This window comes from Narcine bancroftii, chromosome 13 (assembly GCF_036971445.1).
Source record: "Narcine bancroftii isolate sNarBan1 chromosome 13, sNarBan1.hap1, whole genome shotgun sequence".
Taxonomy (NCBI): Eukaryota; Metazoa; Chordata; class Chondrichthyes; order Torpediniformes; family Narcinidae; genus Narcine; species Narcine bancroftii.
In genome coordinates, this window is record NC_091481.1 from 84,302,579 (window position 1) to 84,446,757 (window position 144,179).

At 42.8% G+C, this 144,179-nt stretch overlaps 4 protein-coding genes, 1 long non-coding RNA gene and 1 other non-coding gene across 12 annotated transcripts; 3 read left to right on the plus strand and 3 right to left on the minus strand.

The window, feature by feature from the left end:
• The first annotated feature begins 1,531 nt into the window (after positions 1–1,531).
• rnaset2l (ribonuclease T2, like) lies at positions 1,532–38,046 on the plus strand. Of its 3 annotated transcripts, XM_069909674.1 has the most exons (12): positions 1,573–1,618; positions 2,446–2,738; positions 7,872–7,978; positions 9,650–9,704; positions 15,347–15,411; positions 19,054–19,111; positions 23,091–23,155; positions 25,979–26,092; positions 28,650–28,698; positions 29,401–29,469; positions 33,951–33,987; positions 34,093–38,046. In XM_069909674.1, the coding sequence occupies exons 2-12, from the start codon at positions 2,682–2,684 to the stop codon at positions 34,116–34,118; spliced, it is 702 nt and encodes a 233-aa protein (XP_069765775.1). In that variant the 5' UTR covers positions 1,573–1,618; positions 2,446–2,681; the 3' UTR covers positions 34,119–38,046. The 3 variants fall into 3 exon arrangements, with proteins under 3 accessions (XP_069765774.1, XP_069765775.1, XP_069765773.1); XM_069909672.1 differs by having other exon boundaries at positions 33,951–38,046; XM_069909673.1 differs by lacking the exon at positions 2,446–2,738 and having other exon boundaries at positions 1,532–1,618; positions 33,951–38,046.
• On the plus strand, positions 26,395–26,498 carry LOC138749122 (U6 spliceosomal RNA). The gene has a single exon (XR_011348432.1). It is a non-coding gene; the product is annotated as a U6 spliceosomal RNA (small nuclear RNA).
• A 775-nt stretch (positions 38,047–38,821) lies between the features above and the next one.
• Positions 38,822–52,708, minus strand: LOC138748852 (uncharacterized). The gene is made up of 3 exons (XR_011348279.1): positions 52,656–52,708; positions 43,463–43,582; positions 38,822–39,038 (listed from the first exon to the last, which is right to left on the minus strand). It is a non-coding gene; the product is annotated as an uncharacterized lncRNA (long non-coding RNA).
• Positions 52,709–55,395: 2,687 nt separating this feature from the next.
• On the plus strand, positions 55,396–93,771 carry LOC138748665 (adenosine deaminase domain-containing protein 1-like). Of its 5 annotated transcripts, none has more exons than XM_069909239.1 (12): positions 55,396–55,489; positions 55,808–56,082; positions 61,570–61,728; positions 65,084–65,236; positions 80,089–80,163; positions 82,748–82,873; positions 84,731–84,881; positions 87,728–87,895; positions 88,970–89,184; positions 91,330–91,564; positions 92,502–92,634; positions 93,507–93,771. In XM_069909239.1, exons 1-12 carry the CDS (start codon positions 55,473–55,475, stop codon positions 93,615–93,617), a joined length of 1,818 nt encoding a protein of 605 aa, XP_069765340.1. In that variant the 5' UTR covers positions 55,396–55,472; the 3' UTR covers positions 93,618–93,771. The 5 variants fall into 5 exon arrangements, with proteins under 5 accessions (XP_069765340.1, XP_069765344.1, XP_069765341.1 ...); XM_069909240.1 differs by having other exon boundaries at positions 55,408–55,632; XM_069909241.1 differs by having other exon boundaries at positions 55,408–55,632; positions 55,814–56,082.
• A 1,288-nt stretch (positions 93,772–95,059) lies between these two features.
• On the minus strand, positions 95,060–118,685 carry LOC138748666 (ras-related protein ORAB-1-like). The gene is made up of 6 exons (XM_069909244.1): positions 118,463–118,685; positions 108,990–109,062; positions 104,952–105,047; positions 103,128–103,223; positions 99,982–100,113; positions 95,060–98,553 (listed from the first exon to the last, which is right to left on the minus strand). Exons 1-6 carry the CDS (start codon positions 118,606–118,608, stop codon positions 98,353–98,355), a joined length of 744 nt encoding a protein of 247 aa, XP_069765345.1. The 5' UTR covers positions 118,609–118,685; the 3' UTR covers positions 95,060–98,352.
• A 6,435-nt stretch (positions 118,686–125,120) lies between these two features.
• chp2 (calcineurin-like EF-hand protein 2) lies at positions 125,121–142,979 on the minus strand. The gene is made up of 7 exons (XM_069909692.1): positions 142,773–142,979; positions 139,177–139,249; positions 134,226–134,306; positions 132,286–132,410; positions 130,760–130,821; positions 129,568–129,690; positions 125,121–127,168 (listed from the first exon to the last, which is right to left on the minus strand). Exons 1-7 carry the CDS (start codon positions 142,924–142,926, stop codon positions 127,115–127,117), a joined length of 672 nt encoding a protein of 223 aa, XP_069765793.1. The 5' UTR covers positions 142,927–142,979; the 3' UTR covers positions 125,121–127,114.
• Positions 142,980–144,179: the final 1,200 nt, after the last annotated feature.

The window sequence follows — 144,179 nt, forward strand, 5'->3', positions numbered from 1 at the left end:
GGTCAGAGATTGCAACGGATGGAGAGACGTGATGGCCCATGCCCAACTGCATTGGCACCTGAATCAATGATGAGACAGTGGTGGACAGGGCAGAGAAATGCTGTAGATCGACTGCCTTTTGAGATCCTCCCTGACCAAACACGTAGCACCTGAAATACACCTGCGCAAAGGATCATTGTAAATATTCTTGGTTGGAACTGAATTAGTCGACAGAACATACATGACATCACATACAACCCTGAGTAAAGTTTACAGACACTGTGGTTGAAATAAAAACACAATGCTGGAGAAACTCAGCAGGTCAAACGGGCACATTATCGAACAACGATAAAGATTCATACCTTGATGAAGGGCTCAAGTCTGAAACGTTGGTTATGTATCTTTTTCATTGCTGTATAAACTGCACTGTTTGACCTGCTGAGTTTCCCCAGCTTTGTGTTTTTAAATACAACCTTGAGATTCTTTTTCCTGTGGGCCAGGCAGGATTTCTTTTTGGTGATGCAAAAAAAACTGCAGAACCATAGAACATGACAGCACAGAATCAGGCCCCTTCAGCCCTTCTAGTCTGTGCCCAACCATTTTGTTTTGCGTAGACCCGCTGACCTGCACCTAGTCCGTAGCCCTCATACCTCTCCCATCCATGTGCCTGCCTAAGTTCTTTTTAAATGTTAACAATTGAGCCCGCCTTTAACACTGAGTTAGAATTTAACAAGAAAGAAACATGGAGCTCGGTCACATTTCTGAATGGGGAGAATTGCCCCAGAGCTGCTTGAAGTTCAACTGATGATTTTGCTCGTTATCCTTGACTCAAAGACCAGAATGAATCACCTGCAACTGTATCTACTTCTGACAAAAAAGGATCAGGAGGCTTTTAATCCTTAGTACCATAGAACAGAAGCAGGCCCTTTGGCCCTTCTAGTCTGTGCCGGAGTCTGTGTCTCTCTTGTCCCACTGACCATACCGCTCCCAACCATGTACCTGTCCAAATTCTTAAATGTTAAGATTGAGCCCGCATTCACCGCCTCAGCTGGCAGACAATGAATGCTAGCCTTGAGAGTGCTGCCCACATCCCACTGCTCTGTGTGAAGAGGTTCTCCCTCACACCCCCACTCAAGAAAAGATACGTATACAAAAGAGAGAGAGATAAAGAAAGAAAGAAGAGCAAAACAATCCAACAGTGCAATAGATAAAATAATTATTCAATAATAAATAATGTGCAGAGAGTCTGGAAATGAGTCCCTGATTGAGTTTGTCGTTGAGGGATCTGATGGTGGAGGGGTAGCATCTGTTCCTGAACCTGGTGGTGCGAGCCTTGTGGCCCCTACACCTCTTTCCTGATGGCTGCCATCAATTGCCCTCAGCAATACTTTGCTCGAGATTCCAGCAGCTGAAGCTTTTGTGTTTTTCTCTCTCTGACTGTGTTTCATTTGATGAAGTAAGTTCTGCAAATTTGTTTTCTGTTCCTGGTGTAAATCCCCAGGCTATGTATCAAAATAGATGGCTTCCTCTTTCTGTTACCGCTCGTCTGTAACTTGTCAGTCGATCCAAACAGATTTAGTTTTGTTCATCTTAAGTCACGATAGGGCTCCCTATGGCAGCACTAATCCGCAGTCAATCGGTAAGTGGTCCTTCTGTGTGCAAGTTGTTTGGTTGATGCCAGGATAATGTGCTTTACACTGCTTCCCATCAACTACTGCATGTGTGTTTTATTGAAACAGTTTAATTTAATTTAATTTAATTCCCAAGGCAGACATTTGGAAATGCATAACCTGTGAGGAGCCCAAATATTCAGGTGCTCATCTCAGAAAATTGTACATGCGATCCATGCGATATTCCACGAAATAAATGAAACAAAATTTGAGGGGTATGACCAATAAAATTCATAATTGGAAGTGAAAATGTGAATTTGTCATTTAATTAAAATCGGGGAAGTAGTGGATAATTGTAGTTTAAAAGTTGCTAGTCTGCTAACAAATCAGTGTGCAGAAGAGGGCAGTTATTGTCAATGCTAGGGCGTTTTGAGATTTAATCTGGGATTAATTTATTTTGAACTGTAGATATTAAATGTATTTTATAAAAAGCCCACCCCAAGTGCCTAAGATTTGCTTCTATCACTGCTCAAAAGTTTCTCAAAGCGAGTCTTCGCAAAAATCTTGATGTTTGGTACAAACATCTACACCCGTCGGGAGGATCAGAGCCAGCACCACCAGGCTGAGGATCAGCTTCTTCCCACGGGCAGCGAGAACGCTGAATGACCAAAGGAACTGCTCATACAAACCCTCCGTGTCTCTCCTATTTATTTAATGATATTTATTTATATGTATCTACGTCCTGTATGTGTATCATTTGTCTGCATGTTTTTGTACTGAGAACACAGTTTCATCGGGTTATACTTGTACAATCAGACGTACAAAGACATATCGAATGCTTTTATTCCTATTTTAGAAATTGATCAAGCAGTGTGATTAGATTTCACCCCACTCAAAGAGATGCAAAGAAAAAAAACTCGCTGCTTGTGAAAGAGAAAAGTCTTTGGTTTACACCATATAACCCAGTGAACCCAACTGGAAGTGAGCAATGAGATTTGTTTCACTAAACTATGTGGGAAAAAAATCATGTATTGTAACACTGCAAACTTCAGTCCATGAGCTTGGGTGTGGGAGAATGCAAGAACAAAACAAATGGATGTGATACTCCTCGACTTTGCACATCATGTATTACTGAATATTTATGGCACAGTGAGTTTGTTTATAATTCTTTCTTTATTTATATTTCTCTCTTTTGTACATGCATTTTTTACTTGTGTACAATTTGCATTACTGCTCAGTAGATATTCTACCTGGCCCACAGGGAAAAGAATCTCAGGGTTGCCTTGCATGCAATCAGATAATAAATTTGACTTTGACTCCATCTCTTCATTTGGAAAGATATTAGAAAAGCAGCCAGAAAGACTGGATCTGACATCATGATCTAATATTCTGCTATCAAGTTCCCTTTAGGTCAACTTTTTCTTTCCACTCACATACCACTTTAAGTATTCCCTATGCCATGGGGGCTCTGTGATTAGTAAGAGATTGCTTAAGGTGGTACGCAAGTGGGAAGGGGAAAGTTGAGAAGCACTGCTCTAGACCCAAATATTTTGCTTGAGAACAAGTGTCATTGGGCCATTTCCTTAAGAGTTATGAAACCGTGCACATAACGAGTCCATTAGGGATGATTAAAACAGTGGTTTTCAACCTTTTTTTGTCCACCCACTTCCCATCTTAGGCAATCTCTTACTAATCACAGAGCACCGGTGGCATAGGGAATACAATTCAAGAGTATTTAAGAGTTAATGCCGTCATTTAGAAACATTTTCTGGTTAACAAAGTTCCTGAAACTGTGAGATATAGCAGTCCCAGCACGATTATTCATCTTGTACAACGACCATGGGATAAGTGCATCGGGCACCAAAACCACCATTGTTCTGGGGCGTGTGATATTCCAGATTCTATCACCAATGTGTATATGTACAGATGGTCGTGTAGGATGACTGTGATTGGCTGAGAGTGTAGCCACACCTGCTGGCAGGTCTTAAAGGATTGCTCCTAGCCAGACCAGGTCATTCTGGACTGGTCGACCTACTTGTGATCTGCTCCAGTCTTTTAGTTAATAAAGATTTCATTCCTGAAAGAAAATTGGGGATTATGACAGACAACTTCAAGCTGAACACAGATAATTTCAGATTTGCTGTATCACACAGGAGGCTAGAGAAACATTAAATTAACATTTATTGAATTTAGTACGTTTAATCGCATAATCATGCTGACTCATTGCGTTAGTTCAACTCAACTAAAAATGTTTTGCCACTGATTTTCGTTTGTTCTCAGCATCAGATGCCTCTCGTGTCAGTGTCCAACAATAGTCGGCCGGCACTGATGGATTCCAATTGCCCTGATACCGCTTTTCCATGGTCGTAATGTCCTAGTGACACCTTTCACCGTGTTCGTCACTGACGACACCAAGATCAGCGGGGAAGACATCCAAGGGCGAATGCAGAGAATGAATTTTCAATTACATGCTGCACTTTGTGGTTTTGTCTGGTTGAAGTCGACTGAAAATATGACAGGACATCACAAAAACATGTAATATCTAAAAAACAGTACGCAGTAGGAAATTTTAAGGCGATGTTCATGAACAGCAGCCCAAAATCCATAAAATACGCCCAAATGTGTTGAGGAAACAAAATCTTCGTCATCAGGTGTAATCACCAGAGTTCAGATCTTACATAAACCTACAAAGTTCGAACAGGGCAGAATAAAGGTCAGAAGGATATTCCCGATGACAGAGGTGAGCAGGATAAGGGGGTGGTGAACTGGTAGAATTCTTTCTCAAACACAACACTAATTATATACATAATGATTAGGGCCAGAAGATCAGGGATGCAAGGAGAGAGAAGGAACAGTGTCCTGAATGTGGATGGTCAGACATGATCATTTTGAATAGCAAAGCAAGCTAGAAGTGTTGAATGGCAGGCTCTTGCCCCTACCTTCTGTGGTTCATTTTAAATTATTCAAGGGGTGAGCATCTCACATTGCATTATTTCCAGTAACTTTCACCTCATCAAATGTCCGCAGCATCCTTTGCTTGTCGGTCAGCCAGGATAACAGCGTGGGCAGCATGGTCTCTTGCACTGAGGAGAACAAGAGAAGATTTTACTCAGTACGAAATTCAATCACTGAGAGGGGGTTAATGGAGAGTGAATTCATGTTCCTGGTGCGAGAAAGAGACAAACGAGATGTGCTCCACACCAGGGTCATGCCCAGCGCGGAATGCCACACTGACCACCGGCTGGTTCGCTGCAAGCTCAACCTTCACTTCAAGCCAAAGCCCAGGAACAGTAAAGCCCCCAGAAAGAGGTTCAATGTTGGAAACCTGCAGTCAGACGAAGTGAGAGGAAACTACCAGGCAAACCTCAAAGCAAAGCTCGACGATGCAGTCCGCCTCACGGACTCGTCCCCTGAAACCCTCTGGGATCAGCTGAAGACTACCATACTGCAATCCACTGAAGAGGTACTGGGCTTCTCCTCCAGGAAAAACAAGGACTGGTTCGACGATAACAGCCAGGAAATCCAGGAGCTGCTGGCAAAGAAGCGAGCTGCCCACCAGGCTCACCTTACAAAGCCGTCCTGTCCAGAGAAGAAACAAGCCTTCCGTCGCGCATGCAGCCATCTTCAGCGCAAACTCCGGGAGATCCAAAATGAGTGGTGGAATAGCCTCCCCAAGCGAACCCAGCTCAGCGCGGACATTGACGACTTCAGGGGTTTCTATGAGGCTCTAAAGGCTGTGTACGGCCCCTCACCCCAAGTCCAAAGCCCGCTGGGCAGCTCAGATGGCAAAGTCCTCCTCAGCGACAAGATCTCCATCCTCAACCGATGGTCAGAACACTTCCAATCTCTTTTCAGTGCCAACCGCTCAGTCCAAGATTCCACCCTGCTCCAGCTCCCTCAACAGCCCCTAAGGTTAGAGCTGGATGAGGTCCTCACCCAGGATGAGACATATAAGGCAATTGAACAACTGAAAAGGGGCAAGGCAGCAGGTATGGATGGAATCCCCCCAGAGGTCTGGAAGGCTGGCGGCAAAACTCTGCATGTCAAACTGCATGAGTTTTTCAAGCTTTGTTGGGACCAAGGAAAACTGCCTCAGGATCTTTGTGATGCCATCATCATCACCCTGTACAAAAACAAAGGCGAGAAATCAGACTGCTCAAACTGCAGGGGAATCACACTGCTCTCCATTGCAGGCAAAATCTTCGCTAGGATTCTCCTAAATAGAATAATACCTAGTGTCGCCGAGAATATTCTCCCAGAATCACAGTTCAGCTTTCGCGCAAACAGAGGAACTACTGACATGGTCTTTGCCCTCAGACAGCTTCAAGAAAAGTGCAGAGAACAAAACAAAGGACTCTACATCACCTTTGTTGACCTCACCAAAGCCTTCGACACCGTGAGCAGGAAAGGGCTTTGGCAAATACTAGAGCGCATCGGATGCCCCCCAAAGTTCCTCAACATGGTTATCCAACTGCACGAAAACCAACAAGGTTGGGTCAGATACAGCAGTGAGCTCTCTGAACCCTTCTCCATTAACAATGGCGTGAAGCAAGGCTGTGTTCTCGCACCAACCCTCTTTTCAATCTTCTTCAGCATGATGCTGAACCAAGCCATGAAAGACCTCAACAATGAAGATGCTGTTTACATCTGGTACCGCACGGATGGCAGTCTCTTCAATCTGAGGCGCCTGCAAGCTCACACCAAGACACAAGAGAAACTTGTCCGTGAACTACTCTTTGCAGACGATGCCGCTTTAGTTGCCCATTCAGAGCCAGCTCTTCAGCGCTTGACGTCCTGCTTTGCGGAAACTGCCAAAATGTTTGGCCTGGAAGTCAGCCTGAAGAAAACGGAAGTCCTCCGTCAGTCAGCTCCCCACCATGACTACCAGCCCCCCCACATCTCCATCAGGCACACAAAACTAAAAACGGTCAACCAGTTTACCTATCACGGCTGCACCATTTCATCAGATGCAAGGATCGACAACGAGATAGACAACAGACTCGCCAAGGCAAATAGTGCCTTTGGAAGACTACACAAAAGAGTTTGGAAAAACAACCAACTGAAAAACCTCACAAAGATAAGCGTATACAGAGCCGTTGTCATACCCACACTCCTGTTCAGCTCCGAATCATGGGTCCTCTACCGGCATCACCTACGGCTCCCAGAACGCTTCCACCAGCGTTGTCTCCGCTCCATCCTCAACATTCATTGGAGCGCCTTCATCCCTAACACTGAAGTACTCGAGATGGCAGAGGCCGACAGCATCGAGTCCACGCTGCTGAAGATCCAGTTGCGTTGGGTGGGTCACGTCTCCAGAATAGAGGACCATCGCCTTCCCAAGATCGTGTTATATGGCGAGCTCTCCACTGGCTACTGTGACAGAGGTGCACCAAAGAAGAGGTACAAGGACTGCCTAAAGAAATCTCTTGGTGCCTGCCACATTGACCACTGCCAGTGGGCTGATATCGCCTCAAACCGTGCATCTTGGCGCCTCACAGTTCGGCGGGCAGCAACCTCCTTTGAAGAAGACCGCAGAGCCCACCTCACTGACAAAAGACAAAGGAGGAAAAACCCAACACCCAACCCCAACCCACCAATTTTCCCCTGCAACCGCTGCAACTGTGTCTGCCCGTCCCACATCGGACTTGTCAGCCACAAACGAGCCTGCAGCTGACGTGGATATTTACCCCCTCTATAAATCTTTGTCCGCGAAGCCAAGCCAAAGAAAAAAAAAGGAACAGATGTAAAAGTGTGGAGAAAGATTTGATTAAAAGTTTGAGAAGAAAGACCAAATTGGAAAAAATAAGAAATTAATGGTAACAGTATTAAAATTAATCTGTGTTCAAATTCTTCTTCCCACAGCAAGTGAGAATGCTGAACGACTACATGAGGCTCTCATATTCATGAAATAACATCTGTTTATTTACTTATTTATTTGTATGGAGGGAATACTTGTCCTGCATATGTATTGTTTGTCTGTGTTGGTGGTTATGACTAGATGTGTGTCTGTGTGTTTTGGCACCGAAGAACACTGTTTCGTCAAGTTGTTCTTGTGCAGTTGGTTGACAATAAACTTGACAAATGCAATTTTTGTGAAAGTTCTCAAAAAATTCAGGTGCAGGTCTGAGCCAAAATATTTATATTACATGGCACAAATTTTTAATCCTCTCAATCTACCATCTCAATAGTTTCATATTTTTTGTTAATTTTCCCACCGAGATTTAGCATGTCTTTAAACGATTCCCAACAGTATAATTCATTGATATTTCTATATTTTCACAGGGGATCAGTGCCTGTGGTTCAGTTAGGTCCTTGTACACTGCAATATGTTTGGCCATGCTTTATGGTCTGTCAGGCTCGACAAGAATACGGACTGATTTGTACGACAGGTAGGTTTGGTACATTATTGTCTGCTGAAGCTGTTGCCATAAATCAAGTGCCTAAAAATAATGTAGAATCCTCTATTTCAGGACCTCTTTCTTGCAGTGTAGCCTTTCACATTGTGTTCAGAAAGCAGAAAACTGGAAATGTGAAACAAAAAACACAGAATTCTGGAAAGACTCAGCAGGCATCTATGATGAGATATTTTCACAGCTTAGACAGTTGAATTTTGAGGGGCTCAGGTCCAAAATATTGGTAATATATCTTTACCTCCTATGGACGCTGTAGGACCTGCTGAGTTCCTCCAGCATTTCTGTGTTTTTAACTACAATCACAGCGAGCGCAGACTTTCGTGGTTCACTCTCTACAGGAGATCCTGTTTTCGGCAGCTTTTGCTCTACCAGCAGGCTCTTTATTTGTGAATAAATTATGTTTGTTTTCTTTGTATTTAAAGGCTTTGTGTTGGATTCATCATTTACAAGACCATGGCTGAACAGCTACATATTTTTAACACTATGTCCGTATCTTTTGATTCCCTGAGTTTTTTTTTCCAAAATCTAACATTCTCAGTCTTGAGTATTCTTAATAATCCAAGAACTGTAAAGGTTCATTGCCCTATTATTGAAATTACTTCTCCTCAAACTACCTTATCCTGAAACTATGCTACCTAGTCCAAGACAATCAATAATTTTCATTTGCTTCATTTATGACGGTCTTTTCATCCAGCGGTCTGCATGCTTCCCGATGAATGTGTTTTTCATTCAGAATGTCTCAGAAAATTAAAAGTCCATATAAGAGATAAGCAACATTCAATCATGGGATTACACAGTTAACCATGCTCGTAATTTTTTTAAATTTAGAGATACAGCTTCGTAATAGGCCTTCCCACCTCAAAAGACTGCACGGAGCTCTGTGGCAAAGTCCTCAAACTAGCTAACAGAATTTAAGATGGAACATTTGTGGTCTATACAGCTTCGTCCCACATGGTTAAAATAGTGATTTATTTTAGGTCATGAAGGTAAATCCTCATGCGCAATAGTTCTGTGCAACATCAAACCAAAAATACAAGCCCCAAGATTCTGCCTTAACACTTTGTAATGGGAAAGTAACCGTGGCTCTAACTAAAATAAAAATGGCCCCTTTCATGAATCACCTTAAGAGGTCAACTGTTATGTAGGACTAGATATTAATATCCAGATTGCACTCCTGAGACTTGCTGCCTAGACTCTGCTGGGTAGCCAGGTGAGTGGTACATCTTCTGGGTTATCAAGAGGGCGCCCTCCTTCCTCAGTGCTCCACTGATAGGCCCACGACACCTCCGGAGGGTTCAGCAGTGAATCCTGGCGTCTGGGGCTCACCTCCTAGATGCCATTCACTCACTTGGGTTCCCAGGTGGAATCCTTTCTCCTCATCCCGAGCCACTGACTACCCTTTTCAGGAGCTCTAGAGGGATCTTTAACTGCCTGTCGGTTTATCTTTCCTCGCACTCCCAGTTTCCGGAGTAGCCTTAATCCTCTACAGCCAACTTCAACCGTTTGGACCCTTACCTTCCAGCCACGTTGCTGCACGTCAGCTGCAAGCTCAGCAGCACCCAGAGTTAAGAAAAATCTAAGGCCACAATTTTACTGTTTGAAAGTACTAATTTCATGGCTTCTTATTTTATGAACTTTGTTTTAAAGCTGCAAATGGAAATGTTTGATATTTGCTCAGCTGTGGCCAGGATCATTCTGCATGGTAAGAATTTTACAAATAAATGTTACACTGATCATTTTTTGTAAATATAAACTTAAATGGTTGATTTAGTAAAGTACAGGACTCTTGGGAAACCATTTGTTGGAATCCTATCAGTGTTTTGCCAGTAGCTAAAATCAAGAAGGAACATTGGACAAAGGTCCTTACTTTGCTTTTAAATCCAACTTTTCTAAGAAGATGCACTGGAAAATTTGTCCACAAATGGCAACCCTTTATGCGTTATTTCTCTGAATTATGAGTGCTTATGGAGTAAATGACTGTGAGAAGGTTGTACCAGTACAATCGGTAATATACCAATAATACTGTCGGCAAAGGTACCACAGTGGTCAGGGGGTGGGGGTCCAGTGCATGTATCTGAGGGTTTATGTGATCATTGTGTATTGGTTTTACTGTTTTTAAAAAAAGAAAATAGGAGCGTGATGTACATCTGTATAATGTGTACAAAGTTGATTTTGATATTCAATAAATTTTTTTTTAAAACTAACTGTTTGATTTGACGAAGAACAAAGTTAAGGTTTTTTTTTAATTTAAAAAAACTTCTGGCATTTAGCTGAAAATTTCAGAGATTTCTAAATAAGCTAGTTGGATGTTTGACCAAAACCAATGTAAATTCATGGGATCCTACTAGATCTTCTTTCTTTCTTGGAGATGAGCTCATGAAATGTTTCATGTTGCTTCATTGAGTGGGTGAAACTAGATAGAACTCTTATCATATGAAACAGTTAAAACTCTTTTTAAAAAGAATTATAAATTTTAAAACCACAAAAGCATTCAATTATTTTATATTAATTCCATTACAAATACATGTGGTATATGTATAAAAATAAAAGGGAAAAACATTTAAAAAATCCCCTATTAATCCCCCTCCCTCCCTTTTCTAACCCTCTACAAAAAGAAAGAGAAAAAAGATATAGGATAAGAGACCCTCAACAGAAGCACCCCATACTGTAAGATTTATTATAATATACGGGGACCGATTTTAGGAGAAAGGGAATGTCGGTGTTTCATTTAAATATTCATGCCCACACTTTGTAAATATGAGCGAGCTCCATATTTTGCAAAATATATAATATTTATCTTTTCATTTTTTTCAAGTGGAATACAACTTGGAATTTCTGCATGCCATCTTTCCGACTTCCAAGTTATTGCAATACATTTTCTAGCTATTGCCAGAGCAATTTTTACAAATTTCACTTGGAACATATTCAATTTTAATTTGGGTTTAATATTACCCAATAAAAACAAAATTGGGTCCTGAGGAAATTTAACTCCAATAATTCTTTCTAATAAATTTCCAACCAAAACGATTTAGTCTTGGGACGCTGCCAAATAGAATGCAAAAATGTACCTACTTCCTACCCACATCTTAAAACATAAATCCAAAAAAGCATGGTTCAATTTATTTAACTTTTGTGGTGTCAAATATAACTGATGATTAAAATTATATTGTACTAACATATACCTCATATTTTCTCTACATAATTCCATCCAATCACGTACATTCATTTGTTTATTCAAATCTTTTTCCCTATTTTTCGAGATTTCTTTTGTAAAAGCTTATACATTGATAAAATAAATTTCTTTGTATCTCCATTACACAATAATTCTGTCTCTGTATCTACTGGCAATAACGGGATCTTCAAAAAAACCAAAGTTTACATGCAAAAAGTTCATGATAATAACAAAAACTTGTATTTTCTAGATATCTTAAACTTTTCTTTCATTCTGTCAAAGGTAATAAATTTTCCTGCTTCAAAACAATCTTCAAACGTCTTAGTACCCTGATATTTCCACATCTTTAAAAATTGATTTTCCATAGAAAATGGAATAAATCTATTTTGAGATAAAGGTGTTCTTCTAGACCAGTGGTTCTCAACCTTTTTCTTTCCACTCACCTCCCACTGTAAGTAATCCCTATGTCCTAGGTGCTCTGTGATTAGTAAGGAATTGCTTCAGGTGGGATGTAGGTGGACAGAAAAAATTTGAAAACCACTGTTTTAATCGTCCCTCATTGACTCGTTATGTGCACGGTTTCAGAACTCCAAAGAAAATGGGCCAATGACAATTTTTCACAAGCAAAATTGGGTCTAGAGCAGTGATTCTCAACCTTCCCTTCCCACCCACATCCCACCTTAACCAATCCCTTACTAATCACAGAGCAGCAATGGCCTAGGGATTACTTAAAGTAGTACTGGTGTGGAAAGAAAATGTTGAGAACCACTGTTCTAGACATTAAACCTCCTCCTTCAATTTCTTTATCAAACCTTATTCCAAAGCTCGATTAAATGTTTCAATATCGGAGTTTCTCTATTCGCTGTTAACAATCTTGAATTCCATTTATAACTAAAGTTTTGTGGATTTGTTTCTCCTATTTTGCTAAGTTCTATATTCGCCCAGGCAAAATTAAACTTAGGTTGGCTATTGTCCAGGTACACCTTTAATATAGCTGGATATCTGAAAGTGAACTTATAACCTTTCTTCCAAAGAATCGCCTTAACTGAGTTGAATTATTTTCTTCTGTCCACCACTGTCTTACTCAAATCCACATAAAATACAGATTTTATTTCCATCAATAATGATAGGTCACATATTCTGTTATGCTTTTTTGAACTGCTAGTCTTAAAATTTTCTCCTTGGTTTGATACAGCTCTAGGCGGTTGAGTTGGCTGTGGCTCCCTCTGTGAGGCTCCATGAGCTCTCTCCAACTCAATTCCATTTGGAAAATTTTCTTCTCCCAGAACTCTAGGAATCCAATTTTGAAAAAAATTCCACAGGATCTCCATTTCCTTCAAAATCTTCTTTAAGACTACCAATCTTAGCATTGCTCCGACTACTTTGATTTTCCAATGTCCATCTTTACCCTTTCTTTTCCCAAACTTTCAACCCTCCCTATTCTTTCCTTGCAGATATCTGGATCATTTTTGTCAATATGCATGTCCAATTCCACCCTTTGAACTTTTTTCTTTGATTTTATTTTTCTGTAGCACATCAATGTCCTTCACATCACATTTAATATTCTGAATGTCATCTTCATCATTGAAGAACTATCTTTTGTGGTTAAGACTTGACCTCGAGCCTTCAATGGACCTCCTTCAGCCTCCTCTTCTTCTTTCACATCCTCTTCTCCATCATCTGTTTCTCCTTGATCTCCCTTGCCTTCCTGATCACGACCCATTTCTGACAGCATCTCAGTACCAGCATGGAGTTCCTTAGTACCGATAGCACCACTAACAGAGTCGCTGTTGAGTCTCCAATCAGGGTCAAATTCATCCGATCTGAGAATGCGCGGGCATAGACCTTCGCGCATGTGCACTACGTTTCTGTTATTCTTCAGGGGAGATCTGCGCAGATGCAGCGCCATCTTCTTTGCTTCTCTGGAGAGGTGGCGCTGTTACTGGCTTCAAATAGGCGGTCATCGCACGTGTCGTCCTCGGAGGCTTTGGAACTTGAGGCCCAGGTTCCAAGGTTGAGGTAGGCCGCGTCTTCTCCATTTTCTGTGAATCTTTACTCACTATTTTCTTGTCTCTTGCCATCTTCCTTCTTCTACGGCCACGATAGAGGAAGGTTCCGGGGCTTTAATAAAACTTAAATTTTAAAAAAACTTTTATTTTGAGCTTTAGACTTTACTTCCCCGGGAGGATCTGAAGTTCACCTCCTTCACCTATGCAATTACGCTTCCCCCCCAAAACAGATACAACTCTTATGTGTTCTCGCGGCCATAGTACTTTGATCAAAGACAGCTTTGTTTCGGGATTAACCCTTGGTGTGTATTCCTTTATTGGACCGCAACTTTTTTCCACTCTCATAGGGTACATGGAAATCTGTGAGTTAACTCTGTCCCTAGAATAACTTATTCTCCTGGACCAAGAATGGACAGACAGTCCTGCTGCAGCGAATATTCTGAACTTTGCCTCTCCATGCAGTAATACAATTTAACAAAATGTCAAAACATAACTTAATTTCCCATTGAATTATCAATGGAAAGACTGGAATCTGGGGCCCAATTGTAAAATATTCTGTTAACCTAGTCAGCCATTTTGTTCAGGTACTTTATGGAGGAAATTTGGCCTGAATAGATCCCTGTTCAACTCAAGGGCAAATTAGTTTTGAGATGTTGTCAGATTAGCAAATATTTGGCCTTTTCAAACATTCAAACAAATGACTTTAGATTGGGGATGAGGAGTCTATTACAGGAAGGAGAGAGATAGAACCAGAGCTTGAACTGGAACAAAACATCAAAATTTGTTTCAGTTGGCGTAGCGGTTAGTGCAACGCAGTTACAGCGCCAGCGATCGGGATCGGGGTTTGAATCCTAATCCCGCACTGTCTGAAAGGAGTTTGTACCTGTCTGAAAGGAGTGTGTACGTTCTCCCCAGGTCTCCATGGTTTTTCACCGGTGTGGGGGGGGGGGGGGGGGGCGGGCTCCAGTTCCTCCCACTGTTTGAAACGTTCCGGGGGTGTACATTAATTGGGTGTAAATTGGACGGCACAAAATGGTCTGTAACCGTGCTGTATGTCCAGATTTAAAATTTAAAGTTTAGATTGGGACCAATGTAATGCTATAGTTAATGTTGAGCTAGTGGATTAATGTCTGTGAATTTAAAGTGCAGATTAACTATTAATACATCATGCTTATGAATTTTAGACATTCCTTCTACACAAATGAGAAACGTGGGGAATCAGTATTCTATAGCAATTTCCACATTAATCAATACTTTTCCCATGAGATCAGAAAGGATCTACTCTGACAGGCAGAAGCACTGGGAGTAATATCTTGTCAGAAAATAAAAGATTCATAATTGTTATCTTCTCAACTGTTGTGTCCAACAAATTAAATTAGTTGAATGGAATCTGCCAAAGATGTACTTAATCAACACTGCCTTCCTCAATTTGATTTGTGGATGATGATCAACCACTGTGATGTAAAAACCTCATGCAGGATCCAACAACACTCAGTGGTAACTCATTATTCTTCAGAAATCTTTCTAAATCTACAACTGTTTCTGAGGTGAGAGGACCACGGGCTATCATACACTCCATTGCAATGTTACTATTGAAGTCTCTTATCGATTCAGATCTCAGATTCATTGCCAGAGTACATACATGACCATGAGACTCTTTATCCTGCGGTTGAGGAGTCTGATGGTGGAGGGGTAGCAGTTGTTCCTGAACCTGGTGGTATGAGTCTTGTAGCACCGATACCTTTTTCCTGATGGTAGCAGCGAGAACAGAGCGTGTCCTGTGTGGTGTGGATCCTTGATGATCGCTGCTGCTCTCCCGACGGCAGTGTTCTCGGCGGGGAGGATTTTGCCTGTGATGTGCTGGGCTGTGTCCACTACCTTTTGCAGGGCTTTACACTCAGGGGTATTGGTATTGATGCTGCCGGTCAGCACACTTTCCACCGCACATTCTGTAGAAGTTTGCCAGGGTTTTTGATGTCGTACCAAACCTCCTCAAGCTCCTGAGGAAATAGAGACAGTGACGTGCTTTCTTCATGATACCATTAGTGTGCTGGTGTCCTGCACTCTAGTTATTTGTCAATTTAGCTTTGATAAAAATTGAACTGTGTTACAAAATCAAAATTACGAAGCAAGGCAAAACTAAAGTTCTTCCTCCCTTTTTAGACTCTTCCGCCACAAAGTTGCACGATTCCAGATGATGTGGATGGCTGGACTATACATGGACTTTGGTAACTCGGAAGGCCTATCTGTTAACTGTGTTTGTTGGGTTCAAGTGGAGCCTTTTGGCTGAATGTTAAAGGGTTATTAAAACACACACAAAAGATATTTTCACATGTCATTATCAAAGTACCATTTGAACAAAGTATCATACACAATTAAAAATGGTTTCATACTTCATCATTTGGATACCACAAGCATTAGTCTAGTGATACAGTACATTGTTATATTTTGTGGAATCAGTATAACCTGAATTGTCTTTTGCAACAATATTATGGACAGACACTGCTTAAGAATGATAAAATTGGCATGCCATTTACTAAAGTTTGCACCTTCGATTAGCTTCAACTTAAAATCTTATGCAGTAAATTTAAGTACCGTATATACTGTGTGATTGTAACTATTGTGTAAGAGTTGACTCCCTACTTTTTGGCCCAAAAATCGGGTGCTTTTGTATGACCCATGTAAAAGTCAACCCTCCCCATTTTTGGCCCCGACCACCCACCCATCTGAGCTCCCGACCGTGGATCCTTGCACCGGCCACCGTGCATACTAACTCCAAAACATTCCCTTGCCCCAGCCACCCCTTGCCCCAGCCACCTGCTCATACTAACTCCTGTCGCCCCAGCCACCTGCTCATGCTAAATTCCAGACCGTGGATCCTCGCCTTGGTCGCCCATTCGCCCAAACTCCCGACGCCCCGGCCGCCCACGGATCCAAACTCCTGACGCCCCAAATGCGGATTTACCACCTGGACCCAGCCATCCCAGCTCCCGAAGCCTTGAAAGAAGCAGGCACTGCATTTACAAGGTCAAAAGTTTCAAAAATTCAACAATTACATGAGCATATACTATTTACCCAGCCAATCCAAAACCTCTCTCTCTCCCCTGAGATAGAGAGAAAGCACATTGATCCATCTAGTATGAATGAGGAATATCATCCCAAGGAAGATGACAGAAACTCTACTCAGTATGGGAGAATCCCAGGATGGGTGGAAATCCAAATGAAGAAAATAAACCTGAAAAATTCCTTTCAGCTCCCTGCAATAAGTGCCTACGACTCAAACCTCTAGTGCAATGCTGTTACAGCACCAGTGACCTAGGTTTGCATCCAATGCTGTCTATAAGGAGTTTGTACATTCTTCCCATGTCTGCATGGGTTTCCTCCGGGTCCTTCAGTTTCTTCCCACCCTTCAAAAATGTTTGGGGCTTTGTAGGTTAATTTGTGTATTTGGGCAGCACGGAAGGGCCTGTTACCTTGTTACATCTTTAAATTTAAACACGCTTTTAAAAATCATGAGTTCCACGCAGAGACAATTATCCAACAAGGGAGTGCCCAACCACCTTCACTTAACCATTATCCTCCTGCAGACTCCACTGACTAGTAACTTAACTGGCCAAGCATATAACGAAAATTCTCAAGGAAAGAATATGCTTGACTCCCCAGTGACATATGCATCTCTTTTACAAATAACAAAATGATGAAGAGGGAAGGACAACCTAATCCTCCCCATCATTTCCTGCCTCGTTTCCACAGTTTGTATTCTTTTTCTACTGAGAGAGTATGTAGCATGCACCATTCCCTCCTTGTCCATTCCTCCCTCCCTACCAATCGGCCCCTTGGCACCTACTGCTGAGGCCACAGGAGATGCTCCACACGTCCTCCCTCATCACCGTTCAGGGCCCCAAACAATCCTTCCAAGTGAAACAAGAGTTCACTTGTGAATCTGCGGGAGTCATCTACTGCATCCAATGCTCCCATAGGGATTTCCTCTACATCGGAGAAACTGGATGCCAACTGAGAGATCACTTCGTTGAACACCTCGGTTCTGTCCGCCGTAGTAGAGTGGATCTCCCAGTGGCCACTCATTTCAATTCCCCACCCCATTCACTTGCTGATATGTCTGTCCATGGTCTCATGCACTGCCAGACTGAGACCACCCGCAAATTGGAGGAACACCACCTCATTTTCCATCTGGGCTCCCTCCAACCGGATGGCATTAACATCGACCTCTGGTTTCCATTAAACCAATCCCAACCATCATCTTCTTCCCCCATCTCTTTTCCTCTAGCATTCTCTCTCTCACTTTCTCACATACTCTCTCTCTCTCTCTCTCTTCCCTTTTCCCTATGTCTCCTTTCACAGAGCCAAAATCAATTCTCACCTTTCCTCTTATCACATCCAATTGACACCTTTTGTCTGTTGGTCTGGACTCCTCCCCCTCCCATTCTACCCCCTTTCTTTCCCCAGCCTTTAATTCAGACGCCTGTCTTTTGTCACTCATACCTTGAAGAAGGGCTCTGGTCTAAAACGTCAGTAATAAATCTTTACATCAGTAATATATCTTTACCTCCAATGGATGCTGCGAGACCACTGAGTTCCTCCAGCATCTCTGTGTTTTGACTATAATCACAGCGAATGCAAACTTTTCTGTTTCACTGAAACTCAATCAGAAGGACACACAGTACAGTAGACCAGCCACTCTCAATCTTTTTTTTGGCTCTGTCTGTCCCCCTAGGTCTCTGCTCAAAGTTTATGGGCCCCCTTCCCTGTGAAGCAGTCAAGTCTTGGTTTACATAAGGTGAAAATAAAACAAGGCTTTTACTTAAATGTTCTATGGCCTCCAGCAGGAGGGGGGGAAGGCAGCTATAGGGCCCCTTTTGAGAATGCCTGCAGTAGAGGTCAGACCAGGTGATTCAGCCCATGATGTCTGTGCTGACCACAACTACACATTGGCCTGCACATGGTCTATATCTCTCCATTTCCTGCCACTGGATTCTGATCCTATCTGCTAAGTTGTGGAACTTCAACAGGGATACGGCCTGTTCCTGATATCTTGAGGAGTTTAATAAGAATCTTGATCTTAAATTGCATACATTTAATGCTCATCCGGCCACCAATGTACAGAATGTACCTCTCTTATTCGGCACTCGGTGGTCCAGCAACTCCCATGGTCTGGCACGGTTGAATGTGCCGCTGTTAGTACAAAGTCCCGACAGCCAGTTCGAGACTCGAACCCCGGCCCTGATCGCTGGCACCGAAAAAAAGTGTTGTGCTAACCGCTATGCAAGCTGTGCCACCCCACAGTACTATTTCCTGTTTTAATCTTTGTTCTACCTTTGATATGTGTACGAAGGGGTTCCCTTAGGGGTCAATTTCTGTTTTCCAGCATTTTCTGTGGTTCGGCAATGTTGCCAGATTAAAGAGGTACTAGCTGGAGTGAGATTGGACCATCCAGTGCAAGTAGTTTTCTAAATGGTCATGTTTGGTGACTCAGGGATAGCCTGCATTAGTCCATTAAAAAAGAAAAACCAATCCCAATTCTTAATTTCTGTTTGAGCTGAGGCGTGAGAGATATTGAAAAGAGCAGACAAAAATAGGAAATATTTTGGTTCAAAAAACCTGCTGAACCTTTTTTTGAACATAATGTGACAAGCATTTCAATGCTTAGTTGGATGGAATAGCTTAGTTAGAAATTCAATGGCTTTGATTTTTCTTGGAATGGTCTATTGAGCGAAACTGGGCACACAATTTGATTAGAAGTATTAGTCTGATTAAATGGATTTTACCGAATTAAGTGGTAATAGTGAGATTGTTGGACTGGATTTGATGAATTATCAGAAGTAAATAATGTAATTTTTATTTCATTCCAGGCCACTTGGGTTCTTAAATTGCAATAGCTCATGGCATCTAACTCTCAAAGACATTGAGGTAAGGAATGAAGCAGATCTCATTTTATTCCAAAGGTGAATGTGCAATGACAAGCAGGAAAAAAAAAATAATTACACAGATTAAACAATGCTATTTGGTATCATTTAGTTAAACAGAACAGCAAATAAAATCAAACGGGATACATGCCTTAGTGAAAGAAGTGGAAAGTCAATGCCAACTTCTGAATTCACTGAATAATGGAACAGAAGATATGAACCGATAAACATTTAGCTTTATAAATGTAAAAGTTTTGCAGAAGTTTGTAAAAGTGAACCATATTTTTCAAGATACAATTTATTATCATTATAATAAAGTCTCCTATTACATGAAATTCTTTTAGACAGATTCCCCACCGGCAGGAATTGCCTGAGCGCCTCGTACAGTCAAAGAGAGAGAAGCAAAAGAGATCCCCCCCTAGAGTCACTGAGAGTCTGTAGATTCACCTCCAGCGTCCCGCAATCCCCGCAGCCACACAAGAGTCCAGTCCAAACCAATGGCAACCCGAGCTCCAGATCCGAACCTCTGACATGGTCAGGAACCTTTCAGCACCTCCTCGTGTCCCGGTTCCGATACCTGATCCCCCTCCAGCCAGTCTCCAGCAGCCCGCAGCCCGGCGTGAGGCTCCCGACACCAGTCTCCAGCAGCCCACAGCTCCCGCGGGTTCCTCGCCTCGAGTCGCTCGCAGCCCACCGCGTGCACTGGTACCTCAGCTGCAGAGCCCCCTCACTGGTCCGCCGCCGTGGGCACCCTCCCTATGGTTCATTTCCTCTGCTTCTTCTCAGACAGTGCATGATCAGAGGACAATCATTTTGTGATTAAAAGATTTAATAATGAATACATTAAATATCATGTTATCTGATTATTATTGTGACCTTGGTGTTTGGCCAGCTGTAACCTGGAAAACCACCATATATACTCGTATAATAGTCGAGTTTTTTGGATAATTTTTTTGGGTCAAATTTGGGGGGAAGGGCGTCGACTTTTTAACGAGTCGCACTCTTTTGGCCACGGTAAGTACCTGCGTCATTCAAGGCATCAGGAGCTTAAGTGGTTAAGACCGGGGGTGAGTCCGCGGTTGGGGCATCGGGAGCTCAAATGGGTGGGGGCGAGGAGAGAGCTACGGCCAGGGCATCAGGAACTCCGGTGAGCAGGCAGCCGAGGCGTTGACAGCTGGGATGGGTGGGTGGCCAAGGTGAAGGTTTGCAGTCAGGGCATCGGGAGCTCAGATAATAAGGTGATCGGAGCCAAAAATAGGAGGGGGAAGGGTCAACTTTTACACAGGTTATATAAAAAAGACGTGATTTTTTTGGGGGGCCTAAAAAGGGATTGACTATTACATGGGTATATACGGTAGTTATAATTCGCACATTACCATAAGAGTTTGCTTGCTCAGAATGATTATACCTGTCAACACACTTCAAAGAGGAGCATTTATGTCTGAAACCAGATCTTTGGCTGTTCTTGGCACAAGTGGCACCTAGATGCAGCATTGAAGGGCTTGGTAGTCAAAGTAGAAACATAAGTGACAAGGAAAAGCAAAGCCAGCCATGGAAGTAGGCAGTCGTTGAGGTCAATGGGAGGTTCAAGCAAAAGTTATGAATGTGACAAGGAAAAGAAGTTCAAGTTTATTATTATCATACAATTATATTGTACAATTCAATGATTTTGCATGCATAATTAATGTCAACAAGTAAACTTGCAAATATCATTTCCAAACAACTGCATCTCCAACTAACTAATCAATGCACACATGCCATTATTAACCTACTTATTATTGCTTGGACTGTCATTCAAATGCCTCACCAGATTCTCTCATATTTCCTATTATTGCAAGTTTCACAAGTCTAATATTCTGTAGCATCTCCCAGATAATACTGCGCGCGCACTACATTTCACCTTGACAACAGGAGAGTGTGTGGCCATCTTTCCAGTCCAATCTCATTATCTGCAGACCCAGACATGGTGCAGCTCCTAAGCACGAACCTTTGCTCATACATTGAAGTGTCAATGGCAGAGCTGAGACCATTGAAGATGAAGACATTCTGAAACTTCAGCCTCCTTCTTACATTCTCCCGCTTTCTCATTTCACCATCTTCTGCTTATAAGAGGTAGAGGTTGAAAGTGTTATTTCCACCCCTGACTTAAGTACCCTTGTACTTTCCTCAATGCCAGAAAGTGCACATTGACCAGGCCCAGACTCAACAGGATTAATTTGGAGGATTGTGTGCAATTTTGGTCACCGAGCTACAGGAAAGGTATCATTAAGACTGAAAGAGTGCAGAGAAGATTTACTAGGATTTTGCCGGGACTTCAAGAACTGAGTTATCTGGAAAGGTTAAACAGGTTAGGTCTTTATTCACTGGAGAGTAGAAGAATCAGGGGAGATTTGACAAAAGTATGTAAAATTATGAGGGGGATAGACAGATCGGCTTTTTTTCCACTGAGGGTAGGTGAAATACAAACCAGAGGGCATGGGTTAAGGGTGAAAGGGGAAAAGTTTTGGGGGAATTTCTTCACACAGAGAGTGGTGGGAGTGTGGAATGAGTGGTGAATTCAGGCTCAATTTTAACATTAATCCTGTTGAGTCTGGGCCTGGTCAATGTGCACTTTTTGGCATTCTGAAAAGAGGAAAGTTGGTACGTTAGGGGTGGAAATAACACTTTCAACCTCTATCTCTTATAAGGTGGTGAAATGAGAAAGAAGGAGACTGGAAGAAGGAGGCTGAAGTTTCAGAATCTCTTCATTTTAACATTTAAGAAGAATTTGGACAGGTACGTGGATGGGAGGGGTATGAAGGAATATGGACTGGGTGCAAGTCAGTGGGACTAGACAGGATAATAGTTTGGCACAGATTAGAAGGGCCAAATGGCCTGTTTCTGTGCTGTGATATTCTATGGTTTTACAGAGAGGAAGTATTCCTGTTACTCAATCAGTCACTCACAGCCATTCGGACATCCCTTTGTGAGACTAGGTCCTTGCATAGTGAGGCAAATGTTTCCTGCCATTGAATGGGCAGGTCTACCTGCGTTAGGTAGTGAAGCATTGGGTGTCCAAACGGATGGTAAACCATCTTTATTTCGGACCCTGCCATGGAGGGAATGTGATGAATGAAGCAGCTGGAGATGATTTAGCCAGGGCACTGCCCTGAAGAACTCTTATATACAAAGAACTTCCAGCCTAGGAGTTTGTCCATGTATTTTAATGAGGTGCACCTCAGGAAAGCATCTGGGTTATGCACTCAAGATTGAGTGGGTGCTTTTCCCTTCACTCATTTTGGATAAATCTACACCTAGATCTATCATCTAAATATGCTTTGACTTACTCTAAGGGATATAGCTGTTCGATCCATAGATGCAACAAAAGTAAATTGCAGAAGTGAAGAAGTATTAAAAGCCTTGTCCAAAAGATAGAAAAATGACTGCATGGCCATGTGGAATGTTATTTGGCTAAAATCTTGGTAAAATGCTCTGAGATAGTTATTGCCAAGTCAACAATGACTCTCGACAAAAGCCTTGATGGCAGAGACAGAGTTTGATGTAAACCTTTAGAGGAACCATTAAGCTGATCTTCATTTTAATCACTCCTACAAGGAACATCTTTGCAGAACGCAGATCCCGACAAAGCTTTATTTTTTAAGGAGTGATTCTGGGAGTCTTGAGAATGTTTTACTCTGATAGCAGTGTTCGTCTGTAACACGTTGTTGCTCATCATTTTGGACCGGTTTAATTGTAGGGCAAAAACGTAACACAAGGTTCTATCACAAAAGCTAAAGTGGCAAAAGTAAAATGACACCTTACGCAGTCTTGTTTTATTTAATTCACCCCTATTCTGTATCTTTGGGCAAAGAATTGAATGTTTTCGATAACTTTTTGAGGAATATTTTATATTGACAATTGAGTGTCACAGTTACGAATGTGTTATGAAAATGTTGGATAAAAACTATTTGCTACTTTACACTTCTTTTGTCCCTCTGCAACAGGACCTTTCTGAAAATTTACGGCACTACTGGCCAAGTCTAACTGAAACTCCTGCATTCACATTTTGGTAAGTAGAAAATACCTTACTTAGACAATCTGACACTGAGGCAGTGATTTCTGGATTGTATTCTTTTTGGAAAAAAGAAGAATCAAAAAAGGGAAATTCAGGAAGCCCCTAAATAGTTTAAAAAAAACTGCAGATGGAACCCAGAACAATGCAGCACAGGATCAGTCTCTTAGGTCCACGTGTCTGTGCCAAACATGATGTCCAAATCAAACTAAAAATCTGCTGCTTGCTCTTGATAGATATACCTTCATATGTATATCTAGAAGCTTCTTAAATGCCACTTACTATCTGCTTTCACCACTACACCAGGGACCCACCACTCTGTAAAAGAATTTCCCTCAACATCTCCCTGAAACCTCCCCCCCACCCACTCCCTTTACCTTAAATGCTTACGCTCTGATGTATTACACTTTTAACCCCAGGTAAAAGATTCTCAGTGTTCACCTATTAGTGCCTCTCGTGACTATATAAACTTTCATCAGGTCTGCCCTCAGCCTCCTACATGCCAGAGAAAACAACATAGATTTGTCCGACCTCTCCCCATAACTCGCGCCTTCCAAACTAGGCAATGTCTTGGTAAACTTCTTCCGTTGATGCTAGAAATAGGAAACACTGGAAGCACTCGGGCAGGCTAAGCAGCACCAGATTTAACATTTCAGGAAGTATGATGATAAAAAATCTTCGATCTGAAACATTAACAGCATTGTTTATCGCAGATGCTAAGTGTTTTCAGTATTTTTATTAAATTTACATATCTTTGGCTTGGCTTAGCGGACGAAGATTTATGGAGGGGGTAAAAAGTCCACGTCAGCTGCAGGCTCGTTTGTGGCTGACAAGTCCGATGCGGGACAGGCAGACACGATTGCAGCGGTTGCAGGGGAAAATTGGTGGGTTGGGGTTGGGTGTTGGGTTTTTCCTCCTTTGCCTTTTGTCAGTGAGGTGGGCTCTGCGGTCTTCTTCAAAGGAGGTTGCTGCCCGCCAAACTGTGAAGCGCCAAGATGCACGGTTTGAGGCGTTATCAGCCCACTGGCGGTGGTCAATGTGGCAGGCACCAAGAGATTTCTTTAGGCAGTCCTTGTACCTTTTCTTTGGTGCACCTCTGTCACGGTGGCCAGTGGAGAGCTCGCCATATAACACGATCTTGGGAAGGCGATGGTCCTCCATTCTGGAGACGTGACCCATCCAGCGCAGCTGGATCTTCAGCAGCATGGACTCGATGCTGTCGACCTCTGCCATCTCAAGTACTTCGACGTTAGGGATGTAAGCGCTCCAATGGATGTTGAGGATGGAGCGGAGACAACGCTGGTGGAAGCGTTCTAGGAGCCGTAGGTGGTGCCGGTAGAGGACCCATGATTCGGAGCCGAACAGAAGTGTGGGTATGACAACGGCTCTGTATACGCTTATCTTTGTGAGGTTTTTCAGTTGGTTGTTTTTCCAGACTCTTTTGTGTAGTCTTCCAAAGGCGCTATTTGCCTTGGCGAGTCTGTTGTCTATCTCATTGTCGATCCTTGCATCTGATGAAATGGTGCAGCCGAGATAGGTAAACTGGTTGACCGTTTTGAGTTTTGTGTGCCCGATGGAGATGTGGGGGGGCTGGTAGTCATGGTGGGGAGCTGGCTGATGGAGGACCTCAGTTTTCTTCAGGCTGACTTCCAGGCCAAACATTTTGGCAGTTTCCGCAAAGCAGGACGTCAAGCGCTGAAGAGCTGGCTCTGAATGGGCAACTAAAGCGGCATCGTCTGCAAAGAGTAGTTCACGGACAAGTTTCTCTTGTGTCTTGGTGTGAGCTTGCAGGCGCCTCAGATTGAAGAGACTGCCATCCGTGCGGTACCGGATGTAAACAGCGTCTTCATTGTTGGGGTCTTTCATGGCTTGGTTCAGCATCATGCTGAAGAAGATTGAAAAGAGGGTTGGTGCGAGAACACAGCCTTGTTTCACGCCATTGTTAATGGAAAAGGGTTCAGAGAGCTCATTGCTGTATCTGACCCGACCTTGTTGGTTTTCGTGCAGTTGGATAATCATGTTGAGGAACTTTGGGGGACATCCGATGCGCTCTAGTATTTACATATACACCATGGTTAAAGGGCCTTTCCTGCCCACAACCCCACACTGCCCAAAGTAACCTACAACTCCTGTACATTTTGAAGGGTGGGAGGGAACCAGAGCACCCGGAGGAAACCTACAAAGACCCAAGAACGTACAAACTCCTTATAGCCCAGTGCGGGATTTGAACCTGGGTTGCTGTAATTCTGTTGCGCTGACTGCTGCTATGCTAACTGTAATGGCTGGTTTTTTGTTTCGAAAGGAACCTTTTTTTAAGCGGGGAGCGAGAACTTGTTCCCATGGGGTGTAGCCAAAGTGAATAGTGTATCTCATGAGTAAATGGCTAAAGGAAATAGGTTTGGCTCTGAAGTTTGACCAGGAAGACTGGGAGGAGGTGCCAATAGAGATGAGTTGCCTGATTAGGGCTGAATGGCTTGTTTCTATGTTGCAAAGTTGATGCATTTCTATGCCTTCAACAGTATCGCAGATCAATATTTAGTGTCATCCACCTGATGTTAGTTGGATATCTGATATTGGCTGAATGCATTTTCTCCTTCATAATGGCACAATATTTTTGCTCTCTGCTAAAATTACTTGTATATATCAACCCAAGGTTAACTGCAAAATTAAATCCTCAACCCAGTTTGATAAGACACCAAGCAGTTCACTTCATCACTGAAATTGTAAAGGTTTAAAGGTTTATTTTCTCAATATTGAAACCCGCTGAAACTTTGCTGCAGGTTCTTATGATGGTGTACCGATATTCTTCATATTTTGCAGGGAGAAGGAATGGTACAGACATGGTACTTGTGCAGCCTGTGCCAACAGCATGTCCTGCCCACACAAGTACTTCAGCCTTGTACTCCAGCTCCGGTCAAAGTTCACTATTAATGAGTGAGTTCTTCTCTCAAATCATCGAGAGGAAGTATACAGTACAGGGTGCCCTCGCATCGCAAACGGATACTATTTTCACAGATGTCCATTTTGTGCATGACAGAAAATACACTACATGGTAACCATACCTCTGCAGTATTTAATGTATGGGTATTGATGATAGCAGAGTAACATGAGAGTAAGAGGCTAAGAGTTGACCTCACTGAGGTATATCAGGTCATGAGGCGAACTGATCAGGGTAGGGAAGTGTAAAACCAGCAGATATAAATTTAAGATGACCAGGTAAATATTTAAAGCCAATCGTGCTCGCTTTAGCACCACATATACTAAAATTGGAATGATACCGCGATTAGTATGGCTCCTGCGCAAAGATGATAGGCAAATCTGTGAAGCGTTCCATATTTTAAAAAAAGCAATCTAAGGGGCAACTTTTTCCACACAGTAGATGTTATGTAGGTGGAATGAGTTGCCAGGAAGTGGTAGATGCAGTTACAATTACACAATTTAAAATTTGGGTTAGGAAAGGTTCAGAGCAGTGATTCTCAACCTTTTTTTCCCCTACTCACATGCCCCCTTAAGTAATCCCTTATTAACCATAGAGCACCTATGGCATAGGACGTGATCTACCAAATCGTTATCTGAAGAGGATCCACAAAATCATTGAGAACCCCTTCCACATAACCATATAACCATTTACGGAGCGGAAACAGGCCATGTTGGCCTTTCGAGTCCGCACCGGTTCACTGATTTTGTGCGCCCTCTTCAGGCTTTGGTGATTTTAACCACCTGGCATCTTTCAGCTGCTCCTGTCGGGGAAGAGCCAGCACCACCAGACTGAGGAACAGCTTCTTCCTACGGACAGTGAGAATGCTGAACGACCAAAGGAACTACATACACTATCCATCCAAGACTCTCATATGTACAAAACAATATTTCTTTGTATGGATGAAATACTTGTCCTACATATGCATTGTTTTTCTATATGTGTGTTTTGTCTGGTTATGTTTTTGCACCGAGGATCAGAGAACGCTGTTTCATCCAATTGTACTTGTACAATCAGATGGCAATAAACTTGACTTAATTCAAGCTATACACTACAACTAGGCAGTGTAATGTCTGGTACCCTAGTTCAGTCATTCTCAACCCCTTTTTTTGGGCTATGACCCCCCCACAACTTTAGGACTGTGCTCAAAGTTTATAGGACCCCTTTCCTATGGAGCAGTGCCGATTAGTTGTTTTTTTTCTATACTTCTCTCCCACCAACAAAAATTTAAAAAATATTTTATGATTTTAATCTGTGACAATGGCTGCCCTAGTTCATCTGTGACTGATGGGCATCAGCATTATGCAAGCTACATATCACTTTACTGATATATAATACTTTGAGTAGACTATGAATCAGATGAAATATCAACATAGACAAATCACTATTCTGAGAATCCCCATTTGTCATGCACAATGAAATGATTTAATATACAAATGTAGGAAACGGCTGCTTTTTTGAAAAAAAAACCCAGCACCACAAAATCTATTTTGATTTTATTTGGAATAGATCAATGACTGGTGAAATTAGTCCAATTCCAAAACTGGAACACATCACAATTTACATCTGATCGTGTACCAATGTCAGACGTTCCAAATGCCCATTTCCAAATAATCAACAGGTTCCGAACCGTGACCTTCAGAAAGTCTCAATCAATCAGGACTGCTTGATGCTGGTTTGCTGCCTTTCTCACTGATTAAAAAGAGACATCATTGATATCAGGAGATCTGACCTGGAGGCTTCAGAAGTGGCTTGGACGCCTTTTATTGTGGCGCCACTTCATTGTGTGGGGAGTCTCACTCCTGTAATGGACCATGCAGGGCACTTTCAGCCCCAGGCTCCTCTTGTGTTGGACCTGGCCTGTCCTCTGGCTCTGCAGCACCCAGTGCTTTATTACAATAAAGAAACTTGGGTTTATTTTAAAACAACTAGATTTATTAACTAAGCAAACAGCACTGAGAAACAGAGCACCCACCTACAGACCCTATGTGGAGGCATCCATCTTGAATCTACCCAAGATGCAACAGCATTCCCCAGATGCTACACATTCCATCTCCAGCTCCTCCTGGTGGTAGAACTCTATCACTGCACCCAGTACCTCCCTTCTGACATTTATCTCACTCATTAATATGAAGATGTCCCTTTCTGAACATTGTGGTCATCTCTCCCTTTGCTCCTGCGGCCTGGACATGGTGCAGGCTGCAGGTGTCTGAGTGCATGCGAATTGTGTCTTCGAGGCTTGCTGTCCTTCTCGGACACTTTTTGACACTTGCTCACTGACGCGTCTGCAGCTTTGTTGAGGATGGTCTGATGGGCACTCCACGTGTCCCACTTTGTCTGGCTGTGAAACACTTCCATTCCGTGTCAAATATCTCCCTGACCAAGTTATAATCTTTTGAAGGGGACCCTGTTTGACATTAGCACTAAACGGACTCTAAAAACAAGTGGAATTCCATCTGTAGATTTCATTTTAAACTAACCTGGATTCATTGAGATTTTCTCTTTACATTCCAGGGCCTTCGCTGCTGCTGGTATCACCCCTTCGTGTAATAGCAGTTACAAGGTAAGATCTAACTATCCAGGCTACCAGGTTTCAGCAAGTCCACCAACGTTAAAAATCGACCCTGTTGGTTGTCTTTTATCTAATTATTACAGCAGCTTGAGAAGTGCTTATTGATTAAAACCGCTAACTGGAAAAAGTGCAATTAACATTCTCTCACTAAAGCACCAATTTAACAAAATCGATATAACAAATACAGTAAAACCCCTGGTATCTGGAACCTATGGAGATTGGTAGATGCCGGGTAAGTGTGTTTTCTGGTTGGCTGTTGCGCCAATTTTAAACTTGTGTATATTTTACCTATTTATTTACCCTTTTTTTTTTTGCCGGTTGCTTGAATTCTGGATAATTAGGGGTTTTATTAAATGAGGCTTTTAAAAATAACGGAGCTAATCAGTTTTTCTATACAGAAGGTTTAAGCAAAAGAAATGGCATGAATTAACCAAAGGTTATGGAGATTCAGAGAGTTTTACAACATGTAAACAGGCTCTTGGCCCAACGTGCCCTTGCTATTACAGGTTGTTGGTATTTCAAACAGCAGAAGTTGAAGAAAATAATTATTTGCCATCTGTGCTTGTAAATTCAATCTTACAACTCTTATAATGTGCTCCAATATCTTCTCTTGCTTCATAATCCATTTAGCTCTGTCTTGCAAATGATCTTCCCCCTTATGAACTCAAATCTGTCTTTGCATTTTATTCATAGTTGGAACATTTATGCTCAGCGCTAAGTGCTATGGGTACTGACATTAACCTTCAGTGTTACACTATCAAGGTAAGGTTTTCATACATTTACGTTTGCTTGATTTACAGTTGTAGACTTCAAGAGTAAGAGGACACGAGCCCAGAATTTCTTTAGCACAGGCCACGGAAGGCTTGTTCAACTTTCTGCGAGTGCGGATGCCCATAATTTTCTACTGCATGCAACTGGTAAATGGCACAAGATTTCCTGAGGCTGATGGGGTGAAATGATTGGAGTAAGGGTAAAGGAAAGATGGGAGGATCTGAGGGACTCCTGTGGTCAGAAAGGAGATTGGTGACATGTGGGAGAATCATTTTATGAAGGGGTATAATGCAGGAAGAGAAAAGGGCTACAAGGCCATGAACAGAGAGTGAATGGAGGCTAGTACGACAAAGTGCAAAATATAAAATAAACATTGAAAAAAATTATTGCATCTGGGTCTCCAGGCGCCAGTCCTTTAACCTGATCAGGACTTAATCTGTTGGTTATATGTCTCAAATACAATTGAAATAGTATAATCCTTTCTTTCTTTGGCTTGGCTTCGCGGATGAAGATTTATGGAGGGGTAAAGTCCACGTCAGCTGCAGGCTCGTTGGTGGCTGACAAGTCCGATGCGGGACAGGCAGACACGGTTGCAGCGGTTGCAGGGGAAAATTGGTGGGTTGGGGTTGGGTGTTGGGTTTTTCCTCCTTTGTCTTTTGTCAGTGAGGTGGGCTCTGCGGTCTTCTTCAAAGGAGGTTGCTGCCCGCCGAACTGTGAGGCGCCAAGATGCACGGTTGGAGGCGAGATCAGCCCACTGGCGGTGATAATCCTTTAGTAAGCTTTTAATAGCACACATCAATTTCTAGGCCTTAATGCTTAAAATGCAGGTGTTTCTCCCTCTGATTTTATTTTATTCCTCCTGGAATAGGATCTGAACAACATTTTGCATCTAGCACATAAATAAGTTAAAGATGTTGAATCTTCCATGCAGAACACTGCCTAAATGAATTTGCATCCATTATTGATTCATTAAAGAGCAATAACCTGACAATAGCATTAACAACATTTTCTAGATTCTTTGCATGAGATCTTTAAAATCTCATCTTTAAGAATAAAAGGCCAAATGCAGGAATTATTAAATGAAGGTAAATGTTCAAAGTGGAGAGCATGCATTCTGAGAAGGACTGTGCACTTTAACTGCAGTGTGAGTTGTTTACATGAGTCACTGCCCCAATGTAGGAAGGCTTTGCATTATATTAGAGATGTCAAAAATTACAGCGGATGATGAATTGAATCTGGAAGCTGCTGCTGTGAAAGGTGCCCACTGTGTTCCCGATAAGAGGAGAGGGCCCGAGTGCATAAAGTGATCAGGCTCTGTCAACCATGATGGTTTGATTTCTGCCCCAGATGCATCATCCTCACTCCTCCTAGTTCAGCTGGCCCACTCCTCCTAGTTCAGCTGGCCCACTCCTCCTAGTTCAGCTGGCCCACTCCTCCTAGTTCAGCTGGCCCACTCCTCCTAGTTCAGCTGGCCCACTCCTCCTAGTTCAGCTGGCCCACTCCTCCTAGTTCAGCTGGCCCACTCCTCCTAGTTCAGCTGGCCCACTCCTCCTAGTTCAGCTGGCCCACTCCTCCTAGTTCAGCTGGCCCACTCCTCCTAGTTCAGCTGGCCCACTCCTCCTAGTTCAGCTGGCCCACTCCTCCTAGTTCAGCTGGCCCACTCCTCCTAGTTCAGCTGGCCCACTCCTCCTAGTTCAGCTGGCCCACTCCTCCTAGTTCAGCTGGCCACTCCTCCTAGTTCAACTGGCCCACTCCTCCTAGTTCAGCTGGCCCACTCCTCCTAGTTCAGCTGGCCCACTCCTCCTAGTTCAGCTGGCCCACTCCTCCTAGTTCAGCTGGCCCACTCCTCCTAGTTCAGCTGGCCCACTCCTCCTAGTTCAGCTGGCCCACTCCTCCTAGTTCAGCTGGCCCACTCCTCCTAGTTCAGCTGGCCCACTCCTCCTAGTTCAGCTGGCCCACTCCTCCTAGTTCAGCTGGCCCACTCCTCCTAGTTCAGCTGGCCCACTCCTCCTAGTTCAGCTGGCCCACTCCTCCTAGTTCAGCTGGCCCACTCCTCCTAGTTCAGCTGGCCACTCCTCCTAGTTCAACTGGCCCACTCCTCCTAGTTCAGCTGGCCCACTCCTCCTAGTTCAGCTGGCCCACTCCTCCTAGTTCAGCTGGCCCACTCCTCCTAGTTCAGCTGGCCCACTCCTCCTAGTTCAGCTGGCCCACTCCTCCTAGTTCAGCTGGCCCACTCCTCCTAGTTCAGCTGGCCCACTCCTCCTAGTTCAGCTGGCCCACTCCTCCTAGTTCATCAGTCTAGAAGAACTCTTCTGTCTTGAAGAATACCGAGTTCCCTTTTTTAAAACATCATCCCATACAACGCAGAAGTCATTCAGGATGGAAAGAGGCCATTCAGCCCACTACATTAATGCTGACCATTATTAATCCTATCAATCAGCATTTGACCCACAACACTGGAGATAGTTGCCCTTTTACCTCCTCCCTTCCTCTCATCCAAAGACATAAATGCCCCTTCCAGATGAAACATTAATTCATGGGTGCTTTTTCCAATTTACCATTCTGCACTTCAGATTCATTGCGAGTACATACATGTCATTCCATACAACCCTGACATTCTTTTTACTGCAGGTGAGGCAGTATAAATATAAATTTAAACAAACTGAGCAATAGATAAAAAAAATCAATAAAGTGCAAAAGTAAGGGTCCTTAAATGAGGGGTCTGATGGTGGAGGGGTAGCAGCTGTTCTTGAACTTGGTGCCAACAATGTGCTTTCCTTATATACTGGAACCAAACACATGCTCGGTGTCCATTTTACATAAATCTTCATTCAAGTGGTAAGAGTGTCCCAGGTTTAACGAATCTTGTCTTTTCCATTCTTCACACCCACTCCCATTCTTACCTCTCTGAACTCCTACTTGGTTCCAGTGAAATTCAACATAAGGACCAAAGCAGGGAGCAGTACCTCATCTTAAGAGCTGTTTTCACTAGTTTCTGATTTTATTTGCAGAATGCCATCATCTTTGCTCTTTCCAATATTGATAATGTTGCTTTTACTTCCAAACCTTCTACCTTTTCTTCCAATGTTCCCTTTGATCTGTTTCAAGTAGAATTAAGAAAGCATAGTCAATAGGATAAAGACTGAAAAGATAATACAGCAAAATAAGTCCACGAGAAAATAGCACCCATGTATTGTCTGACATGTTTGGGATGCAAGGCACCAGGAGTCTGCTAATCAACAAAACTGCTCTCCTTACCCCTCTCCCAGCCTCCCAACCTCACTGCACTAAAGCATCTATAAGGGACACATTAGTAGCTCTGAGAAGGAGGCTGGAAGGTCTAAAAAACCTTGCTTGAAGTGTTTACCAGTTACTTTAGCCTCATATACAGATTAGCATTGGACAGTTGCTCTTGTACATAGTTACGGTTGCCACACTGAAGAAAGGGTGCAGTAGCATTAGCAATAATACATAGAAACATAGAAGATAGGAGCAGGAGTAGGTCATTCAACCCTTCTCCGCCATTCAACGAGATCATGGCTGATCTTAAAGTTCAATACCCCGTCCCCGCCTTCTCTCCGTAACCTTTAATACCCTTATACTGAAGAAATAGATCTAATTCCCTCTTAAATAGATTTAATGAACCTGCCTCTACTGCCCTCTGTGGCAATGAATTCCAGAAGAGATTTACCAGGTTTACCAGGATGTCTCCTTGAATGGGAGGTGGGAATGGGGTGGTTACATATAAGATGTTTAGGTTGGGTTTTATTCATAATGGAACTAGGGAAGTTGAGAGCTGATCTTATTGAGATTTATAAAATTATGAGGGGCAATATTAAGGTAGATAGGCATCTTTTTTTCCAAGAGTGGAGGAGTCTAAAGCTAGAGGGTATTGGTTTAAGGTGAGAGGGGAAAATTCTTCATATAGAGGGTAGTGATTAGGTCGAAGTGATAGAGGCAGATATAATTGCAATCTTTAAAAGACATTTAGACAGGTACACAGACAAGAGAGGAGGGATGCAGATCTAATGCAGGCAAATAGAATAAGTGTAGCTAGGCATTATATTCGGCATGGATAGGTCGGATTCAAGGGTCTGTTTCTGTGCTGCTCAATGCATTTCCAGCATCTGTGAGTGTTGTCAATGACATCCATATCTTTTTAATTGATGCAAAAATCTGCAAATATCATATTTTGTGTGAATGCTTCAAGTTTTGTTCAGATTTCTCCTCAATATTAGCTCACCTTTTTTTCAAAGACTGCACTTTCTGGGTCTTGACCTGAAACATCAACCTTCCATTTGCCATGCCTGACCCAGTGAGTTTATCCAGCGAGTTGTTTTTTTTGCTGCGCACCATCCATACTCATTTTGATTGCTGAGTCACCTTGAAGTTTTGAGTTAAAAGGACAACAATTTATTACATGTTTGCTGTGTTTCCTTCCCTAATATTCTTTCCTTTCTTTGTTCATTTAGAACCGGCAAATTCTCATGCAAATCAAAATTCCTCTAAGTAAGGACCTGTCTATTGGCTGCAATACGCCCAAGGAAAATTTCAGTGAACAGTTTTATCATCCATGTTCAAATGAGGCTGAAATATATTTCTATCCCTTCACAGATCATCCACACAATCCTTGTCCATGAAAGAACCTTCCTCTATTTACATCCTTGTTATTTCAAGGTTGATTGCTTTTGACTGAAGTATATAAGATTCTTTATCTTATGATATTCATTTATAAGCCAAATGATTATTTGTTTATTTAGCTTCTGGGTGAAGGGCAAGGCAACAATGTCATTATATTGAAGAATGATTGTGCCTGGATCTTTTTCTTTTGCCTTATATTCAAAATGTAATTGTTCACCCTAATTTTTTTGGTCTTGTAGTATTGCATTTCATTTGTCAAGATATTATATTAAACATCCAATCACTTTTGTGAAGCATACCTATGCTCAAGAACTGAACTTTAGCTTGGCCATTAAAACAAACTGGTTCCCCTGTCAATTATCTGCCCCACACTTGAATTAAAGGTAACGTTATTGTCACATACATGAAATTCTTTAACTTTTGTCTACTGTAAAGCAGACAGAGAGCTTCCATTTTGTCCAGTCCCCTTCACAGAAACCTACAGCGGTCCTAAGTGGTCTCCCCCCCCAAGTACTGACCAGTCCTGAACCTGCTTAGCTTCCAGGAACAGACAATCTCAGGTGTATTCAGGCTATTAAGCTTCTTATTAGATACTTTATTTATAGAGTACATTCATTAGAGATGTTTTAAATACTCTTAAAAAGGCTTTTTTATTTTTAAAAATGTTTATCCATTCAATTTTACTTCATTTTATTTGTCTCTTATTTTCCATGCTCATTGTTTATGGGAATAGAAATAAGATATTGCAGTGCATTGTCTACATTTCCTTATAATGTAGAAGAAAGTCCATTGAGTCTTTGCTAGCTTTTGGAGAATCCTAGTCATTCACCCACTTTTCTGTAACCAATTCTCTCAGGGCGATATGATTAGCGTAGTGGGTAGTGCAACGTTGTTCCAGCCCCAGTGACCGGGGTTCAAATCTAGTGCTGTCTGTAAGGAGTTGGTATGTTCTCCCTGTATCTATGTGGGTTTCCTCCAATTTCCAACCACCCTTCAAAAAAAAACGTACAGGGATTGCAGGTCAATTGGGTGGTATGGGCTTGTGGGCTGTTACTGTGCTGTATGTCTAAATGTAACTTTAAATTTAAACATGTCTATTATCCAGATCTGATTCCCACCAGCCATCAATACTAGGGACAATTTACAAATGCCAATTAACCAAAAAACCTGCACATCTTTGGGAGGTAGGAGGAAACTGGATTAAGTGGGGAGAAAACCACAGTCACAGAGAGAATATACAATCTTCACAAATACGGCTCTTGAAGTGACCTGGTCTGCTGGAGCTGTGAGACAGCTGCATTTTCTACCATGCCCTTAGAATTACATTATAGAAGTCAAGTCAAGTTTATTGTCATCTGATTGTACAAATACAGCCCAATAAAATAGCGTTCTCCAGGGGTTCTCTGTGCAAAAACATGCAGATACACACCCAGACATAACACACATACAGAAAATCAATACATATGCAGGACAAGCATTTCATCCATACAAATAAATAAATATTGTTTTGTGAATATGAGAGCCTCAGAGGGTCAGTGTGAGCAGTTCCTTTGTTCGTTCAGCGTTCTCACTGCCCGTGGAAAGAAGTTGATCCTCAGCCTGGTGGGGCTGGCTCTGATCCTCCTGGATCTCTTCCCCGATGGGAGCAGCTGAAAGATACTGTGTGTAGGGTGGAAGGGAACCTCAGAACTGAGAAGGCATAATATCAAAGCATATAAATGAGATCTGGACAAAAGTTAAAACCAAAAAGCTGAAGTCACTGTGGTTGAAGTAAATGGAATTCTGGAGAAACTCAGAAGGTCAAACAGTGTCCTTTATATACAAGGATAAAAATACATAACCGACGGTTTTGGCTTGAGCCCTTCATCAAGGTATGGAAAAATGACCACAGGCCTCTGAATGAAAGGGAGGAGTAGTCACAAAGGCAGGAGCTAATAAGTGGATGAGAGAGGAAGGGCACGGTATCAAGCAAGGGGAGGAGGGATGGCTGGGTGAGGGAAGGGGGTGGAGATCTGACAGGGGAAAGGAAGGAAGGGGGAAAGGAGAGCAGGTTAGCTGAAACTGGAAAAGTTAATGTTAATGCCATCTGGCTGAAGAGTCCCCAGATGCAAAATTAAGTGTTGTTCCTCCAATTTACGGGTGGTCTTGGTGAGATAGTACGAGACCATGACAGACATTTGAGTATGGGAGTGTGACATAGAACTGAAATGGTTGGCCACTAGGAGGTCTGTACTGGTGAGGACAGAGTGAAGGTGCTGAGCAAAGTGATCTTTCTGTCTGCGCCCAGTCTGTCCGATATAGAAAAGGCCACAAAGGAGGCACCAGATGCAGTAAATCAATCCTGCGGATACACATGTAGTGTTGTTTCACTTGAAAGGCCTGTTTGGGGCCCTGGACTGTGGTGAGGGAGGAGATGGGGACACAGGTGTGGCATCTCCTGCGGCGACAGGGGAAGGTACCAGGGAGGTGATTGGTGGGGGAGGGATATGTGCTGAGGGAGTCATGGAGGGAGCAGTCCCTACAGAAGGCAGAGAGGGGTAGATGCGATTGGTAGTGGGATCATGTTGTAAGTGCCGGAAATTCCGGAAGATAATGTGTTGGATGTGGAGGCTGGTGGGTTGGTAGGTGAGAACAAGGGGAATCCATCCATCCAATCTATATCAAAACATTGGTTATGGGGAACAAGTGTAAATTTGCTGGTGAACAAGTGGCGATATGAGCTGTGAGGAGGTTGTAGAGAAGCCTCAAGGCGATATAATTTATTGTCTTGAACATGTCATGGAATTCGTTGTTTTGTGACAGCAAACATTCAGATAAACCACCTTACAACAATAACTAAAGAGTGCATGAAAAGTCAGAGTCAGGCAGTGTCTGTGGTTCATGGATCACTCAGGAATCTGACGACAGCGGGGAAGAAGTCATCCTTGTGCCGCTGAGTGCTCATCTTTAGGCTCCTGTACCTTTTTCCTGATGGTAGCAGAACGTGGAGGGCCTGGCCTGAGTGTTGGGGGTCCTTGAGGATAGTGGCTGCTTTCTTAAGACACCTACTATAATTTTCCAAATTAAGGAAGGGTAACAATGGTTCTCTGGATTGATTAAGAGCTGTGGGGCTGTTTAATGAGGAAATAATAAACAAAAATAGCCTGAAAGAGGGAAATGTACAAAATTCTTATACCGATCGACAGGGTAGTCATAGGGATCATATTTTTCCTGGCTGTGGTAACCAGATCAAATAAGTTGTAATGTCAAAATTTAGTATCAATCATGCAGAACTGAGATGAGAAGAAATTTATTCATAAAGAGGGTAAAGAATCTTTAGTTTTCTCTCCCTAAGACATCTATGGAGCATTAAGTCACTGAGTATATTTAAGACAGTCAATGAGAGAATTGCAAAACTAAGGAGGACCCCTACCACTCTGCATGCAGCATCTTCCAGCTACTCCTGTCGGGAAAAGGATATCAGAGCCAAAACCACAGGCAGTGAGATTGCTAAATGACTGTTAAAACAATTCATCGTAACTCTACCATTTATTAAAAATATTTATTTTTATATATATATATATATATATATATACATATACAAATGTACTGCATAAAAGCATTGTTTGTCTGTGTGTCTTATGTATGTGTGTTTTTCATTGTTCTGCACTGTGGACCAGAGAAAGCTGTTCCATCAGATTGTATGGGTACAATCGGATGATAAATAAACTTGAACTCAGCAGACTTTGGGTCATTAAAGAAAATGAAAGAATATAGATACTGCAGTAAAGATCAGCCATGATTTTATTGAACGGTGTAGCAGGTTTGAAGGACGGTATGGCACATTCCTGCTTCTATTTCTTTTGTTATTATATTCCCTTCTGATTACGCGTCATTGAGTATTGTAAAGATAAATTTAATTTCAATTAAATGTTCACTTTCAAGCTGCTAGCATTAGCTTCTCCAATTAACGTGATAGGTATGTTCATTGCATGGTGGAATACAAAGCTATTTAGATCTGGAAAGACTCCAATTCATCAATTAAGATTCCAATTTATCTACCTTCTTGGTTCTTTTTTTTTAAATTTTTTATTTTACCTTCTTGGTTCTCAAGAAGTAAACAATCAGTCATGGCTCTAGCTCCTCAATGCTTAAAATGGAAATTGCACGCATCTGTGGGCAGTGAATTAAGTTAGGATTGGATTTGTGATGTTCTCAATGGTTAAGTTATCAGTTGTCACCCTGGCCTACTATGTGCAGAACAGATAGATTTGCTGACACCTGTGCCAGTATTCTATAACAATGACCTCCAATTAATTTTTAACACACCAAATATCAGAATAGCACAACTTAACAAAATTTTCATTGATTCAGCAGAAAACTGGGACAGTCGTCAGACTCAAAACTTGGTATTGCTGGATGCAGGCCATGCGGCTGCCTGACCTAATGCGTGTATGGGTTTTATTCAGAAGCATTGGAGTTTTTAATGAAAGTAAATGCCAAGTGATTTTCAGCCAAGCACAGCCCAGCTAATTGCCTCAGCCAAGTGCCACCAAGCCTTCTCAATGAACATTATGCAACCAAAGCAAGTGCAATAAAAGTCCTAAGATCCGGACCGCTCAGGGATTGGGTGGGTCTCGGGCAGTACTTTTAAAATTCGAATTTAAGGACAATAAATAGGTAATTTTTGATAGTTTATTAACAAAACATTTTTTCATATAAAATACAAGCTACAAAAAAAAAATCTGACATTTCTGCAACTTCCACGTGGTCGCTTGTTGCTGGTGCATCTGTGGCGCTTACACATGCATGCAGTGCACAAAAGTCGAGAGTTTTCAAGAGTCATCAGGATTTCAGCTGAGTTTTCGAGCAGCCTGCATTCTTGGGGTTATCCAGATTTCCAGCATCCGGATTTTTACTGTATTCATATCTGCAGAGCTCTGTTCACAAAAAAATAGGGACTCCGGTCAGCTATTTGCCTCGAGGCCAACTGCAACCAACCACACTGTACAGGTAATGAGACAACCGATAACAGAAACAGTCAGTTGTGAACTTGAGCTTCCCAAGGTCTATTACAATGAACAGTCACACGGATGCTGCTGTGATGTTCCAAAACAGGAAATATATGTCATCAGTACAGCAAACACATCACAGGAAATTGCTGACAGGCTGTTCCATTGGATCTTTCAATTTTGCAAATAACAATGAATACCAATAGAAAGTCACATTGCAAATGCCATTAGTTTCCATCCAGTTCATTTCTAAATTCAAATATAAACTCTCATCAAAATACTCCTTGATAGTGGTGGTGGAACAGAACTGCGCAGAAGCATGCTTTTTCACCCACCATGTCTGCGCCAACCATGGTGGTGTTAGAAACAGAAGTACCTTCACAGAAATTGCTCGAGACAAAAATTGAGAACAAAGAACATTTATTATACAACAATGCAAAGTTGGGTGCTTCCCCTTACCCTGGGAATACACACATACACTGGGGCTCACCCAACTTTTATACAGTTTATTTCAGTATAGGAATACCCTCCCCCTTACATTCTTCTGCCTCCTGGATAGGTTTGTGCTGTTTCTGTGAACTTGGAGGACCAGGGGGTATCCTGTCGGTGTCTCATCATGTCATTATCCTCATTGACAAACCTGTCTTTGTTCTAATTTACACCTTCCCAATCTCAGGGCTACAACCTCTTCATATGTAGAACTTGCTAATACTAGAGCTTAATAATTACATATGCAAAACCTACTAATTCTATCTAGGGCTAGAAGACCCTTATCTTATTCAGACTAACTCTACTTCCTACATTCTAATATCCATTTCTTATCCTGTTCATACTGGCTTTATTCATTTACCCATATTAGTTTCCTTCATATTTTTATATCAGTTAAATATTGCTTTCATATCTGCTTCTAATGCCTCCCCTAGCAAAGTGCTCCTATCACACTCTGTGAAAAAAATTTGCCTTTCAAGTCTGCAAATTTGGCCCGACAAAGATTAAAATATCTGGAATGTTACTTTCCAACTTTTACACTCATTGCCTCAAGCAGTGAAGGCAAGTATGCCGAACGCTTTCCCTTATCACCTGTAGTGTGGATTGGGGAGGGTCATGTGGCCTCTCTGTCTGGAACTTGGTCAGAGTGGGGGTATCGCAGAAGGTCATGTGACCTCCCCAGCTGGAGGAAGTCACTTCACCTGCCAATCAAGGGCCTATGAGGCTGATGCATAATTGGCCCTGGTAGCTGACATGGACGGGTCCTGTATTGAAAAAGTAGCACATGCAGTCTGTCTCTCTCGTTCTCTTTGTTTGCTGCTGTCTTCAAACCATCCCTGAACCCCGGGCTCGAAGCTGCTCCAGAAAGCCTACTGGAATGGCTAGCCCTGGATTCCAAACTGAGGTCAACGCTGAATATATATATATATATATATATATATATACTTGTTAGTTGTGACCCTTGCAGAAGCCCAGGCTGCAGACAGCTTTGGCAGTCTGACTGCAATGGGCTTGTCCCAGATCCTAAGCAAGGGCTACACTTGGAGACCAGGTTTATGTGTATGTACTCATTTATTTGTTACATGGAATACTGTGCCTGTGGGTGGTGGGTGCTAAACAAGTTTACCCTCATTTCTCGGTGTACCGTGCCTGTGGGTGGTGGGTGCTAAACAAGTTTACCCTCATTTCTCGGTATACCGGGCCTGTGGGTGGTGGGTGCTAAACAAGTTTACCCTCATTTCTCGGTATACCGGGCCTGTGGGTGGTGGGTGCTAAACAAGTTTACCCTCATTTCTCGGTATACAGGGACTGTGGGTGGTGGGTGCTGAACAAGTTAAACCCTCTTTTTTTCTGTATATCAGGCTATGTATGTTAGTCCGTCAGTGTGTGACCTTTTTGTGAATTCCCATGTGTAAAGACCATTGTTTGTTCATGACATGTGTCCAGCCTTTGAACCTATCCAACCTATTGTGAACATACCACCACCTGATCCTCTTGTGTTTCCACATTCAAGGAGTGATGGACTTGCACTTTGCATGTGTCTCCCTGGTCTGTGTGGGTTTTCTCTGGGTTCCTCCCACCCTTAAAAACATACATTGGTTGTAGGTTAATTGGTGCATTTGGTCAGGACGGCCATGTGGACCATGTTATTGAACTGTTTGACAACCTGTGATTTGAGGAACAAATTCAGCAAATCTGAGAAACGTCGAATCTGAACACAAATGATCATAACAAAAGACCTTTATTTGCCTGCATGGGAAAGTTGCTACAGGGATCACACATGCACACTCAGACAAGGCACAAACGATACAGCCGCATGAGATGCAACTAAACTATCAATACCTGCTACAACTGACAGATCGCTGTTATTTACTGTTCCCACAGTTAAACACGCACATAGGTGCTAATCAACCACTGTATGTTTGAAGGGTGGGAGGAAATCGGAGCGAAGCCATGCAGACACGGGAGAACGTACAAACTCCTTAAAGTCAGCGCTGGAATAGAATCACTGCCAGGGAAGGCAGTAGAAACAGATTCAAAAGCAATATTTAAGAGGCATGAAGACAAATGCGCAGATGAAACAAAAAGTAACCCCTCCAGACCTGGTGCAGGTGCCGCAATATGATTAATTGGAAAATCAGAAATACTTTACAATCATTTTTTTTAGTATTATACATCACAAAAAGCCCCCAATGCTTGGCACACACCTTGGGATTAGTTCTCCAGTGTCGTCTCTGGCTTGGAACCTGGAGTGGAGCTCTGGTTTGTTCCTCACTGAAAAACCAAAGTCCTCCACATGTTGGGCTTTAAACTCCTGCCAGGCAGTAGGGCCGGCCCGAGTATGCTCAAACTAGGGCGGGTGATTAAAGGAGCCAGTGGCAATCTGTGTGTTCAATGGCAAGTTCTCAGCATGGGTGCTCTTGACCTTGACTGCCAATTGGGGTCCCGCCAGGTAGGTCATCCACTCTACACAACTTTTCTCACCATCTATCAATTTTTCGGTCAACGGCAAACTTACAAGGCAGACTACCAACCAAAGGGAGCCTCTGGGGCAACTGCCCTTGCTATACACCAACATGGTTTCATTTAATGAAAAGTTAAAACTCCTCATCCCTTGAGAGAGAGGGAGTGGTCCCATAAATATTAATGTTCTCAAGTTCTGGAAATAATTGTGTTTTTGAGCCAATGGTGTTCTGATTATAAGTTACGAACTAAACCAGGTTTATGTTCAGCTCTAAATAAACTATTGAAAATTTGATTTTTGTTTTGCCAAGTGCATTACCATGGAGCGTGGTAGTGGATGGTGGATCTTTAAGTGGGCAGGTTGGGTAAAGTTACTGGTTTTCCTGACAATTTATGAAAATCAATATTGTAGCAAATAATGTCACCCATAATGAATGTGCTAGATCAGTGGTTTTCAAACTTTTTCTTTCCACTCACATACCACCTTAAGTAATTCCTTACTAATCACAGAGCACCGACGGCATAGGGATTACTTAAAGTGGTAAGAAAAAGTTTGAAAACCACTGATCTAGATTGAACAACTGGATTCTTCTTTTTAAAATATTTTATTGAGTTTAACATATAAATCCTAGATACAATGTCTTCTAATAAAACATAGCAGGTCATATATACATATCACAATACAAATCAAAAAGCTATCCATATTTTTTAATTTAACAATATTTCTTAAAAATAATTCTGGATAGAAAAAAGGTAAACTACATTGGACAATCCCTTGATCTAAACAAAGGGTAAATTCTGTCTAATTTAATGATATACAAAGGGAGGCATGGTTCGTGCAACTTCTTGACCACGCCTGTGATTGGGACGCAGGTTCGAATCCCACACTGTCTGTACGCTCTCCCCGTGTCTGCATGGGTTTTCTCCAGGGGCTCCAGTTCCCTCCCACCCTTCAAAATGTACTAGGGGAGGGGGGTGTAGGTTAATGGTTAATGGGGTGTAAATCGGGCGGCACGGCCTCGTGGGCCGAAAGGGCGTGTTACTGTGTTGTATGGCTAGATTTAAAAAGTTGAAGGGAGATATTGACCGGTTCTTGATGAGCATCAAAGGTTCTGGGGAGAAGGCCAGGCAGTGGGATAGGGATCAGCCGATGACTGAATGGTGGGGCAGAATCGAAGGGCTGAACAGACTATTTCTGTCCATACATTTGGTCTTTGCTGAAAGGGCCTGTGTGTACATTTAAGTTAATCTACGACAAGCATGATTAATGCCAGATTTAGGGCAGGATTCTTAAACCTTTAGAAAAATTTAGAATCCTTTTGAAAGAATGGTCTGTTTTATCCAAGACTCAAGTAAAGTGAATTAATCTTAATCAATAGTAAAAAAAATTGAAAACTCACTGCTGGAGAAACTCATCAGGTTAAACAGTGTCCTTTATGTGGTAAAGGGACTCAACAAACGTTTCAGGCTCAGGCCCTTCATCAGGTATTCATGAATAGTTGCTGCGTGTACATCGTTCCCTGAAGGTAGAAACTCACGTGAATAGGATGGTGAAGAAGGCTTTTAGTATGCTGGCCTTCATCAATCATTGCATGGAATATAGGAGTTGGCAGGTGATGTTGAGATTGTATAAGACGTTGGTGCGGCCTAATTTGGAGTTCTGTGTGCAGTTCTGGTCGCCTAATTATAGGAAGGATATAAACGGAGTGGAGAGAGTGCAGAGAAGGTTTACCAGAATGTTACCTGGGTTTAAGCATCTAGAGTATAGGGAGAGATTGGACAGATTAGGTCTTTATTCTTTGGAGCGTAGAAGGTTGAGAGGGGATTTGATAGAAGTATTTAAGATTATGAAAGGGATAGACAGAGTGGATGTGGATAGACTATTTCCGTTAAGAGGAGGAAAGATTAAAACAAGAGGACATGAGTTAAGAATTAAGGGGCAGAGGTTTAGAGGTAACATGAGGGGGAACTTCTTTACTCAGAGAGTGGTAGCCGTGTGGAATCATCTTCCGGGAGAAATAGTGGCGGTGGAGTCAATTGTATTATTTAAGAAAAGGTTGGACAGGTATATGGATGAGAAGAAGATGGAGGGTTATGGGCATTGTGCAGGGAGGTGGAACTAGAAAGGGGTGTTTGGTTCGGTGCAGACTAGAAGGGCCTAATGGGCTGTTTCCATGCTGTAATTGTTATGTTATGTGTGTGGGGTGGGGGGAGATTATAGTTGATGGGGGGAATTATAGTTGATGGGGGGATTATAGTTGATGGGGGGATTATAGTTGATGGGGGGGAATTATAGTTGATGGGGGGATTATAGTTGATGGGGGATTATAGTTGATAGGGGGGATTATAGTTGATGGGTGGATTATAGTTGATGGGGGATTATAGTTGATAGGGGGGATTATAGTTGATGGGTGGATTATAGTTGATGGGGGATTATAGTTGATGGGGGGATTATAGTTGAAGGGGGGGATTATAGTTGATGGGGAGGAATTATAGTTGATGGGGGAATTATAGTTGATGGGGGGATTATAGTTGATGGGGGGGATTATAGTTGATGGGGGGAATTATAGTTGATGGGGGGATTATAGTTGATGGGGGGATTATAGTTGAAGGGGGGATTATAGTAGATGGGGGGATTATAGTTGATGGGGGGGATTATAGTTGATGGGGGGATTATAGTTGATGGGGGGTTTATAGTTGATGGGTGGGATTATAGTTGATAGGGGATTATAGTTGATGGGTGGATTATAGTTGATGGGGGATTATAGTTGATGGGGGGATTATAGTTGATGGGGGGTTTATAGTTGATGGGGGGATTATGGTTGATGGGGGATTATAGTTGATGGGGGGATTATAGTTGAAGGGGGGGATTATAGTTGATTGGGGGATTATAGTTGAAGGGGGGATTATTGTTGATGGGGGGATTATAGTTGATGGGGGGATTATAGTTGATGGGGGGATTATAGTTGATGGGATTATTGTTGATGGGGGATTATAGTTGATGGGGGGATTATAGTTGATGGGGGATTATAGTTGATGGGGGGATTATAGTTGATGGGGGGATTATAGTTGATGGGGGGATTATTGTTGGTGGGGGGATTATAGTTGATGGGGGGATTATTGTTGATGGGGGGATTATTGTTGATGGGGGGATTATTGTTGATGGGGGGATTATTGTTGGTGGGGGGATTATTTTTGATGGGGGGATTATTGTTGATGGGGGATTATAGTTGATTGGGGGATTATAGTTGAAGGGGGGATTATTGTTGATGGGGGGGATTATAGTTGATGGGGGGATTATAGTTGATGGGATTATTGTTGATGGGGGAATATAGTTGATGGGGGGATTATAGTTGATGGGGGATTATAGTTGATGGGGGGATTATAGTTGATGGGGGGATTATAGTTGATGGGGGGATTATTGTTGTTGGGGGGATTATAGTTGATGGAGGGATTATAGTTGATGGGATTATGGTTGATGGGGGATTATAGTTGATGGGGGGATTATAGTTGATGGGGGATTATAGTTGATGGGGGGATTATAGTTGAAGGGGGGATTATAGTTGAAGGGGGGATTATTGTTGATGGGGGGATTATAGTTGATGGGGGGATTATAGTTGATGGGATTATTGTTGATGGGGGATTATAGTTGATGGGGGGATTATAGTTGATGGGGGATTATTGTTGATGGGGGGATTATAGTTGATGGGGGGATTATAGTTGATGGGATTATTGTTGATGGGGGATTATAGTTGATGGGGGGATTATAGTTGATGGGGGTTTATAGTTGATGGGGGATTATAGTTGATGGGTGGATTATAGTTGATGGGGGGATTATTGTTGGTGGGGGGATTATAGTTGATGGGGGGATTATTGTTGATGGGGGGATTATTGTTGATGGGGGGATTATTGTTGATGGGGGGATTATTGTTGGTGGGGGTATTATTGTTGATGGGGGGATTATTGTTGGTGGGGGGATTATTTTTGATGGGGGGATTATTGTTGATGGGGGGATTATTGTTGGTGGGGGGATTATTTTTGATGGGGGGATTATTGTTGGTGGGGGGATTATTTTTGATGGGGGGATTATTGTTGGTGGGGGGATTATTTTTGATGGGGGGGTTATAGTTGATGGGGGATTATTGTTGATGGGGGGATTATAGTTGATGGGGGGATTATTGTTGATGGGGGGGATTATAGTTGATGGGGGATTATTGTTGATGGGGGGATTATAGTTGATGGGGGATTATTGTTGATGGGGGATTATAGTTGATGGGGGGGATTATAGTTGATGGGGGGGATTATAGTTGATGGGGGGATTATAGTTGATGGGGGGATTATAGTTGATGGGGGGATTATAGTTGATGGGGGGATTATAGTTGATGGGGGGGATTATAGTTGATGGGGGAATTATAGTTGATGGGGGGATTATAGTTGATGGGGGGATTATAGTTGATGGGGGGATTATAGTTGATGGGGGGATTATAGTTGATGGGGGGATTATAGTTGATGGGGGGATTATAGTTGATGGGGGGGATTATAGTTGATGGGGGATTATTGTTGATGGGGGGATTATAGTTGATGGGGGGGATTATAGTTGATGGGGGGATTATAGTTGATGGGGGGATTATAGTTGATGGGGGGATTATAGTTGATGGGGGGATTATAGTTGATGGGGGGATTATAGTTGATGGGGGGGATTATAGTTAATGGGGGGATTATAGTTGATGGGGGGATTATAGTTGATGGGGGGATTATAGTTGATGGGGGGATTATAGTTGATGGGGGATTATAGTTGATGGGGGATTATAGTTGATGGGGGGATTATTGTTGATGGGGGGATTATAGTTGATGGGGGGATTATAGTTGATGGGGGGGATTATAGTTGATGGGGGGATTAGAGTTGATGGGGGGATTATAGTTGATGGGGGGATTATAGTTGATGGGGGGGATTATAGTTGATGGGGGGATTATAGTTGATGGGGGGATTATAGTTGATGGGGGGATTATAGTTGATGGGGGGATTATAGTTGATGGGGGGGATTATAGTTGATGGGGGATTATTGTTGATGGGGGGATTATAGTTGATAGGGGGATTATAGTTGATGGGGGGATTATAGTTGATGGGGGGATTATAGTTGATGGGGGATTATAGTTGATGGGGAGGATTATAGTTGATGGGGGGATTATAGTTGATGGGGGTTTATTGTTGATGGGGGGATTATAGTTGATGGGGGGATTATAGTTGATGGGGGGATTATAGTTGATGGGGGGGATTATAGTTGATGGGGGATTATTGTTGATGGGGGGATTATAGTTGATGGGGGATTATTGTTGATGGGGGGATTATAGTTGATGGGGGGATTATAGTTGATGGTGGGATTATAGTTGATGGGGGGATTATAGTTGATGGGGGGATTATAGTTGATGGGCGGGATTATAGTTGATGGGGGGATTATAGTTGATGGGGGGATTATAGTTGATGGGGGGATTATAGTTGATGGGGGGATTATAGTTGATGGGGGGATTATTGTTGATGGGGGGATTATAGTTGATGGGGGGATTATTGTTGATGGGGGGATTATTGTTGATGGGGGGATTATAGTTGATGGGGGATTATTGTTGATGGGGGGATTATAGTTGATGGGGGGGATTATAGTTGATGGGGGGGATTATAGTTGATGGGGGGGATTATAGTTGATGGGGGGATTATAGTTGATGGGGGGATTATAGTTGATGGGGGGATTATAGTTGATGGGGGGGATTATAGTTGATGGGGGGATTATAGTTGATGGGGGGATTATAGTTGATGGGGGGGATTATAGTTGATGGGGGATTATTGTTGATGGGGGGATTATAGTTGATGGGGGGGATTATAGTTGATGGGGGATTATTGTTGATGGGGGGATTATAATTGATGGGGGGGATTATAGTTGATGGGGGGGATTATAGTTGATGGGGGATTATTGTTGATGGGGGGATTATAGTTGATGGGGAATTATTGTTGATGGGGGGATTATAGTTGATGGGGGATTATTGTTGATGGGGGGATTATAGTTGATGGGGGGATTATAGTTGATGGGGGGGATTATAGTTGATGGGGGATTATTGTTGATGGGGGGATTATAGTTGATGGGGGATTATTGTTGATGGGGGGATTATAGTTGATGGGGGGATTATAGTTGATGGGGGGATTATAGTTGATGGGGGGATTATAGTTGATGGGGGGATTATAGTTGATGGGGGGATTATAGTTGATGGGGGGATTATAGTTGATGGGGGGATTATAGTTGATGGGGGGATTATAGTTGATGGGGGGATTATAGTTGATGGGGGGATTATAGTTGATGGGGGGGATTATAGTTGATGGGGGGATTATAGTTGATGGGGGGATTATAGTTGATGGGGGGATTATAGTTGATGGGGGATTATAGTTGATGGGGGATTATTGTTGATGGGGGGATTATAGTTGATGGGGGGATTATAGTTGATGGGGGGATTATAGTTGATGGGGGGATTATAGTTGATGGGGGGATTATAGTTGATGGGGGGATTATAGTTGATGGGGGGATTATAGTTGATGGGGGGATTATAGTTAATGGGGGGATTATAGTTGATGGGGGGATTATAGTTGATGGGGGGATTATAGTTGATGGGGGGATTATAGTTGATGGGGGGATTATAGTTGATGGGGATTATAGTTGATGGGGGGATTATAGTTGATGGGGGGATTATAGTTGATGGGGGGATTATAGTTGATGGGGGGATTATAGTTGATGGGGGGATTATAGTTGATGGGGGGATTATAGTTGATGGGGGGATTATAGTTGATGGGGGATTATAGTTGATGGGGGGATTATAGTTGATGGGGGATTATAGTTGATGGGGGGATTATAGTTGATGGGGGGATTATAGTTGATGGGGGGATTATAGTTGATGGGGGATTATAGTTGATGGGGGATTATAGTTGATGGGGGGGATTATAGTTGATGGGGGGATTATAGTTGATGGGGATTATAGTTGATGGGGGGATTATAGTTGATGGGGGGATTATAGTTGATGGGGGGATTATAGTTGATGGGGGATTATGTTGATGGGGGGATTATAGTTGATGGGGGGATTATAGTTGATGGGGGGATTATAGTTGATGGGGGGATTATAGTTGATGGGGGGATTATAGTTGATGGGGGGATTATAGTTGATGGGGGGATTATAGTTGATGGGGGGATTATAGTTGATGGGGGGGATTATAGTTGATGGGGGGATTATAGTTGATGGGGGGATTATAGTTGATGGGGGGATTATAGTTGATGGGGGGATTATAGTTGATGGGGGGATTATAGTTGATGGGGGGATTATAGTTGATGGGGGGATTATAGTTGATGGGGGATTATAGTTGATGGGGGGATTATAGTTGATGGGGGGATTATAGTTGATGGGGGGATTATAGTTGATGGGGGGATTATAGTTGATGGGGGGATTATAGTTGATGGGGGGATTATTGTTGATGGGGGGATTATAGTTGATGGGGGGATTATTGTTGATGGGGGATTATAGTTGATGGGGGGATTATAGTTGATGGGGGGATTATAGTTGATGGGGGGATTATAGTTGATGGGGGGATTATAGTTGATGGGGGGATTATAGTTGATGGGGGGATTATAGTTGATGGGGGGATTATAGTTGATGGGGGGATTATAGTTGATGGGGGGATTATAGTTGATGGGGGGATTATAGTTGATGGGGGGATTATAGTTGATGGGGGGATTATAGTTGATGGGGGGATTATAGTTGATGGGGGGATTATAGTTGATGGGGGGATTATAGTTGATGGGGGGATTATAGTTGATGGGGGGATTATAGTTGATGGGGGGATTATAGTTGATGGGGGGGATTATAGTTGATGGGGGGATTATAGTTGATGGGGGGATTATAGTTGATGGGGGGGATTATAGTTGATGGGGGGATTATAGTTGATGGGGGGGATTATAGTTGATGGGGGGATTATTGTTGATGGGGGGATTATAGTTGATGGGGGGATTATAGTTGATGGGGGGATTATAGTTGATGGGGGGATTATAGTTGATGGGGGGATTATAGTTGATGGGGGGATTATAGTTGAAGGGGGGATTATAGTTGATGGGGGGATTATAGTTGATGGGGGATTATAGTTGATGGGGGGATTATAGTTGATGGGGGGATTATAGTTGATGGGGGGATTATAGTTGATGGGGGATTATAGTTGATGGGGGGATTATAGTTGATGGGGGGATTATAGTTGATGGGGGGATTATAGTTGATGGGGGGATTATAGTTGATGGGGGGATTATAGTTGATGGGGGGTTATAGTTGATGGGGGGATTATAGTTGATGGGGGGATTATAGTTGATGGGGGGATTATAGTTGATGGGGGATTATAGTTGATGGGGGGATTATTGTTGATGGGGGGATTATAGTTGATGGGGGGATTATAGTTGATGGGGGGATTATAGTTGATGGGGGGATTATAGTTGATGGGGGATTATAGTTGATGGGGGATTATAGTTGATGGGGGGATTATAGTTGATGGGGGGATTATAGTTGATGGGGGATTATAGTTGATGGGGGGATTATAGTTGATGGGGGGATTATAGTTGATGGGGGGATTATAGTTGATGGGGGGATTATAGTTGATGGGGGGATTATAGTTGATGGGGGGATTATAGTTGATGGGGGATTATAGTTGATGGGGGGATTATAGTTGATGGGGGGATTATAGTTGATGGGGGGATTATAGTTGATGGGGGATTATAGTTGATGGGGGGATTATAGTTGATGGGGGGATTATAGTTGATGGGGGATTATAGTTGATGGGGGGATTATAGTTGATGGGGGTATTATAGTTGATGGGGGATTATAGTTGATGGGGGGATTATAGTTGATGGGGGGATTATAGTTGATGGGGGGATTATAGTTGATGGGGGGATTATAGTTGATGGGGGATTATAGTTGATGGGGGGATTATAGTTGATGGGGGGATTATAGTTGATGGGGGGATTATAGTTGATGGGGGATTATAGTTGATGGGGGATTATAGTTGATGGGGGGATTATAGTTGATGGGGGGATTATAGTTGATGGGGGGATTATAGTTGATGGGGGATTATAGTTGATGGGGGGATTATAGTTGATGGGGGGATTATAGTTGATGGGGGATTATAGTTGATGGGGGGATTATAGTTGATGGGGATTATAGTTGATGGGGGGGTTATAGTTGATGGGGGGGATTATAGTTGATGGGGGATTATAGTTGATGGGGGATTATAGTTGATGGGGGGATTATAGTTGATGGGGGGATTATAGTTGATGGGGGGATTATAGTTGATGGGGATTATAGTTGATGGGGGGATTATAGTTGATGGGGGATTATAGTTGATGGGGGGATTATAGTTGATGGGGATTATAGTTGATGGGGGGATTATAGTTGATGGGGGGGATTATAGTTGATGGGGGGATTATAGTTGATGGGGGATTATAGTTGATGGGGGGATTATAGTTGATGGGGGATTATAGTTGATGGGGGGATTATAGTTGATGGGGGATTATAGTTGATGGGGGCGATTATAGTTGATGGGGGATTATAGTTGATGGGGGGATTATAGTTGATGGGGGATTATAGTTGATGGGGGGATTATAGTTGATGGGGGGATTATAGTTGATGGGGGATTATAGTTGATGGGGGGATTATAGTTGATGGGGGATTATAGTTGATGGGGGGATTATAGTTGATGGGGGAATTATAGTTGATGGGGGGATTATAGTTGATGGGGGGATTATAGTTGATGGGGATTATAGTTGATGGGGGGATTATAGTTGATGGGGGATTATAGTTGATGGGGGGATTATAGTTGATGGGGGGATTATAGTTGATGGGGGATTATAGTTGATGGGGGGATTATAGTTGATGGGGGATTATAGTTGATGGGGGGATTACAGTTGATGGGGGATTATAGTTGATGGGGGGTTATAGTTGATGGGGGGATTATAGTTGATGGGGGATTATAGTTGATGGGGGGATTATAGTTGATGGGGGATTATAGTTGATGGGGGGATTATAGTTGATGGGGGGATTATAGTTGATGGGGGGGTTATAGTTGATGGGGGGATTATAGTTGATGGGGGGATTATAGTTGATGGGGGGGTTATAGTTGATGGGGGGATTATAGTTGATGGGGGGTTATAGTTGATGGGGGGGTTATAGTTGATGGGGGGATTATAGTTGATGGGGGATTATAGTTGATGGGGGGATTATAGTTGATGGGGGGATTATAGTTGATGGGGGGGTTATAGTTGATGGGGGGATTATAGTTGATGGGGGGGTTATAGTTGATGGGGGGATTATAGTTGATGGGGGGATTATAGTTGATGGGGGGGTTATAGTTGATGGGGGGATTATAGTTGATGGGGGGGTTATAGTTGATGGGGGGGATTATAGTTGATGGGGGGATTATAGTTGATGGGGGGGGGATTATAGTTGATGGGGGGGGGGAAACCCCTATTAACGTGTCCAAGTGGATTCTCGGCAGAAGCCACAATCGAGTTATCGCTCATTTACCTTCGACAGAGCCTCGACGCCGCCATCATCACGTGATCCGCGTCAATCAACCTCTCTTCGATTGGCTGGAAGGGGGCGGAAGTCGGGCTTCGGAGGATTTCCGGTTGGCGCGTTTTTTTTTGCGGGACGGGGGAAGGTTGGGCTTCCGGCCAGCACTTGGAGAAGTAGGTTCGGGGGGGGGAGAAGTAGGTTGTGGGAGGGAGAAGTAGGTTGGGGGGAGAAGTAGGTTGGGGGGGAGAAGTAGGTTGGGTGGGGAGAAGTAGGTTGGGGGGGAGAAGTAGGTTGGGGGGGTGAAGTAGGTTGGGGGGGAGAAGTAGGTTGGGGGGGGAGAAGTAGGTTGGGGGGAGAAGTAGGTTGGGGGGGGAGAAGTAGGTTGGGGGGGAGAAGTAGGTTGGGGGGGAGAAGTAGGTTGGGGGGAGAAGTAGGTTGGGGGGGGAGAAGTAGGTTGGGGGGGAGAAGTAGGTTGGGGGGGAGAAGTAGGTTGGGGGGGGAGAAGTAGGTTGGGGGGGAGAAGTAGGTTGGGGGGTGAAGTAGGTTGGGGGGGAGAAGTAGGTTGGGGGGGGAGAAGTAGGTTGGGGGGGAGAAGTAGGTTGGGGGGGGAGAAGTAGGTTGGGGGGGAGAAGTAGGTTGGGGGGGAGAAGTAGGTTGGGGGGGAGAAGTAGGTTGGGGGGGGAGAAGTAGGTTGGGGGGGGAGAAGTAGGTTGGGGGGGGAGAAGTAGGTTGTGGGAGGGGAGAAGTAGGTTGTGGGGGGAGAATTAGGTTGGGGGGGAGAAGTAGGTTGGGGGGGGAGAAGTAGGTTGGGGGGGAGAAGTAGGTTGGGGGGGAGAAGTAGGTTGGGGGGGGAGAAGTAGGTTGTGGGAGGGGAGAAGTAGGTTGTGGGGGGAGAATTAGGTTGGGGGGGAGAAGTAGGTTGGGGGGGAGAAGTAGGTTGGGGGGGGAGAAGTAGGTTGGGGGGGAGAAGTAGGTTGGGGGGAAGAAGTAGGTTGGGGGGGAGAAGTAGGTTGGGGGGAGAAGTAGGTTGGGGGGGGAGAAGTAGGTTGGGGGGGAGAAGTAGGTTGGGGGGGAGAAGTAGGTTGGGGGGGGAGAAGTAGGTTGTGGGAGGGGAGAAGTAGGTTGTGGGGGGGAGAATTAGGTTGGGGGGAGAAGTAGGTTGGGGGGGAGAAGTAGGTTGGGGGGGGAGAAGTAGGTTGGGGGGGAGAAGTAGGTTGGGGCGGAGAAGTAGGTTGGGGGGGGAGAAGTAGGTTGGGGGGGGAGAAGTAGGTTGGGGGGGCGAAGTAGGTTGTGGGAGGGAGAAGTAGGTTGTGGGGGGGAGAATTAGGTTGGGGGGGAGAAGTAGGTTGGGGGGGAGAAGTAGGTTGGGGGGGAGAAGTAGGTTGTGGGCGAGAAGTAGGTTGGGGGGGAGAAGTAGGTTGTGGGGGGGAGAAGTAGGTTGGGGGGGGAGAAGTAGGTTGGGGGGGGAGAAGTAGGTTGGGGGGGAGAAGTAGGTTGGGGGGGAGAAGTAGGTTGGGGGGGAGAAGTAGGTTGGGGGGGCAGAAGTAGGTTGGGGGGGAGAAGTAGGTTGGGGGGGGAGAAGTAGGTTGGGGGGGAGAAGTAGGTTGGGGGGAGAAGTAGGTTGGGGGGGAGAAGTAGGTTGGGGGGGGAGAAGTAGGTTGGGGGGGGAGAAGTAGGTTGGGGGGGGAGAAGTAGGTTGGGGGGAGAAGTAGGTTGGGGGGGAGAAGTAGGTTGTGCGGGACTGAAGTAGGTTTGGGGGGGGAGAAGTAGGTTGTGGGGGAGAAGTAGGTTGGGGGGGAGAAGTAGGTTGTGGGAGGGGAGAAGTAGGTTGTGGGGGGAGAAGTAGGTTGTGGGGGGGAGAAGTAGGTTGGGGGGGGAGAAGTAGGTTGGGGGGGAGAAGTAGGTTGGGGGGGAGAAGTAGGTTGGGGGAGAAGTAGGTTGGGGGGGGAGAAGTAGGTTGGGGGGGGAGAAGTAGGTTGGGGGGGAGAAGTAGGTTGGGGGGGAGAAGTAGGTTGGGGGGAAGAAGTAGGTTGGGGGGAGAAGTAGGTTGTGGGGGAGAAGTAGGTTGTGGGTGGGAGAAGTAGGGTTAGGGTTAGGGGTGGCGACAGTAGAAAGGGCAGGTGATGCAAGTTTTTGCTCTGGTTGTTCTGTCTTGTACAGGTAGTCCCTGACTTACGACCATAATAGGGACCGAAGGAATTCAAAAGTCAGAATTTTGCCAGCATGCCTGGAGTACCAAAGTCTTAAAGCAAACTTTTTACATCATCGTAGAATTTTGTTGTATTGGCAAACTATTCAGAGCGTGCAAGAACCAAAAACCAAGGTAAGTTCACGCATTTTGGCTCTTCCATACCCTGAGTCGTTAGTACAATAAAACATAAAATAAATTTTATATTTTTTATATTCGGGTGAACGAAAATTGAGTAGGCCATAAGTCAGGAGTACCTGTATGCCAATGCCACAAAATGTTTTTAAAAAACAATTTGTCAATGGCTTGTGCTTTTTCCTTGACTACTGGATTAAAAGTGAATTTATGTATTATTACATTGACATGTACAATAACTATGCAATAAAGTTAAAATAGGTTTGCAGTAATTGTTTAAAACTATGTTACTGAATCATTGGTTTCTATGTTCTCACTAGTGTTTTGATATTTCTTGTATTTTCCTTCGGAACAAAGTGAATGCTTGCTTGCATACTTGGGGGGTGGAATTAGGGAAGTAAGATGGGGGGGGAATGGAGTGTAGTTTACTAGTTTTGTGCCTCTCAAGCTCATCAGATTTGTTTGTGTTTCCCAATGTAGACCATACTACAGAGGTGGCTGTTATGAGTGTGGAAGGAAGGTACACACACTAGGAGTCGAAATCGAAGACTGCTTTATTGCACCGGCAGCTCTGCTTATGTGAGCCCCTGGTACTGCCGTCAGGGCTTCGTGTCATCAGAGTGCTGACCTCGGTTTGGCCGGCGTTCTTGCCAGAGTGCGGAGGTACCTGGGACAACGGCTGGTGTCATTCTCCGGTCCGCACGGTGGCTGCATTCATCGGCCATTTTGCAGGCTGGTTTGCGTCTCTGTGCGCAGGCCGCTACAGGCCAAACATTTTCATGATTGAACTGTAATTGCGTTGAAGTTGTCATTTAAATTAACATGATATCTTGTAAAGTTGCAGAACCATGAGTACACGGGATACCACAAGAGAGGGAAGAAGGATCTGTCGATTGGCTGCCTCACTTTCATGGGATGTACCGACTAACGCATCTGGAAATGAAAGTCCACCAATCACTTCTACAAACCTCAAATCAAAGGATATTGCAGGGCTAGATGCTTCTCAAATGAATCTGGACTGCAGTACAAGTGATTCTGATTTGTTGAAACTCCAAGTGGAGAAATCTGAGAATGAAGAACGTTTTCTGGTGCAAGTTGATACTGGCAAGTCGGGTATGGATTCTAATTAGCAGTCAGGTTTTAGTAATCCGTTAGCTCACAGAACGGAAGCAGTGTGTCTATCACAACAGGTCTGTGCAGATTTTAAGTCGTGTGTAGGTCTTCACGTTGCCATTTCAGCAAGATTAATGAAGTACATTGTAAATTGGAAGCTCGGATGTGTAGAGGGAAGAACAATTCCAGTCCTTTCTCCCAAGTCTTGTTTACTCTGAATTGGAGATTAATGCTAATTAAAAGGGATAAATTGCATAAATTTGGCAAGGCATTTTGACCAATTTGGGAAGGGATGACGAAAATTGAGTTTCTGCATCATTAATTATATTGGACAACAATGTTTTTCAGAAGCTTTGCCTCCTGAAAAGAAATTGAGGATTATGGTTTTTTTTTTTTGTTTTTTTTAAATTTTTTATTTTTCACACCATAAATCACAATAGCCATGATATACACTTTTTCTTTTCCACACATTTACAGTGACTTTTTCTCCCTCCCCCCTCCCTCCTCCCAAGCCACCCCCCCATCCCCCCCCCCCCCCTCATCCATTTTAGTTATACAATCTAGGTTGCATTAATTCAGTTAGACAATGTTGTCATTCAACAAAAATACACCAGAAATTCTACTGAGTCCATTCTTTTCTTCTCTTCTCCTTCCATCAACTTAGGTAATGTTTGTTCCCGGTAGGTTTTCGCTATTGTATTTAATGTAAGGCTCCCATACTTGTTCGAATATTTCAATATTATTTCTTAAACTATATGTTATTTTTTCTAATGGAATACATTTATTCATTTCTATATACCATTGTTGTATTTTCAAATTATCTTCCAATTTCCAGGTTGACATAATACATTTTTTTGCTACAGCTAGGGCTATCTTAACAAATCTTTTTTGTGCATCCTCCAAGTCAATTCCAAATTCTTTATTTTTTATGTTACTTAGGAGAAAGATCTCTGGATTCTTTGGTATATTGTTTTCTGTTATTTTATTTAATATCTGATTGAGATCATCCCAAAATTTTTCTACTCTCTCACATGTCCAGATTGCATGAATTGTTGTTCCCCTTTCTTTTTTACATCGAAAACATCTATCAGATACTGTTGGGTCCCATTTATTTAACTTTTGCGGTGTAATGTATAGTCTGTGTAACCAATTATATTGTATCATACGCAGCCTCGTATTTATTGTATTTCTCATCGTTCCAGAGCATAACTTCTCCCATGTTTCCTTTTTTATCTTTATATTTAAATCTTGTTCCCATTTTTGTTTAGTTTTACCATTTGTTTCCTCATTTTCCTTTTCTTGCAGTTTAATATACATATTTTTTATAAATCTTTTGATTAACATTGTATCTGTAATCACATATTCAAGGTTACTTCCCTCTGGTAAACTCAAGTTGCTTCCTAATTTATCTTTCAAGTAGGATCTCAGTTGGTAATATGCCAGCGCTGTATCTCCCGTTATATTGTACTTATCTCTCATTTGTTCAAAGGATAAGAATCTACTTCCTGAAAAACAATTTTCTATTCTTTTAATCCCTTTTTTTTCCCATTTTCTAAAGGCAAGGTTGTCTATTGTAAAAGGGAGTAGCTTATTTTGCGTCAATATTAGTTTTGGTATTTGGTAATTTATTTTATTTCTTTCTACATGAATCTTCTTCCATATATTGAGGAGATGGTGTAATACTGGAGAAGTTCTATGTTGTACCAATTTTTCGTCCCATTTATATAATATGTGTTCAGGTATCTTTTCCCCTAGAGGATTATGGTTAACAACAAGATGAACACAAAGATCATTTTAATTTGCTGTATCATGTAGGAAGCTGGAAAACCATTAAATTAACTTTTTTGTTGAATGTCACTGAAAGGAAAAGGAATCTCTTGAAAAGTGGAAAAGAAAGAAAATTTCAGTGAGAATGGAGCCATTTTACTATCCCTCACTTTTATTTATTGATCTAGTAACTTTTTTTGTTCATTACAGGTACACATTCCTTTATCCAGACATCTAAAATCCGGCAAGTGGGGAGAGAGACGGGTCGGTCGGACGAGAGACCGGCAGCGCGAGTCGGGCAGGTGGGGGGGGGGGTGGGGAGAGACGGCAGCGCGACTGGAGGGTGTGGGGGTGGATACGGCAGCACTATTCGGGTGGGTTTAAATCTGGCTTTCTGAAATCCGGAAAAATCTGAAATTCGGAACCCAAGGGTTCCGGATAAAGGATTGTGTACCTGTACTAATATTGTCTGGCTGAGCTGTGGAGCTAGTTTGAGTTCTTCAGAATAGTAAATGCATCAGTGATTTTTTTTTGTTTTTGCATTATTTCCTATTCCTTGTCCATGGAGAATGCTGGATAATAGTAATGTGATAAGTTATCTTTGATGTAGAGGTACAGTGCCCTCCACAATGTTTTGGACAAAGTCACTTTTTTACCTTTATTTACCTGTGTTCTACAGTTTTAAATTTATAATTAAATAATTCACATGTAAAGTACACATTCCAGGTTTTATTCAATGTTATTTGGGTACATTTTAGTTTAACCACAGAATTTGCAGCACTTTTTATACATTGTGTCCTCATCATGTTGGGAGCATTTGCCTTCACAGGTGTTTGTGAGTACTTGGATATGTTTAATTGCTTCATTGGTGCAGGTATAAGAGAGCTCGACTTACCTCAAAGCTTTTGGTCACCTTGAGTCTGTAGGTGCTATTTTTCAACACGAGGACTAGAGTTGTGAGAATGAAAGTCAAAGACCGCATTAAGACTGAAAAACAAGAATAACACAGTAGGAGACATCGCCTAAACAAGAGCATGCTGGTGAGCTCAGCAATCGCAAAGGGGCTGATATTCCAAGGAAACGTCCACTGCTGATGACAGGAGAATTTTCCTCATAATGAAGAAAAATCCCCAAGTGTATGTCCGACAGATCAGAAACATACTCAGGAGATAGGTGTGGGTATGTCAGTGACTACTGTCAGCGGAAGACTTCATGAACAGAAATATAGAGGATACAATGTGCAAAGTGTAAACTGGCCATTCCTTCTATGGCTAACTAGTGGTTTGCATCTTGCAGTGAAGCCTCTGTAATTCTGTTCATGAAGTCTTCTGTGAACAGCAGTCATTGACGTCTCCACATCTGCCTCCTGATATGTTTCTGGTCTGTCAGACACGTGTGCGGATTTTTCTTGATGAGAATTCTTCTGTTAACGACAGTGGAGGTCTTCCTTGGAATCCCAGTCCCTTTACAATCGCTGAGCTCACCAGTAAGGATATTCCAAATTTTTTTTTGTAATCCTAAGGTTTGGGTGATGTTTCTGACTGTTCTTGTTTTTAAGCCGCGTAATGGTTACATTGACTTTCATTCTCACAACTCTGGTCCTCGTTGAAAATGAGCAACTTCAGACTCCAAAGGTGATCAAAAACTTTGAAGCAAGCCGAAAACTCGTACCTGCACCGATGAGACAATTAAGCATACCTGAGTATTAAAAAAAACACCTGTGAAGCCAAATGTCCCAAACATTATGGTGCCCTGAAATGAGGGCACTATGTATAAAAAATACTGGAATTTATACATGGTCAAACAAAAATGAATACCAATAATCAAGACTAAAATCTGGAATGTGCACTTTAATTGTGAATTGTTTGATTACAAATTTAAAACTGTGGAACATGGGCAAATAAAGGAAAAATGTCCCAAGCATTATGGAGGGCACTGTCTATACAAATGCCCTTTAGGCAAGTTAATTCTTGTGATTGTGCATTTTGGAAGAAACTAATAAGATGGTTTCACACAGACTATAAATGCTTGAATTTTGGCATTTTTAAAAAAAATCTGGATTCCAACTTTGTGATGTGAACAATATTATTCTATTGGTTAGAGAAAATCTAGGTTTAATCTTGGGATAATATGGCAGGATTGAGGTAATCTGATCTAAACAAGTATCTTTAAGAATTTCCTAATGTCTCCATTTCTTATTTATGTACATGTTAGTCACTGCCTATAAATACATCAGTCATTGGATATAAATTGCAAATAATCGTTAAAACAAATTTATTGACTTGTAAACTGTCCATTAGCCAAAGAAGCTGCTTATTTGCATAGGAAAAGCACATTTTTTGGAAGTAGAAATCCAGTAAAGAATAAGCCACCACATCTACCAAATTGCTTCTGGCTTTTAATTTTGACCCTTCTCAACATTATTGTGTCTAATGGACCTCTTGGAACATATTGAACAACAGTCATAACATAATGAGTTCATTCCATCTTGGCAGTTCTCCCACAGAATCTGGATTTATTCCTCCTGCTTCCAACTTGCGGTTTTTTCACTTGCGTGAGGAAGGATGGAATGTGACAGCACTACCCTCAAGAGGGGGGTACAGGATCCTAAAGGCAAACTGCTTCTTCCCCCTCTGCCATCTGATTTCTGCATGGGCAATGACTCGGACTCCAGCGCACTGTCTGCACTAATTTATTTACTGGTACTCCCTTACCTACGATTTTTCAAAGTTATGATGGTTGGAATCCGTACTTTCAATTTCAAATTTCGATCTGCTCCCAAGCTTGCGATTAGGCGGTATGCTACTCTCGCGATGCTGGGTGATGGCAGCGTCGTGCAAGAGTATCGTGCAGCATACTCTCTTGCAATGCTGACTCGATCACGCTGGCAGTCTCCGTAGTGATCACCCAAACAAGTGCACTGAAAACAACCCACCAGAAATGCTAGGTGCAGTGTTCTTTCTCGACTTAATTTTTTTTAATCTCTCCCGACTAGAAATGGGTTTTCAGGAACACAACCCCATTGTAAGTTGAGGATCACCTTGTATTTTTTTAAAATGTAATTTATAGCTTTGTTACTTGCCAAAACCCAACCCCAACCAACCAATTTTCCCCTGCAGCCGCTGCAACCGTGTCTGCCTGTCCCGCATCGGACTTGTCAGCCACAAACGAGCCTGCAGCTGACGTGGACTTTTACCCCCTCTATAAATCTTCGTCCGCGAAGCCAAGCCAAAGAGAGAGACTTGCCTTTATAATGAATATGTGCACCTGCAACGCTGCTGCAAAAACAATGAATTTCATGAGACGTGAGAATAAATTTTGATTCTGGTGATTACATTTCCATTGTCCCAGAGAATAAGCACCCTCTGATTAAATAATTGTACCAAATGGATTAATCTGACTCTCACAATATTCTAAAGAAACAATCTATGTTCTGGATTTATAACCTGGACTTTATTTAAATTCCACTCCCTCTTGACAGTCATTTTAAATGTCTGCCACATTCCAGTAAATGAATAGGTCGGGAAATACTTCAGAAGTGTCACCTCTGGCCTGAGGAGAGCAATTTCAGTTTCTTCGTTGTCTCCACATGAATTCTCTCCATGCAAGTTTATCAGCCTTTGTGTCAATGTTGAGTTGGACATTGTAAAGGGTTACTTTTTAAAATTGATTACAATTTAATTAAAGGTATTAAATGAATTGTGGATTATTTTATTGCAGGGGAGCTTCCTGCAAAGACTGAAGAAGCTGAGAATGTGAATGATCTCATTGCATTACTGAAAGAGTTTGAAGGGAAAATTGCAAATCCAGTTTCAACACTTTATCATTTTTGCCAGAGAAAAGGATCCCAGTTACAGTTTCAAGAAGTGGGGAATTCTGGTACTTGTCATGTTCTTGTATTAATTATCAAAAGTCAAATTTCAAATTTATTTTTAGGGTTTTAGTTCATGACATGTACTCTTAAGATTCTTTTTTTCCTGTGGGACATTGATTTATCAGTAGTGTAACTAAAAATATGTACAGTTCAACTCTGTGCAAAATGGTTGGAACCAGGCCTATTTTGGATAAATGTTTTTCTGGAGAACTGGTCATTTTAAAAAAAAATATATCCCAGTCACCACATCAAATCACTGTAACAATGTTTAAGTGTTGAAATAATATTTAATTCTCACACAAAAAAATGCTGGCCACTGCCGGTCACCAACACCTCTCCACTGAAGACACACTCATGCTAGGAGCCTGAGGTTCCCGCTGCTGCTGGGAGCCTGACATCCCTGCTCAGTTCGGCTCCAAAAAATTTCAGATAACAAATGAGGATTTCAGATAATCGGAGTTTTACTGAATATAAAAGAAAAACAAACAAAGAATGAAATGTAAACAGAGTGAAAGTACTAAAATAATGTACAAGGTAAGAAACCTTAAGTGAATCTCGTTAAGTGTTGTTTCGGACTCCTGATGATAGAATGACAGCAACTGGTTCCCAAACCCAGTCGTGAGTCTTGGGGCACCAATACCACCTCCTTGATTGTAGCAGCAAGAACAGAGCGTGTTCTGGGTGGTGTGGATAATTGTTGCTGCTATCCCTTTAAGGGGAATACTAGTTGATCTTCTTTTTCAGCTTGTTCTTTATGTATGACCAGCTCTTATCAGGTGCACACTGAACAGACCATATAACCATATAACAGTTGATGGCATGGAAACAGGCCATCTCGGCCCGCCGGTTCACTCAAACAACTCTGCTAGCTCCCCCTGCCTATAACCCTCTAACCCCCTCCTATCCATGTATATATCCAGCCTCCTCTTTATTGAAAGAATTGACCCTGCCTCAACTATTTCCTCTGGAAGATTATTCCATTCAGCCACCACTCTCTGAGTGAAGAAACATCCTCTAATGTTTCTCCGAAAATTTTGCCCCCTTACCCTCAACTTGTGTCCTCTTGTTTCAACCTCCCCTGCTCTCACACTGTCATTCTTTCTCCTATTGGAAATCAAATAGAGCATTTGTACATTTACAACAATCCTTGGTTTTAGTAGGCCAATCAATTGAACTATAGCCTCAATTTTATCAATTAATTTCCCATAGTTTATAAGAGGATGCAAATTTGAAGTCTGTGTAGTTAATTACTCTTGCTAGATAAACCAACAAAAAGTAGGAAATATTAAATTTGTTTACGATTTTGTGTTCATAGGGCAAGTAAAGCAGATGACAACAGAATCTTACAAAGGGATGTCACTAGATGAATGCAGGTTCAATTTTAACGTGTAAGAATTTGGACAGGTACATAGAAGGGAGGCCCCTGTTTTCTCTGCTGTAATATTCCATGGAAAATTATAACATGAAGCTCATTATGATATGAATGTGTTCATTTTTTTGGGTGATCTATAAAGCAAGATCAAGTACAGTACTTCATAGAGGTTCTGTGGAGGAGTAGAGGGTTTTTTGCAACTGACAAAAAAGTCAATCTAATGGATTATTTGTCATATTGAGGATGTAATGCTTAAAGTTTGATCTTAATCAATAACAACTAAAATTGGACTACATTGGGTTTAAACCCAATGTTTTTAATGCTGGAATGTTTCGGGCACTAAAGGTAGGTCTAGGGCCAGGTTCTCTTGACTGTGTTTGAGTAGAGAAGTTTTAAAACTTTTTGTTTAATTGTGACTAGAGGAATTGTCAGGGGAGTGTTAGAAAGCACTTTGAGAAGCAGGTTGTAAATGGAGCTAAGATGCAGATTGACATTCATCTAGTTGTATTTCAGAATGAATGTAAGGACTGAATGGCAAAAGCATGTGGTGCAATGCAAAATCAATGCATTATCACCAACCATCTCAGGCTTCAATGTCTTGTTAAACGACTATAGTCAATAAAGAGATGTAAGAAAATGCCAAGCCAAACGGAGTCTGAAATAAAACGAAACAAAGTAGAAATCAAGAGAAATGTAATAAGCAAACACCAAAGATTTTGTTTTAGTGATGGTAAATGTGAACTTGTTATAGATGTGTCTTAATGTGGGCAAATAGGATTTGTCTTGCTGGGTAAAAACCTCTACATAACTGGTGAGCCTAAGAACATAATTTGGACCAGGAGTAAGCCATCTGGCCTGTTAAACCTACATAAGCTGTGAACTGACTAAATGGCTTATCTGCCATTTCTTCATGTCCTTAAATTCTCATATTCAAAATCTAGTGGATCTTAAATTATTAAATTAGTTTGGCTTTGAGATTGGCATATGAGGTTGGCTGAAGAGATGTTCGTGTGGTTGGCTGAAGGGGTGTTCGCGTGGTTCTTTTCTTTTTTTTAAAATTTTTTATTTTTCACACCATAAATCACATTAACCATGGTACACACTTTTTCCTTTTCACACATATACGGTGCCATTTTCTCCCCCTCCCTCCTCCCATCCCACCCTCCTTACTTCCCCCCTCCCATCCATTTAAGGTATAAAATCTAGGATACATTAAACCAGTCAGACAATGTTGTCATTCAATAAAAATACACCAGAAATTCTACTGAGTCGATTCTTTTCATTTCCTTTTCCTTCCGTTAACTTAGGTAATGATTGTCCCCGGTAGGTTTTCGCTATTGTATTTAATGTAAGGCTCCCATATTTGTTCAAATATTTCAATATTATTTCTTAAACTATATGTTATTTTTTCTAATGGAATACATTTATTCATTTCTATATACCATTGTTGTATTTTCAAATTATCTTCCAATTTCCAGGTTGACATAATACATTTTTTTGCTACAGCTAGGGCTATCTTAACAAATCTTTTTTGTGCATCCTCCAAGTCAATTCCAAATTCTTTATTTTTTATGTTACTTAGGAGAAAGATCTCTGGATTCTTTGGTATATTGTTTTCTGTTATTTTATTTAATATCTGATTTAGATCTTCCCAAAATTTTTCTACTTTCTCACATGTCCAGACGTGGTTCTTTTCTATGTAAATTGTTTCTTCCTCTGGACCAATCCAGAACAAAAAAAAAGCATTAAGGTTCAGGCTACTTAGCTGCGTGAATGAACAATACCTCAAAAAATCTAGAGAGCTCTTGCAGTCTGTGTAGATCAATAAAAATGTTCAGGACTGAGATCAGAACAGTTTTATTAAGAGCAAAATGGCCTGTCTTTCCATTGGCTTTTGATTATTTGGTCACTTCTAGTGGCCCTCCAAGTTTAATTTGCATTTTCTTTGAGATGGTGAAAAAACTAATTTCTCTGTTCTATTTTGTTAGGAGTTTCTATGACCTGTTATTCTTATCGTGCAAATGTGGATGGATTTGTGTTTCAAGAAGGGCTAGGTGTCAGCAAAAAAGAAGCCAAACGCAATTGTGCTAATATTGCATTGAAACAACTCCTTCAACAGATGCAGCAGAATGCATCTAGGGGTAAGGAAATTGCCCTCTTTAGTTTGCTTTGCATTGCTTCTAAAATTGTGTAACAATCCTTTGCTTGCATTTGGAACGTATGTGATTAAATTCAGTCCAGTTAAATGGATCCTGCAAGTATAGCCATTACGTTTTCCCCAGTGGCTGTTTCATTTGATTCAGCATTTTCATTAAAGATCACTGTACACCTAGGAAAATTCCCTTGGAAAATTCTGGTGTGTTTCTCTTCAGAATCATTGCAGTACTGAAGATCTTGCTTAAAGCACTTTATTATAATTCTTGAGGAGGGCAAATAACTCTACATATTCATTTCTCTTCAATTACCAAGTTTTATAGGAAAACTTGTGCAAAACATTTTTGGCACCTAGTATTAAATTGGATATTTATTAATATAAAGTCAGCTAAGATCAAATTGGAAGGGGTGGTAAACAATCAGGATTACATTAATGAGCTGCAAGAAGTCATAGACTGGCTTAATGAGTGTAGAGCTCGTCGAAAGAATCAAAGACTTGTTGATCCAAACCAAGGCTTTTATTAGCAAAAGACAGGAGCTCTTCACAGGTGGCCGACCAGTCCGGAATGATCCAACCTGGCTAGGGACACAACCCTTTAAGGCCCAGATAGTAGGTATGGCTAAGCTCTCAGCCAATCGCTGTAAGATACTGTAACTATATACACTATATACATTGGTGATAGATCTGTACTGTCACAATGAGCAAGTAAGTAGTGGACAAATGTAGTCGAGAATTTATTTTCTGCCAAAATGTATAGGCTAACGTGGATGTAGAAAGAGAGGACCTGGGTGTTTGTGTACCAATTTGGACATGGAAGAACTTGCTGAGAGAGATCAGTCGATAAATGATATAGCTTGATTACGACCATGAAGGTTTTTGAAATGGTCCAAAAAAAAATTTGTTGGAAGCTGGAGTATCTCACCTTGAAGCTAAAATGCCTGTGAGTAGATTTGATGGAATGTGCAAGATCATTAGTGATTTAGAATGGTTAAATAAAGAAGCTATTCAATTATTAATAATGCAAAGATCATGGGTTCCAGGAAGTGGGCTAAAATAAAATCACGATAAATGTGGGGCATAACTTTGGGCAGAATGGTTGTGATGTGGAATTCACTGGGTATATAAACCGAGCCAAAATAAAAGCAACACTGGATAGTACAGTTAACATTTCACGTCTTAGAATCTTCATCAAGCCAAGCTGATCTTGACTTTCAATTCACCATTAGAGGATAAATAATTGTATTATATAGGAATATAGAGAAAAAGTAGGAGAATGGAACTGATTCCACCATAGTTGGAGTGAAAGTACTTGGGTGATAGTTGGTGGTGTACATGGGGGGTCAAAAATCTACTCTTGGTATTTTGCAAAAATTCCATGGCCTGAGATTAACGTTTTAGAATGCAAGTTTACATAGGCCTGAGGTTAACGTTTTGGGATACAAGTTTACATAAGCCTGAGATTAATGTTTTAGGATACGTTTACATAGGCCTGAGATTAACGCTTTAGGATACAAGTTTACATAGGCCTGAGATTAATGCTTTAGGATACAAGTTTTTATAGGCCTGAGATTAACGCTTTAGGATACAAGTTTACATCGGCCTGAGATTAACGTTTTGGGATACAAGTTTACATAAACCTGAGATTAATGTTTTAGGATACGTTTACATAGGCCTGAGATTAACGCTTTAGGATACAAGTTTACATCGGCCTGAGATTAACGCTTTAGGATACAAGTTTACATAGGAGATGAAGGATGAAGTAATGCCTTGTTTAAAGTTGAAAATATGGATCTCGGGATTTATGCAATTTTTATTGCTTGTATTAGAAGCTTCTGTCAGTCAAGCATTGTATTTCCATTTGAGAGGCAGGGCAGTGCATCAAATAAATTGCAAATATTTATCTTCAGGTTCTGGGATGGTCTTTTTCAAGAGGTGAAAGAGATTCATTAATGCATATCCCAAATGAAATTTTTGTTTCCAATTTGCAGCTAGCTTTCTGAGGAACAAGTTTGGTAAAATATCATGGATTTTGGGTGTTTTCACTGTTGTAAAGTGGCTTTGTGGTTCAAATCCAATTTGAACAAATCAGTATGAATGTAATCTCCAAGTGCCCTTGCCGTAGAGAATAAAAATTTATTCAAATCTCTTGTTCAACTACTAATTGTGGTAGCCATGGCTTTCATATTTTGGTTGTGTTTGAACTTGTAAGATCACTTCATTCTTGAAATTTGAGCACAAAATATATGGATTCAGCAAAGAGGAAATATTGCGAGAGCTGCAGATTTTCCAATGAAATTATAAATCCAATCCTGACCTGTTTTGCAGATATCAAAAGTATTTTGGACGGGGAATTCTCCCCATAGTTCTAGCTAATAATGATCCTTCAATTCATATCACTAAAATATTATCCGACTATTATCAATTATAATTTGTGGAAATGTTCCATGTATAATCTAACTTTAAAACAGACTTTGATTGGTCATAAATCACATTGCTGTGGAGTGTATTTCAGTTCATGATTCCTTGATTCTCTTAACCATGCACCCACACCTCAAAGAAGGAGCGACAAAAAATCTGAAGCAACAAAAGAAATTTGACCCCATCTTGATCCTAGATTTTTTTCAATAGCATCGAAGCACAAAGCTCCTTAGTTCTACTGTCTGTGGATGCTGCTGTTTCCTGCGCCCCACAGCCTCAGTACCTGCACGGCCTTCTGGCCAGTCCAGCAGTGAATTGAAGCTTTTTTTTTTTTTTTTTTTTTTTTTTTTTTTTTTTTTTTTAATTTTTTTTTATTTTTCACACCATAAATCACATTAGCCATGATATACACTATTTCTTTTCACACATATACAGTGACTTTTTCTCCCCCCCCCCCCCCTTTCCTCCCAAACCACCCCCCCACCCCCCCCTCTCATCCATTTTAGGTATACAATCTAGGTTGCATTAAGCCAGTCAGACAATGTTGTCATTCAACCAAATTACACCAGAAATTCTACTGAGTCCATTCTTTTCTTTCCTTCTCCTTCCATCAACTTAGGTAATGTTTGTCCCCGGTAGGTTTTCGCTATTGTATTTAATGTAAGGCTCCTATACTTGTTCGAATATTTCAATGTTATTTCTTAACCAATATGTTATTTTTTCTAATGGAATACATTTATTCATTTAAATTTGGTAGTTTCTTCCTTTTAATTTGGTTATGTATTCCATTAATATTTAAAGACATATAGTTCAGCGTAGCCCTTTTATATTTTGTTTATCTTCTCTTTCCGTTTTTCCATCATTACCTTTCCTCCTTTTCCATTTCTGTTTTCTTATTTTCAACTCTTTATAAGACAACATTCCTACAACATCTAACATTTTCCTTATTCTCCTATTTCTATCTTATTTATCCCCAATCTCCCCTTCACCTCCTGAGTTGTCCTTTATCCCTTGTCGGACAACCACATCTCCCCTCTCCATTTGGATTTGCGAATCCACTCGCAAGCGTCAACTGATTTTGCAGTGACCGCTATTTCCCCCCACCCCGCCTCCCCCAGAAAAGATTTCACTTTTCATATGTCACAAAGGTCCCTCTTTTAATTCCCTCCTTATTCTCTCTATTCCATTACCTTCCCTTATTAATTCTTGTCTATACTATCCATATTTTCCTCTAAGTACAGATACATTCATGTATGCTCATTGTCTCTATTCACTCTTATACCTCTTTACCTGCATACATATCAATCGTGATCATTTTTACTCTCATTACCCGTCTTCATCCCTCAGTCTATTTTTGTCTTTACCCACATACATATCAGTCGTGATCATTTTAACTCTCATTACCCGTCTTCCTCCCTCAGTCTATTTTTGTAATTGTTCTGCAAATTTTCGTGCTTCTTCTGGATCCGCGAATAGTCTGTTTTGTTGTCCTGGAATAAATATTTTCAATACCGCTGGATGCTTTAGTATAAATTTATACCCTTTCTTCCATAAAATCGCCTTTGCTGTATTGAACTCTTTTCTCTTCTTTAGGAGTTCAAAACTTATATCTGGATAAATGAAGATTTTTTGTCCTTTATACTCCAGTGGTTTGTTGCCCTCTCTTACTTTTTCCATTGTCTTCTCCAGTACCTTTTCTCTTGTAGTATATCTTAGGAATTTTACTACAATAGATCTTGGTTTTTGTTGTGGTTGTGGTTTAGAGGCCAATACTCTATGTGCCCTTTCTATTTCCATTTCATGCTGTAGTTCTGGACATCCTAGGGTCTTAGGGATCCACTCTTTTATAAACTCCCTCATATTCTTGCCTTCTTCATCTTCCTTAAGGCCCACTATCTTTATGTTATTTCTTCTGTTATGGTTTTCCATTGTATCTATTTTTTGAGCTAGTAGTTCTTGTGTCTCTTTAGTTTTTTTATTAGATTCCTCCAATTTCTTTTTTAAGTCTTCTACCTCCATTTCTGCTGCTACTGCCCGCTCTTCCATCTTGTCCATTTTCTTTCCCATTTCTGTTAAGGTCATCTCCATTTTATTTATTTTCTCTTCTGTGTTGTTTATTCTTTTTCTTAAATCCTTAAATTCCTGTGTTTGCCATTCTCTAAATGATTCCATGTATCCTCTAATAAGAGCAAGTATATCCTTTACCTTGCCTCTCTTTTCTTCTTCTATTTCACCATACTCTTCCTCTTCTTCTTCCTCTGGGTTGGCCATCTGTTGTTTCTTTGCTGCCCTTTCCTCCTCTTCTATCTTGTTTCTATTGTCTTCTGTGGTCTCTTCTTGCTGCAGGTGTTCTGCAGCTGTCGTTGCCGGCTGTGGAGATCGACTCCCCAGCTGGTCCCCCCTCCCGTCGGTGTGTTTTTTTTCATTCGCATCGCGCATGCGCGAAACTTCGCGCATGCGCGGTTGCGCACTTTTGTTCGGCTCTGCGAGCCATTTTTGTAGTCCATTATTTACCGACCTGAGGGAGCGGGTTTCTCTCTCCGCAGCGGGCCTCTTCGGACAGGTAAGGCCTTCACCTTTTTCCTCCTTTGTCTTCTCTTCCTCTCTTCTTACCGTTGCTTTCGACTTTTCTTTTTTTGTCGCCATCTTCTTTCCACCTTTATACTCACTTTTCTGTAACTTTTATTTCTGTGCCTTTGTGTTTTCTCTTGTTTTTCCCGACTTTTCTGGAGAGGGCTGGAGTTCACCGTCCGGCCACTACTCCATCACGTGACTCCTCCCAGTGAATTGAAGCTTGAGGCATCTATCTCCCTCCTCTATCCCTAGTTCCAAACCCTGATGTGATCAGGAATCTGTTAGCACCCGAGGCCCTTCAGGCACCTTACTCTCCATTGGAACTGTTACCTGATACCCTTCTGTCAATTTTCAGTAGCCTGGAGCGTTGTGCAAGGGGTTTGATGTGCCAGTCTCCACACTAGTTTTCCAGTAAATGTGGGTGTTTATTTTTAAGTTTCTGCTGTTGTTTGTCCTGGAAACCTCACCAAACCCTCTCATGGCTCTTGATCTACTCTGATAAATTCAAAGTAGAGCAGAGCAATAATTAAAGTGGTAAAGCCAGATGGAAAATTTGATTTCCAAATTTATTTTTAGGTAGTTAAATTGAGGAAGGGAGATGATTTTCATAAAAGTTAATCTTTGGCTTGGCTTCAAGGACGAAGATTTATGGAGGGGTAATATCCACATCAGCTGCAGGCTCGTTTGTGGCTGACAAGTCCGATGTGAGACAGGCAGGCACAGTTGCAAGGGAAAATTGGTGGGTTGGGGTTGGGTGTTGGGTTTTTCCTCCTTTGTCTTTTGTCAGTGAGGCGGGCTCTGCGGTCTTCTTCAAAGGAGGTTGCTGTCCGCCGAACCGTGAGGCGCCAAGATGCACGGTTTGAGGCGATATCAGCCCACTGACGGTGGTCAATGTGACAGGCACCAAGAGATTTCTTTAGGCAGTCCTTGTACCTCTTCTTTGGTGCACATCTGTCTCGGTGGCCAGTGGGGAGCTCGCCATATAACACGATCTTGGGAAGGCGATGGTCCTCCATTCTGGAGACGTGACCCACCCAGCGCAGTTGGATCTTCAGCAGCGTGGATTCAATGCTGTCGGCCTCTGCCATCTCGAGTTCTTGGATGTTGGAGATGAAGTCGCTCCAATTAATGTTTTGAGGATGGAGCGGAGACAACGCTGGTGGAAGCGTTCTGGGAGCCGTAGGTGATGCCGGTAGACAGCCAGCTCCCCACCATGATAAAAGTTAATATTAATCATATAAATTACAAAGGAGATGGGAAGGGAGTAAATTGGTCTTTGGGTTAGTCTTCCTTGCACAAATAAATTATTAAAACAGTGGAATTATTAAAATGATGTGACCAATGGAAAGAGGTTTAACTTTGCAGTTAAAGAGCTGAAATACCATTGTATTTTTTTGTAAAAACAGTCAATAACAAGCATATTGTGGATTAACAGATCTACTTTTAAAAGATTCCATTTATAACTGCCTTAATGTGTTTCTTGAGGGTGGGTGGAAGGATGTTGCGTTGACAAGTCTCCAGATGTGAGGGGGCAGGATTTACATAGTGGAAATTATACTTCTGAAGTCATTATAATTTATTAATGTTCATGTTTATATAATGAATGCACAGGGAGAAATCAGCATTTTAACTGATTTTCAAATGCATAGAATGCAAAAAAAAAAGTGTTCTACATACAAAGCTGGAAGGCTAAACAGATAATGCTACCTCAAAAGTGCTGAGGACTGCAGCACTACACTGCCTGTGTAGTGAATGCTGCTGTATTTTAAGATTTTGACCCAGCAATGATTGTGACTGAGCCAGAGGAAATATTGCAGATGATGGTCCTCATGTGCATTTGCTACATTTGACTCTGTAGATGTTTGAGGTGTGTTTAAGAGACCCTGCAATATATAACAATGCATCAAATGTTAAATTAAATTTTGCTTTAAATAAACTTTTGCTTTAAATTTAATTAAAATGCCAGCTTTGAAAATGTGTGTTCCCACTTCTAACTTGCAGTGATTAAAGATACGATGGTGCTAGTGTAGCAGCTTACCGGAGGCCAGCTCGGGAGGTTCTGAGTGACGTGATGTCATTTGGAATGCATGGGGTTTAAAAGCCTGCATGTGACTGTTTGAGAAAACTACTTTTACTGAACTACGACTCAACTACGTATGATAATTTTCTCATTCTTCATTTTGCACTGCAACACAGTTGCTACATTAGTGACCCCGACGGGCCCAAACAGATTTTGGACCCATCGTGGACAATGCAGCTCAAAACCACTCAGCATGAAGTTTGGTTCAGGTAGGCTGAGGTGCAGTTCCAAATTCGCAAGATAGAAGTGGGCGCCACTAAGTACTATCATGTGGTAAGCGTCCTTGACCAGGACACAGCTGGCCGAATAGTGGACTTCCTTGGGAACCACCAGCTCTCGGCAAGTACAAAGCTCTCCTTCTCCAGATTTATGGTCTCACGATGTGAGCGAGCTGCACAGCTCCTCTATGTGGATGGTCTGGGGGACTGCGCCCCTTCAGAGTTAATGAACAACATGTTGGCACTGGCCTTGCTTGCTCTTCGAGCAGTTGATTTAGAGCATATGCCAGAAGACATCTGCCTCGTTAGATGACGAGGACTTTCATAACCCTCAAACAGTGGCTGCCCGTGCAGACGTTCTGTGGCGCACGAAACAGCAAGGTGCAAGGCCCACAGAAATTAGTGCTGCGTCACACCCAAAGGCCCAGGCTCCACGAGTACTGGTGATGAGGGCGCACGCTTCCCCCGGATAAGCATGACTCCGTGACCATGGCTATGGTGGCTGGCCACCCTTACAGTCTACTCTACGTCTGGGATGAATTCTCCCAGTGCAAATTGCTAAATGACATGGGTGCAGAGGTAGTGTCCTTTGGGTTTTGACACTCGTACCATGAGCACAGATTCGGTGCTTACCAGTTCGATTTGTACATACAGCACATGGACTATACCCCTGAAATTTGGCGACAATAAATTCACATGAAAGTTCATTCCTGCTGCTGTGTCCCAGCTGATGCTGGGTGCTGACTTCCTGAGAGCCCACCTCGGTTGGTGAACAACATAACATTCCAGGCATTCCACCTGAGAAAAATCAAAATAGCTACCCCACACCTAGACATCGTACTCAAACAACGAATTTGCCAAACTTCTTGCGGAGTTTCCGGACATTGTCACTCCCCAGTACTCCACGCCACGCCCAAACATGACATCGCACACCACATCCTCACCCAAGGACTTCCTCTACATGAACCAACACTTGTTGCCCAACAAGTTGCAGCTTACAAGAGTTCCACAAAATGGAGGAGCTTGGAAACATGCACAGGTCTAATAACCTGTGGGTTTTCCTGCTACATATGGAGACCTTGAGGGGATTACAGGCATCTCAACGAAACTAGTGGGGGGGGGGGGGGGGGGGGGTTAGCATGGACTTCCTTTTTGTATTCTTGAACAACACTCCCACAAAGAGGACCTGCAGTATCTGCGTTTACTCTGCTGTGCCTATAGGAGTTTGGGCCAACAGAACTCTGTCAAGTGCAAATTCAAGCAGTTTTTGGGACATCAGATCAGTAGCTGAGGTGTCATTCCATTGCCTAGCAAGGTGGAAACTATTCTCAAATTCGGGAGGCCCAATTCCATCAAAGGACTCCAGGAATTTGTGGATATGGTCAATTTCAATCATCGCTTTCTACCCTGTGCCGCTCATAATGAAACCCCCCCCCCCCCCACTCCTTTGACCTCATGTCCAGCTATGACAAAGGAAATGACTATAGCATTCTAGCAGACCAAAGATCCCCTAGCGAAGGCAACTTTGGTCCATCCACAAATGGATGCAACAACCACCTTGACGATAGGAGCATCCGATGCAGCAAGAGGAATTGGACCTCTGCCTCCGGAAACAAAATACAGCACACTCGATAGAGAACTGCTGGCTTTGGACTGTCCCACCCCGATGACCAACAAGTTTGTATGGCATGGACTCAAAAAGCAGGTCACGTACTGGGAAAAGATGTGCAAGGACTGCCAATCTGAACAAGTGCAAAAGCACGTGAAGGTGGCACTTTAGCCTTTACAGCCACCACAGCACAGATTTGAGCACATACATGTCAACATCGTTGGCCCGCTTCCGGTGTCGTGAGGACCTAGGTACTTGTTAAAGGTCATCGACAGATTCACTAACTGGCTGGAGGCGGGGTTTCTGTGATGCACTCATCGACTGATTCGTGCACCGAAGCTTGTATTTCTGCCAGGTATCTCGGTTAGGCCTACCCGCACACAGAGGCCCACTGTTTACCTCCTTACTCTGGGACGTGATGTTGCGACTACTGGGAATGCAACTCCCACCACACAACAGCCTACCACCTGCAGTCGGATGACCTGGTGGAGCGGTTCCATGGGCACATGAAGGCTGCACTGATGGCCCATTGCCAGAGACCTGATTGGGCAGACGAGCTGCCCTAGAACGTCACCCAAGGAGGATCTCAACTCATCATCAGACTTGGTTTATGGAGCCATGCTCACTGTACCTGGAGAGATCGTGCCTGCAGCACGTGGACAAGAGGTGCCACCGACTGCAGGAACAGCTTGGAAAAATTGCCCCAGTTCCCATGTCAAGGCATGGAACAGTGACAGAGTTTGAGTTTGTGCTTAGAGATTCACACGGGCCATCCTTAGAGAGGCCGTATGCGGGTTCCTTCAGAGAGCCTCAAAACAATCGTACAACTTGTGTACTGGACATGGGGGGGCATCCAAAGACATTTATGATTGACTGACTAAAGCCCACTTACCTCAACCTTGATTGGCCCTTGCCACGACTTCTGATGCGAAGGCGCAGACAATCGCCCAAGAGTAGTGGGCAGTAATGGCACTGGAGGTTTAGCCTTTTATTGCTGGTTCTGGGGGGTGGTTGCCGTATAGTGGCTCACTGGAGTCTTAATCGAACAGGCTCATGATGTTACCATGCGCTTATGTTATTTGAAACGCGTGGGGTTTTAAAAAGCAGCAGGTGCCTGTTTGAGTAAATTACTTTTAATGAACTTTGACTCAACTCTTATCTGAACATGTTCTCATTCTTCATTACTGTGACACAGTAGCTTATACTAATTTATTTACTTAGCATCATTCGATAGAATATTTTAATACCAGGTGACAAATGTTTATGTCAGATCTTTGTAGTGCCTTCCAACAATAATCTCCACCTTAAATTCTAAGTCTTTCTAATCTCTATCACCAGCATGCCTTGCTTATTCATCATTTTTTTATCATCCCAGAATTACATAATTTGTAACTTGACCTGATTCAGTCAACCTTTAAACAACCAATTATATTTGCTTTATTAGATACTGAATGTTGCTTTGTTGTAATGGGGCACATGTTAGTGTTTTAAATAGTTCAGAATGTTTTGACTAGTAGAATTGCATTTTATCATGGGCAGTTTTTCAATCTGGGTGATGCAGATTACGCTCATGAGGGATTGTGGAACAGAGACAGTAGTGTTATCAATAAGTTGTTCCTAATCCTTTCCATCAATAGCTCATTGTTTCCCTTATGGTATTTATGGTAGAGAAAAAAGAAAGTTGCATTTACCAGAAGTCATAAGAAATCTACAGCAACTTAAAATTAAGTGTATTTTTTTTAAAAAGTGGAGAATGACAGTGGAACCAATATTGCTCCCAATATTCCTCTGTGCTAAGAAAGAGTGGGTAAATGTTGGGCAATCTGTTAATTGTCACTGGAACAACATTTTAGTAAGATTGGTAAAATAGAGGAGAAAGTGAGTAAAATATGTGAAAGTTGGCTTAATTTTTCAATTAAGATTTGACGTTTTTCTTTTAGGAACTCTTTGCTTTCTATTGTAAGTACATCTCAAGATCCATTCCTTGAAATAAAATTTAAATGTACCGTATATTTCAGCACATATAAATAGTTGTGGGGGTCGACTTGTATGTTGAATATACTCTCGAGACATTAAATTCACAAAAAAACATTAATGTTGATTTGGCATACAAGTGAATGCTGGAAGCACCTTCCCACCAGCTCCGCCACTCTCTGACACCTCCCCACTGCTGGGTGCTGCTATAACCACTCCTACCTGGAAAGCTGAAGTCGCCCACTCCTGCCTGGTAGGCCAAGATTCCTCCTCCCGCCACTGGTAGGCTGAGATGTGTTTTTTTTTAAACTCAGTTTATACCTTTGTTACTTGGGATTGGGGTGTTTTTTTTTTAAATAATAATTTGGGTTGTTCTTGGGAGGCTTGGACAGCCTGAAAAATGGGGGTTGACATAGGCCGGTTATAACATAGAACCATTAAAATGAGGCTAAAAAAGGAGTCGACGTATGCCGAAATATACATTATATTAGTCTTGTTACAGGGCCAGAGGATCCCTGTCCAGCAGCAATAGAAATTCACCAAGACAAATGGTTACTTAAAATTTACTTTTAATTTTCTTTAAACATAAAAACAACAGATCAAACCTTAACTTATTACTATTAACTTAACCCCCCTTCTAATTCTAAGCGCACGTGTATCTAATGTGTGTAAGTTTAGAAAAGCTCTTTGATTCACAGGCCAATCTCACTTCTCACTCCTCCAAGTTCACCAGTATCAGGCAATTCTTATTCTGTGCTCAAAATTCAGTATTTATGAATTTTCACCAGACTCTGGTTTGAGCAAAGCTCTTGCATTTTAAATGAGCTCTGTTTTGTGAAGTGACCAATACTCCAAACCCCCACAATCTATCTCCTCTTTAAAAAAAACCATGTCTATATACAATATAAAATATAATATATCTGTCACAGTCTGAAAAGTACTTGATTTTTTTTGGAGAAATTATGCCTTTGTTAAATCTGCTGAAAAAACTGAAGACAGCAATATCACCATTCCTCCGGAGAAATGAGCTTGGTAATAGCTCAACAGTGCAACCAACAGTAACATGATGGTATTGCTGCTGTTCAAACAGTTAAAAATTTGCTTTGCTGAAATTGCACCTTGCAGAGGGCAACACCTGTACCTGGAGGAGTGTACCGCCGGCCTACTGCAGGGGGCACTCCTGCAGGGGTCAACACCTGTACCTGCAGGAGTGTACCGCTGGCCTCCTGCAGGGGGCGCTCCTGCAGGGGGCGCTCCTGCGAGGGGCGCTCCTGCAGGGGGCGCTCCTGCGAGGGGCGCTCCTGCAGGGGGCGCTCCTGCAGGGGGCGCTCCTGCGAGGGGCGCTCCTGCAGGGGGCGCTCCTGCGAGGGGCGCTCCTGCAGGGGGCGCTCCTGCGAGGGGCAACACCTGTACCTGCAGGAGTGGACCGCCGGCCTACTGCAGGGGGCAACACCTGTACCTGCAGGAGTGGACCTCCGGCCTACTGCAGGGGCACTCCTGCAGGGGGCAACACCTGTACCTGCAGGAGTGTACCGCCGGCCTACTGCAGGGGTCAACACCTGTACCTGCAGGAGTGTACCGCTGGCCTCCTGCAGGGGGCGCTCCTGCGAGGGGCAACACCTGTACCTGCAGGAGTGGACCGCCGGCCTACTGCAGGGGGCAACACCTGTACCTGCAGGAGTGGACCTCCGGCCTACTGCAGGGGCACTCCTGCAGGGGGCAACACCTGTACCTGCAGGAGTGTACCGCCGGCCTACTGCAGGGGTCAACACCTGTACCTGCAGGAGTGTACCGCTGGCCTCCAGCAGGGGGCGCTCCTGCGAGGGGCAACACCTGTACCTGCAGGAGTGGACCGCCGGCCTACTGCAGGGGGTAACACCTGTACCTGCAGGAGTGGACCGCCGGCCTACTGCAGGGGCACTCCTGCAGGGGGCAACACCTGTACCTGCAGGAGTGTACCGCCAGCCTACTGCAGGGGGCAGCCTCTGTACCTGCAGGAGTGTACCGCCAGCCTACTGCAGGGGGCAACACCTGTACCTGCAGGAGTTTACTGCCGGCCTATTGCAGGGGGCAACACCTGTACCTGCAGGAGTGTACCGCCGGCCTACTACAGGGGGCAACCTCTACCTGCAGGAGTAAAAGGGGACAGGACAACACCTGGCTGGCTGTTAATCAGTCAGCCTGAAGGGATCAAGCCCCACCCGGCCGGGTGACAATCACCCTCCGGGATATAAGCCTGCGCCGGCCTCCCAAAGCTCACTCAGAGTTACTGCAGCTACAGCCAGCCTGGCTCTGTGGAAGTTTTTGTGGATTAAAACCTGTTGTATTACCTTGTGTGTGTGTCTGATTCTGGCTAACAGCGCACCTCAGTACCTAATACCATATTTCCAGTTCTAGTGTTCTAAATATTTTTATTTTAGGAATTGGCAAGTTTGCATCAATTGGCTCTCTCAATCTTAAGAAAATATTTGTAACTTGAACAGTTACAACCCTTGTCTGAAGGTACTCCCAGAATGCAGTTGTGTACTGATCATGAAGGTTTTAAGCCTGCATGTGTTAAAAGCCCTGTAGTATATTTCCAAATTATGATAGTACTTGGTTTGGACATCCTACACCCATTGTCCTTGTACTTCAAAAGGTTTAAAAGTAATTATTGGATTTAGTGATCTTTACATTCAACTATTGTTTACTACAAAATGGCATTTTTTAGTTCTACACTAAAACTTTCAATTTGATTCCTGGAATTTTTCAGTAGGTTCTTCAATCTCTGCCTTCCCATCTTAATATGAAGTGCTGAGAGATTTTAACATTTAAATGGAAATATTAGCAACACTTTTGTCAATAATTATACAATGGTCCCATTTTTTTTCCATTAATAGGGCATAGGGAACCTTGGTTTTCAAGGGATATTGTCAAACTGGTTAAGAAAAGAGAAGGTGTATAAGCCGGTATTGGCTACAAGGAACAAATGAGGTACTAGAAGAGTATAGAAAAAGTAAGAAAATACCCAAGAAGGAAATTAGGAAGGCAAAAAGAAGACATGAGGTTGCTTTGGCAGATATAGTGAAGGTAAACCCAAAGGGCTTCTACGGGTATGGTAAAAGTAAAAGGATAGTAAGGGACAAAATTGGCCCCCTAGAAGATCAAGAGTGATCATCTATGTGTGGAGCCTCATGAGATGGGGGAGATCTTAAACTTTTTTGCATCAATATTTACTCAGGAAACTGACATAATGCATAAGGAAGGGAGGGAAACCAGCCACAGTAACATGGAACATTTAGAGATTAAAGAGGAGGGGGTGCTTGCTGCCTTACAGTGAATAAAAGTAGATAAATCCCCTGGGCCTGGCATGATATCTCCCTCAGATCTTGAGAGATTCGAATGTAGAAATTGCAGGGGCTCTGGCAGAAATATTTAAAACTATCTTGGCCATGGTTGAGGTGCTGGAGGATCGGAGGGTAGCTCGTGTTGTTCAGTTGTTTAAAAAAGGCTCCAAAAGTAAATCAGGAAATTAGAGGGTGGTGAGCCTGATGTCAATACTAGATAAATTAGATAAATTATTGGAGGGTTGTGAACCTCAAACTTACCTGGTCCATCTCTGATCTCACACTCCCTTTTCTGGATCTCTCTGCCTCCATCTTAGGAGACGGACTCTCCACTGACATCTATTATAAACCCTCTAACTCCCACGATTACCTGGATTACTCGTCCTCACACCCTGTCCCCTGCAAGGACTCCATTCCCTTCTCTCAATTTCTCCAGGTCAGACAACATCTGCAGGGAGAAGGTTAACATTTTCAAATCAATAATTACGCATAGTGTGTCCTTTGTAAAAACCTGCTGTGTATTGAGTTTCTGCAATGTGTTTGAGAATTGGCAATAGAGTACTTGATGGCAGAGAGTGTTTAGATACAAAATGACCTACAAAGATCATATCGAGAATAATTTATCCTTTATTCCAACAGATCATATTCCAGAAAAGGCTAAGTTATCCACAGAGACCACAGCGTCATCCGTGAGAACCACACAAATCTCAACTGGTAAGAGCATCTATAAGGAAAGATTTTTGAAATTGTAAGAATGTTTTTTTTTAAAGATGTGAAATTGTATTGTAAACCAAAGAGTTTAAAAAAAAATCTAAATATCTTATTTGAAAAGGACTCATTTGAAGAGTAGGTCAGATCATGTGCTAAGTTCCTCTGATTCAGCACATTGATGGGGAATTATTTGGATACAACATAATCTTCCAATCTGGAGAGTGTTACCTCTCCAGGATGCTCAGAATTAGGGCCAGAAATTGGAACTAATTAGGCCTGAAGTCATCTTATGCATTCAAAGAACATTTGAGTTCATTAAAATTTACCTTGACCCACCCCTTCCCCTCTGGTTCCCACTTCCTGCTACAAGGTTCGATCTTCAACAGAGAAAACACCTTATCTTGGGAGGGCAGGGATGAGAGAGGTTCTGTCATCTTAATGTCTGACTGTGTATATTGCTGTACTGCAGTTATGGATTTTGAGGCCTAGCGCTGGTAAATTTCTAGTCATGGAGCACAGTAACAGGCTCCTCCAGTCCATGAGCTCATGCCCCCCAAATAAACCAATTATCCTATAATCCCCATATGTTTTTGAAGTGTGGGAGGCAACCCACGCAGAAACTGGGTGAACATACAAACTTCGTGCAGTCAGCAGCAGGTTCGAACCTGGGTTGGTGGCATTGTAATACCATTCTTCTAACTTGTGCATATAAAATAAATAGAAGAAAAATTTTGGGACAGAAGTTGTATATTTCTATTCAATTTTAAAATGTATTGAATCTAAACATGCTTTTATTATTAGTTATTCCTGGCATCACTGTTTGCATTAGGTTATTTTAGTCTTCACTCAAACTTGATGCACATTAGAATGAAAGGTAGAAGTAGGCTATTTGACCACTTGTGTCTCCTTCAGTATTAAATAAGATGGCTGATATTTTGCCTGTCATTTTCCTGACTAATCTCCTATCTCTCAATACCTTTTATATCTAAAAAAAATATAAATTTCTGTCTTGAATGTATTCGATAAAGACTACTCAACTTCCTGGGTAAAAATAAATCCTGAAATTTTCTGGTATTCATAGATGTCAGTATTGAATTGGATATTGGGCCTTGTAATCATCCAGGTTTAGGAATTGTTGTTCTGTATTTGTTTCTCCACTGGAAAAGAGATTGCATAAGGCAATGCCACCAGTGTTCATCTGGCCAGAACATTATCAATATTCTTGAAAGTGTTTCCCTTATTTGTTGGTTGCTAGGAAGCAGATATGGTCCAATGACATACAGTTCAAACATATCAACATTCCTGCTTAGAACATTTTAAAAATTGCAAGTGCTGGCAATCACTCTCCCCAGCCCAGTCTCTCTCCCCCTTTTCTCTGTCACATGGACATAGTCAATTCTTTACCTCTCCCCCTTATAATTATCATCTTTTGTTGATTCTGAGATTTCCTGTTTTTTGCTTATTCCTTATTTCTTGAAGAAGGGGCCTCGTGCCCGAAATATCGGCAATTTATCTATGGATAAAGAAAAACCAGCTTTTCGGGGTGTTTTTTATTTCAGGGTCTGCAGACTTTGGTGCCTCACACAGAAAATGCTGGGAACTCTTATTCATCAGGCAAAATCTGTGAACGGAGAAACATTAATGTTGTAGATCCAGACCTTTCATCAAAACTGGAGGAAAGGGGGAAAAAAAAGTTTTCAGAAGGAGAGGGAGGTGGAGGAGAGATGGGTAGAAGAAAGGGGCATCTCTTAGATGGTGCAAAGGCACTGATTACAAATAAATAAAGAATACGCTCACTCACTTCTTTCACTACACCATAAAGTCGACTTTCTTTGTATTATTTACTGGACAGAACATTGCATTCTTCAACTCCCCAAATACTACCCAGCTAAACCTCTCTGACCTTCTTACTGTCACACAGGTGATCCTGACGCTCTCTCCTCTCAACGGAAGGTTTTTTTAGTTATACCTGTTAAAGGGCCCAGTCCTGAAACCTTGAATGGTGCATGACCTGCTGGTTGTGTCCATACTTGTGAATTGAATTTACCCCCAGGATCTGCAGACTTTCTCTTTAATTCCATTTACTAGCAGGTGAAGTTTCTAAGTCTATATGGCATGCCCAATAGGCCATATAGAGTTTGAATTACAAGATTCTGATTAAAGTTAAGAATGCTGCCACAATGTTAGCAAAATGCTGTAACAGCGTCAGTGACCAGGGTTCTAATCCAGCGCTGTCTGTAAGGAGTTCGTACATTCTTCTTGGGTCTTCATGGGTTTCCTTCAGGTGCTCCAGTTTCCTTCTACCCTTCAACATCTGGGGTTGTTAGTTAATTGGGCGGCACAGGCTCATGGACGAGAAGGGCTTGTTACTGCGCTGTATGTCTAAATTTAAATTCTGAATGGTCCTGCTTTAAAGTACTTTCTATCATTACATTGACGGTCATCTTGGAGCAGTGCATTTCCTTTTGGGCATGTAGATGTCAGAAGGAATAACGTATTGAGTTCCATTAAATTTAAATGAAATGATTACTTTAAATAAATGCTCTGTTTTTACTAAATCCAAAAGTGTTAAATCTTTTGATTTCAGAATATCGAGTGACTCATCCAATCCGCTGTGCAGCAGTTAGCAATTGCATGTTGAAAATACTTCTGAAATATTTTCCAAAGTATAAGTGCTCCAAAAGGACTCTGGCTGCTTTCATTGTGGAGAAAGGCAAGTTAATCAGCATTTTGTGGCACTCAGTTGTGATAGATGTAAAAATAAGATTTTTATTGTTCTTTTATTTGTAAATAATCCATCACTGGGTTTAGTGTCTATTGTGGGAAGTAAATAGAATTGTTGTCTTGCACTACACAATGATGTCGGCCTCTGGTTTAGCACACGAAACCCCACATCCTTGTCAGGCTTCTATTGCCACGAGTTTTCAATTTCTTTTCTGTCACTTAACATGTCTGAAACCCTTGGAAATATTTTGGATATTGTTACAAGTCCAGAGGACCCCAAAACCCAGCAGCAATAGAAATTCACCAAGACAAATGGTTTCTTTAAATTTGCTTTTTAATTTTCTTTAAACCTAAAAATAGGATCAAACTGTACCTTTATTCTATTAACTTAACCCCCTTCTAAGTGCACATGTATGTAATGTGTAGATGTTCAGGAAAGTTCTTTGATTCACAGTCCAATCTCACTTCTTACTTCAAGTTCACGGGTATCAGGCAATTTTTATACTCTGCACAGAATTTAACATTTATAAATTTTGACCAAGCTCTGGTGCTTAAAAGTAATTGGTTACCACTCAGGTTGGTTTCAGAGGGAGATTTGTTGCTCATTGAACACAAACTGATTCCCTCCGATCAGCCACTTCATGGGTTTTCCAAATGATAACCTCTTCTTCCAGGTCACCACAGAGCTCCTCTTGTTTCCCTTATTTCATGAAACACTCTAGCCAGCCATTTCCTTTTGTAAGGACTACAAGGGTTTTTCAACAGGCTGAACTCGTAACTCACAACCGGTCTTCAAAATGGAATTTTCAACCAAATGCCAGTTTGTCAGTTGCAGCCTCCAAACCACTGCAAAACTCTCGAACTGAATTGTCTCTCTGTGTCTCTCAAACCACATGACCCCTCTTAGAACTGCAAACTGCAAACAGACAGATTGCCAGCACTGGAATCGGTTTCTGCTTGTCCATTTGTTGCTTTCAAAACGTTAGTCCATTTACTCCACAACATCAGTCCAATTAACACCTACTTGTGAAGTCTCTATGGGCATTCTTCAACATTTCTGTCAAGTCACTGTGGACATGACATTTCTGCTTATACATAGCTCTTGCATTTTAAATGAGATCTCTTTTGTGAAGTGTTACTGTCTGTTTGTGAAGTGACCTACACACTTAAACCCCCCACAATCGATCTCTTTTAAAGACATTAATATATAATATAAAATATACCCCCCACAATCGATCTCTTTTAAAGACATTAATATATAATATAAAATATACCCCCCACAATCAATCTCTTTTAAAGACATTAATATAAAATATACCCTGTAACAATATGTAAGCACTGTTTTTGAAAATAGTCCATTTGTTCATTAGTGTCTCCCCTCTGTTGTAAGAAATAAATGTGTCATTCCCACACATTGTAACCCATTCTCTTCTGTGCCCGGCATTCTACCCTGGATCTCCTACTGCCCACCTACACTGTGGGGAATGTTCAGTACCCATTTAACCAACTCCTTTGAGGTGAAAGGGTGTGGAAGACTTGGAGGAAACTCACATCAAGCTACCACAGTCAGCAATTTACATCACAGGGAGGGAATGAGAGAGAAAGATATTGGGCTGGGCATCAGCAATAACCCCCCCCTTCCCCCCCTACTCCACTTTTTTAGTTCTGATTTGTTCATTTTACCCCATTTCCCTTTTTCCAGTTTGCATATATGGAAAAACTTTAGCTTTTAGTGTCGTATGTCAAGTTTCCAATGCATCTAGAGTACTTGGTAGATGCAGGATCTTTCTCCTTCAACAAAAATGTTTGAATTTTGGCCTCAAAATCATGCCTTTTGGCTCTACAGTGATAGAAGATTGCAATGGCGAAACTGGTGAACGGTATGAAGTTGTTGCTCTTGGAACAGGAGATGCTTGCTACAGTGGTTGGATGTGTTTTGATGGCCGTTTACTACATGACTGTCACGCTGCTGTGGTTGCAAGAAGAGCATTAAAAAGGTAATGATATAGAACATTTGTGTAAATGATGCCATGGGACCTCTGTCTCCTGTCCTTGATAGACTCTATTCCTGGATATGTATTTGAAAGTAGTTTGCCCAAATGCAAGGATGCAAGGCTAATGTTTGCATTCTGGAGCCCTCATTAAAGAAGTGGCGAGACTGCTCTCTGAACAGAATTGAGGAAAGATTGGAGAAACTTGGCTTTTCTGGCTTCATTGAAAGAGGAACATCAAAATAAAATATAAACTGAAGATGAAGTCAAAACCAATTCAAGTTCAAAGGTTCAAGCTAGTGAACAGCAAATTTAGGATTGACAATTGGAAATGAATTAGTAAGCAGGCACAGGATGAGTTTTTTCATTAACAGGGTATGGTTATCACTGGCAACACCAACAGAGCATCTGCCTAACCCCAACATTTATTAAAACTGAATGGATTGCTCAATTGAGAGCTATGCACACAGTTGTCAGCCTAAAGACCGATGGGGTCCAGAGTTGACCCTTACCATCCAGGCCATGCCCCCTTCACTCTGCTACCATTGGGACCCTCAAGACGAACACCCAGTGGCACAAGGACAGCTTCTTCCCCTCTGCCATCAGATTTCTGAAAGGAGAGTGAACCACAGACACTACCTCTCCTCAATTTTTTTTGCACTATTTATTTTCAAATGTAATTTTATAGCAATATTTCCACCTGTAATGCCGCCACAAAACAATGAATTTTTTGACAGGTTCATGACCGTAAATTCTAATTCGACATTTCCTTCTCTAGCTTTTACTCTAATCCTTTACTTTTGCTAAGACTAGTATATTTAAAATTTCAGATGATTTAACTGAACATCAATTCCCCAGCTGCTGCAGTTGATTAGTCTAGACCAGACATTTTCAATGGGGGCCCTATGCCCTAGTCTCCTCGGGGGCCACAGCACATTTAAGTAAGTCTTCTTTTCACCTCACGTAACAAAAATATGTTTTATGCAGTCAGGAGGAAATAGTATGGAAGAAACTTAAACTTGACTGCTTCACAGGGAAGGGAACCCATAAATTTTGAGCAAAGTCCTGGTGGGTGGTGTCATAGCCAAAACAAAATTGAGAATAGCTGCTCTAGTCCTTTAGGTACAAATCCTATTGTAGCCATTCCAATGAATTCAACACTCTATCTAGATTGTCAGGTACAATGTTTGGCTTGCAGAATTTATTTCCAGGGCCTGTGGTAACAAATTAGTAAACTATTGGTGAGGGAGATTAGAATTGGGGGGCATAGCCTCAAGATCCACGGTAATAGATTTGGGACAGAGATGAGGAGGAACTGCTTTTCCCAGAATTGATTTAATTTGCTACCCATTGAAGCAGTGGAGGTGACCTCGGTGAATATATTTAAGACAAGGTTGGATAGATTTTTCCATGGTAGGGGGAATTGAGGGATATGGGGAAAAGGCAGTTAGGAGGAGATGTGCCCATCATCAGATCACATTGAATGGTGGAGCAGGCTCGACGGGCCAACTCCTGCTCCCATTTCTCATGTTCTTAAATGCTGGAGGTTAATTTATTTGTCTTCTGTACTTGTGGCTTTTCAAACTCTCCAGTATAACTACGTAAGTACACAAGCTGTGATGAACTAAACCTCCCAACAGCCTCCTTGCGGTTGCTACATCATCAGGGCTGGCGCCAACAATCAATTCAGGAGCTTTGAAACTTTCCTTCTTTTCGTCATTCAATTACTTTGCAAAGTCTTTCACCACTAAGATTGGACGTGTTGTAGACAGTGAAGAAGGGTTTCAAAGCTTGCAGAGGGATCTGGACCAGCTGGAAAAATGGGATGGAAAAAGGCAGATGGAATTTAATGCAGACAAGTGTGAGGTGTTGCATTTTGGAAGGACAAAACAAGAAATGGTTGGGCACTGAGGAGTGCAGTAGAACAGAAGGATCTGGGAATTCAGATACATAATTCCCTGAAAGTGGCATCAAAGGTGGATAAGTTTGTAAAGAGAGCTTTTGGCATATTAGCCTTCATAAATCAAAGATTTGAGTTTAGGAGTTGGGATGTTATGGTAAAGTTGTATAAGACATTGGTGAGGCCAAATTTAGAGTGTTATGTGCATTTTTTTTAACCTAACTGCAGATATCAATAAGATAGAGTACAGAGAAGATTTACTAGGATGTTGCCTGGACTTCAGCAATTGAGTTACAGGGAAAGGTTAAACAGGTTAGGATCTTCCCTGCAGCATGGAAGAATGAGAGGAGATTTGATATTCAAAATTATGAGGGGGAGAGACAGAGTAAATGTAGATGTTTTTTTCCCCATTGAGGGTCGGTGAGATACAAACCAGAGGATGTGGGTTAAGAGTGAAAGGGGAAAAGTTTAGGGGGAACTTCCTCTCACAGAGAGTGGTAGGAGTGTGGAACAAGCTGCCAGCTGAGGTAGTAAATGCGAGCTCAATTTTAACATTCAAGAGAAATTTGAACAGGTATGTGGATGGGAGAGGTATGGAGGGCAATGGACTGGGTTCCGGTCAGTGAGACCTGAAAATGGCTCGGAACAGACTAGAAAGGTTGAAGGAGCCTTTCTGAGCTGTAATGTTCTATGGGAGTATGGGAATCAGGTCCAGTAAGATAGATCCAAACCGTCCGATTTACAGATTGTAGATCTGTAAAACGATAACGAACTTGGTTAGAAGTACTTGGGTAAGGTAGCATATGGAAATGGTTAACATTTCATAACTTTGTATTTCAGAAAATATTTTGGGGATTTTAGATTTCCATCAACATCGATGTTTTTTTCGCATGGAGGAATTTCGTTGCAATGAAACTTTTTGATAATGTCAATGAATTTTCTCATTTTGCAGGTATTTGTTTAAGCAGCTCCTTCTGTTCTACAGTAATGATCCTGTGAATTTAGAAAAGTGCATCTTCTACAAGGCTTCTGAAAACAATTTGCTCTCCCTTAAGCACGACATATTTTTCCATCTCTATCTCAGCAGAGTGCCAAAGGGGGCTGCTCAGAGTATTTGTATGTAAGTGCTTTAAATTCTAATGTTGCATTCCTACAATGTCTGTTTCAATGGCACATCGCAATGTTCATGTAAACAATATTAACCAAGAGTGCTGGCACATTTTTTTTGGAAACAGAATACACAATTTGCACCTTGGATGAAGTTGATCCAGTAAAATCCCCCGTTATCCGGGACGACAGGGATCATTGATGTCAAAAATGCAAATTTTCCAGTTGACTGAGACTCGCTCTTCCAAAGCCTAACTAATACACCTGGATTAAGAATATACTCTTTAAAAGACAAAAAGCAATACAAGGTGTAAAGTAATTTGAAAAGAACAATCAATGTTGTAGCCTTTAATTATGTAAAGTTTACTTTAATCAAGTAATTTCCGTAACTTACAAAATTTAAATTTGAACCCTGGTTGCTGTAACCCACTGTAACAGCGTTGTGCTAGCTGCTGTACTAACCATGTTGCAGCCATAATTAGCTCCCTCCTGCATGTTTACAGATAAAGCCCTACTAATATATTTAGACCTAATAAAAATAAAGACTTGCTGGGCAGGGATAGGGAAACACTTTGGGAGAGTCGCCCCAGTGGCGAGCAACATCTGCCAGCTCTTCATCTTGAGCGCTGCCATTTCTTTCCAATGCAATTTTATTGAAACAGCTGCTACGTGACTGGAGAGCTCCGCTGGCTGAATGTTTGCTCCCATCTTCACCAAGGGACCCAACTCGCTTCCATGCAAATGTCCTGGTCAGGTCCGTGGCACATCTTCCTCACTGACAACTTGCCTCCACACAAGCGTCGTAGAGAAAAGAAGGCACGCCCATTGAGGGGCATTGCGAGTTCAGTAGGGAAAATCTGTGCGTGTCCAACAAAGTGTCAGCGCTCCCCTGCAGGATCCGTCCACCTGGTGTTATTTATTTAAAATTTTTATTTTTAATTTCCTCCATTGTTTTAAGTTTCTGCTTGATGAATTTCAGATAATGGAGATTTTACTGTCATACTAACAAATGGATGTTTTGTCATCTTGAAGATGTGTTAATATTTTCTCCCTCTTTGAATTTGCATGCTTGTATAACATTCTGCAGGGACGCTGTGGCCTATCGAAATCCCGAGATGAGACTACAGATTCATTCGAAAGGTGCCGTCATGCCAGTAGTAAACTGTCGTCTAAGTCAGACAGCAGCCCGTGTTTGCTGCATGACTGCCAGTGATAAACTGAGCAGATGGATGGTGCTTGGAGTCCAAGGAGCTCTCTTAAGCCACCTGATTGAACCTTTATATATCACAAGCATTGCCCTTTGTAAGTACCACAAACTTCATCTGGAGAAGTCGTTAAGGGGCTATGTGGAAGTTGCACTTTCATGTTTGTGCATTGAAATATCAATTTAAAAAAAAAAAACCTGACTTCGGGATATGCCTTTTGCAAGCTAACTCGTATGCTGTTGCAGGGATATTTCCGAGGCTTTTATGATTGATGTAGATGGTAAATAGCTTGGATAAAGGGAACAAATGCACTGCAACCAAATTAGCCAAAACAAAAAGAGGTAAAGCATATTCAGAGCTATAAAAAGATTACGCCATTGGTCAAATATTCCCAAATGGAGTATAAGCAGAATATTATCTATTTTTAAAATTTAGACATACTGTACAGTAACAGGGCCTTTTGGCCCATGAGTCCATACTGCCCAATTACACCAAATTGACCGACAACCCCAATACGTTTTAATCGGTGGAGGAAATGAGCCCCCGGAGAAAACCCATGTAGACATTGGGAGAATGTACAAACTCCTTACAGACAGTGTGGGATTGGAGCCCCAGTCCTGATCGTTGGTGTTATAATGGTACAAAATACACAAAGTTTAAGTGTAGATATAATTGAAAAGGCATGTTGGTAATTTATTGTAAAGGGGATGGAATATAAAAGTAAGGATATCTTGTTATATCTGTGTAGGTCATTGTTGAAACAACATCTGGCATACTGCCAAGAGATTTAGTTGGGATATTTAGAGGTTGAGACATGCAGTGGATGCATTTCAGAAAAAGTACTCTAGGGTTAATTATCGGGATGATGTGGTTGTGTGTGTGTTGGGTGGTTCATCCATTGAGGATTGCAGAAATGAGGGGTGACAAGACCGTTGTAAGTTTCCCTTTGGATACCTGCTCCACATTCAGTAAGATCATGGCTGGTGATCTTTTAGCCTGGTGCCCTTGCCCGGCACCAGCCTGCATTCCTAAATTCTTAATGTATCTTTAAAAAAAAATCAACCCTGGTCTTGAATGGACTCTACAGTTGAGCCTCAGCAACCTTTCTGGGTAGAGAATTCGAAAAGTTCACCATCTGGGTGAAGAAATTTCTTCCATCTCTGCTCTGAATGGATGGCCCCATGATTAAATGGTTTTAGACACCCATTGAGGGTGTGTACGTCAACCCCAGATCCTGTTAAATATATCATAAATTTGTTTGTTTCAGTAATCTTTCTCATTATTTTAAATTCATGAGGGGGTTAGGCCCAATCTGCGTAATCTCACATCAAACAACCATCCTTGTGCCAGGAATTAGTCAGAAAGCATTTGCACTCTGTCACAAACACTTTTGATAGGGAGACCATTGAAATACACAGTAGTCCAAGTACAGACTTGCCCAGGACTTGATATTGCTGTAAATAACTTTTTACTTTTGTATTCGAAACTCTTGAAATAAAGGCCAGCATTTAGTTAATTATTTGCAATACCTGCATGGTAACTTTCAGTGATTTGTTTGCAAAGGCATCCAGGTTCCTCTCATCACAAATGTCTTTCAGTCCCTCACTTTTTAAAACAAAATTTTAGTCAACGTTGATCGTTAAAACAGCAATACTTTACATATTTCCAGTTGTCGTTCATCTTACCCTTTCCCCGAAACATTACATCCTCCTCACATTCCATATTGCCACCCAACTTTGGATCGTCGTCATTTCACTTGAAAGAAGTATAGTGGGACCCCTCATTGATGTAGACTGAGCAACTGGGGGTTCCAGCACCGATCTTTGCAGTGCTCCACTTGTCATACCCTCGAACCAAAAAAGATCAGCCATGGTCAGGTTGAATGCTGGAGCAGGCTGGACGGCCTGCTTCTACTTGTTTTCTTTCTTATGACCTGCACTGTGGTATTTTGTCTGTTAATTGATCTTCAGTCTAATTTTATTGAATAACTTTGTGTGTGACTTTAGCTGCCTAAACGCCCAAGTATAGTTTGGAATTGACTTCCTGTGCTCCCTTCCCATTCACCTGGTTCACTGGAAAATGTACTGTTTTTTTTGTAACACCTTTAAAAGGAATATGATATAAGACCATGTCATAGCTGCTCTGTAGTTAAGGATTTCTTAATGTGTGAGTGGGAAATAAAGGTTGAGAACCACTCTCTTAAGTGTTGTCAGTAGAATTTGAACATTTGTTTCCAATGCAGCTGACCAATTCTATGCGATGCATATCGTCACAAAAGCTATCAATGAGCGTGTGGACGAGAGTTTGAATGAGAAACTCCCAGCCCCGTTTATGGCTATGAAGGCTCATTTCTCCCAGTGGGTTGAGGAAGAACCAGAAGATGTGGAACGGCTATACAAAATGCTGAGCATTAACTGGTGTCAGGGGGACAATTCTGTGGAAATAGTGGAGGGAGCAACAGGCAAGGTCACAGAGGAGTAAGTCTTCAGTAAGAATTCCACTCTTTGAAGTAAATATTTAAACTCTTTTGCTTAATTTCTGCTCTGAGGTGAACACTTGTCAATACCATACCACATTGATTTCAAATGGGTGCTCTGGATCTAGCTAAACCTTGTGTATTAGAGCAGAGGTGAACTGGGTGCACATGGTTTAAGATTTTTGTTGGACAGAATGTGCTATCGACCAATAAAATTTAAAGTACACCACACATTTGGCGCCAAGGACCTGCGTTCAATCCTGACCTTCAGTGTGCTGCATTCCAATACCACATCACAAAGATGTGCGGGATGGCAGTTTAATTAGTCTGGAGGGAATTGATGAGAATATTTAAAACCTAGATGTAAATAAGTATGTGATAGTCAGTAGAGACTCTGGGCTGAATGGCCAGTAAATCCCTAGTATCCAGCACCTAGGGGGATTGGTGGATGCCAAATAAGTGAATTTTCTGGTCACTTGAGATGTCCGTGTTGCATGATTGGTGAACTAACAGTGAGGCGCGCTAATTATAAAATTGTGTTTTTTTTTTAAAAACCTACCAGTATTTATTTTCTGTGATTTTATTTTTGCTGGTTGCTTGAATTCTAACAGGGATTTTTAATGTTCTTCAGAAGTATGACATGAACGGGATTTCACAGTAATGAAACACGGCCAGTATTTGATTAATCTTGTAAGGCCATTGCTCAATTTAAAAAGAAATAATTGTAGATGAGAACTGTGGACATTTGCAGAACAACAAATTGTTTAGTTTGAAAAGCACATTTTAACATTTCTTGAAAATCATTAATTTCTGTATTAGTTTAAAAAAAATTGATACTGCTAGATACACCAGGATACATTAAATGATTATGTAGCAACACTTTTTGCAATTCCTGGGTGTTTTGACCTTTCAATTATTTCTACATAATTTTATTTTAGTTCCCCTTTTAAGAATGGAGTCAATACCGCCAGTCGCTTGTGCAAGGCTGCTATGTTCTCTTCATTTCGACGTTTAGCAAAAGAAATTAATAAACCAGAGTTACTGGAATGGTCAACATATCATGAAGCAAAGGTAAATATCTTGTGTTGACAAAAAAAGGTTAAGACATCATGCATTCAAATATTTAAACAAAAAAAAACAAATTACTAATATACTTGGTGAAGGAAGTAAATTTAAAAAAAATGGAAATTTGCAAAACTGAGCTTTAGAGATGTCCTGGTGATCTGGAAAATCTTTGTAGATTTTTTGTTTGAACTTGTAATAAAAGTACTTTAAATTATTGGTCCCCAAAACCTGACAGGAGTTATAAAAGTGAAATTAACAGCTTAGGAGATTCCAATTTCTCTAAATGTCAAGACACTACTTTGAAGGCCTCCCTAACCAAGGATCCTACAAATGCTTTAATATTTGAAACCCTAATTCAAAATTGTTTTTAAATACTTTGTTCTCCCCTGGGACAGACCAGAAGGGCCTTATTTCTGTGCTGTAATGTCCCATTTTGCATCATCTCATGTACTTTCTGACGTGTCCCCGGTTCACCCTAAATGGCCTGTGTAAAAACAATTGCTGGAGGAAAAGATGTAACCAATTGGAAGATATAACCATAGATAACTTTAACAGGCTCAAACCCCAAATATTATATCTTTACCTCCTATACCCACTTTGAGAGACAAATTCCTCTGGGACTTTCACTCTAAACAGCCCATGTCTGCAGAATTCCTTCAGCAGACTCTTGTGTTTCCATTGCCAAAGGGGCAGTTCTTTTGCAGCTTAAGACAGCTTTATTGTCACTGATGACCAATGTTATTAGGGTGGAAGTACTCAATTCATGGAAATATAAAAGGGTTCTGGCAGCAGACTACTGAGATAGTAATCTAATTAAATGTTCATGTCATCCAGATTTCTACAAGGAGTGACTTTATGCTTTTGTGTAATTATTCCAGATGAAGGCAGAAACATACCAACAAGCGAAGAACCTTGTAAACTCTCACTTCATATCCACCAGAGCAGGGGTATGGCCAAAGAAATGCTTCGTTGACAACTTTAGCAAATAAATCTCTGCCGTATCAACAAACTGGAGTACTTTAAAACCAAAAATGGTAGAAATACTCCACTCAGCAGAACGGAGTATTTATTTAATATTTTTGTGAAAAGATTGATTGATTTGCATGTTTCAGTTATAAAAGTAAAATATAGTTTCAAACTACATTTGTGATAAATCATTTTTCCTTTTTGCTGGCTTATCAGTTGTTCCAAATGATCTCCAGGTTCTTGAACACCCTTCAAATGGAGTGACAGTGTGATGTGAATTTCTTCCCAGCACATTTAATGGCATGACAGGAAAGCTGGAGGACAAGGTGTTGAAAGGATAGAAAACAGGTGCTGGAGAAACTCAGTAGGTCACAACACATCATAGAAGACAAAAGGGAGTCAACATTTCAGGCCCGAGTCCTTATTCAGGAAGGATGAAAATCAGGCAGATGTACAAACAAGGTGGGGTAAGGAACACAGGCGAGCAGTGGATAGAGGTCTGATGTATGGAAAAGTTTAACTTTTTCTAAAATATTTAAGTTGAAGTAATACCTGCTAAACAAATCGAAAAGAAATTGTGATAATTTTCCAGCATTAAAATATCAAGATTTTAACTTTCTACTCAAACTTGTGCAGCTAAAGTTACAGGATGAAATGCAAATTCTAGTGAGTACAAAAGCTGAATCACTGCACAAAGATCCACAAGTCGTGTAATTTAGTCTGGAAAAACCTCTCAAAGATTAGCGTTTACAGAGCCGTTGTCAAATCCACACTCCTGTTCGGCTCCAAATCGTGGGTCCTCTACCGGCATCACCTACGGCTCCTAGAACACTTCCACCAGGGTTGTCTCCGCTCCATCAACATTCATTGGAGCGACTTCATCACCAACATCGAAGTACTCGAGATGGCAGAGGCCGACAGCATCGAATCCACTGAAGATCCAACTGCGCTGGGTAGGTCACGGCTCCAGAATGGAAGACCATCGCCACTGGCCACCGAGACAGAGGTGCACCAAAGAGGTATAAGGACTGCCTAAAGAAATCTCTTGGTGCCTGCCACATTGACCACTGCCCGTGGGCTGATATCACCTCAAACCATGCATCTTGGCACCTCAGTTCAGCAGGCAGCAACCTCCTTTGCAGCAGAGCCCACCTCACTGACAAAACAGGAAAAACCCAACCAACCAATTTTCCCTTGCAACCGTGTCTGCCTGTCCCGCATCGGACGTGGACATTACCCCTCCATAAATCTTCGTCTGCGAAGCCAAGCCAAAGAGCTCAGGATTGCAAAGTGCAGAAACTGGGTCACAGTATTCAATCCGAAGATCTGATTAAAAAGTCAAGGGGGCATTTTTAAGGGCAGCACAATCCTGGTTTGTGTTTCACCTTCCATGGAAACAATTGTCCTGTGATAAGTGTTGGGAAGAGTGGCATCAGGTTTCCAGACAGAAAAATAAACAGACAGCAAGAGGGAAGTAGATTTTATTTCAATCTCCACAGTGGCATCAACAAGAAATCCAAGAAAGGTGGTCTCCATTATCAATTTTAGATCAAGTAACTTTACATATTAAAAGTGAGAAAGTCCACAGGTGCTCATCTAATTTATGGATTTTAACTTCCAGAAGGGCACAGAAGTTAAAGCTTTGTAGTAAATTTTGAACCAGCACTGAAATTTTATTAAGGATTACAATTTAGTCATTTTTTGTTACAGTCACAATTGAACATGTCCAAACTTGTTTGGTATAAAAGCCATGTTTATAGTCTTTAAACTCAGCATTGGGGGATTTAATTCAGTGCACACATCTGGAATTTTTAGAATTTGAATAGTCCACAAATGACATGTATTTCCCAAATATTCAGTCTTCACTTCTATAATAATGGTCAAACTTACTGACCAAGGAATTAAAGATTGCCATTTCCTTAAAGTATGGAAATTCTCACAGTGCTAGACAAAGTTTAGAGGAAACCAGTATGTCATTTGGTTTTGGCATAGATGCCTGTGCTTGCTGGACAAGGGATTGGTGAGAGTCTAATACCAGGACTTCTAGCAGTCAGCCAAGTGGAGAGAATGTAAATTTCCACCTTGGTATCATTCCCAATACTAGAGTCCAAAAACAACTGGAAAAGATAGAACAAATAAAGTGGTCCCTATAGTGCAGAATGGCAGGAAATTGGTGCTAAGTCAACACTAATCACACCTGCCCAATAAAAGGCATTGCCTACAGAAATATCTTTACCTATTTATACCAAATGCAGAGCATATATTATTTTGAATAGGAATGAAACCAAAGATTTTTTAAAAAATGAGATAGCAAAGATATAGAAACCATTTGTTGCAGCTAAAACATTTTACAATGTGATCAGTATTTAAATCTGGTCCATTTAGACTAGTACTGAGTTTGACACCACAAACAGCTAAACATACATCTGGGTTTGGGCTTACTGAAGCTTGAGGGGCTGTGACAAATTACAGTAAAAATCACTAACCAAAACAAAAAATTTTAAAACACTAAACATTCATAAATAGTCAAGAATAATTGTACATGTGGAGTAGTTTCTAATAGTTTCAAGATGGCCACAAATCATAGAGTGGAGTGCAATAAGCGAAATTAGTCAGGGCTATGGCCAAGCCCATTTTTAAATGTTAATTCTATGCACGAGACCCAAAGTCGTGGCACAAATTGCTCTGTGGGAATAACTGCAGACCATTCCACAAACCCCCCCCCCCCCCCCAAATATCTTGGGTATAAATTACATTCAGTGGGTGCTTTTGTGAACCAGTGATGCAAATTCCAGTGTTACTAGAACTAGGATAATTCAGATAAAGCTGGAATGTATTAAATATTCAAAGCAAAACTTGCATACATGCACCAACTCAAGGGCAATCAAGTGTAACCATTTTAAATGTGAATGAGGGGATAAACTTAAAACATGAACAATTCAAATCCACAACGGCAACTTCTGAAGGCACATCAGGATCTGGGAAAGTTTAACCTTTAACCAAAAGGGAGCAAGATTCACAATGTACTGGCCAAGCACTGCTTTGTGATACTTTACACAAGCAGTTTAAAGCCCCATTTGCAAATGATCAAAGTGGCATTGATGTGTAAGTTTCAATTAGTGAAATTTAAGAACCAATTCAAAATAAAAAGTACAGACTTGAACAGTTCACAACTTAACATATCAGACATCCTCATCAGGGAGATGGTTGTGCACTAATGTGGATTAATTGCATATTAGAACAATGTTTTACCCACAAAATGATAGCTAAATTGTGCAAGTCAAATCAAAACTTATGAAAGGTACTTTCGCATCTGAATACCCAGATGTGGAAAGATGTTACGCTGAAGGGGAAATCTGTAGTTCATGCGAACTGGTAACTTCCATGCATTAACATTTAAATAAGCAATTTGCACCACAAATAATCTTAAGCTAGTTTTTTTTTTCTGGTATTTACCTCAGGAGAGAAATTTGGTGGCAGCATGGGTTCAGCAGTGAGATATTAGAAATAAAGCCAGTTAGTAGTACAGATGGAGTTTTCTAGCACTCCTGACAGATGTCAGCCAATTTCAATGTTTGATAGCAGACCCCCACTACTGGACCAAATCTGCAAGATTAGATCTTAATGCTGATCAAGATTATGACCTTCAAAGGATTAGAAATTGCTATATGGCTACAGCAGCCTCTGCAGTTGGACCAAGTCCAAATGGCAAGGAAGACTGTTTTGCATGTAGGAACTTTCAAATTGTAAAAGGTTTCCCAGCAGTATATCTACTCCCTTTTCTCATTGTCAAACTTTATCATTTCCCCTGCTTTCTCCACCCCCACCTGCTACAAACATTGCGACTGTCTACATGGAAACCAATCTGGACAATTGGCTGAACGAGCATCTATTATGCTTTCCTGTTTAACTATCCCCATTGATACTTTTTCCCCCCAAAACTATCCTTGTAATTAGTCCTTTCCACGCAGTATCCCCTGGTTAGCTTGAATACAACTTGGACGTTCAGTGCAAGTGAATCATTTCACATTGTAGGGATGCTAATTCTTTCCAGGTGGTTAAATTAATGTTAGTGGGGGAGGCTAAACATCAAATACTGGATATCCATACTGTGGGTAAGCAAACAGAAGTTACAACAGTAAAGAAATAGTAAAGCAACCAATGTTAGTTATAAACAAAGGCCCGTTTGGCCTATTACAAACGGCTTGGCTCGTCTTAATGTGAGCAGATGCAAGACTGGCTGCAATGCATCCTTTGAGAATCAGACACTGACAAGTATGCAAACAAAAAGTCGTACAGGTGGGTAAAGATTTAAAATGGAAGTCATTTTGCACAAACTTAAATAGTTCATTACAATTATATTGACATGCAAAAGGCTCATTTCCAGGCCAATCAACCCGATTTTTGTCATTAGACTTCCACAACTCGCACTAATGTGGAGTGACTAAACCTTAAATCTGGCTTCAGCCTTAAACCACTTTGTGCGACAGGAAAAGACGAGGGAGAAATGAATACTACAAAATCTTACAATCCATGTGTTTCAAAACATTAGACAATAACTTCCAAGACAAGTGAACTAAGACAAAATTTTCCTGGAGTTTCCAATTAGTCTTATGTCCATTTGGTCAGAAAATAATCTGCCAAGAATGGGCACAGATCAATGGACAATTCTGTTAAAACCATTACTGCTCAGGAGATGAATGTAGTTTCGATATAGTGTGCAACAGGAACGGATCGGTCTCTGCTTCTCTCCTGCCTTTAGCAGCAGCCACCTCCACCACTGCCTTGCTTTAAGGGAGTGCTCTGGATCCGGATATTGGATTTCTCATCATTAGGCGTAGGGCCAGTACCCATTCGATTCTTGATCTCTGCAGCCATCGTCACAAATGCCTGCTCAACATTGGTGGCATTCTTTGCACTGGTTTCCAAAAATGGAATTCGAAGAGAGTCTGCGTACTCCTTTAAAACAGAAAAGAACGGACAAGCGTCACCTTCGCACGTTCTGTTGGCTGCAAGGTTCAAGGATAACTCAGCTGGATCAGTTGGTCGTATATTCCAGGCCAGTACAAATTTACACCTTCGATCGCGTCAACCCGCAATCTAATTAATCCATCACACCCCGAACACTTAAAATGCAACTTTTAACCACAGCAAGGATTGAATGGCCTTGCTGTTCCTCACACTTCAGTCAGAAACCAGCACTGTGTAAGTTCCTGCTCAATATGGCCAAGTGTTACTGTGGTTTCTTTGTTACTAAAAAGTACTAATGCAAAAGTTGATTTTTATTTTATTTTTTTTAAACTTGAGAATTGGAGAGAAATCTTACTTTAAATTAGGGTGCATTTAAATTTACTCCAGGAACAGAAAGGTTGAACACAAACCAGAAAAAGAGATCGAATCCCAATTCATGATGTCTGCACTTTAGAACATCAAATTCAAACATTTAAAAAAAAAATTAGACAGTAACAGGCCCCTCCATCCTATGAGCCCGTGCTGTCCAATGAACCTGCAACCCTGGCAAGTTTTGAAGGTGGCAGACATTGGGAGAACACAACAAACGCCTTAGACAGTGTGGGATTTGAACCCTGGTCAATGTTGCACTGACTGTGGTGCCCCAGTATACAAAATTTAAATTCTCAAAATTCCAGCTGGACATCTTTGACAATCAAAGCATTAGCAAGAGAAATTGATCATAGACAATTACCATCTTCTCAACATCTTCCTGGCAATTTCTCATTCGATCAGGCCAGAAATATTAACATTGCAAGATATTGTGCAAGTTGAGAAGACCATAATGGGACTTCATCATTCCCTTGGCTTTCACCCTGTCACTTCACAAAGCCTAGTTATTAATCAAATAAGTAGGCTGAGAAATTGTGAAATGAGGATTTGCTCAACATGTTTTCGTAATAATGCAATACAGCCATCTTGAATTTTCCAAGTGCAGCCTTAAAAGATTTAAATATTTACCATATTGTTAATGCAAGTCCTTTTATAAAGAAAGTTTTCTTAAAAATTGTGCTTAAAGCTGAAGGGACAATTTTTCGGTTTTATCAGAATGCATTGCATTTAATAGCTGAGCTGCACTCAAACCGAGTATTCAAGCACCTTCAGCGGTACCACCAAATCGCAAGAACCAAGAGCAGGCGTCGGCCACCCGGCCCGTCAAGCCTGCTCCGTCCGCCATTCAATGTGATCATGGCTGATCTGGTGGGAGGCTCATCGCCACCTACCTGCCATATCCCTTAATTCCCCTACTTTGTAAAAATCTATCCAACATTTACTGAGGCAGGAAATCTAGACACCAATTTGAAATTGTCCAAAATCCTTGAAAATGCACCTTTGACGTCAACGTAGAAAAACATTCATCGAGCACAAAATAAGTACCTTAGCTGTAGGATAATCAACCACCTTCTTACTAGTCAAATCACATTTATTTCCCACTAGCAATTTGTTTACATTTTCACTAGCGTAACGAGCTATTTCTTCCAGCCACTGCTTAACATTGTTGAAGGAATCCTGCAAATGAGACAGACAGGTCACATGTTACTGTGTGTCACTGTAACACAGAAATGTTAACAGCTTTATCATAGACTTGACTATGTAGTAACACTGGCAACACATTGAAGTCAACTAGAAGACACCAATAATTTACATTTTCCTAAAAATACTCCAGAGCGGCCATTCTCAGCCTTTTTTCGGCTATGCCCCTCCCCACTCCCCAGAACTGCTCAAAGTTTATAGGCTCCTTCCCTGTGAAGCAGGTAAGTTTGGTTTCTCCTGTTACTTCTCTCCAACTGACTACACAAAAAATATCGTTACATGAAAAGGAAATAAGGTTTTTACTTAAATGTGCTGTAGCCCCCATTGAGAACAGCTGCTCCATGGACTAGTTGGGCCTGTTAATGCCTTTCCAGTGAAACTCCAATCATCTGATACATGGGAGACTTTGGTGCTGGACGAGCAGAACTTCAAGCCACTGGATGGTATTCCAGCTGTTGCACAACAAGTTAACGAGTGGTCCCAGTATGGAAAAGGGAAGACAGGAAACACCCAGAGAGCCAGATGCTAAGCTATTAGGATTCCTTTGTTAAAGTACAAGCATTGCTGTATTCAGAAGCTACCCAAGAGTTTTCCCAAATGTTCTACTGCATTGACAATCAAAACAAATACTTAAATTTAGATTCCTTGATGGCACCAAGTAAATGGAAAGACCGTTTTTGGATGGAATCTTAATTGGAAGGGATTGAGACCAAACAAGACAGGAACCAATGCAGCAATGAAGTAAGCTGGCTAATAAAAGGGATGAAAACCTAGCTGTGGGAAGGAAACTAAATTGGAAAGAGCACAGACTCACCAGGATATTGCTGGGATTGGAAGGTTGAGTTACAGAGAGAGAGAGATGAAAGATTTAAGAGAAAATGAAGACAATTTATTTCCTTCTTCCCCCCCCCCCCCCCCCCCCCAAACTGATGCTGGTCTATCTGAAATTGTACAAGGACTAAATGTGTATTTGGATTTTCAGAAGGCATTTGACTAGTTGCTGCACACTAGGCTACTTTACAAGAGCCAAGCCATTACAGGATGCATACTAGAGTATATAGAGTATTGGCTGATTGGCAGGAAGCAGAGAGTTGGAATTCAAGGATCATATTCAGATTGGCTGCCTGTTGCTAGTGGTGTTCCACAGGGGTCAATGTGGGGGCCACTTTTTTTCATATTAATGCTTTGGATTATGGAATGAATGACTGTGGCCAAGTTTGCAGATGATACAAAGGTAGGTGGGGGAAACAGGTAGTGTACAGGAATCATGAAGCCAGCAGAATGATTTGGAAAATGGGTAGAGACGTGGCCAAATGAAATGCAAGGCTGGAAAGTGTATGGTCATGCACTTTGGTCCAAAAAAAAAAAAAAAACAGGCAGATTTTTTTTTTTAAAAATGGGGATAAAATTGAAAATACCCAAATGCAAAGGGACCCAGGAGTCCTCATGAAGGATAGCCTGAAGTTGAGACTGTGGTGAAGGCGGCAAATGCAATGCTGGCATTAATTTCAAGAGGAGAAGAATACAAGAGCATGGCACTGGGGAGGCCACACGGTATCATGAGCTGTTTTGGGCTCATTTTAAAGGTGAGGGTTCAAAGGAGGTTCACTAGGATGTTTTCAAGAATACAAGTGTTATACGGGAGCATCTGACAGCTCTTGGCCTACATTTGTTAGAATCTAGGAGAACGGGGGTGGGGTGGGGGGGAAGAATCTCGTTGAAACATTTAGAATGTTGAGAGGCGTGGACAGAGTAGACGTAGAAAGGTCATTTCCCATGGTGGGAGAATCTAGGACAAGAGGGCACAATTTCAGGATTGAAAGGCGTCTACTTAGAACAGATGCGGAGGAATTTCTTCAGCCAGAGGGTGGCAAATCTGTGGAATTTGTTGCCACAGACAGTAATGGAGACCAGGCACAAAGTGCCAAATTGGTCAGCATGTACTATTCAGCCAAAGGGACCAATCTGTGCTGCAAGACTGTGACCCTCTTATTGACACAAGTAGTTTCCAGACCTCATGAGGTTAACCAAATGGAATGAACCTCAGGCAAACAATCAAGTGCCTACAGAACAGTGAGAAAGAGACAAGAATTCACTGCTACTAGTATGTAGACATTTTCCTACTGTTGATGCGACATTCATGGAAATTTACACTTGATACTTTACAATGGCGCCAGACAAATTAACCACACAAGTGAAATGGAAAACCTGCTCAGCTGTCTTCTGTAAAAAGCCTTGTTCTGATTTGTATAGTTTCATTCTCTAAAGTCAGACTTGGGTCAATAACCTTTAGAGCAAAAGTTCTGAAAAGGCACAGATCAAACTTAATTTTCTAAAAGTACTAAACAACTTCACCCAGCCCTTTGCGGAGTTTGAGCATTTTGAGATGACTGTAGTTCTTGATCGAGGTCTACAAGATTATGAGGCATCGATAAGAGTGGAAAGCCAGCACCTGTTTCCCAGGACAGGATCAACAAACACCAGAAGACAAAGAGTGAAGAGAGGAAAGTTTAGGGGAAGACATCAGGGTTAAGTTGGTTTTTTTTTAAAAAAATATACAGAGTTGTGAATGGAATGCCTTGCATGCCAGGCATGGTGGTGGAGGCGGAAACATTTAAGGCATTTAAGAGACTAAGACAGACCCAAGGATGAAAGAAAGAGGGTTACAGGGTAGGGAAAATTTTAGTATTATTTTAAAAGGAAGGAATATATGGGTCAGCTCAACGTTGAGGGCTGATGGGCCTATACTGTGCTGTATTGTTCTAGGTTCTTCCATTTTTAAGACTCATCTGCCTGCATAATGTCGGGGGGGGGGGGGGGGGGTGGAAATCAGCATTGCCAAAGCACATAAGGAAATCAAATACAAACCAAGAATTGGTAGCTATGATGAGACATTTACTAAAAAATCATCCTATTGAAAGATTAGCCAATAGTCAATTACAATTTTGAAGTTGCTCTCCATTCAATATTATGCAGTCCGTCCATCCTACCTGATCTGTCACATCGTATACAATAATAATGCCATGTGCTCCCCTGTAGTAACTTGAAGTGATGGTCCTGAATCGTTCTTGCCCTGCCGTATCCCACTGGTGGGGAAAAAAAATCATTTATTTATTTTTTTAAAAACCAGCAAGTCTAATAAATAGTAGAAATCAAATAACCCAGATGTCCGAAATCCACACAGCCTGAGAATCTGGACTTTGAAAACTCTCAAACATTTTAAATTGAGCAGGTTTTTGTGTGCATGCGTTAACACCACAGATGCGAAGCGGCATTTTTACTTTTTAAAGATGCTCATTTTGATAAATGAAGCATGCTTTATTTGCTGATGAATAAACTATCAAGGTTTACCTGTTCATCTTTGTTCCTTAAATTTGAATTTTAAAAGTATTGCCAAAGAATCAAGAAAATCCGAACTGACTCGATCCCTGAGCAGTCCAGATTTTTGGACTTCTACTGTAGCTTCAAAAAGTTTATTGCAGCAATAAACTTGGACAGCTTCAAAAGAGTCAAGCCACTTTAAGCCTTTATTTATGCACGCTTGTTCACCACCCCCTGCCACATTATCCCTGAAAAACATCCTCTCATCCAGAGAAGTTACCATCTCTAATTCATTCTCTCTTGCCTAAAATCGTAAACCCTTGACCACAAGCACCAGCAAGAAAATAATCATCCACTGTTGGAGCAAGGACTGCTTTTCTGTTGCATTCTAAATGTGCCTCAACTTTTGAAGTTTCAAGAGCTTGTACAAAGATCTTGCATCTGCAACTAAAATGGCATTTAATGAAGTCAATTCTGCCCATTTTAAACCTCATGCCTTTTCTTTGCACAACCCCCAATAGAGATTCAAGCAATGGTCAGCGAATAATTTTATTCTTCAGATATATTAGTCAAACCTCGACTTCATTGGAGAGCATTGTTACTGTATATACTTGTGTAATGGTTGAACCCCCCATCCCCACTTTCACCCCCAAAATTGCATGTCTTCCATATAACCATGTAAAAGTTGATACCCCCTATTTTTTGGCCCATCTGAGCTCCCGACACCCAGAGCTTCCAATGCCACAGCTCTGGCCACCCAGCCAAGTTCTCGAGATGTCCAGACATGGACTTACCACCATCCAAGATCCAAGCCTTGAATGATGCAGGTACTTACCGTGGTCAATATGACCTGTGTAAAAGTCAAGCCCACCCCCTCCAAATTTGACCCCAAAAATAGGTTAAAAACTCTGATTCTCAGGTTATGGCCTTGAGAAATAACTCAGCATTGTCCAGGATAACCTCCAGAAATAACTCAGCATTATCCAGAACACAGCATTGTCCAGAATAACTCAGCATCGTCCAGGATAACCTCCAGAAATAACTCAGCATTATCCAGAACACAACATTGTCCAGAATAACTCAGCATTGTCCAGAATAACCTTCAGAAATAACTCAGCATCGTCCAGAATAACCTCCAGAAATAACTCAGCATCGTCCAGAATAACCTCCAGAAATAACTCAGCATCGTCCAGAATAACCTCCAGAAATAACTCAGCATCGTCCAGAATAACCTCCAGAAATAACTCAGCATCGTCCAGAATAACCTCCAGAAATACCTCAGCATCGTCCAGAATAACCTCCAGAAATAACTCAGCATCGTCCAGAATAACCTTGAATCAAATAGAGTATTTTTGTGTTCAATGAAGAAACACTATTTAAAGACTACAGGTTTTCATTTCTTTGTCCAAAGCAAACTTAAGGCTAGTATCATTTATGATCTTTTAGAATTAAACAACTTGGGCCAGATAAATTTTTATCAAAAAGGCACTTACAATTTGTAGCTTGATGGTTTTGCCTTCCAACTCTATGGTCCGGATTTTGAAGTCAACACCAATGGTACTGATGTAGCTTTCAGTATAAGTGTCATCCTTTAAAGAATAAAATGATAAGTGAATCATATTTTGTTCAACACCATTTCATTACAACATTGATGAGAAAAAAATACCAGTGTTTTACCAAAATACAAAATTATTTTGTTTACCGTCATTTCACTCAAGTACAGTACACTCCGATTATCTGAAATCCTCATCTGTTCAGGTCCAAAAAACTTTTAGGATAATCCAGGATTTCAGGAAAATCAAAAATGCTGAAATGACATTTTGCTCTGAAAAAAAAATTGGATAAATGAGGATATCCGAAACAATCAGAAATCCTCAGTTATCTGAAACTTTTTCTGAGCCAAACTGATGTCACAGGTTGAAAATTAAACATTATTTTAATGTTGAAAAAGCTTTCCCTTGTTTATTGTTGTTTGAAGACCGTTACCAGTGATATTCTGTTACTGCTGGGCTTTTTTTTTTAAAATGACCAAAATATAAATTATCCAAAATAGGCCCAATCCTGAACATTTCGGACGACCAGAGTTGTACTGTAGTACTTAGAGTTGGGCACTAAGAGCAGTATTGCAACATCACAGCATGACAAATCCCATCACAACTAGGCAGCTGAAATATTGAACAATTTGGCAACAAATTCTGCTTTTTTTTGTCCTAATAACGCCAGTTTAAACTCATGCTCAAGATTTACAATTCAACAGCCAATTTTGTTGGGGTGGGGGAAGAAGGGAGGGTCAGTAAACCTGGAAATGCCAAGTTTCTTTTAAAGAAGTGACCAAAGTGATTGTAGAGTACTCTCCATTAGTCATTAGAAATCCACAGGAGAATTCAGAAAACTTCTATTGGAATAGACATTGTTACCAAGACAAAATGAAAAGCAGATTGCATAAACACAGGGGAGAGGAAAAAGAAATTACTACGATACAACAATAACGTCAAACTGAAGTCCAGTAAAATCCTCATGATCTGGAATTCAATCAACCGGAAACTCAGACCACCAGCAAAAACAGGAATAAATTCAAATAACGAAGACTAAGCAGATGGACCCTGCAGGGCAACACTGAGACTTCATTTGATGCTTCAAGTTTGCCCCTCTGAACTAGCAATGCTCAATACACGCTTTTTTTTTGCTGTTGTCAATGGCGTGGAGCAGAGTTGGGTTGTAAGTGCAAGGAAGTCACGCCAAGGGCCTGACCGGGACACTTGCATGGAGGCAAGTTGGGTTGCACCAAGGGCCTGACCAGGACAAAGAGCCGGTCGATGCCAATTGTCACTGGGGTGACTACCAAAATGTCTCCCTTTCCCCACCTAGTAAAAGTTTTTATTTTTAATTTGTATTAGGAATATTAGTAAAGCTTTCTATAAACTTGGGGTGGGGGGGTAAATTATGATGGTAGCATGGCTAGCGTAACACTTACCACACCAGTGACAAAGGTTTCGGATAAATGTTGTAAGTTACGGGAAATCCTTGATTTAAGTGAACTTCACATAATTAACGACTACAATACTGACTTTTTAAAAAAAAACTTTATTGTCTTTTAAACAATGTATTTATAATAAATGTGTATCAGTTAGACATTGGAAGAGTCTCGGTCAACTGGAAGATCCACAATCCCCATAGATGCCAGATAATAGGGATTTTACTGTAGGTTTCCTCTACTCAAGTGGTTTTGGTCCCACTTTCAAGGGGTTTCCTTTTTGAGAATTTGACAAAAGGGACTTGAATAAACTAAACGGCAACAATATAATATTCAAACATGAAACCACTTGAGATTATTTAACTTGTCACAAGTTTCTTCATTAAAACATTAGATCAACTTGAGAAAAACTAGCTTTGACTCACTCTTCCAACAAATGTGTAAAAACTAGATCAAACAGATGTTTAGGCCGATATTTTTCCCTTGCAACGTGCTAAGACATTAGTAGATTCTGGTAGATAGATTCATGGAAAGAGGGATTTGGCAATGAACTGGATTCATCAGTTACAGAATCAAATCTATAAAATGGAACCTCATGTAACAATCAAGTTTCCCAAAGTTCCCACCAAATCAGGGCAAAATGTATAGAATTACCTGGGTTTAGTAGAAAGAATTTATTCCAGAATCACTGATACCCCTTCAAATTTGAGAAGAGTACAGATGTCAGAAAAACATTATTAATTGAGTGTACACGAAGAATTGGGAAAATATAGCAAGATTATTTTATTGTTGATGCCCAAATGTTTATACTTGGTGCCACTGTAGAAGAATGAAGACTACTTAATCCCAAAGAAAACTGGTGGTGTAGCCAGAGGTACTGTAAAGATATATTACCAACATTTCAGGCTTGAGCTCTTCATCAAGATATGAAGAAAATGTAAACAGGCCTGAACAAAACTGTGGGGGTGGGGGGAGGAGCACAGGCAGAAGTTAATAGGATGAGGGAGGGCACAACAGCAAACAGGCAGAGGGAAGGGCAATGGCTCTGAATGGAGAGGGAAGGGGTGGAGAGCAGGAGGAAAGAAAATGGGAAGGGAGGGAGAATAGAGAGTAGGCTAGTAGTCATGTCGACGTTAATGCCATCGGGTTGGAGAGTGCCAGACAGAATATTAGATGTTGCTCCTCCAATTTATGGTGGTCTTGTTGGACCGTGCACAAGGCCACAGGCTAGTTTTGAATTAAAATGGTTGGCCACTGAGCGATCCTTCTCATTGATGTGGACAGAGAGAAGATGGTCAGTGAAGCAATCTCCCAGTCTGAGAAATTCTCCTACCCTTTCGCACAAGGGATCCCCATCTTCATTCTTGAAAGATCAGATGCAGATTTTTGACAACACCCTCTATTCTCAGTCTGCTTTTCATTTAATTTAGCAATAGATTTGTAAACCCAAATCCATCAATTTGTAGAATTATGCCCAAGATAAGCTAAAGTCACAGCTCCTGTGGCAATCCACCTGCTAAGCATTTGATAGATATGCAGCTAACACATTCTTCCAAAGTTTATGAAGGAGGTTTGTTCATTTCTACTAATGCAGTTTCCAATGCAAGATTAGACAGCTTCTCGGGTTGGATGACACTTGTTCAGTTTCAGTGATTTCAGGTCATTGACAGGGAAATGTGGGATATACAGACTGTCACGAATGGTGCAAGAACAGGTGGATGAATAGTTTGGAAGGTGCTTCTGGATGCTCAAAGCAGTGGTTCTCAACATTTCTCCCCCCCCCTCCCCCGCAACTCGCATACTACATTAAGTAATCCCTTACTAACCAGAGAGCACCCATGGCATAGGATACTACAGGTGCTCTGGTTAGTAAGGAATTACTTATTTAAGTGAGAAAAAGGGTGAAAAACAACTGTGTTAAAAGCATCTACACTCCCAGTGCATTCCTACAGTGACTCCTACGTTTTCAGCTTTGGATCAGGGATTCTAACTTGTTGAAAGTTGTGTACTCAAAGGAGCTCTAGAACAGTGGTTCTCAACTCCCCCACCCTGTGGCAAAGGTGCTCTGTTTAGCAAGGGATTACTTTAGGTGGTATGGGAGTGGTGGAAAAGGTCAAGAACCACCACTCTAGAACATTGTCAATATCTGTTAACCAAGTAATCACTTGCCGCAGCTTTTAATAACTTCATTCTTAAATTCTGCAAGGCTCATTCTCCCTTTATTGTTACAATATTTCCTGCGACATTGCATCCTGTTTCATTAGTCCTCAGCCCATGTGCTGTCGGTACTACATCTGCAGCCTTGAATGGGACTAAAAAATTAAAACTAAATAGGTCTGGGCAAACATTCATGAGACACTACCTAAAAGCTTTCAGGAGGATCAGTTCTGTAGCTACAGCAAACCAGCTACTCCAATTAATCCAAAAATGTTCACAAGGATTGGTGGTGGGGAAAGAAAATTTAGAAATACCATAAACTTTCCATTGAGAATAAATTAGCGTCCACCACAATTTAAAATGGCACTTCGCATCTGAAATACCATTGAGGACGACTTACAGCAAACCGGAGCAGTAGACAAGATTTCCCAACACCAGAGTCGCCGATGAGCAGCAGCTTGAACAAGTAGTCACTGTGGACCAAAAGTAGTAATTAGTACTCAGAGCAGGTATATTAGCCACACAAAACACCATTATCAATAACATCAGATGCTGCCCAAGTCCAATTTAGAATACCCTTAAAGAGAATATACCAAACTAAGATTTAACAGAGTTGCCCAAATTGAATGGTTTCAGAATTTGTCATGAACTTGCCACAAAATTTGTTTTGCCACAGCATTACAGTTCAAATATTTCTATAAATTACATTTCAAACATAGTGCCAGAAAATAGGGGAAAGTGAGATGGTGTCTGTAGTTCATTGTCCATTCAGAAATCTGATGGCAGAGGGGAAGAACCTGTCCTTGTACCTTTTGAGAAGGTTATGCTCAGAAAGGCCGCAATTAAAACAAGCACCTTGAAGAATCTCTTCCCATATAATAATCAATGCAGATTTACACTAGGTTTACAAGCACCAGTTTTCTACAACCGGAGTAATTCATACACCTCCCAATGCCTCAAAAGCAGTCAATACAGTAGAAGAATCTTACCACCCCCCCAGTGACACTCACTCACTCTTTCTCCCATCAGGAAGAGTGAAATTGTTAATCATCAGATTCAAAGACTCGTTCCAGCTACTATCTTTTCTTCTTCTTCTTTGGCTTGGCTTCGCGGACGAAGATTTATGGAGGGGGTAAAAAGTCCACGTCAGCTGCAGGCTCGTTTGTGGCTGACCAGTCCGATGCGGGACAGGCAGACACGATTGCAGCGGTTGCAAGGGAAAATTGGTTGGTTGGGGTTGGGTTTTTCCTCCTTTGCCTTTTGTCAGTGAGGTGGGCTCTGCGGTCTTCTTCAAAGGAGGTTGCTGCCCGCCAAACTGTGAGGCGCCAAGATGCACGGTTTGAGGCGTTATCAGCCCACTGCTATCACACATCTGAAGAAGCCCCGCAAGTAAAACAATGCTTTTACAACGGATCAAACGACAGTTTTATTCTGCTAGATTGATGGATAGATTTTCTGGATAGCTCCAAAAACCTATCAAACTCAACATGTGACAATATACAAACTTGTAACTTGCTATATCAAGTGCGTAGGCCCCATCCTTACTTTAGGTTAAATGTCACATCCAAAGTCTCCTCCCTACTCACCCATTCTAATCATATTTTAAGCCTATTTTATTATCATGTTATTCCTAATGAAAGTCATTTGTATTTCTATGCAATGTAGTATTTGGCAGAATTCCATTTTTCAGATACCTATTTTATTAACTCATTTCCAGCCAACACTACTTTAAGATCTTGAAAAATCAAACTTGACAATTTTGGCAATATTGTGGACCAATTGAAGGCATCCAGAAAGTGGTATAGAGTAAAATTCCTGTTATCCGGAATTCAAGCAACTGGCAAAAAAAACATGGAAAATAAATGGGTTTTCAAAAATTAAGTACATTTAAAATTGGCGCCTTGCTGCGAGTTCTCCATTCACACACACTCAGGCGATTGCAAAACTTGTTTATCCTGCATCTATCAATTTCCGTACATGCCAGATAACAGGGATTTTTACTGTAGTTTACATCGCCTTATCTACACAAACACCTACAAATATGGTTGGCTAATCAAAACAAAGGATGTGACTGTTTTAACAAAGTGACAAGTAAAAGCACATACTCTCATTAGTCTGCATTCATTTTCAATCATTCAAGAAAACAACAGGAGTGCTGCCACCTGCAGAGATTAATCAAAGCTCTGCACTTCTGGTTCTCCACTATTACAAGAGGTCACGAATCTGAAAGTTAATCAAGTCAGGAATTCATTTCCTCAGGTAAGCAGCTCAAGTCCAACTTCTCAATGACTGGAAGTTAGGACTGCTGAGTAGAATCAGGGAATAAAATTACCCCCTGTTGAACCAAAAATTCAATGTCCTTGGAATTAAAACCACCACCCCCCACTCAGACCAAACAGCTGGTTTAAAAAGGGGCCATAGTCCAAATAACTTCACAATACAAGCTTCATATTACTGCAACTACAACATATTCATTTCTCCTTTTCATACATTAACCAGCTTCACCTTGACAGCGATACAAATCGTACTTCATTACTGAAAAACAAAGAAATTTCATCCAACTTCTACAATTTTAAATTTGTTTGTCTGCAAATTGAGTCACAACCAAATTTAAACTAAGTTTTTAGCTCGGCAAATTCCATCCAGCTCATTCGTCATCTGGGGGATAGCCAAGAGTTGATAACCTTAAGGACGTAGAAAGACTCAAGGTGACAGCTGTATCACTGACTTACAGGATGCCTATCTGAGCTGCCCCTGGTGCTACAATATTTGATTTCCTACCTCTTTGGTTTCTGTCAATCCTTCCAAGATGTTGGTTGTGGGGGAAAAAAATTTGATGCCAATTTAACCCTCTCTCTCAAAGGGTTAAATTTGATGCCAATTTAACCCTCTCTCTCTCAAAGGGTTAAACTCTTAAAGATTGTGCAATCCTTTTGCAGTCTTGCTATGCTGCTCTGAAGACCATGTCTAGCTCAAACTAGGGCAGTATTTAGATCAGTGCAATTAAAAAAGTTTTAAGGGCTTTAGGACAGTATTTAGACAGCCAGCCTCGAGAATAATCAGGCAAAGAATTCTAATTTTAAAAAAGGTAATTGCCCCAACTATTAATTCTTGACTGCCAGATCTGGTCATGTACATCCCTCATCAACAGTTCTGAAGTTGAAAGCTCAACATTTTCTCTAAAGGAAGTCACATACTTTCTCCCTGCCACCTGGTGTGAAAGTAAAGGCTGAAATTGTTTGCTTTGGCACATTCCCATGACTTTCCCCAAATTCACTTAGTTTTGATCTCCAAATTAATTGTTAAATCCACTGGACCCAAGAAAATAAAGAAATCCTGTTTCAGACAAAATGGGCTTAGTCTAGGATGAGTGTTATCTACCTCAGCTGTAATTTGTGTTCCACCCTGCAACACTTGAAAACAGATTTACGATCCAAAAGTACAACTTGCTGAATAATCTTGAAGCCCTTAGAAAACACTGGAGAGCCCCTTCTGAATGTCCATGGATTCACTTCTAGCGCTCTCAGGCTCCTGGTTGATTCATCAACAGCCTGAGCTCCAGATCCAAACCTCCAATACAATCAGGAAGCCTTCAGCACCCAAGGCCCTTTGTGACCCTCTCAATTCCCAGCTCAGAGGCCTGGCTCTCATGAGCCTGGGGGCGGGGGGTGGGTCACTCGGCTTCTGAGCCGCTCCCTGGTGTGTAGCCATGATCACTGTCCTGTAGGATCATCTCCCATGTTTCGCCTTCTCAACAGGAGGTGCTCTTTCCATTTATTTATCCAAAGGGATAAATCCTTTTCCAAATCAATTTCCAAGAATGATACAAAATACATGCATGGTCAACTGAGGAATTCTTTCTCTGCTCTGTCCCACTTAATAGCAGCTGCCAAAATCATACTGGGTATATTAGTCAGCGTTAATGTGCTGCTTTGGGGGGAGGGGGGAAGGAAAACTATCAAATTAAATAGTGTAACATCCAAATACAAAGCCAAAAATAGAAAATGCTGAAATACTCAAACTGCAGCAACTGGGATCTGCATCGAAGCGTTGAAACTTTCATTTTCTCTTCCCACAGATGTCGTGCAACCTGCTGACTACAGTATTAGTGTTTTCAGCCCTTTTTTTTATAAACAGGTTCTGCTGCAGTATTCCCATCACATTTCAAAAGCTTTACCCCCACCAAATGCTCACTGAATGGCAACCAAAGAAAACACAAGCATAATGTCTCATGTCTACTCCAGCTTAAAAATTGAAACTTTACTCCCTCCATTTCCAGGTCAAGGTTCAATGTAGAGTTAAAGCCATTGTTAATTGCATCTTATTGTCAAAAGATGGCTCGAAACACGAATGTCTGCAGATGCCGTGACTGTAGTAAAGACACAAATGCTGGAGGAACTCAGCCAGTCTTGCAGTGTCCATAGAAGGTAAAGATATACAGGCAGACCCCAGGTTAGGAATGAGTTCCATTACCTGGATCTGTCCATAAGGGCACATTTGTACACAAGGTGGAACAGGTACTTACGGTTCTTTAGCGTTCAGGAGTTAACATTAGACGCTTAAGCAAATTGGACATAATGCACATGCCAATTGGGGGGCATGGTAACAGTTGTCTGTAACCCTGCACAATGACGTTTCAGGCCTAAGCCCTTCAAGGCACAAGCAAAAAGCATGCAGGAACCAGAATAAAGATTGGGAGAGAAAGAGGGAATTCCAGACCAACAAAAGGTATTAATTGGAGACAAGAGGAAAGGTTAGAATTGATTTTGGCTCTGAAAGGATATAGAAGGGGAAGAAAGAAACAGCCTTATCACATCCCGGCAACTGGAGATCTTTCTTGGACCTAGGTGAAATTCCTGGGCCTTTCACTCCGCTGCACAAATTCCCTCTAATTTGCCCTCCCTGGCAAGTTGAGGGTCACACCCCCAGCAATGACACATTACCCCCCCCCCCACCCCAGAACAATGTGGGATCAATGGCTGACTTTGTTACTTATAATTCCTCATGCAGCTGAAACTGCTCTGGGAAATGCAGCCATTGATACCGCATTGAGTCGCTGTCACGACGGCCTGAAGTGGTCCCCGCTGTTGCTAGATGGAATGATTATTTTAAACCGTCTATGTGACGCAGGACACAAGTGCTGACGTCATGATTCTTCCCCTGCTTTACCATTTGCCTTTTCACATCACAGGGAGAAGGGGGGGCCCGTGGAAATTACCCAGGTCCTCGGCTCTAGGTATTGCGGCAGACAGAGCAGAGATTAAAAAAAATGACTGCCACGTGTGATGATGTAATGAGAGTGTATTATACTGACTGCTTCTCATGTATGAGTTGCTTGTTGTTGGCTATGGCTGCAGATGTTCCAACCTACTGGTAAACAGATGGAGATGCTTTCTCACTGGCCAGTATAGTGGTGGCTAAGAGTCAGCTATAAAATTGATATACCATAGACATGGACCAGACATGTATTATACTAATACAGTAAAACCCCCAGTATCCAGCACCTATGGGGATTGGTGGATGCCAGATAAGTGAATTGTCTGGATGCTTGAGATTGCATGTAAACTAACAGGGAGGCACCAATTTTGAACCTTTGTATTTTTTGTAAGCTTATTTATTTTCATAATTTTTTTTGCCAGTTGCTTGAATTCTGGATGATTTAACAGGAAGTAAAAATGTAGATCCTGGAAATTCAAAACAAAAAGATTAATCTTCTGGGTCAAAGAACCATCACGTTGGATAAAAGTTGAGCTGCAGTAATGATGGAAGAGGGGATAAAGATTTTTGTGTTAGGTGTGGGGACCAGGAATTGGGCAGGTGACAATGTTATTGATACATTCAGTCTTCATAGTGATCTCAAGAATCCAAATGCAGATCAAGTGACCAGTTTGTAGAATACTTTGGTTCATTTCACAAAGTGACAAGAGTTTCTAGTTACCAATTACTTTATTTCTCCATCACATTCTCTCTTTCGAGGCACCACTGGCAACCTAACATTTTCCTGTCTCCGAGTATTCTTCTAAGACCATCTTAAAATTTGCAGATGACATAACGGAGATTGGGTTCATTTCAAGGGGTGACGAGTCAGCCTATAGGGACAAAGTCCACAGACTGTCAGTGCGGGGCCCAGAAAACAATCTGGTATTGAATTCTTTGAAGGATTCTAGGAGGAGTAGTATGGCCCCAGTTCCATTGTACATTAATGGGGACTGTGTGGAAAGGGTTACGACTTTCAAGTTTTTGGGAAAGTATCTGGCCAAGGATCTTTCTTGGACTATTAATACCACCTCTATAGTCAAGGCGGCACATCAACATCTCCATTTCCTGAGAATCCTTAGGAAAATTAATCTACAGGAGAAGTTATTGATGACCTCTATCACTGCTCTATTGAAAGTGTGCTGACATTGCATTCCAGTATGGTTTGCCAGTTGTACAGCAGCAAACAAGAGGGATCTACAGCCCAGAAGATCATGGGGTTTCTTTGTCCCCTTTGGAGGATTTATTTCTATCTCACTGTAGCAGGAAGGCAGTTATTAATCTTCTTAAGGATTCTACTCACCCGGGTTATCATCGGTTTGACCTATTGCCCTCAGGTAGACGATTATAGGTCCATTAAATCACGTACGAACAGACTCAAGAACAATTTCTATTCCAAAGCCATTTGAGAATTAAATTCCACCAATCAGAGTATTTGTATTCTATACTGCTTTAATGTTTCTTCTTGTTTTTATTGTTTTTTATGCTCTTGTATATTGTACGGTACTGCCATTGAGTTTTAATTTTGTTGCATTTTCTCACGACAAACCACTTACTTTCCTGCCAAGTTCAAGGAACAACACACCTGCATAGGCAAATTGCAGCAAGACTTGAAACAGAAGTCACAACAATTCACATAACCAGCCTCTTCCAGAAGTAGCCAACTCTGACAAGAACTGCCACTTAATTTTAACTCAATTTCTTTTCTTCAGTTTTCATCTGATCTGCAGAAACTGACAACCTTGGCCAAGTCCATCCATGGGCACTGACCTCCTAACCACTGGAAGCATTTGAAAGAATCTACCTTCAGGTATCCATTGCCTTGGTCACCATTCCTTCTCACTGCTTTCAGTCAAAAGGTGCATGTAGCTTGAAGTCCAGTATCCCTTCCCCCAACATTAGGCTCTTTAACCTCCCCACACTACCACAACTACTCAGACCAAAGGACCAGTCTGCTCTATTGAAGCAGTCTTGCACCAACTTCAACCATGAATATTTATCTTTTTTCGATCTTGACTATCTGGTAATTTATACCATTGTAGTTGGTGCATCTTGTAAACTGTACTTGTGGAAAACATGCATAATACAGATACCCATAAATTCTTATATGACAATAATTCAGCTGGATGCTGTATGTATGACCTGCTGAGTTTCTCCAGCACATTCAATTTTACTCAATTAGACATCTAATTGACATCTAGTCTAACCTGGAGGAATATCGTCAGAGCTGCATATTTATTGAACTACCAGTTTTATAAAAATGGAATTAAACCAACTAGTACTTTTTTGGTGCAGTTTAAAATTGGGCCACAACTACCAACCTTATCCATCAAACGAAACATTCTATTAAACTTTTCATATCAAATATACATCCTGGAATAAATACCACAGCAGTGTAGTTTGTGTAAGCACATTACAAAATAATAACTTTAAAATATTCATGGTATGACTCAATCCAGCAAAGAATACATCACATTTTTCTCCAGAATCTGAAAGCACTCATCGTAAGCTGATTACCAGTAAATGTCTGGATGAGGTTATTTTTAGACAATTGAAAACATTCTGTAAAAGACAGACACCAAAATATTACTGAGAAAGGGTATGGTTCATTTGCCAGCCTCCAGACTAAATTTTGGGTCATAGAACACACAAAAGAATCACAAAGAATCAGGACACATTAAAAAAAATTGCTTTTTTCAATAGAAGTTAAACAAAATCCTTATGAGACTGAAAAAAAATCAGGTGGTGCCTGTCCCAACAAACAACCATCTAGGAAACAGCCCCTTAAACAAATAGCCCTGAAACTCCCCAACACAATGAAGCCGGGCACAGACAACTACCTAAACAGACTGGTGGTGCCTATGCAATTCCCATCCCCCAGTTCAGAGCAGAAACCAGATACAGGCCAGGCTGACAGGGCCAAGCTCATAACTAAAGCATGAGGGTGCAGCAGCCTGAGTGCAAGATGCATTCACAAGCCGAGGCCTTGAACATAGGGACCATCTTCCGACAATAAATTTCACACTTTAAATAGCTCCAGAATGCAAGATGTATTGACAAAGGTCTCAAACGATACCAGGTAAAGTTTGGAATGCAACAGACATGGGAATTATTTAACTTTTGTCACCACTTTGTCCAGCTTCCCTAACAGAAATCTACAGCACCAAGGCAGTCTCCTCCCCTCCAAGTACTGACCAGTCCAGCGCCTGCTTAGCTTCTGAAATGAAACAACCCCAGGCATATTTAGGCTATTAGGTCTTGGTCCACTTTCCAAGAATAAAAACCCTATAGATTTCACACATTAAACAGCTCCATTTGCATTGTTTTCCTTGAAGGGGGAGTTTATTTCAAGGCCAGTTTGTGATAGGAGCCAAACTGAGATTCATACCCATTCAATGCAAATCTGGGGGGGGGGTGGAGGGGGGAGCCACCAGGAGCTGGAGGGGGGGGGAGCCACCAGGAGCTGGAGGGGGGGGGAGCCACCAGGAGCTGGAGGGGGGGGGAGCCACCAGGAGCTGGAGGGGGGGGAGCCACCAGGAACTGGAGGGGGGGGAGCCACCAGGAGCTGGAGGGGGGGGAGCCACCAGGAGCTGGAGGGGGGGGAGCCACCAGGAGCTGGAGGGGGGGGAGCCACCAGGAGCTGGAGGGGGGGGAGCCACCAGGAGCTGGAGGGGGGGGAGCCACCAGGAGCTGGAGGGGGGGGAGCCACCAGGAGCTGGAGGGGGGGGAGCCACCAGGAGCTGGAGGGGGGGGTGGAGGGGGGAGCCACCAGGAGCTGGAGGGGGGGGTGGAGGGGGGAGCCACCAGGAGCTGGAGGGGGGGGTGGAGGGGGGAGCCACCAGGAGCTGGAGGGGGGGTGGAGGGGGGGGGTGGAGGGGGGAGCCACCAGGAGCTGGGGGGGGGGTGGTGGAGGGGGGACCCACCAGGAGCTGAGGGGGGGGGGTGGAGGGGGAGCCACCAGGAGCTGGGGGGGGTGGAGGGGGGAGCCACCAGGAGCTGGGGGGGGGGGGTGCAGAGGGGAGCCACCAGGAGCTGGGGGGGGGTTGGAGGGGGGAGCCACCAGGAGCTGGGGGGGGTTGGAGGGGGGGAGCCACCAGGAGCTGGGGGGGGGTGGAGAGGGGAGCCACCAGGAGCTGGGGGGGGTTGGAGGAGGGAGCCACCAGGAGCTGGGGGGGGTTGGAGGGGGGAGCCACCAGGAGCTGGGGGGGGGGTGGAGAGGGGAGCCACCAGGAGCTGGGGGGGGGTTGGAGGGGGGAGCCACCAGGAGCTGGGGGGGGTTGGAGGGGGGGAGCCACCAGGAGCTGGGGGGGGTTGGAGGGGGGGAGCCACCAGGAGCTGGGGGGGGTTGGAGGGGGGAGCCACCAGGAGCTGGGGGAGGTTGGAGGGGGGAGCCACCAGGAGCTGCTGGGGGGGGGGGCTCAACCCTTGCAAATGCCATCCCATCCCCCATCTCTTCCCCCCCCCCCCCCCCAAAGCTCAGAGCAGACGCCAGGCTGACAGGGCCAAGCTCATAACTAAAGCATTAGGATGCATCAGCCTGAATCCAAGGCCAGGTTGGGATGGGGGGAAGAATGGGTCAAGCCCGGTCACGTGATCGCCCCCCCCCCCCGTACTTACTACTCGGGGTTCATGGCGGACATTTCAGAGGGGACGGGGAGGACGAGCTCGCTTCGAGGAGGAGGGGGGGGAGGTGTGACGGCGGCGCAGGGCTGTCCTCCTCGTTGCTCCGACCGCTGCTGCTCCGCCGCCGGCGCCGCTCTCATTTATCAAAGATGGCGGCTCCGAGCGCCTCACCAGCTGACTGCCCGCCGGCCGCCCTCGACAGCTCCGCCCCCGCCTTTGACCGGCGGTGGCGCTGCCCAACGGGCTCTCGGCACCACGGGGCGCGGACCAATCGCGTGGAGGCGGAGGCGGGGCCCGGGTTGCAGCAGGTTCGGCTGAGGCTCTGACATCATGCTTGAACGTGGCAAGGGGATCACGAGGGCATGGGGCGGTCACGTGGTGCGGCTCTTAAAGCGGAATGCCTCTCCCAGATTTGCATTGAATGGGTATGAATCTCAAACTCTTGTGGACCTTATAATGATCTTATTGTCATATAGACATTGCTCAATGCCCCACGGGAATGGGTTGTATAAAGGAAGGGAATGAGTCAGCATCCAGGAGGCTGAATGGTGCAACAACAACCACCTTCCATTGAATGTCACCAAAACTGAGAGTTGACTTCATGAAGGGAAAACCAGAGGTTGGATGACCCAGTGCTCAAAATGGGGGGTCAGAGGTGAGCAAATTTACGTTCTTGGGAGTCACCATCTTGGAGGATCTTCCCTGGGCCCAACATACCACCGTGAAGAAAGCACGTCAGCGCCCCGACCTCCTCAGGAGTTGGCAGAGGTTCGGCGTGGCACTTGCAAATTTCTGCAGGGGTGCGGTGGAAAGTGCGCTGAGCGACTGCATCGCGGTCTGGTACGGGGGGGACACCAATACCCCTGAGCGTAAAGCCCTGCAAAAGGTAGTGGACAACAGCCCAGGACCCTCCTTTTTTTAAAATTATTTTTATTTTTCACACTATAAACCACATTGACCAAGATACATACATTTTCCTTCTTGAATATACAGTGTCATTTTCTCCCCCCCCCCCCACTTCCCATCCCACCCTCCCTACCTCCCCTCCCATTCATTTAAAGTTCAGAATCTAAGATACATTAAACCTGTCAAACAATGTTGTCACTCAATAAAAATAAACAAGAAATTCCACTGAGTCAGTTCTTTTCATTCTCTTCTCCTTCTGTCATTTTAGGTGGTAGATGTCCCCGGTAGGTTTTCTCTATTATGTTTCATGTATGGCTCCCATATTTGTTCAAATATTGTAATATTATTTCTTAAACTATATGTTATTTTTTCTAATGGAATACATTTATTCATTTCTATATACCATTGTTGTATTTTAAAATTATCTTCCAATTTCCAGGTTGACATAATACATTTTTTTGCTACGGCTAGAGCTATCTTAACAAATCTTTTTTGTGCACCATCCAAATCAATTCCAAATTCTTTGTTTTTTATGTTACTTAGGAGGAAGATCTCTGGGTTTTTTGGTATATTGCTTTCTGTAATTTTATTTAATATCTGGTTTAGATCTTCCCAAAAATTTTTCACTTTCTCACATGAGCCCAGGACCCTCCTGTGACACCTGCACCTCTTTCTTGATGGGAGCAACAAGAACAGTGTGTGTGGGTCGTAAGGCAATCATCAAAGACCCACACCGCCCAGCACACGCTCTGTTCTAGCTTGTGCCGTCAAGAAAGGCTCACTCCACCAGGTCCAGGAGCAGCTGCTACCCCTCCACCATCAGACAGTTTACAAAATGTACAAGTCATTCATCCAAGGATCATTGTCTCTCGATCATGCTCCGTTTTCTTCATTCGAAGTAAATTCTTTTTTTTCAGACACCTCCCATCAACCCAGATGCTTAGATGGGGTGATGGTGAATTGGATTCAACAATGGTTGGAAGGGAGGAGCCAGCAAGAGGTAGTGGATGATTGCTTCTCATCTATATGATAATGTGGTCAGTTGGATCAGCAAGTTTGCAGATGCCACTAAGGTAGGACAGCGAAGAAGATTTTCAAAGCTTGCAGAGGGATCTGGACCAGAGGGATAAATGGTCTAAAAAATGGCAGTTGGGATTTAAAGCAGAGAAATGTGAGGTGTTGCATTTTGAAAGGACATGCATGGTAAATGGTCGGGCACTGAGGAGTGCTGTAAAACAGAGGGATCTGTGAATTCAATTACATAATTCCCTGAAAGATGGGGTTGTAAAGAGAACTTTTGGCATATTGCCATACATAAAGCAAAGTATTGATTATAGGAGTTGCGATGTTACAGTAAAGTTGTATAAGACGTTGGTGAGGCCAAATTTGGAGTATGGCGTTCAGTTTTGGTCACCAAACTGCAGGAAATATATGATTGAAAGAGTGCAGAGAAGATTTATTAGGATGTTGCCTGGACTTGAAGAACTGAGTTACAGGGAAAGGTTAAACAGGTTAGGACTTTATTCCCTGGACCATAGAAGAATGAGGGGAGATTTGATAGAGGTATTTAAAATTATTAGGGGTTTCGACAGAGTAAATGTAGGGAGGCTTTTTCTACAGAGGGTAGGCAGGATACAAGCTATAGGACACGGGTTAAGGGTGAAAGGGGAAACGCTTAGGGGGAACGTCTTCACATGCAGAGTGGTGGGAGTATAGAACGAGCTGCCGGCTGAAGTGGGGAATGCAGACTCGATTTTAACATTTAAGAAGTCTTTGGATGGGTGAAGGATGGAGGGATATGGTCCAGGTGCAAGTCAGTGGGAGTAGGCAGAATAATACTTTGGCACAGATGAGAAGGGCCGAAGGGCCTGTTTCTGCGCTGTAATGTTCTATATGGTTTTCATGACCTGTTTGAAATATGTTCCCTATGATCTATCCTTCCCTGTAATGAATGAAGCCTTTGTTAAGCAATAAATTAAATTCTCGTAGCAAATATTTATCAAGCGAATGTTCACTAACCAGTATATCCAGTGTTTATCCAATCCATTATTATATCCTTCAATAAAACTTCACATTCTCCTCTATAGTGTGGAGACCCACAACATTTTAACTGAGAAGCTCTAAGTATGACAGCCTTGGCCCTCTCTTGAGCTGTTCTTTTGCTATGAAACATTATTGGATTTTATTTGCCCATGCATTTTTCATTTCCTCTTCATGCTTTCCTCGTCCCCACCAACTGTTCCTTCTCAGCTGATGAAACTATACCTCTGGGAGAGCAATTTGCTCAGTGGCACCGTCTGCGGGACATTTCGGTTTCCTGCAGCTGCCCATCCACAAGACGACCAGGAATTCTCCCTGGACAGGAAATGCTTCAAGATTCCTTTATTGACATGTAATAAAACAGGTTTAATGTTACACGAAATTTGCTTCAGTCTGCCGTAGACAGACAAATTTGCCTTCATCAGAAATTGCCGGATGTTTCTTACGCTCAGAGGAAAAGAAGCAAAACAGAGTTCTTCCGCCTCCCCCCACCCCCACCGAGTGTCCGTGAATTTGCCTCCAGCGCTTCCGCAGCCCAGTGGCGTCACTAGGGTTGGTCTCACCCAGTGCGGTAACTCATGGCGTCACCCCATTCCTCCCAATCCCCCTCCCCAGGGCATATCTACGGAAAATAGCGCCTGTGGCAGAGGTTGCGAGAGCTGGTCTTGGTGAACCCCAAGATGTGTTTGGCTTCGTTCTTTTAATAGGTTGAGGGAGAACAGGTGGATGGAGCAGAGAACAAAGAGGTGCGTGTTCTTTGTATGTCAGCGGTGGTGGTGGGGAGTTGTGGCAGTGTTCAAAAAGTAAATTAGCATGGACTTTTAAGTACATTGATACATGGACACTGGGCTTACGCAAACTGTTTTTGTTGTAATAACAAACTATAGGGATATTTTTATTAAAAATCATAAATTTCTGCTGAAACACTGCACAAACATAGGCATAATTTTATAAATCAGTTATACTGAACTCATGAGAAGTTAAAGAAATATAAATTTATTCTGATTTAAGTTTCAGATGCCACAAAACAAGTTGGTTCTTTTTTACACTCTATTTGGTTGCGTGAGAGAGTGAAACCTTTTTGGAAGAGGATTCAGGAATTTTTGGAGGGTTTATTTAAATTTAAAATTTAAATACCTCGACCCTATGGTATTTTTCACGAGAATGTTGACAGGATTTCAAGGTTTGAGTTACAGGGAAAGGTTGTGCAGACTGGGGCTTTTTTCTCTGGAGCGTAGAAGATTGAGGGGGGACTTGATCGAGGTGTTTAAGATTTTAAAAGGGACAGACAGAGTAAATGTGGATAGGCTTTTTCAATTAAGAGTGGGGGAGGTTCAAACTAGAGGGCATGGTTTAAGATTGAAGGGGGAAAATTATAAGGGGAACATGAGGGGAAATTTCTTTACGCAGAGGGTGGTGGGGATGTGGAATGAGCTTCCGGCAGACGTGGTCGAGGCGGGATCATTGGTTACATTTAAGGAAAAACTGGATCGTTACATGGATAGGAGGGGACTAGAGGGGTATGGACCGGGTGCTGGTCAGTGGGACTAGGAGGGTGGGGATTTGCTACGGCATGGACTAGTAGGGCCGAACTGGCCTGTTCTGTGCTGTAAGTGGTTATATGGTTAGTTATATTTTAAAAATTGAGTTTGGAATTGAAATTAGATAAGTTCCAAATTGCTTTTTTGAGATTGGTGTTAGCTGTGGCAAGTAAATGTTTGGCAATCATTTGGGAAAATGAGACCGATTTAAGTATTCAGCATGGCATTTGCAAATGCAGTCTTGTATTCCGTTGGAAAAGATAACATATAACTTACGTAATAACTACTCTTTTTTTCGTTAAGGTTTGGAGCCCATATATGAAACATATGGGTTTGGATTTGTAGTAGTTTTTCTTATATTCTCTCGCGAGTGTTGGGGTTGCACCAAACCATGTCGATCTTTGGTGATTGTTATGTGATTTGATCTCCTTCTGTTTTCTACTTCCACTCTTTGGGGTTGGTTAGAGGGGGGTTGAGAGGGGTGGGGGATTATAGGGAGAAAATATGATGTATATTTGTTTTTTAGTTTTAATTGTATGATTTATTTTGAATGATAAATAAAAAATTTTTTAAAACTGTAGACAGTCATTTTGGTGTCACCCCTCCTCTGATGGTGTCACCCAGTGCGGTCTGCAGCCCCCCCCCATCGTTGCCAGTGCCGCACCCTCCATAACCACACAGACCAAATCATCGGCAGCCTGAGGTCTGAACTTTTGACACGATCAGGAAGATCTCGCCGCCAAAGGCCCTTCGGGAACCCTTCTTGTCCCCCAATCCCGGCTCAGACGCCTGGTTCCCATGAGCCAGCCTCCGTGCGGGACAACCACCCCCCCCCCACCCCGCGACCGCAAGTCGTCCACAGCCTGTGTGGGTCCCTCAGCCGCTGAGCCCCTCGCCACCGCGGTCACCCTCCTGTAGGGTTGGCCCCTCCCCATTTTCGGTGCCCTGCGGTGGTCCGCTACTTCCCCCAGAGTCTGCACCCCTTGTGGCCGTTGCTGAACTCGGGCGCCAGCAGGTGTTTAAAGACTGTATTAAAACAGGCAATTGAACCTTTGGAGCAGTGCTGGGATTCCAGTCTCTGCTCATCCAGGTCCACACCAGCAGCAATGCTGCCATTTTGATTTTCAGCTGCTGCAAATAGGAATTTCAGTGCATGTGTACGTTGTACAATGTGCATGACAATAAACCCATTATCATCCTGGGTGGTATGTGAGTGGAAAGATAAAGGTTGAGAACCACTGCCCTAACCACTTCCTCCACTGTTTTTATCCAGGCTGATTTCTACTCCTGCCCAGGCCCAAAACATTGGTTACCCTTTGCTTCCTCCAGATGCTGACTTTCTCCAGTATGTTTGGGCATTGCGACCATGGTTGCAAGGGCAGGTTAGAGGTTGGGTGCCAAGTGGCCCCTGCTTTACCTCCTGACAACCTTTCCTGAATTAACAGGAGAGTCCTTCATGAGGACGGCACCAAGATGCTCAGTGCCATCCAGGCCCAAACGGACTGCTTCATCGGCACCACGTCTACCGCAGCCTGTTACTGAAGCCCTCGATACCCACCGACCTCTGTTTTACCAGAGCCGATTCATTCACATTTGGTCAAATGGTGCGTTTGCTCTGTGACGCTGCCGCAAAACAACAGATTTCATGACTTACTCGTGACAATAAATTCTGATTCTGATAATGGGTCTGAGGTCACATGCAACCCAGATCGGGTTCAGGCAACAGATCTCTTTGGGACTGCATTCCAGAAGGACCCTACCTCTTCCCTGTTTGCCTGTGCTCCTCCACCTGCCCTGTCCTCCCTCCACCCCAACCCCCCTCCACCCACCTTTTAATTCAGTCACCTGCCTGTTTTTGCTTATACCTTGATGAAGGGCCCTGACCCATAATGTTGTTCACCCTTCTTATGGATGCTGTGTGACCTGCTGAGTTTCTCCAGCATATTTGTGTGTTGCAGTCGACCCAGCAGCGGTGGCAAACTGTCTTATTTAACACCAATCCAGAAGAGTCTGCTTTTGCAGTGTTTGACCCCATGTAAATGACTGGGTCATCACTGGATGATGTTCCAGAGTGATGAACCAGCATTGGTGTGAAGCCTGTACCCAGGGCGGTGGCCCTTCAGTCCAAGACAGGGGAAGGGAGATTGAACAAACACACAGCCATGTATAGTGGATTATTCACAGAATTATTAATTGCAAAACTATCCATCTCTAGGGCATCAAGGGACAAAATAAGTCAGAAAATTATTTGAAAGTTTAAATTACATTGTTTCAGGTCTGTGTTATGTGGGACTGCCCCAGTGCTGGTGTTTCCAAAACAAAGGAGGAATTCAGGGCCCTTCTGGGTCCTGGAGACTTGGTGAGTGGGGAGATTCACAGAGGGAAACAGTAGCATGGAATTAGGAGTCAGGGAGATGAGAACCTTGATTCTGCGGCTTCCAGCGGGGTTGGGAAGGTAAATGGATAGCTGGGCAGAGGAGGGAGAGAGAGAGAGAGGAAAAAAAGAGAGATGGGGAGAGAGAAATGGAAAGGAGGGAATGGTAGAGAAAGTGAGAGAGCAGGAGGGAGAGCGAGTAGGTGAGAGAGGGTGTGAGTGAGATAGATGAGGGGGTGAGAGAGAGAGAGAGAGAAGGAGGGAATGTTGGAGAAAGTGTGAGAGGGAGAATATGCAGGAGGGAGAGTGAGGGTGGGTGAAAGAGGGTGAGAGAAAGAGATGGAGGAGAGAGAGATGGAGTGGGAGAGAGAGCAGGAGAAAGAATGAGGGAATAGTGAAAGGAAGAGAGAGTCATCAGAGGCCATTCATTCATCTTAACCATGGTGTCATTTATCTATCTAAGCTGTCCCATTACCCCGCATTCAGCCCATGTCCCCCTCTCCTGTCTAAAAGTATTTTTAAACGTTAAAACTGTCCCCACCCACACCACTTCCTCCAGCAGTTTGTTCTCTACCCCCACCACCCTTTGGGTGAAGAAGGGACCTCAAATATCCTTTAAATCTTTCCCTCACCTTAAATCTATGGCTTCTAGGGTTAGATTTCTCTCCCCTGGGAGAAAGACTGTATCTACTTCCCTTATCAATGTTCCTCCTGATTGTATAAACTTCGATTAGGTGTGTGGGTGGAACAAAAACGTTTGAAAACCACTGTTTCGTAACTCCAGAGGAAATGGACCAATGACAATATTTATCAAGCAAAATATTTCAGTAACAATTGGGTCTAGAGCAGTGATTCAAAATTTAAACGCTTCACGAATTTGCGTGTCATCCTTGCTAATCTTCTCAATTTTAGTATATGTGCTGCCGAAGCGAGCACTAGAGCAGTGATTCCAAACCTTCCCTTCCCACCCGCATCCCACCTTAAGCCATCCCTTACTCATCACCGAGCCCCGATGGCATAAAGTGGGATGTGAGTGGAAAGAAAAAGGTTGAGAACCACTGTTAGCCTCTCTTCATAAATCAAGCCCACCAATCCTCGCGAATCTTTTCTGCACCATTTCCAGATCAATTGTACCTTTCCTGTCGCTGGGTGACCAGCACTGGGCACTATGTTCCAAGTGTAGTCGCAGTATCGAAAGGGAGTGGGTGTGAGAGAATGAATGAAAGAGAGCAAAAGGGAAAGGGGAGAGGGTGAGACTGAGAGTGAGAGAGCGAGATACAGTGGGAGAGAGATAGAAAGAAAGGGATTAAGAGAGGGAAGGAGAGAGGTAGAGATTTGTTTCATCGTTGGGCACTGGGTTCATGGATCCTGCAGAAAATCTGCCCGATTGAATGCAGGGACGAACATTAACTATCCAACCACAGGACGCAGGATTCACCCTCCCCTGCCTAAGTGCGATTCTGTCCTTCACAGAGCCGCGGGAGCTGTTCCCTGGTGATTGTGGTGGAGAGAGCAGCAAACCATGCTCTCCAACCCCAGGGTACTGAGGGTGTCAGGAACCTCTCCAACTCCCGAAAGGCCCTGAAAACTCTCTAAAGAAGTTCAGAATCAGGCAGGGGACTATTGGTGGGCGGGGCGGAGGGGTGGGGAGAGAGAAAACCGCAGAAATCTCAACACGGAAGCTTGCCCCACGCACACATCATGTTTTTTTGATCTGGTCATCAGCTCAGGGGTGCACTGGACGGGTGCGGGAGGTGGGGCGGCCCCTCCACAGTCCTCTGGACCTCACTGAAGAAAGCGAATGCTCATCTTGTGCTCCAGGTTAACGTTCTCAAGGCTCTGCGAATAGAGAGCAGAAACGGAAAGTTGTTATTGACCCTCAGGCCGAGGAGCAAGGAGACTGGAAGATTCGCGGAGCTCCTCACCTGGACTGGCCTGTGACAGCACGTCCCTCCACCCCCCCCTCACAAACTTGCTTCATTTCTCTCAGTCTCCTTAGTTTAGCAGTAGTTTGATTGAAGGAATAAAGACGACCGGTGTGGCCTTAGATATTACCAATAGTAAGAGTGGCAGAGTGGATCACTGGGGGTCTCCCTCCCCCCACCCTGTTTCATTGCTGTAGTGTTCCACGGACGAAGACGCGGGCAAGCATGTCTGTGCGGGAATGGTGAAAAGAGTGAAATGGTTGGCCAGTGGGAACTGAAGCTCAGACCCAGAGACAGATGTGCAAGCAAGTAGTCTACGTTTGGTTTCACAGATGTACCAGAGGTCATGCCCAATGCATTGAATGCAGTCGATCAGATCGGACAAAGTGTATGTAAAGTACAAAAATATAATCCAGGGAACAGAGAGGGGTGAAATTTAAAAAAAAACACTGGAAAATCAGCAGGTCAAAGAGTATACTTTATGTGGCAAAGATAAAAATATAGATAGCACTGTTGGCATGGCGGTCAGCACAACACTGGTACAGTGCCAGCGATTGGGACTGGGGTTTGAATCCTGCGCTGTCTATAAGGAGTTTGTACGTCCTCCCTGCATCCGGTTTCCTCCAACCCTTCAAAACCTACCATGGGTTGTAAGTCAATTGAGTGTACTTGGACAGAAACAGCCTGTTACTGTGCTGTATGTCTAAATATATATTTTAAATACATAATCAACATTTCGGGATTACACTCTTCATCAACATATGAGCAAAATGTTTTATTCATACCCTGATGAAGGGCTCGTCTGAAACATTGATTCTGTATCTTTATCTTTGCTATATAAAGTTCACTGTTTGACCTGCTCAGTTTCTCCAGTGTTGTGTTTTTACTTCAACCGTGGTGTCTGCAAACTTTCGTGTTTTACTACTCTTTTATGAAAAACACTGCAAGAGCATCATCTTTTACCAGGGAGGGGTCCATTCAAGAGCCTAATAACAGCAGGAAAGAAATAGTGTGTGTTTTCAAGCTTATGCACTTTTGCCCAACAGTTTGGAGTTGGGGAGAAGAGAGGGTGGGGATGGGAGGTTTCTTCCCAGTTTGGGAATCTTGTCGGATGAGTTTGTCTTTTGAAGTTGGAGAAGAGAAGGAAGAGGCAACGTTTTTCTGGGAATCTTTGGGAAGTCTGTGGATGCTCAGGTTATTGAATAGACGTGAGTAGAGGTGGTGGTTGGGGAAGGCGTCGCAGCATCTCACTACAAATCCCACCCAACCATGAGTGAAGAACAGAGGGGAACTCATTGTGGGCAGAGAGACAGTCAGCGTCTGGTGCAAGGAACACTTGGAAGATGTCAGCAGCTGCAGCCACTTCCTTGAGGTGAGCTCCCTTGATTCCAGCCACCAATAGATGTTCTGATCAGGCCTCACCGATACTTCCAGTTGGCAGAAGTCATAAAGGCCAAATCTCAGCAAAAAAAACCAAATCAAGGCTCAACAGCTTTCGCTGAGGAATTTCTAACATACGTCCTCCATAGGGGTGGGGGAGGGGTGGTGGGGGGAGAGGAGGACATGTTAGAGGTGCCATAATCATGATCTAGCTTCAAGAGAGGGGACATATTGGAGGGGTCTTTTTGCTGACTGTCACTGGGAAAGTCATCTCCAGTGCCTTAAATTTAAAATTTAGACATAACAACATGGTAACAAGCCTTTCCAGCCCATGAGCCTGTCACCAAAATATCCCAATGACCCTACAAACCCCATACATTTTGGAGGGAGGAAACTGGAGCACCTGGTGGGAGCCCACGCAGGACACAGGGAGGACTCCTTACAGATATCATCGGATTCGAAACTGGGTCGCTGCCACTGTAATCTTTGGCTTGGCTTCGCGGACGAAGATTTATGGAGGGGGTAAAAGTCCACGTCAGCTGCAGGCTCGTTTGTGGCTGACAAGTCCGATGCGGGACAGGCAGACACGGTTGCAGCGGCTGCAGGGGAAAATTGGTTGGTTGGGGGTTGGGTGGTGGGTTTTTCCTCCTTTGCCTTTTGTCAGTGAGGTGGGCTCTGCGGTCTTCTTCAAAGGAGGTTGCTGCCCGCCAAACTGTGAGGCGCCAAGATGCACGGTTTGAGGCGAGATCAGATAGACCAGTGAAATGGCCGGAAGGGTGTCAGGGTGGTCCAATCCCAGCAGAAATTAGTGGGACACAAGGAGCAGAGGGGCTTGGACCCACCTTCCACCCCAGTCCTAGCCCAGTTACCCTCTCCTCATGCACAGCCACGGAGCACGGACACTGGGAGAAGGGGGAAGCAGGCAGCGAGTACCTTCCGGAACTCTTCAAAAGAGATGGCACCATCGCCATCCTGGTCGGCCTCCTGGATGGTCCGGTCAATGATGCTGTCCAACTGGTCCTCCGTAACCTCTGCTTCCATCATCATGAACAACACCTAGGGGAGAAAATGGTAAGGGGGGGAGGGGGGAAAGAGAGGCGGAGAGGGAGGGAATGTGAGAGAGTGGGAAGGGAGAGGGAGAGAATGTGAGAGAGGGGGAAGGGAGAGGGAGAAAGGAGAGAGGGGGAAGAGATTGAGGGAGAGGGGGAGAGAAAAAGGAGAGGGGTGGGAAATAGAGGGAAAGAGAAGGAGGGGATGGTAGGGAGGGGGAGGGAGAGAGAGTGAGGGGGGAGGGAGAGAGAGGTGGGGAAGGAAAGAGAGATGGGAAGGGAGAGTGTGAGAGGGAGAGAGGACTGGCATTTACTCCAGATTTCATATTATTTTGTGTCTTTGAGTCTCTGGATGCAATCCCATTCCCCTCTAATTTTCTCCATTACCTATTACCCTCACATTCCCATCCACTCCCACCGAGACTACACCATCCAACCAACCACTCCGATGTACCAAACCCATCTTAACATTTTCCCCATATTTCCGTCAATGTGCCAAAGTGTGTAGCTCTAACCTACACACAGAACATAAAAAATAGGTGATAAATATAAAAGGGAAAGAGAAAACTTCACGGTTACAGTTTGTGCAAAAAAAAAAGCTGTGATGTTGCAATACTGCCGGCAGATCCTGGAAGAGTCTCCGGTTAGGGCAGGGAGTTGTACTTTCCAGAGGAGTTCGTTCATCTGCGTGGGAAAAAGACTGCTGGAGGAGCTCAGCAGGTCATGCTGGATCTGGACGAGTGCGTGGCCAGCGAGTTTAAGAACAGCAGGGATTGCAGATGGGGAGCAGATTTCAGATTTATTGTCAGGGTACATATGTGACATACAACCCTGAGATTCTTTATCCTGCAGGCCAGACAGAATTACTGCACACACACACACACACACACACACACACACACACACACACACACACACACACACACACACACACAGAGGCACTCTTGCATGTGCAAACATGCTTACACATAAATACACGCACGCATTTTTACAGGGATTTGGGGATAGAAAACTGTTGATAATAAAGTACACTTGAACAAAAGGGTGACTCACAACTTCCCCAGCCCTGAATTTACCTGGTAGAGTTCATCTCTTGAGATTTTTCCATCCTTGTCCTGGTCATACAGTTCAAAAGCAACTGAAACAAGAAGAGAATTTTCAATTAAAACTACTGTGGGTCACCAAAAGCAGCCGACACGCTAAAGGACTAGACCCTCCCCAGCCCTGCTCCCTTCTCCCTCCGACCACTGGGAAGAAGACTCGAGGGTGAAATCACAGATTGAAGGACAATATCTTCCCTGCTGCTACCAGACCTCACACCAGTAAAATAACCCTCCGATAAGGTAGATGATCGGAATGTTATTCCCAGGGTAAAAATGTCACATGTTACAGGGCACACAATGAAGACAAAAGGAAAGTTTAGAAATGCGTGGGACAAGTTTCTTCCCACCTTACACAGAGTGTCGTGGGTGCCAGGGATAATGGGGGAAGCAGATGAGATAACAGTATGAATGTGGGGGGAATAGAGGGATATAGGAGAGGTGTACTCTAATTGGAATATCATGTCCAGTACAGATATTATGGGCTGAAGTGTCTGTGATATACAGGAGGGCGATTAAAAACCTGGTTGAATGGGGCACCATCAACAACCTTCCACTCAATGTCACCAAAACCAAGGAGCTGATTGTTGACCTCAGGAAGTGAAAACCAGAGGTGGACGATCCAGTGATCATTGGGGGATCAGAGATGGAGAGGATGAGCAAATTGAAGATCGTGGGAGTCACTATCTTGGCATCGTGAAGAACACATATCAGCGCCTCTACTTCCTCAGGAGTTTGCGGAGGTTTGGTATGACCCCTGGCAAACGTCTACAGACCTGAGATGGATAGTGTGGGGGCACCAATATCCCTGAGCGGAAAGCCCTCCAAAAGGTAGTGGACACAGCCCAGGATATCACAGGCAAAACCCGCCCCCCCCACCCCCCCATCGAGACCATCTACAGGGAAACACTGCCATCAGAGAGCAGCAGCAATTATCAAGGATTCACCCAGCACACGCTCTGTTCTCGCTGCTGCCACCAGAAAAGAGGTGTCAGTGCCCCAAGACTCACACCCACCAGGTTCAGGAACAGCTACTCCCCCTCCACGGTCAGACTCCTCAACATCAAACTCAATCAGGGGCTCGTATAAGGACTCTCACTTTTGCATTTTGGTTTTATATTTCTCTCTGTATTGTAGTCAGTTTGTTTACATTCTTTATTTTTTTACACATGTAGTTGAGTACAGTTATTTGCACGACCAATAAGTGGTAATTCTGCCTGGCCTGCAAGAAAAAGAATCTCAAGGTTGTATGTGATGTCATGTATGTTCTCTGACAATAAATCTGAAATCTATGTTGTACATCTAATTGGTAAATTAGTGAGTATGATCCCTGGCAAACGTCTACGATCTGGGGCGGACAGCGATAAGAGGTGAGCGTCACTGGATCAAGCCGTAGTTGGTCTTTTGGGGGATAAACCAGGGTCAAAGGTTGAACTGGAATCACTGCCCATGTGAAGACTTGCTCTGGAGATTCTGTGGGGCATGTTTCCCACCACACTCACACCGCAGCTTGTTGTTCCGGCTGTTGATGGGTTCTGGGGCCAGAGGACCTGACGATTTGAGCTTTCCTATGGGTCGGAAGCAGGCCAGGATCCGGAGGAACGAGCGGAAATCCAAAGTGTCCTTACTGCAAAGAAGTAACGGGAAGAGAAGATGCCGGAATGTGAGTTACTGGACCGCAGCGGGATGAGGTCCTAACCTGCCAGCTCTCTCGGCCAGCCAACTCGAATCGAAATGCCCCAGATGTGGCCTCACCGACCAATCCTTCCCAAAGTTCTGCACATTCATTCCCTTCTGAAAGGAATCAGTGTGTCTGCCCTAAGTAACCTTACAATTCCTTTCAGCACCCAACCCCCCTCCTTTCCTTCCCCTGTGAGAGAGCTACCCATCTTACCCCTCTACCCCCTCTCCATATCACGTTTCAGCTGCTACCCTTCCACCGTGCTAACCTATCACTTGTTCCCCTGAGCTTCTCCACCCCCTCCCACCTTTTTATTCGGGCGTCTGCCTAATTTTCGGCACTCCTGAAGAAGGGCTCAGGCTCTCAACTGTTGACCGCCTCTACTTCCTGTAGATGCTGTGCGACCTGCTGAGTTTCTCCTGCACAATGGTGTACTGCCCTCCGCCCTAGCGTCTGCAGACTTTCTTGTAAACAACCTCTTAGACGTTGTAATGCAACATCAGTTGTAATATCAGTCCAGCACAGAGGAGATTTAACTTTTTAAATGATCTTAAATATGTTTTATTTACAACATTGAGACCTGTGCCACCCAATTAACCGTCAACCCTGCACATTTTGAACCAGGGGTGGGCAACCTTTTTTTAAAACTCACATTCCACTTTAAGTATTCCTTATGCCATAGGTGCTCTGTGATTAGTAAGGGACTGATTAAGGTGGGATGTGGGTGGGAAGGAAAAGATTTGTTTTAATCGTACCCAATTGATTCATTATGTGCATGGTTCCAAAGGAAGTGGGCTCCCCTACTTCTTAAACCTGTCCTCCTGGTGCAAATATCAAACTGTCCCCTTTTAATTTCTCCTCTGCATTAACGGCACCAACGCCACTAGTGTGGATCCAGGAGAGCCAGGAGCAGAGACGCAGTGCAACTCTGCATAGTCCATCCGCCTGGTCTTAATCCCACGGTTAATCCTCCGCAGTTGAGAAGGAGGAGCATCAGGACATGACCCTACAGGAGACCATCCGTGGCAGTGGACCAGCGAGGGGCTCAGTGGCGGAAGGACTCACCCAGGCTGCGTGCAACTGGAGACTGGCTCATGGGAACCAGGTATGGAACCGGGATTCGAGACGGTGCTGAGGGCGAGGGCTCCCGCTGGAGGCTTCCTGATCTTATCAGAGGTTTGGAGCTGGAGCTCAGTTTGCCGATGGTTTGAACTGGACCCTTGGCAGCTAAAGAGGTGAATCCATAGACACTCGGTGTCTCTGAAGGGACTCTCTTTTGCTTCTCTTTCTCCTATTATTAGGGACACTAGACAGTACTCACGACAACTCTTTGTTTACCTTACGGCAGGCAGAAGTTCGAGTGTATCATGTACATTACTTTTTCAATGTATTATTATCTGACAATAAAAGAAACCTTTGAACCAAGGACAGCCTCAGTTCTCTGTCTTGTTGCAAAACTGGATTTGCTAGTCTTGACAGGGTCGAGGTCAGCAAATTTCACCTTGTCCTGATCATTGCTCGAAAATTGTTCACCTTCATCTTTTCCCCTCTCTCCTGAACCCCCCCCCTCCCCAAAACTCCACAGAGTCTGCTGCCTGCATCAGTCACAGGGAGTGTTCTCTGGTTCCTTGTGCAGGTAGACAATCAAATGTCTTTCATTTCTTTCCCCTCCCTCCCCTCTCTGGAACCAGGTACATCATCTCTAGCCCGCCCCCCCCCCCCCACCAACCCCCAATCCCAGTCCCAACACCCTTCACTCACCCATCAGGGAAGAAGGCATTGATGATTCGTTCTCCCAGTGGATTCACCGCAAGAGCTCCGATGCACTGGAAATCTGCCCGGCTGGGAAAACAGAAGGGTCAGGATATGTATTTATATGGCACCTTATTACACCTCGTGGGAACTAAAACATTGCACACATCATTCACTGGGATTTTTGAACAGAGTCAGACCAGGGTGGGGAAGTGGGGGGGGGGGGGGGGGTGGGTCCGGCAGCATTGAACCTGGGGTGGGGGGGAGGTGGGGAAGGTGCCACTTTTGAAAAATGTGCTCAGGGGGAGCTATCGCCACTGCCCAGCGCACGCTCTGTTCTCGCTGCTGCCATCGGGAAAGAGGAGTAGGGGGCACAGCTGCTCCCCCTCCACCATCAGACTCCTCAACGACAAACTCAATCAGGGACTCATCATTACTTGTGGACCCTCTTGATTTTCTTTTTTCTCTCGGTATTGCACTGTGGATTTACATTCATTATCTGTTTACAGTTCTTTGATTGTTTTTTATTTATCGCACTATGAACCATATCAAACAATATATTTACAGATGCATCTCTTTAAATATTCAGTGACATTTTCTCTTTTTTTCCCCTTCCCAAAACAGTAAATATTGAACAATGTAAAACAATATCTTTATACCAAAGGAATAGAAAGAAAAGAGACGTATCATCTACTTATTCACATTAAATCTGGTCGTGTTTATCTTCTTATCATTTTAGGTGGTGGTGGTCCAAGGCCTGCTCTTTCTGTTATGTTCCATATGGTTCCCAGGTTTTCTCAAACATTGTAACTTTGTCTTTTAAATTATATGTGATTTTTTTTTCCAATGGGATACACTTAAACTTGGTTATATATTCCATTAATGTTTATAGTCCTAGAGTCCAATGTGGCCATCTTATATCTTTATTTTCACTTCTTTTCCGCCTCTTCACCACCTCCATCCCTTTTTTCCATTACTGTTTTTTAAGTTTTCCTTTTTAATCTCAATATATGACATGAAATACCCCAACAATCCCCACAACCAAAAATCCTTTAACGCCAAATGAACCTCCCCTTCTTGGATTGCCCCTTGACCCTTGACGGCAACCACAACTCCCCTTTCCATTCGGTTTGCGAACTTACTCGCAAGTGTCAACCGATTTCGCAGTGACCATTATTCTCCCACCCCCAGCACCCCCCCAGAGAACACTATTTTCCTATACTTATAACAAAGCTCTCTTTTTTCCTCCCCTTCTTCTCCTTCTCTTATCCATCTTTAAATCTTTAAATATACATTATCTTTACTTTATATTTTTACATATTTTTGTATATTTTCTTGCTAGTCATCCTTCTTATCACTCCTCCTCCTCTCTTCTCCTGTCCTGCAAATGTTCAGCAAATTCTTGGGCTTTCTTTGGGTCCGAGAACAGTCTATTCCGTTCCCCAGGAATGAATACTTTGAGTACTGCTGGAGTCTTAATATAAAGTTATACCCTATCTTCCATAAGATTGTTTTCATTGTGTTGAATTCCTTCCTCTTCTTTAAAAGTTCAAAGTTTATGTCCGGGTAAAAAAATATTTTTTGTCCCTTATATTCCAACGGCTTATTGTTTTCTCTAACCTTTCTTGCCTGCTTTGTTTTCTCTTGTCGTATATCTTAGAAATTTTACCAATATGGATCTCGGTTTTTGATGTGGTGGTGGTTCCAGTACTAGCACTCTATGCGGCCTTTCGATTTCTATTTCTTTATGTGAATCTGTCGTTCCCAGCACCTTCGGGATCCATCCTTTTATAAATTCCTTCATATCTGACCTTTCTTTCCCTTCTTTCAGTCCCACTATTTTTATGTTGTTTCATCTACTGTAGTTTTCCAATATGTCAATTTTTTGTGACAATAAATCTTGTGTCTCTTTAATTTTTTTCCCTCTCTTCCAACTTCCCTCTTAAATCATTTATCTCCATTTCTACACCAGCTTCTCGTTCCTCCACATTTTCTACTCTTTTCCCTATTTCAGTCATGACCAACTCTAAGCTTTGCCTTCTGTCTTCAGCTCTTTTCATTTTTCTTTTGATTCTTTTAATGGCCGCATTTGTTCTTCCTCCTCTTCTTCTGTGTCTGTATCTATGTCTGTGTGTCTTCTCTTCTCTGTATCTTTGTACCTTCATCCTTCTCTGGTGAGCTGCTTCTGTATCCCTGCTGGGCCTCCAGCTGCTGTGTCTCCTGCTATTGGGCCTCCCGCTGCAGGTCGACCCACTGCTGGGCCTCCTGCGCAGGCCGCTCACCCTCTTCCAGCCCTTTATTCTCTTTCTCACCACTCTTCTTTTCTTCTTTCTTACTTAATTCCCCCAGCCGAACGCCCTGATACTAGGCATCTCTCAGCTGGCCGCTGCGCAGCTGGCTGCTCCTCAAGCTGAGTCCCCCTTTTCTTTTACTTGTGCACTGTGCAGTTGGCTCTGAGAGCCATTTTTGGTCCACCGGTCGGGAGGACACCGCTCCTCTGGGGAGATCGGCCGCTTCTCTCCACGGTGGCTCTCTGCTCCGACTTGCAGGTAAGGCCTTCTTTTTTCTCCAGTGATTTTCCTTCTTCCCTTTTCTCTGTTATTCTTTTTCTCTTTTGGGTGCCATCTTCTGTCTCTTCTCTGTAACTTTATCTTTCTCTTCCTGTATTTTATGCTTATTGAGCTCTGTTTTTTCAAACTTCTTTTTTCTTTTCATTGGAGAGGGCCGGTTCCACTCGATCAGCCGCTACTCCATCACGTGGCTCCACCACAGTTCCTTGATTGTTTACACGTTTACGCTGCATAAAGTTTATGTTTTGCACGACCAATTAGTGGTAATTCTGCCCCACCCGCAGGAAAAAGGAATCTCAGGGTTGTATGTGATGCCATGTACGTTCTCTGACAATAAATGTAAAATCTGACCTGCTGAAGATTAATGGCAACTTTCCTATCAGTGAGCAGAGCTGCCCACAGTACCTCATGACTAAAGGCAGAACTACAGATTGTGCGCTGCGGAAAGCTTCAGATAAAGCCTCTCCAGCCTTGTACAACTGAGCACATCTTCGGATGGGAGGGGGGAGCTCCCCTCTGCAGTACAGTTGTAAAGGGATTATTGGCACCATTGTTGATTGATCTCTACTGTCAGTCTCCCCGATTCTGCAAGCGTTTATTGGTGTCCTGTTCAAAAGTCGCCTCGGGTGGGGCGTGCCAGGCACTAAAGGACTTTGACTCATGAGAGACAGCAGATGCTGGAATCTGGAGCTGTTCCAACCAGTAACACCGACCATCCTTTCTCTCCCGTTGACGATGCTCGAACTGCTGAATTCTCCAGCAGAGCAGTGGTTTAGCTGGGGGGGGGGGGGGGGGGTGTGGGGTGCACATTTTTCAAAGTGGCTCCTTTACCCCCCTCCCTCTCCAGTCCGACGCCACCACTCCCCACCCCAGGTCAGACGTGGCTGCCACCCCCACCCCCGCCCGACACCCCCAAACAAAATCAGTGCGGTCCATCATCCAACCACTGATCCACATCTGGTATGTGTCATGGCGCCTTTTTTTTAACGTGTTCGCTCCCCCTAACGTTAGAACCCTGCAGCAGAGTGGTAGTCTACTGAAGGGCTTTGCTCTGATTTCTGGACAAGTTAACGTAGGAAGGTGGCCTAGAACATTAATCGTTTCTCTGCTCACACATACTGCTGAGTGTTTCCGCCATTTCCAGTTTCTATTTGAGATCTGCAGTTTACTTTTGATTTTCACTCAAAATAAAAAAATGTTTTTTTGATTCTTTTCCAATCCTTCCATTAATTAAATCAAAACTCTGCCTCCTGGTTACACTGGACAGCAAAGACTTTGCTTCCTGAATACTTTTGGGCGGCAGATCATGAAAAATCACCTTAAAATATTCCTATCATCTACCATTTTTGTAGATATAACCTATTTTTGTGATTTCCTTCCATATTTTAAGACTTTTAATATATTTCCCCCAGAGCAAGCTGTTTTGTCATTGAAAATTCATTCTCTGCATTTGCACTCGCACGTCTTCCCCACTGATCTTGGCGCCGTCGGTGACGAACAGGGCGAAAGGTGTCACCAGGACATTGCGACCGTGGAAAAGCGGTATCGGAGCAACTGGAATCCATCAGTGCCAGCCGGCTATTGTTGGACACTGACATGAGAGGCTGAGTAAAAACGAAAATCAGTGACAAACATTTTTAGGTCAGTTGAATTAACGAACTATGTCAGCAAACATGATGCGATTAAAAAAAAAATTAAATTAACTCTATCACAGGCTCATTTCGCCCAATTTACACCCCAATTAGCTTACACCCAGGTATGTTTTTGAAGGGTGGGAGGAAACAAAAGCTCCCGGAGGAAACCCGCGCAGGCACGGGGAGAATGTATAAACTCCTTATAGATGCCACGGGATTCAAACCCCAGTCTGGTCCCAATCGCCCGCGCTGTAAAGGTGTTGCACTAACCACTACACCAACTGTGCCAGCCTTAAACACGCTAAATTCTACAAAAGTCAATTTAATGTTTCTCCAACTTCATACATGATGCGGCAAATCTGAAATTTTCTGCGTGTTCAGCTTAAAATGGTCTATCATAAACCCCAATTTTTTTAACAGGAAGCAAACCTTTTGGAAAAATAATTGTTGTCCAGAGAGGAAACCAAAGGACTTGAAGGAAACCTCTTTATGGTAAAGATACGTGGAGCTGGAGGTGGTGAATCAGTCCGAATAGAGAAGTGGTTAACAAATTGGAGATGGGGGGCTGAAAGGGTGTTGCTCTGGTTGGCACAGAGACTGGCGCTGTGTTCACAGCTGGTTACAATGTACAGAAATGCTTTGCAGTGGGGGGGGGGGGGTGAACCAAGTGTAGCATATCCAAGTCTGCCAGTGACAGGTGAGTGCCACGTTGCCAGCAGATTCAGCGCCCGCATGCTCAGTGGCAGGTCAGCTTACCTCAGTTTCCCTGTCTTGCTCCGGTCCAACCCTTCGAACCGATTGTACAGGCGGCAGATGTGAGACTTGGAAACTAGAGGGAGAAGGTCATCAGCGTGCGTTTGTCAATCAGTGAGCTGACCTCATTGCAGTCAAACAGGAATACCCAAAGTCCAAGTCTTCCGAAGAAACCACTGATGATCTTAGATCCCGGTACGGTAAAATTCCCGAAATCCAGACTGCTCGGGTCCAGATTTTGGGAATTTCCGGATTCTCGGGCAGTACTTTTAAAATTCAAGTTGAAGGAGAATAAACAAGTAAATTTTGATAGTTTATTAACAAAACATTTTTTCATTTAAAATACAAAGTACAAAAAACCCCCAAGTAATTACTTTTTCTTATGTTTCCGCGGCTTCTTCGTGGTCGCTAGCTGCCGCTGCGCATCTCCGGCGCCTATGTGTGCACGCACGCACACAAACGCCGAGAGTTGTCGAGAAGTTCAGATTCCGGGTGGGATGGGGGGGGGGGAGGGGTCCTGGAATTTTAGGACTCTGTATGAACCAAACCAGCGTGTTGCAAGTGCCCCGTGGGTGAGGTTATCCTCCGAGGTTGCCTCAGGAAGGCAGCCCACATCATAAAGGGCCCCCACCACCCTGGTCACAGCCTCCTTCAGGCAGAAAGCACAGAATCCTAAATACCAGCACCTTTTTTAATGGGGAAAAAAAGCCGCTTCTCTTCGACGGCAACTGGCTCTTGAAACACCTCCTTCCCTTACTACCCTAAACACAAAAAGACGTGTCTGAACTCTTTTTATTGCACTAACTATGATGCCGAATATTTATAATCTATCTGCCTTTAATATTGATTATCTCTTTCCGTACTGGGCTAACGTACTATTGCAGGATTTCTTACAAAATTGCATGTTTGGCTGCAGCAATTAAGAATTCTGGTGAATGTCCACATTGTTCCTACAGTGTGACAAGAAGCTCATCATCATTTCTGTCTCCAATGGGGAAAAGTCTTCTTTCTTTCTGGTGGAACACCATCCGATCCACAAAAGGTCAATTTCTGCCCCCGAATGTTCCTCCTTCCCATTCCAAAGACTCCTCATTGACCACAATTCACAATCAGGACTGTGGTGGTGGGTCCTCACCTTCCGCCTTCTCTTGCCCCCACTAAATTCATCTCCTCATCCCTGTCTCCTCTGTCCAGTTTCTTCCCACTGGCATCCAGGGCATGTCCTCCACATTTCGGATTTATTGCCAGAGTACATTCATGACATCCCATACCAGCCTGAGGTTCTTTTTCCTGCGGGTGAGCCAGAATTACCACTTCTTGGTAGTGCAAAGAAACCTCTATTCAATGTACATATACTGTACAAACAAAGAAAAAAAATGATGGTGCAGTACAAAGAGAAAAAATGATGGTGCAAAAGTAAGAGCCTTAAACGAGTCCCTGATGGAGTTTGATGTTGAGGAGTCTGATGGTGAAGGGGAAGCAGCTGTTCCTGAACCTGGTTGGGTGCGAGTCTTGTGGCCCCAATCCTTCTTTCCTGATGGCAGCAGCGAGAACGGAGTGTGTACTGGGCGATGTGGATCCTTGATGATCGCTGCTGCTCCCCGACGGCGGCGTTCCCTGTAGGTGTTCTCGATGCTGGGGAGGGTTTTTCCAGTGACATCCCGGGGCTGTGTCCACGACCTTTTGCCCATTTTGCAAACATTAAATTCCCTGCCCCCACCTCCTCTTCTCCACCATGGAACATCCAGCCTCTGTTCACCTCTTTTAGGAAGTTCTTGAAACTCCCTCACTTCTTTCTCATCCTTGAAAGAACTTGTTCTTTCAACAACTGCCTGACTTCTCAGGTGTGGTAAACTTCATCATACTGTTCCGAAAATATTAATTCCAGAGTTTTGAGTAAAGTTTTCTCCCAAATATTACTGTCAAATCACAGCATTTTCCACTGAGACTTTTTCTATGATCATTTTGGACACTGGCTGTGAAACAGAATAACTCCAGAATATGTCACCAAAATTCTTTTTGCACAACCTTGCATTGTCGAGCCAACGGCCTAAAACCTGAACCTTGGGTGTCCACGCCCTGTTTACATTCGAACCCTAGCCCAATATTTCAGGAACTTCTACCTCAATGGGCTTATGCGAAACATGAACGTCTGCAGACGCTGAGATTGTAGGAAAAGCACAGAAACACTGGAGGAACTCAATCGATCTCACAGTGCCCAAAGGAGGTAAAGGTGTATTAGCGTCGTTTCGGTCCCGAGCCCTTCCTCATACCCTGAAGAAGGGCTCTGGCCTGAAACATCTGTTGTATATCTTTACCTCCTTTGGACGTTGTGAGACCTGCTGAGTGCTGGCGTCACAAGGGGGGTGCGGGGGATACGGACCGCACTGGGTAATACTATCAGAGGGGGTGATACCAAAATGACTGTCTCTAAAAATTTTGTGCAGGGTTTTAGCAGAAATGTATTTTTTTTAATAAAAATATCCCTGTAGTTGGTTATAACAACAAAAACATTTTTCGTAAGCCCAGCTGACATGTATCAATATACCTACAAGGCTAAAACTTGATGCTCATTTACTTTTTGAACCTTCTAATGCACTCCCCAATGACAATGACCCGTTTAATCACATGGTTCCGTCTCCACGCGCCATCAGCAAGCGCTATTGTTTTTGTTGCTGTTGGTGTTTTTATAGTCGCTGCTTATGTCAAATTTTCTAATGTTTTAGCTACAAAATTGTGCTCATTAGTATTTGTGAACCGATATCAGTAACTTTACTGATATTATAATTTAAAGGTGTAATTTTAATTATGTTCGTTGTTTATCTCACTAATATTGCTGTTACATTCAGTGATCAGCAGAAATTACGATTTACAAGTAACATTAGTACAAAAAACATTACCAAGGATTCTGTATGGTCTGGTATGGGAGGAGGTCCATGGGGGGGTGGGTGTGACACCATGAGTTACTGCACTGGGTGACACCAAGCACTGATGCTGAGTTTCTCTAGCATTTCTGTGCTTTTATAACAATGGCCTGCAGCCATCAGGCTCTTGAATGAACCCCACAGCAGGCTGTCTTTGCTTGGTGCTAATTGATCTTTCCTTTTAGTGCTCTGTATACATACTCTGTAATGATGGGTTGTGAGTGGAAAGAAAAAGGTTTGAAATGACTGTTTTAATCGTCCCTAATGGACTCGTTATGTGCAGGGTTTCAGAACCCCAAAGGAAATGGGCCAATGACCATTTTTCTCAAGCAAAATATTTGTTTAGAGCCGTGATTCTAAACCTTCCCTTCCCACCTTAAGCAATCCCCTACTAATCATAGAGCACCGATGGCAAGGGAATTATTTAAGGTAGTATGTGAGTGGAAAGAAAAAGTTTGAAAACCACTGATTTAAACCACTATGTTTTTAAAAAAGTGACAACTAAGAGGTAGTGCAAGCAAGGGATCTCTTTAGAATGATTTAAATTTTAAAAAAAACAATGAATTTCTATTTACTCTATTCCCGAACAAGCAGGAGAAATACATGCATTGCATCGCACACAAGGTTTCACCCAGAGAAACACTGGAATTTCCCCAACATTTTGAACCGACTCACAGCCAGTCTCTTCCATGATTTCTTCAAGGTTCTCGATCTTGGAGAGGTGCGACCCGTACAATCCCATGTTTCCAACACCTCCTCTGTCTCCCAACTCCGCAAGCACTTCTGCAATTTGGACCTCACTTCTCTGGCACTTGATCTGTTTTCTCATGATTGACACCTCCTGCACTTGCACCAATGACAAGAGGGGTGGGTGGGTGTGTGTGTGAGTGTGAGATGAGAGAGAGAGAGAGAGAGAGAGAGAGGCGACTAGCTGATAGAGATTTGCAAATCCTGACAATCTTGACCGTTGTTCCTCCAGCCTGCTGCTAATTCAAGGACGCTGCAAACAATGATCCCATTCAGAGCCCACTGCTCCGAGTGGTAATTCAGGGGAGTTGACAGATCAATAGAAAGCAAAGTTCTCTGCAAACAGTTAAAACAAATTGCTGGAGAAACTCATCGAGACAAACAGTGTAGCAGTGGTTTTCAAACTCCCCCCCCCCCCCCCCACTAGACTCACACCCCACTTTAAGTAATCCCTCTCCCATCGGTGCTCTGTGATCAGTAAAGGATTGCTTAAGGTGGGATGTGGGTGGGAAGAAAAGGTTGAGAATCACTGCTCTAGACCCAAGGGTTACTAAATATTTGCTTGAGTAAAATTGGCCCATTTCCATTGGAGTTCTGAAACCCTGCACATAACGAGTCCATGAGGGACGATTAAAACAGTGGGTTTCAAACTTTTCCTTTCCACCCACATCCCACCTTAAGCAATCCCTTACTAATTAATCACAGAGCACAAATGGCCTAGGGAATACTTAAAGTGGGATGTGAGTTTAGGGGGGCGGTTTGAAACCACTTCAAGATACATAATTTACCTAAACCTCTATATTGTACATAGACCATAGTTTAACAGCCTGGGTAATTTCCGTTCGATTCTACAAGGTTGTGCTTATGGTTTAAATGAGACCATCCCAAGGCATACGCTATAACATTTACAGTTTTACCACACGCATACTGCTTTATCACCTTTAGTTTCTCTTCCAGATTGATGACACGCCTTTTCTTCTTTGATTCTACTTGTTTTCGGGGGTGTTTAGGGGCTATGATACACTGTATAGTTTCAGATAAAATATTTATTTAGACCTTAGGTGTCTTTGGATGTATCTGAGATTGGACGTTACTCGATCGGGCGTATGCCGAGTACTTTATGTAACAAGGATAAAGCATTTTGGGCTTAGCCCTTCATAAATGTATGACCTTGATACCTTGTTTATACCTTGTGGAAGGACTGAAGCCTGAAACATTGGTTATGTATTTATATCTTTGCTCTATAAAGGACATTGAGTTTCACCAGCGTCGTGTTTTTACTTGAACCACGGTGAATGCGGACTTTCATGTTTTACTCTCTGCGGACAGTTCTCC

Bases quoted from the DNA above. Each gene is read 5' to 3' on its own strand.
- rnaset2l (XM_069909672.1), top strand. From the start codon at position 2,682: ATGGATGTGATACTCCTCGACTTTGCACATCATGTATTACTGAATATT. The intron at 7,979-9,649 runs GTAGGTTTGGTA...TTTGTTTTAAAG, and splicing joins CGGACTGATTTGTACGACAG to CTGCAAATGGAAATGTTTGA. The intron at 15,412-19,053 runs GTAACTCGGAAG...ATTTCATTCCAG, and splicing joins TGGACTATACATGGACTTTG to GCCACTTGGGTTCTTAAATT.
- LOC138748665 (XM_069909239.1), top strand. The intron at 56,083-61,569 runs GTATGGATTCTA...ATTTTATTGCAG, and splicing joins AGTTGATACTGGCAAGTCGG to GGGAGCTTCCTGCAAAGACT. The intron at 61,729-65,083 runs GTACTTGTCATG...CTATTTTGTTAG, and splicing joins TCAAGAAGTGGGGAATTCTG to GAGTTTCTATGACCTGTTAT.
- LOC138748666 (XM_069909244.1), bottom strand. From the start codon at position 118,608: ATGAGAGCGGCGCCGGCGGCGGAGCAGCAGCGGTCGGAGCAACGAGGA. The intron at 103,224-104,951 runs GTAAGTGCCTTT...TTTCCCCACCAG, and splicing joins AAACCATCAAGCTACAAATT to TGGGATACGGCAGGGCAAGA. The intron at 100,114-103,127 runs GTAGGATGGACG...TCTCATTTGCAG, and splicing joins TATACGATGTGACAGATCAG to GATTCCTTCAACAATGTTAA.
- chp2 (XM_069909692.1), bottom strand. From the start codon at position 142,926: ATGAGAAAACAGATCAAGTGCCAGAGAAGTGAGGTCCAAATTGCAGAA. The intron at 132,411-134,225 runs GTGAGTGAAGGG...ACTTCTTTGCAG, and splicing joins AATGCCTTCTTCCCTGATGG to TAAGGACACTTTGGATTTCC. The intron at 127,169-129,567 runs GTACTCGCTGCC...CTCTATTCGCAG, and splicing joins CTTTTGAAGAGTTCCGGAAG to AGCCTTGAGAACGTTAACCT.